The sequence below is a fragment of the Vanellus vanellus genome (genome assembly GCF_965231255.1).
Source record: "Vanellus vanellus genome assembly, chromosome: 10".
NCBI lineage: Eukaryota > Metazoa > Chordata > Aves > Charadriiformes > Charadriidae > Vanellus > Vanellus vanellus.
The window spans coordinates 15,199,947-15,344,125 of record NC_138915.1 but is presented as its reverse complement, the minus strand read 5'-3'; the positions used below and the strand labels follow the sequence as shown (position 1 = coordinate 15,344,125).

Sequence of the window (144,179 nt, the reverse complement as noted above, 5' to 3'; positions counted from 1 at the left end):
AGTCATGTTTCTCCCATTTTAATATGGAGGTTGTTATACAGAAACATACAATTGAGTGTTTGGTTTTGTTTATTTCTTCCTCTTCTAGTGCCAGGGCGAGAGTTATTCTTAATTCTATAACTATTGTTATAATCAGATTCCTGTTTCAAATAAGTACAGAAAATTGCTTAAGAACTTTTCAGACAAACCTCCTTGCTCAAATTCATAGCTTTTCTGAGCAATGGGGTATTGAGCGAGTTGCACAACGAAATAGATTGCCTGCCTTCTGCCAAATCCTCCTCATCTCTTGGTGCTGATGTCTAGACACTGAATCAAAGGCTAGCTCCACGTCAGCTCACCAGCTTTGCTTAGTTTATGTTTGTCCAAGAAGCAGGGGTTTCAAAGGGGGACAGCTTTTTCACTGAGCAGTCAGTTGGGTGTAGCTGCTTTCAGGTTTAGTTGGAATATGTGGAGAAACCACCTTCGCCAAGATCCTTGGCTGGCTGTTCGGCAGTGCCCGGGGTGCAAGCAGAACATGTTTGCCTATTCTGATGCTGATTGCGAAAGATTCATAGAATTGCTAGGCAGGCAAAATTGACTGTGGGAGTTTGATTATCACTATTAATACTAGTAATTACGGACCGTAGAAGATGTGATGTGGTGGACGGACTCATGAGTCTAAAGATAGTGATGGTTCTGAGATGGCGTAATGATGGTTTTATCTAAGGGAAGAGATTTGAAGTGAGGTTGGCAACAACTTGCGGTGGTGAGATGCCCATATAGCTCATCAGTTGTTGGGCAAGATAAGTGTACAGCTGCTGACTTGGATTTTGCAGTGAAACCTGGTGAAAGGAGGCGACATTGCTGGTCATAATGTTTTAGACATTCATTGTTGTTTGAGGTAGCTCGACGAACTTCACATGCTGTTTAACCGGCAGACTGTGAGTGCTACTGATGCTGTTACTGCTAAGCAGGAACCCTACAACTCGTTAAATCTTTCATGCAATGAAGACCTGTGGGTATGTCCCGCTGCGACAAGTAGTGTCGGGCATTTGAGCAACCAGCACCAGGCCTGGAAGGTGGTGTGGTGTCGGGATAGCAGAGTGCTTCGGGTGGGAATCAGTGTCTGGGGCCACGTTGTCCTGCCCAAATAGAAACGCTGATAGCATACAGTTATCAAGGGTTAATAGAGTGAGATGACAGTGAACAACGACCCAATTTTAGTGCAGCACTGGAGAGATCATGTTAATATTTCAGACCCGTCTTCCTGCTAAGAAGGTTCATCATAATGATTTTGTTTAGTTGCAATCATTGGGCAAAGCATTGTTTTGTCATTCTTGCCAGGCTTGATGCATCAATATAACTCATGATAGAACTTTTGGTGCAGGCTCCTAGTGCAGCATGTGGCTGAGGTAACTGCTGGATGCCTTTAAAGCATAAGAGAATGTATTGAGACTTCCCATTCCTCGCAATAATGCATGTTCTTACAGGATCTGCAACTGAACTTGGGCAAGCATTTGCTTATTGCTTTGTCGGAACAATGAAAGGCTTAGAAAAACACCACTCGCTGTCCTGGAAAGTGAGGTTAGAAATGAGAGGAAGCACCTGTAGACTTCTTCCTGGTGTCCATCATCAGCAACATGCTGGAGCAGCACAGGGGGAGGAACAGGAGAGAAAAAGCATGGCTGCCATCAGCAAGTAGAAAATGAAAATCACAATGAGGTCCTTGGGTTAAAAAGAAAAAAAGAGTAAATTATGTGTTTAAAATGGGGGAAAGAAAAAAAAAAAACAACTCCCCCAAAACACATACAAGGAAGGCTTTTGTAGGTATATCCTACATCCACCTTCGCTCCTTTGAATGAAGTGACTGCACGAAAAGCCAGAAAATCCAATGGGTCTGATTTTCAGATCAAGAGCAACTTCCCTGGTAGTTAATGGAGTTACATTGGTGTTAATCTGATGAAGCAGAAAGAAAATTGAATCCCCTGAATAGAAACGGATGGCTCTTCTTTCTAATTGTCCCAGTGGTGATGTTCCTTCCCCATGCAGCTGGCGTGGGAGCCCCTGCTCTGAAACCTGATGCCCTGGACAGGCTCCAGAGAGCCGAGAACACCCCTCGGGCCCCGCCGCTGCGTGGCTTTCGAGGAGCCTCTCTCATTTTGAGAGAACAATGTTAGCGTGGCTTCTGGCCAGAGATCGCCCTAGTGCCCGAAAGAGAGAGGGGAGCTGGTCACAAGCGAGCGCAGAGGTGGGTGACAGAAGTCATTGGTGTCTCATTTGTCCACTGTCCCCTGCTTTTGGAGGAGCGTGATTAGGATTTGGCTTGGGGCGACTCAAGGAGGGGATGGGGAGAGGACCACTGTGCTGCTCCCACACCCTTCATCCGCCCAATTTAGCCACCTCTGCCAACACTGCTGGAAGAGGACAGCGAGGGGCCGGCGGGAGAGGGTCTCGGAGGAATGAAGTGCTGCCTTCCTCCCGGCACCAGCGAGGGAATTGCTCAAAACATGTCAAATAGAAACATGTAAGTGATGTCCAGATGCATTAGCATGAACTTCAGATTGACGTAACACCTGAAAGCAGTGAAATGAAGTAGGTGCTTATGTGATCTAAAAGGAATAAAATCGCAAATTAGAAAGCTCTGTTTCTAAAAAAGTGGAAATCAAATTGACACCATAAAGCTCTCAAAGGCATGTTAATACAACTAGACACATCTTAAACATTTCCAGACATTCTTAAAAAAAAAAGGGGGAAAGCATAAATAAGGCAGGCAAAAATGCTGTATTGAAACCTAAAAATAGAGTGGTCAAGATTTAAACCAGGTTTGTCTCACTGGAAATAGGAAATTCATCTCTCCCTAGGAGAGCCCAGCTTCGATTTACTCCTCAGCCCCCCCCCGCCCCGGCGCAGCAATGGGGCTGAAGTCCCTCTTAGGGCAGCCGCGAGGGGCGCGCCGTGCAGAGGCTGCCCCAGAGAGGTGCCCGCGCTCCGGCAGAGCGCTCCTGGCATGAAATTTCTAAAGGGTTGTCCCAAATTGGAAATGCCTCCCAGTCCTAAGGCACTTCTCCCTCCCGGCGGCGGCGTCCCCAGCGCGCAGGCGGTGGGGTCGGTCCCCGTGTGCAGTCCCGGGGCTTTTTGCTTTGCCTCCCTCCCGGCCAAGCGAGGTGCGCTGCTTTCATTAGGCACGAAGGGTGGTGCAAGCCTGGAATTCGCAGTCAAAGCTGTTTGTAAGTTATCTGAGAGCCAAAGTCCCAGAAAAATTGCTGGGGTTTTGTTTTTTTAACATTAACAATTCGGGGAGGGGGTGGAAGTACATTTCTTGGAGCTGAAACCAGATGTGAGGCATCTTAGCCACAAAGCTTTCTGGTTCTCTTCTGTTTGTTTTTCTCCCCGGTAAGATAAAAGAAACTGCAGAGAAGGTTTAGATTGCGGCAACTCTCGGATTTCATCCTGGCTACGAGGGTGCTGGCAGATGCTGCTCTGCGAGACCACAAATGATCTTTTTTGTTTTACTGATACGTGGGCCGCCGTTCCCCGAGGGGCACGGCTCGCGGTTGGAGGGAGGCTGTGGCTGCGCCTAGGGCTGAGCCTCAGCTCCCCCGCCAGGCTGCAAGTTTGCTCGAGTCGACTTCTTCCTTCATACAGCCGTGGCGACCATCCCAGAGGTGCCGGCCGTAACTGCATCGCCAAGTCACGGTCCCGTTTTGCACGGAAAGCAGCGCCTCTGCTACGGTGGGAGAGGCTGGAGTGGCCTCCCCAAGCCTCGACCGCCCGGTCCAAGGGAAATCCCGCGGGATCTGCCTTCCCCTAAGGCCGCCTCCTATAAAGCTTTCCATGCTGCAAACAGAAATTTGCGAATGTAGGCCAAGCTTTCCCTGCTCCGGTTTCACCACCCGTGCTGTTATAGACCGGTGATATCAACGTCGCTTTTTGGGGTAAACACTGACTTTTCTGTTCTGTGTTTAGGCCTATGGAGCCCAGTGGGGTCCTCCTCGATACCTGGACCATTACCCTGGGAGTAATTAAAATAATTAACAAGTGTAATTAACTGTTGGAGGGTAAAGGAGAGTTTTAGCACATTATATCAGCAACAATTAAATAAATTACCCTTTTTGTCTTGCGAAGAATTGACAGACAGGGCGGGGGGAATGAGGAGGGAGACGTATAGACTCGTGCAGTGTCACGGAGAAAGTGAATAGGGGTCGATGGCTCTTGTGTTGGAAGACAAAGCAAACAAAGAGGCACCAAATGAAATTACCAAGTGGCAGATGCAAAACGAACACATTTCACACAATGTGTAATTAAGCCGCGCAACTCAGTGCCCAAATGGATCCCCAAAATCGTAATGGTTTAGTAAGCGGTTGGACACATTCTTGGAAGACCACTCAGTGGGGCTGTCGAACACAAAGACGCGACCCCAGGGCAGGACGAGCTGAGGTCGCCAGCCGCGGGAGGCTGGGAGAGGACCTGGAGCCGTCTCCTGGCTCTGCCCTTCCCCGTCACCTGCGGCCGGCGCTGGAGGCCGCGGGACACAGGCTTATGCGCACCTTTGGTCTGAGGCCCTCTGACCGCACTCCTGGCACCTCCAGCAGAGAAAAACTTGCCTGCTGTCACACTGCCCGTGTCTCTGGCTGCGGTGGGTGAGGTGAGGTGAGGGCCACTACTGAGTTGGAGGAAGGTGGTCCAGATACACAGCTCTCATTGTGGCTCTATGTGGGCTCATGAAGTATTTCCAACCCCCTTTTTTGGCCCACGTTGACTATAAATCTTTCTAGCTTCATTTAGTGCTCTAGCCTCTAGGTGGTGGTCATGTCTGAGTATTCTTGTATAACTGCACCGCAAACATAACTCGCTAATCAGGGAGGACCCTGAGAGTTTGAGGTTAATCAGCTGGTCGGGGGGAGGTGACAGCATTGTGGGCAGGAGCACGTGCCACAGCTCCTAAGGGGTGCCGAGCGCTCCTCCCTGCCTGCCCTGCAGCCTCTTCAGCGCGGAAACTTGGGGGCTGCATGTCCTCACCCTGCAGTCCCCACCATCAGGGACCAGAGGCCGAGTTTTGGGCAGCCACCCTGCTTTCCCTCGGGATGCAGCAGAACCTGCGGGCACTGGGTAGCGGGTGCCTGGCGGGATGCCCACACCTTCCTGCTGCCCCGGTGATGGGGACGGTGGCTTGTGCCAGTCCTGCAGTGGATAAGAAGCAAGCAAGTGCTCTTGTTTCATTTTGCACATCCTACTTACCAAATTATGTGAGTTTGGAGGAAAAGAAGCAGCAGTTTGTCAAAATCCAAGTGGATACAAAGATGAGGTCATTGCCTTGCTGCAGTCAACAGAAGTTCCTCCATCAGGATTAATAAGGTGAGGATTTCATTCTCTAAATCTTTGTATAAATTTCATGTGCTGGATAAATGGTGATAGTTGTTATTCGTAGTGAGAGCTACGGAAAAGCAGGCCAGTTGACCCGTGAGGCGGCAGGGTCATCCATGGGGGATACCACGGTTAAAACACAGCAAAGCCCTCCTGGTGCCCGCTCTCCTCCCAGAGGTTTTCCACCTACAGCAGGCGGAAAGCAGCACCTATAACTTGTGATAAGTTGAAATCTAGGTAACATCATCGGGGATCATCCTAGGTCTACCAGTTCTGCTTCAAGTGTGGCAGTTTGGCTCTGCTGACTTTTTAGATTGAAATCTAATACCTCTCACATGGTCCACGCCTCAGAAATAGATGTGTTTTCTTTTCATTTCTTCCTTGAACGTTTCAGTCAATGGGCAGCTGGAACCCAGAGCAGAAACTCGGTGCTGCCCCGCAGACCTTCCCCTGGCTGGTTAAACTTTGGCAGGACCATACCCTCTGCCGTCCCCGGGGCTCTGGCTGCAGAGCTGTGGACCGGCTCATTATAACACACCCATTAGGGCACTCACTGATTTATATTTATTTAGTATACCTTGCATTTATATTCTAGGATTTACATAAAAGAAACTGTTTTATTAAAAGAGAATGAACCATACAGGAGCTGAAAGAGAAAAACATAAGAAAAAAGGTTTTTGTAGAAAGGTCTCTTGCATGTCCAGCCCCATTGGGAAATTTGGCCGCCTGACATGAAAACAGGGTAGGAATCATTCAAAGAAGAGGACGTAGCTCATCTTTCATTAGAGATTTATTTTAAAGATCCCTAACTTGGCCTTAAATGAACTGCAGGTGCCAACTTGCCGAGCTGTCCTTTGATCCTGGGAGTCAACCTCGTCCCCTTTTCTGGAGAAGGAGCCTCTATTTTCACATCCGCAGTGAACAGTCGGGACACACACAAGTACGCGGGCACTCGGGTCCGTGATTTGAGATACGCAGTCTGGTATCCGGGCACTCAAAGCTGTAATTAATGGGTTTTCTTGCACCGAGAAGAGTCTGACGTTACGTAAACCGGGCTGGAAATGATCTGCGCTGAAATGCCACGAGAACAAGGTCCTGCAAGAGCAGCCTAATGAAACCCAGAGCAGTGAGCACTGGGAGTCCTCGTGCTGTTAGCTACAAACAACCGAAACAAAACAACCATCTTTCTTTCATAACTCTCTCTGGGCGTGCAGCTGCGAGCCCGGCGGTGAATTGGGGGCAGATGGCGTCCTGCCGGCGCTGGGCTGCCGTGAGCCGGGTCCGACCCACCGCTGCGCTCTGCACGAGCATGGTGTAGAAATATTATACAGAAAGAACAGGTTTAATGGTGTTGGGGGACACATGCTGATGACTGGAAGACGTCTTGCTTGGAGTTTGCAGAAGGCGCCCTGGTTTGTGCAGAGGTCGGTGGCGGTTCCTTGCATGCCATGGTCACCTGGGGATGTCGGCGATGGCCACAGTGCCAATCAATAAATTAAAATGGGTCTATGAAGGCATCTCAACAGAACATTTGCTAAAGCCAAATATGTTTTATGGAGTGTATAATAATTGCTCCATATATATTTACAGCCCATGGGGTAGGCTATGCAGACCTTAAACATGATCCAAATGCATGTTTGGACAGCCAACAGCGTGAACTGGCTTTGAGCCATCGCAGGACGTAGATGAGGAATACGTGCCGCAGAAGCTCCCCAATTAGTGCACGTGTGGGTTAGGGTGAGTGGTTGTAATCTACGGGGCCAATGCACCTCATTGCCAGCAGCTCCAGCTTTGCAGCAGGGTTTATGCTGGGGATGGAGCTGTGCCTCCAGCCTGGAGAGGCTCGCGCAGGTCACAAACCCCTTGGTGGTACGTGGACTGGCCAACGCTTCACCTTTTATCCATAGAAAGCTCCAGTCATAACTTAAAATTACTTTATAAACACAATCCAGCGCTATCACCCCAGGTTTTAATCCAGGAGAAGTGCCTGCACGCTATGTAAGTCGGGAGCCGCCTCGGCTGCGTGCGAGAGCCGGCCGGGAGGGACGTGCCCTTCCCGGGGGTCTGCAGGGGCCGCGCTGCGCCCGCACCTCGCCCCGGGGAGCGGCTGACTTCACCACTCACTGACCATTTTCCATTGAACTTGTTTAGGTGGATTTTTTGTTGGGGAAAAAAAAAATTACCTTTTCAATTTCCCCTCCCGTGTAGCAGAGCATCAGGTTTCCGTCTTCCCTGTGTGGCCTCGGCGCATTCCGTCAGGAGCATCAGCGCTGCGGGAACACCAAACCCCCCCAAGCCACGTGGGCTCCCGGCCCTGGTTGTCATTCCCAGCCCTGTCCCTGACATCCTGCGGTGACTTGCCGGGCGCTGCCCTCACTCCCCATGGCTGGCACCCGTCCCCTCCGCAGCCGGGACCCGAGCTGAGCCAGGACACCCAGCGCCGGCTGCGAAGTCTCCTGACCTCAGCATCCCGGGATGTCCCTGGGAGACAATGTGCCCATTGGTGCAGCAGCAATGCGTGTTATTTGCAGTGTTTTATTCATAGTTTATACATATACATGTAGAGTATATATTTTTTTATATTTAATATATTAAATATGCATGTATATATATAAAAAAGTGTGGTTGTAAGTCACAGTTTTTAAAACCAGAGTGACTCCATGGTGGGTGCGGAACGCCCCGTTCAGTGTCCCAGCACCCAGCTGCCCCAGGGGCTGTGCGCCCCCTCAGCGGGTGCCCCCGCAGCCACTGCTGCGTCGGCGCCTCCCCCACGCCAGCTCTCCTCTCCCGCGGCGAGGCCGGTTACTGGTTTTGGTTATTGCCTGGTTCAAGCCTTCAACTCTCCAGCTCGCTTCAGTTGAGATCTGCATGACAAAACCACTGGCTGGAGCTCATTTTGGTGATCGTTTGCACCAGGAACCTTACAAGTTTCATCAAAAGCTTGGATGATTTTAGGGTCTAGGTTTTTATTCATTACAGCATTGGCTGACAAAGCCCATGACATCATCCGTTTGGAAGAGAAATTCTCTGCAGCTGCTTGTGTGGCGCAGGGGTTTTGTTTAAAAAATAAGACAGATTTTTGTTTCTTTCTTTCAGTGCAATTTTCCTTCCAATTGCTGGAAAACTGTATGCTAAAAGGCTGAAAAAGTGGAAAGGAAAAGGGCAGCATGCAGCAGTTTGAACCATTCATTTATTTTTTTTTATTTCCTTTCCAAAGACCGGGGTGGGGGGAAGGGGGGGTATAGCCCCATTACCCCCCGCATCCAGCGCACCCAGCCAGGCGTGAACAGCACAGCCAGCGTCATGGCAATGGCAGATGGCACGAAGCGGGAGGGAAGGCTCCGTCCCCAACCTCTGGACGGACCGCGCTCCTAATTAGCTCTGGAGCAGAGAGTAATTAAACCCAGAGGTAAGGCAAGTGATTACTTTTCCTCGGTGGGCGCTTGCAGGGGACAGCGGGCAGGGATGGGGTGCGGGAGCGGGGCTGCCCTGGGAACAGCCGGAGCTGGAGCTGGACCCGGCCCCACATCGATGCTGGGAAATGGTCTTCATCCCGCTCAGCCCTCCTGCGCTGCCGGGGAGTGGGGCAACTGCACCAGCTACTCCTTCTTGTTCTCCAAGGGACCACAGGCTGCATAAAATGATATAAAATGTGGTGTTGCAGGGAAATACCGATGGAAAGGAGAGGGGCAGCGTCTGGACTCTGTGCGATGACATTAAAATGTGACATACTCAATTATTTGGCATTGCCACGGCACCTAACTATTCAATGCACCAACTTGAACTAGCCCAATGTCAGAGCCGTACCTTTTCTTTCCTCCTTCTCAGTTGTTTTGGAGTATTTTGTTATGCTGGATAACCTCATTTCTTTTAATCCACTTGCCTCGGTTTGCTATGAAAGAAGCAGTGGGAAGTAAATTATTTTTGTTGTTGTCAAAATGGGTGCAAAGCTCTCACAAAGCGAGATTTATCGAGTGAAATGCACACAGAGTACTATGAAAAAATATTTAAGTTCTTCATTCACCATAATCAAAAGAGTACTCAGGGAGAAATCCATAACTTGATAGCTGTGTGTCACTGGATATCACCACTGCTTTTGGACTTCACCTCGAAAAATGCAGTCAATGGCCGCAGGATCCCACTCCCGGTGAGAGCACCGGCCAGTGGCTCCAGCCTGGGGCCGGGGGTCCCGCACCTACAGTTTGCCCGCTCCAGCCTGTGTTTTGCACGGTGCTGAGCCCGGAGCCGGCGAGCGGCAGCACCATCATGCGTATCCCCCTCTGGCTCTCGGTCTGGGGGTGTCTTAGCTCGGCTCTGCTCGTCCCTCCTGGGCAGCCGCACCCCGGCAGCTCCCACCTCCCCTCCCCTCAGTGCCCGTCCCTCCTGTGAGCCCTCCCCAGGACCCGCAGCATCCCCACATCCCGGGCTGCGGGGCATCGCATGGACGGCTCCCCACATCCCTGGGGCCAGGCAGAGCAGCTGCCCCCCACCACAGTGACCCCAAAGCAGGGTGGACAAGCGATGCAGTCCCGCATCCTGCCCCTGCCAGGCCCAGCAAAGTCTTTACTCTGGTGCCATCCTCGGGAACAGCCTTCGTGTTGCAGCAGTACCAGCAGAGCCTGCAGCAGCACCAGCAGAGCCTGCAGCAGCCGTGCAGCCCCCGGGCTTTGCGAGCCCTGGATGGGGCAGGGGCTCCGGGTGTCCCTGAGTATGTGGGGCGGGTGAGGAGGGTGGCCGGGGTGGGTGGCAGCGGGGAAGCGATGCTCCTCCTCGGTCCAGCTGCAGCCAGCCAGGGACAGGGTGTTAATGCTGCAAAGGGGCTGGCTGCTCCCTCGCCCCCAGGTTCATAGAATCATGGAATAGTTCGGGTTGGAAGGAACCTTCATTTAGTCCATTCTTCCTGGAATGACCTCAGGTTGGAAGGGACCTTTAAAGGTCATCTATTCCAACCCCCCTGCAATGAGCAGGGACACCTTCAACTAGATCAGGTTGCTCAGAGCCCCATCCAACCTGACCTTGAATGTTTCCAGGGATGGGGCATCTACCACCTCTCTGGCAACCCTCATTGTAAAAAATGTCTTCCTTATATCTAGTCTAAATCGACCCTCTTTTAGTTTAAAACCATACCCTTTGTCCTATTGCCACAGGCCCTACTAAAAACTTTGTCCCCATCTTCCCTGTAGTCCCTTTAGGTACTGGAAGGGGCTATAAGGTCTCCCCGGAGCCTTCTCTTCTCCAGGCTGAACAACCCCAACTCTCTCAGCCTGTCCTCATAGGAGAGGAACTCCATCCATCCATGGTTCGGTACCACCTGCCAAAGATCAGGGAGGTTCTTGATTAGGGATTTTTGGTTCCATTTGAAAAAGACAATGTGTTTACAATCCTCTCACTTTCAGCAGAAACTCTGAGAATGGAGTATACCCAAAGCTCAGGAAGCAAGCAAAAAAAAGAATCTGACATTTATTTTTTTTTCCCAAACTACAGCTTAAAATCCATGACTGGAGAGAGCTCACGATTTGGCTCCGAACACCAGGGCTGTCCTGGCGGAGGTGCAACGCTCCAGTGGGGCAGGTCCTGTGCGGGGCTGGGGCTGCCACCGGCCATGGCCCTGGGACCCCGCACAGAGCCGCATGCGGCGACCGCATCCCGCCGGGGCTGCTGCAGCCTGCCTGCCCCCGTGCGTCCCCTGCTGCGGGGGGAAAGGGCTTTCCTACAGAAATTGTTGCTGTGCTTTAAAAGTGGGGTATGTGCTGGGGAGTAGAGTAATTTTTATTCCAGAATAAAAGTGCAAATTGTGGTAAAGGAGTCAAAAGGGAAGTTTTCCTGCAGCACCGGTGCCCCAAGCCCTAACTGCAGGCACGCCAGCCGGGAGAAATACCAATAAATCAAATAAGTTCATTTTGAAAGATTTGTTTCGAGAAGCACCTGGAGCTCGGTCGGGGGAGCTGGGTGTCGCGGGGCTGCTGCTGCTGGGGGCTCGCAGCCGGCGCGCACAGGGGCCCTCACCCCCCCTTGCCGTGGTGGCTGCCTTGGGAGCGCAGAAACACCGCAGCAGCCCCTCCGTCCCGGCTGCCCTCCCACCAGCCTTAGGGCTCAACCAAACAGATGGGAAAAAAAGCAAGGGCTTGTTTGAGAGACCTAAACACCAGCTGGGAAAGAACCTGACGCTCCCATCTCCCTCTCTGGGTTTGTCCCGGTTCCCCCACCATCGCGGTCCCACCTTGGGAGATGCTCCCACCCGTAGTTCACACCAACCACCCAAAGCCAGGAGCCGGGCTGCTCCAGCAAGTACGTGGGGCTGGAAACCCACAGGGTGACTGGGGGTCGCGTCTGGGGAGCTGCAAGGACAGATCCCACCGCAGTGGGACGGGAGGAGGGTGAAGGGGCTGCGATGAAGGAGGAGGATCGCACCGAGCTCTGCAAAAGGAACTGGATTTGCCTCGGGAGGGGACAGGGAAGCAGGGAAGAGTGATGGCTTTCGGGGGAGGGAGAGGTGATGGTAGGAATCTCCTTATTCTCCCCTGGGAGGAGCTGAGTGAAGCAGCAGAGCATCGAGGAAGCGCTTTATTATTTTAAAGGTATTTATTTTTGCAGCAGTTCATCACTGCAAAAACTAGAAGTCCAGACTGGCTTATGCAGCTGCATCTGCCAGCGATACCTGCTGGGGTGTGCTGGGGTTTCCTCGGGTTTTATGAATGGGCTGAACTTTGACAAACAAATGGGAAAACTCGTGGCTCTGTGGAGCCTTCAGCACTTATTTACTTATTTACAGTCAGATGCTCTGTCCCCAACACACAGAAAATGGTTGGGTTTTGCATAACGCCAGCTGCCTTTTTTTGCTTGGCTTAAAATAGCTCTGGCTCTGGATGTCCTCTGACCCGCTGGAGCCCCCGGTACATCTCTCCACCTGAATCCTTATCAAAGTCCCTGCGGACAAGGATGATTTTTGGAATAGCATCTACCTCTTGCAGCATATCATCCGAATGATCTCAAAATCAAACGTCACCAGATCTCTGCTTCCTAGCTGAAACACCGGACAATTTTCATTTCTTTTTTTGTACTGGATTAGTCTAGGCTTTTTGCAGGGCAGAAACAGGGGTGCTGGGCTTTCCCGTGGCCTTGTGTTTTACCCCATAAATGCTCTCTGCCTTTGACAAGCAGGAGAGGAGCCCGACAGGACAACTCCCGTTTGCTGCTGGGGTTTGCCGGCGCTGCTCCAGCTCGGCTCGGCGCGCAGCCTTGCCCGCACCACGGTGCATTTTCCGTCAAGGTTTCCCTGACATGGAGACCATCAAAGTTATTCGCTCCGGTTTGAGAAGCAGCCAGGATTATGAGAAAACTTGGGAACATTTCACCAGCAGCACTGTGGCTAAACTGCTGTGGTCCCAACCCGGCTGGGATGCTCACGGGGTGAAAAGAGCCTGGGAGAGTTTGGTATTCCCAGATAAACCACTGAATTTCCACCTGTTGCTCCTATTTAATGTGGAAACGATGGCAAAACAAACTTGGCTGGAGGGAACAAACATGGAAATGACATTTGGGACTGTACACAACAGATTAACACTATGTCCATGAAGAATATTTAGCAATAATTAGTCCCCATTCATTGCCTTGAGCTTCAGATATTAACACTCTGGATCTCACATCTGTCAGAATAACTTTTAGTTATCAGCAACTATAGGGTTTTCCCGCTCTGCAGCAAATTGCACATTAAGTTCTGTCTTTAATGGCATTTGTTTTTTTTAAGAAAAGAAAATAAAGACAGAGCTCGTGGGCAGCGGCACCGAGAGCCGGGGCTGAGCGTGGGGCGGCAGATGGGGGGAGCCAGCGGCAGCTCCTCACTACCCCCAGAGCAGCCTACATCTGCTCCTAATGATGGCGTTAATAGCCCGATTTATTTCAGTTGCTAGAGTAGGGAATCTTAGTAAATTATGTCAGCTGAGTAGGCTCTTTCTTTTCCTGAAAAATACCTCCCCTCCAAAAAAAGGAGGAGGGCAGGCAGGCTGACTGGCACCACCGCACTAAGCCTATTTACTATACAAAGGGGATTTAACTCCAAATTTCAAGTGCAATTTAAGGCTAATGCTAAACGTGAAAATGGTGCTAGCATCACGCTATTGAGAAATGGGTATAAAATGCATTGGAAGTCTCAGTTGCTGATTTCTTTTCCCTCCTTACATTGAAAAAAACTGCCCTGCAATTGTAATGTGCACGAGGTTATTTAAAAAAAAAACCAAACCAAAACAAAGACCCAGAACACTGAGGCAGAGCTCAGCTGCCAGCGTTGCCCTCAGAGTCACATCAGGTGATGGACCCGGGCACCATCCGCCCCAGAAATGTCCATCAGAGAGAAGAACCTTCAGCGCAGGCAGCCGGGGACGCGGCCGGCCAGGGAGCACCCACAGCTTGTTCCTGGCTCTCCTGTCTTCTTGCAGTAGCAGCAGCGAAGCCAGGAGAGCAATTAGCTTAATCATCCCCTTTTGGGGTTTGGAGATCAGACGCAGTTCCCCACTAAATTCCTCACAATTATATTAATTTTTTTGTTGAACATGGTGCTTCTACCACTCACCTTTCCTTTAGGAAAGGCATAAAAGCTTTCCTTACGGGACTGGCTTGCACCAAGGTCGGGCTCCACTTGAATCGAGCTGAGCGTGGTGGGGAGAGTCCCTCTGCCTCTCGCGGAGGTTGTGGAAGAAAGGCAGAGCCAGGGAAAGGCAAGCAGAAATGCTCGTGGAGAAAGCATGGGCTTGGAAAGGATGCTCAGGAGAGATGCTTACCGAGGGATGTCGGACTTTGGGTGTAGGACCTCAGGTGGCCCACGCTGCATTTGGCCCACTTTCTTCCCCTGATGTAAGAAACCCTCAGGACTTGATTGCTCCCATCCAAAAGGACCAAAGCTGGTGTCAGCAAGGGAATCCCGTCTGCAGGGGGGACCAGCTGAGCAAGCTGTCCGGCAGCCGCAAACGGGAGTGCGCCAGGCAAGCGCTGCGGATGCACAGATGACCTGAAGGACCGCAGAGATACAGGGAAACATGTGCTGGCTGCTTTCCAGGAGGAATGCAGAAGAGGCTTCCCAAGCCACGATGGGAGATGTCCCACGAGGGAGATTAAAATCTCAGCTGGTCTAGATGAGGAGAGGTGCATCAGGAGATGCAGGTGCAACACCTCTGACTGGGACGGGCGGGACAACAACTGCAGGTCAGGGAGAGCATCATGTCCGAACAACGACATCACTATGGGTGATCATCCACAATAACCCAAAGGTGACAGGGAGGGCCCAGGAGCTCAGATGGGTGGACACAGCACCCATATTCAAAAATGAGGAGTGGAAAATTACAGACCAGTTAGCCCAACGCCGACATCTGGGAAGGTAGTGAGAAAAAGTATTAAACAGTCAATTTACAGAGATCCTGGAGATTAACAAAATGATAAAAAAGCAGCCAGTATGGATTTGTCAAGAATAAATACTGTCAAAGCAAACTCATTTATTTTATGACAGGATAGTTGGCCTAGTAGGGAAGGGAGAAGCAGTGAACATATCGTGTCTTTTGGATGGTTTCTGACAGCATCTTATACAGCATTCTGATAAGCAAAGTAAAGAAAGAGCATATATTTATATATAAATATGTAGGTTATATCTTATAAATACATAGAGCACATATTTATAAAGAGTAGACAGGTCAAGAAGGAAAAATTCACTGAAATCAGTGCAATATGCTCCTCTGAGGGAGAGCAACTGAAGGGGCATGGACTGAGCTGCTGCGGTGATGCTGCGGTGATGCAGCGGCGATGCAGCGGTGATGCTGTGGCGGTGGAGCACAAGGTATCGGACTCAGAAGGGTAACGTTTGGCCAAATGTTTCCAACAGACGAAGACGTCGGTTCTGGGTATCCAACCAGCCCAGGCTGGGAATGACCGCAGAAGAGGAGCATGCTTCCCCGCTGTACTCTAGGGCTGGAAACCGCTTTTGCAATGAATTTGCAAACCCCCTTACATCTGCTCTTTTTTATTTCCTGGCTTATCAGGTACCTTTGGCACGTTGGTTTTGTACAACATGCTGGACACAAGATTAGTCTCTTCTGAGCCATCCGCACTATAAAGAAGCCAAATCACTACCATGTGTGGAACACCAAAATGCACGGGAACAAAGCTAGAGTTGAACTAGATGCAAAGATGGGATGTACAGATTTGTTTGTGCCTGGCTGTTGAGGCATCCACTGTTTCTGAATTAACTTACAATTCATTCCGCCGGTGAGAGGGAGGAAGGCTCCATGGCAGTTCTGCCTCCATCTCCCAGCTGGACACCCACCACCTCTCCCGATTGGCTGTATGGCACGGATGAGCTGATGAGCCTTGGTACCATACAAGTTTCCCAGACAGTTTTTGAGACGTTTTAATTCTACCTAGGAAAAAAAATGGAGATTGTTTCATGAACTTCCATATGCTACATTCAATCCACTGAAATTACACGTAGAAAGTTCAATTGCTTTTGGCTTTCTTCCTAATCGGAGAAGTTCATTGCAGAATGCAAATTTGCTTTGTCTATCTGCTGCTCTTCAAAGCCAAATGTCTTCTGCGCATTATCCATGGGAGACTACCGTGTGGTCCACACGCACTGGCACAAGGGCACATCCTGGGATGGGCTGGTCACTCTCCCACCCGTGGTGGGACCATGGGACTCAGGTCAGCTCAAGAGATGTGCAGAGGCCACTCTCTGTCCTGTGCAGGAGAGTCCCTCCCCTCCCATTTTGACACTGTCACCTCTCCAATACCTCCTTAAAATCTCAGGTGAGGGAAAGAGCAGAAAGAAGAAAAGGATCCATGACCAACATCACGGGATGGAAGTAGATATTATCCTTCCCCATATGCAAAAAAAAATTATTTTCTTCTTCATTGAAAGACAACAAAGTGCTCTGATACACTCTTGTGTCCATTTATTTAAAAAAAAAAAATAACAGAGATTTCCTTCGTTTCACCTTAATTGAAAATCACCCACATCAGCAAGCAAGGGGACCTTCTACCCCAGCCTGGGAGGAAAAAGAAGGTAAGAAGGCCTGCACAGATCATTAGTGGGTTTTCTCTTGTTCTGGCTTTATTTCAGCCCAGAACAACATGCTATTCCTGTTAATTGTGCAGTGGTGACCTCAGGCCATTAACCATCTCCCACAGAAACGTGCCCATGTACGCTTTATTAGCAGACCCCACCAAGGCAGTACTTTGTTCCTTCAGGGACACCCGGGTCTCGCACCCAGTCCCGCTCCGCCATGAAGCCGAGCCGAGGCAGGACCCCACTCACACCCTTAATGTAATACTAAAGGGCAATTCAGGCATCGGGGGTTATAAACCAACCCGGTTTATAAGACTGGTGGCACCGTTTGGACAGTTTCTTGTGGCACTGGAGGTTTGGTTGTGTTCAGTTTCATTTCATTGCTGACAGAAATCGAACATTTTTTTTTTATATCTGCATCAGCTTCTGCTAATAGGTCAAGAGTTCAGGAAGCTAAAAAAATTATAAAAAAATAAAGGATCTTTCTTTTTCTGTTCCCTGAACATGTAAGGTTGTTTTCCAATGCACGTTTTATTTTAAGGTGAGTTATTTTGTTGCCATAGTAATATTATTCAGGTTTTGAACTGCTACCAGTTTTCTTCCAGGCTAAACTTGTCACAAACAGTCAGCATCCCAAGCCCCTTCCCAGAGACTGGCTTCCCACGGTGCTGCAAAATACCTTAAAACTTCAGTTCCAATCTGCTCGCCGCAGCATCGCTGCTCTCTGCTAAGGCACGGGGGGGACACGGGACCCCGGACAGTCAGAGGGGAGAGACATGTGGGACGAGGACGGCCGGGGCAAAACTCCAGCAGAAGACATATTGCTCTGGTCGTTTCTTATCCTTTCTGCCCAGCCCTTGCAATAAGGCTTTGAGAAGGCCAAAGATAACCTGGTGGCTTTACTAATTAGCACTTATTAACAACACTCATCTGGCTGGGGTGCGTTGCGTTTGGCGGTCCTCCTTCAGGCTCTGACGTGGGCAAGAACAAACCTGTGTTTGCCCCAAAGAGCTTAAAATCTCTGTAAATCCTATTTGTTGCTACACAGGTGTCTCAGTGCTTTACTCCAAGCCTGCTGAATTTATTTATGACTGTACTAGAACTGTACTAAAACAAAGACTTTAAATACAAGGGTCTGTAGTGACGTTAAGAAAGATGCAAAGAAAAGGGATTCCCTGGTAAGGAAATATTTCTGCAGTCATTTGGGTGAAAATGTATTGGAAAGTAATACTTAATTTTATATACTTATATATTAATATTCAAACAAATCATATAATTGAGATATTAAAATATTTTAATTTAAATTGGAAATGCTTTTTTGGCTATAATTTGTCTAATCAAAGCTGGCACAGCACGCCGCATATTACCCTAAAACCTATTACATGGGTGCCAGACCATATATATGGCTGAGAGCCTGCGTGCTTGTTCCACTGCACAGTCAAAGCGGTTCCAGCAAAGCAGTTTTGAAAGCTTCTTTTTTTTCATTTTTTTTTTCGTTTTTTTTTTTAATTTTGAATAAACCATTTCCAGATTAACAAATCAGGGCTACGTGCACACAGAAGACCTGAGACCCACGTAAGCCTTCCAGAGATTGATGCATCTGGATAAATCCAGCGCAGATTAAAGCAAAGCTTTCATTGCACAAACTCTCCCCTAAACGAGCAGGATGCTCGTGACGCCGCTGTCCCCGGGAAAAGGGCAGAGCCGGGAACAGCCGGCGGTAAATAACGAGCACCAAAGTCAGGCAGCATGGTTTGGTGGCGGAGGCGTGGAGGCAACAGTCCTGCGCTGTGTGCTGTTCTGTTGCATTTCTCTTTTGCCGGGGGAATTACCGAAGCAGAGCCATTCCGGGAGCATTAGAGCCGCGGCAGTTTCTGTGGTTCATAAGATTACCCACGGCTCCGCCGCTCCCTGGTAGAAAGAAACCCCTCAGAAACACAACCCTGTGCCTAAACACAATAGCAGTCTAGAATAAAGCAACAGCCTTAACAATGAGTTTCTTTGCTTTTATAGGTTTTAGCAAAGCCCATTGTGTTGTTTTAACACCCTTTTTTGTATTTAGATTTCTAATGTCTTTGACTGGGGGAAGGGTGGAAGGGGCAACCAATTTAATTCGATAATCCCCCTAAGCCTCGCTTAATGCAGTCACTCTGGTTTGCGTCTGTGAATTTTATAGCGGTATTTTGGGTGGTTGCAGCATTGCACTGGAAAATGTCCCATCATTTATTTTGCAGCTATTCGAGGGAAATGGTTCCCAGTGCCGGGCAGTCTGTTCATTAAATCCACATTGTTAAACGAGACAAACTCTCCCACCCGAGAGGCAGCTGGACCTCAGGGCTGCCGTACTGATTCCTGGAAAAGGTAGCTCAGAGTCTGGGTGCAAATCGCCAAAATTAATATTACACCACGAGCGGGAGACTTTTTGCAGTTGATGAAAAATCTCTTCTTTGGCTGAGGAGGCGGGTGGGGCTGCAGGGAACAAAGCAAAGTCCCCAGCGCGGGGATGCCTGCGTCCCCCCGGGACGCGGCTGATGCAGGAGGATGCGTCCTCCTCGCTCCCCAGACACGACCGCGGCTCACACCGTTTGCCCTCAGGGTGGACAGCATGAAAACGCTGCAGAAGGAAAGTTCCAGCAAGAGTTTTTGTCCTGTTGCTTTCTTCTCCTGACAGGGAGGGAGTGCTGCAGCGTGGGTTGTTTTTCCATGCGCTCGTAAGAAAAAGATGAGACTCTCAAAAGTATGGAGGCATCTCATGAGCCTCTGGTCTCCTTAAATTCCTCTGCTGGCGCTCAGCTTCGAGCATTTCTCTGATGTTTGCTCGAACTTGATGCATTCAGCCGGCAGTGAATAAAAACCTGTGCCAAGAAATCAGCATTGCTCTCGATGGGATTTTTTGATGCCCCATTTAAGGGTGGCACTGTATCTCCCAAGGGAATGTTCCTCGGCTGTTCTACAGCCATCTTGGAAAAGTCACAGCAAAGACAAAAAGTGCAAACACCAGGGCACGGGGCGCTGGTATAGTCAATGGGCAGCAGCAACAAAGTCAGGATGGGAAGAAGGGTTTGGAAGAAAGGTGAAGGTCTGAAAGATGTTACCCGTAGCAAACTAAGGCACCCAAACAGGAGAAAGGAGCAAAGAAAGGGGGAAAAAAATAAAAGACTGAGATCTACTAGACTGCCACAGAAACAAAGGAGAGAAAGGTGTCCAGAAACCACACGGAGAGAAGAGGATCCTCGACAGGAAAATGGCAGGATCCTTTAGTCTTAATGGAGAATGTGAAGAATAAACAGGAGATGCTTTTTTCTTCACCTCTGCAGTCTGTGCAATTGCCTTCCACACTTACCTCGTAATCCAGGAATAAAAATGAAACACCTTGGGAAAATAAAGACCAATGACAGAATTCTCTGTCTTTAGGGCCCCCATTTGCCTCCACAGCTTCCCCTCACATCTACTGGCCTTGCCTGTTATTTCCCATCAGATAGGAGCCTAGCACTTCAACACACAGGACTCGGGGACTTCACAACCTCTAAAGTAAAGGTCTTCTACTGGTGTAAAAGAAACAAAAGGGACAGCCAAAAGGGCAAGTACTTGCAGGTGTAGAAAAACACTTCACCAGAGATGAAATTAAATTAGTCCTTCTATCAAGAAAAGCGTTAAGGGACCTTCCAAGAAGGCAAGTCATCTCCAAATGGAGATGACAGAGAAAACATATTCTAGCAGGCTGTATCTCATGCCCTAATAAGTTAAGGCCAAAAACTAAAAAAAGGGAGATTCTGAGAACTGAACTCCTGAGGATATCAGAGGAAAGACTTTTCCCAAAGGTGAGAAGCTGGAAGACTACAGGAGAATGTATACATCCACTAAGTGATGGAGGTATGAGAACTAAATGAAACATACGAGTCACTGTTTACTACAGAGGAATTTATGGAGGTTTCCACTTTAAAGCCTTTCTTTATGAGGGATAAGATGGAGAAGTCATCTCAAACTTAAGATCACTAGAAGAGGCTTTAAACTGAATAAATAAAAATAACGGGAACAAAATTCCTGTATGGGACAGCATTTTGAGAGTTCCAGAAAAGTGCTCAAATACGAAACCGTCACACTACTTAACCCTAGTTTGAAACCCCTTGTCTAAATCAGACCTGAGACTTAAGGACCGGAACGACAAATGAAACTGAACTTTGATGGATGCAAAATCATGCAAATGACTACGAACACACGGGAATGGGCTCTGACCTACTATTGCTCGCTGAGGAGCTCTTGGCATCGCTGCGCTGACATTTTCATAGGGCCACGCACAGCGCTTAGAGGCAGTCGGAAGGCAAACAGACCGTAAGGAATTATTAGGGAGGACCCAGAGAACAAACAAAACCAAGTGTTGTTATGGCACTGCACGAGCCCGTGGTGTGCCCACGTGCTCCAGCCCTCTCTTCGCAGGATGGATACCCAGAAAAGGTGGAGAAAGACATGGGGACGGAGTAGTGGTCTGCAGAAAAAACCCTTGTGGGGTCAAATAGAGTAGGGCTTTCTTATTTGGAAGAGAAGCCTGAAAGAGAATATGACAGGGGTACACAAAGAGCGCGGTGAAGGGGGATGGCTGCTCCTGGGTTTGCTTTTGGTTTTGTCTTCTTGGTGTTACGGTGTAACTCACAGAGCCCATTCTGTTTTCCTCATCATCAAACTGGAGCGTTAGTTTTATTAGTGACTTAGAAAGTTCATTATAAATTCACACTCCTGTTGACAAACTTATACTAGACAGTTTTCTAATCCATCACCTCCTCCAGTAATTTGTATTTAATTTTTATTCATTTACTGTTTTTATTTATTTGTTTTTATCTTTTTATTTATTTTTATAAGACTATTTAGAAAGTATTAATAAGCTTATTTATACTGTCTACGTGTTATGGATATCGATAAATATAAAAAATACCTCAAACTGTTTTTAAACGTCTTTTTATTTCAAAAAAGCAGCACTTTTTAAAACTCCTTCAAACCCTGTGCGCTCCTTCACAAAAAACAGCTAATATTTTTGTGAAACTGACAAACAGAATTAAGACATAAAAATGGTCAGAACTTAACAGAGAAAGGGTATGGGATAAACAAGGACACAATTCTATTTAAATGCTATACTTAGCTGAGGGAGTTCTGGTAAAATTTGCGTGTCCAGCTACGTGGGGAGAGAGGTGATGAATTCCCAGTCGCAGTCGGACACTGCGTGCCCAGGCTGCGCAGCTCCCAGGAGCTTCCAGGAGAAGCCAAAAAAGCAGGATGGGGCCCTAAGAAACCCAAAAACTACAAACCAAACATCAAAAAAACCCCAAAACAATTTAGCAAGATTTGAAGTTGCTGAATTCGCCCCATCAGGAAACATTCGGTGGTATTTCTGGGGTGAGAGCCCCTTGGTGGCCCGTGACCCCCCAGCCGGGCAGCAGCCGTGTCCACCTCACGAGGAGGGCTGTGAGAAAGTTTGGGGACAGGGGCTCCACCCCAGCCAGGGGGCTCCTGGGGACACAGGGTCAGAATCGGGCCCTTAGACGGTGATGTAGCCGACCGCGATTGTAATGCCAACAATAACAAAACCTACCTTATCACTTACAACTAATAGTAATTTTCCTGCTTGTAAAACCTGCAGGGTCACGAGAGCTTTCACGTGTAATGTTGAAATTCAGTGATGCCGAATATATCCTGGCATACCGACATTATTCACCGGGTCCTTCCGCTCACAGAGCTATGAGCACATAGGGACACAGATCACTCACTGCTGCCCATTTTCATATGCATTTCATCCATATTTGAAATTTTGCATTTCTGTGTAAAATAGAGACACAGAGAAACGTTTGCATAATATTCAGAGAGAATGAATTTTATCTGAAAACCAGGCAAATCGTAAGTTCCCGCAATTGCAGCAGTGATGTACATACCGTCTAGCCGATCGCAGCTAAGCCCAGTTAATGGCTGCCATAAGAAATATGAGATATGGATCGGTCCACGGAGTAACAGATGATACTGTTCCAGGCAGCAGGCATTTTAGGCTCTAATGAATGGATTCTACGATTCTCAAGAGGAAGAAACACCGTATTTACATCATGCAGAACAAGTAATCTACCAACTTAGATGAACTATTATAAGACAGAATTTAGAAACAAAGGAGAGTGGCATCCTGACTGTTTCTCAATAGCCTTTCGTATGGGATAGTATTACAACCAACTCTCGGGTATTGGGCACCATCTAGAGGGAAGATTGGTATGATGCAGCAGGGAAATTAAATATTAAATCTTCAAAAATAGCAAAAAACCTAGAGCAGGTCTTGTATAATACCTAACAGCTATTTAATTATTATTTAACAGCTCTTATCAAGGGAGAAAACCATACAAAGGAGTGGAAATTTGGAGATTTTTCTCAAAGGACAGGATGTTGATTTGCATGCAGGACCTCTGCACTGAAGCAAAACCCACGACTGTAATTATAGCTAATTATTTTGCACCTCTTTTTTTTTCTTTTTATAATAAATAAGCTATGATACCAAAATTTAATTTTGAGGTTGCTGCATTTAGAGATCCTCTTAAAGCAAACCTTGGCTTTTCAATATCCATGCTTGCTTACAACTGCATAGTGCAAGGCACCAACTCCTAAGTTCCTTCTAAATAGCATTTATTTTTGTATCAGTTAAAACCTTGGATTTAATTTCTGCAACAATTACTATTGTTGTTTACCACTTAGCTGCATATGAAAGGCCCAAGATGAGCATAGAATGTGCATAGAATGTACATAGAATGTGCACGGAAAATACTCAAAGGAAAAGCTGAAAATGCTTAACCTGCTCTAGTGTTTAAATCCAAATGGATTCAGACATACACATTCTCATCTGCGTTTACTGGAAAGGAAAGGTACATCCAGGTACAACCCAGCACACCTGCACCATTCCACTCTGAACTTTCTCCTTTTGATTTGCAACTGTACATTTCTGTCTAGTTGTGAAAAACTGCAATCGTATTTTCACACTACGTTAAAGCAGAAGTCAGAATTCGACATCAGGACAGTATAATGATAAATAAAAGAAGAGACAAGTTTACCTGGTGCTCCAGGCTGACTGTGGGGAAGTTAATTTAATTTTGTAGTCAGATTAAACAAGGGTAAACTCTGCTGGCTTGCACTTACTCTCAACTACAGGGATAGGATGTGATGGACCATTTCGCAGAGGAGGAGGTACAGCCTACCAGTGACCCAGGTATGAAACGTGCCCTGAGCGCAAGCACCAGTGCAGCCCCGCGTGCATCAGGAAGAGGCAAAAACCTGAAAAATGGCTCATTGTTTCTACAATACCAAAAGGAAGGAATGGGTATTTGAATATTAATGGCCAGAGTTGTTAGAATGGGGCTTTTCAGAGGGATGAAGTGGATCAGGTTAATCACATTTGCTTACTGTTAAAAGTGGTTTGGGTAAGTTGACGGAAGAATGAGGCAGTTTTTCTGAGGGCTTTTTTCCACACAGGTTTTTGCTTGGAGTAACGCACACGCAGAGGCGTTATGCTGGGAAGCAGGGACTTATCAGCAACAAGAGGTATCAATAAGAAGGTAGAAAAGCAGAATTAACTGAGCCTATGGAAGAATGAAAAATGCATATACCTGCATGAAATGAAAATCTCTCAGATCAGCCTCACCTGTGGCCCACCTCTGTAACCTCAGCAAGATCTCTTTCAGAGTGATATTCTCTGAGATATTCTCCCAGTACACATTCAGCACTTGTTATCCACCTTCTCAGGCTTTCTACAGATGGGACAGGTTTCCGATAATCTGCACCCTGCCTTGCCAGGAGGCGTGGGGGGGAGGCAGGTAACCCTGCAAGGTCTGACAAGTTCAGCCACAGCAGAATGGGATCGGTTCCACTCTGTGGGACGGTGTGTTAGCATGCATTTATCTAAAGGTTCCTACTCCTAAAATCCTTTAAAGGCTTTATTTTTTTTTTTTTAAAGCAGCATGGAAAGAAACCGTTATAATCCAGCTTCTTCCTTAAAGCAGCTCTGCTTCTGAACACCTCTGTTGTTCATTAGCAAAGATTACCACGCCAGTTAGTACGTTCTTCTTTGCTACTCGGTGCCACTGCTGCTGTTGGCATTTACATAATAGAGTTCTGCTTTGGAGAAAGATGAATAAGCACAACCATAAAATCTTGCTTTCACTAGGAGATTTACTATCATCCCCCAGCATGCCGCTTCTTGGATGCAGAGGATCCAGAAAGAGATGAGTCATGGAGCTGCAAGATCCGGTGTGGCTGCAGCGTGCTGTGGAAACGGAGCTCCCGGGGAAGGAAAGCTACGCTTGAGGATGGGCATTACTCACCAGACAGATGACTCCTTAAGGGGAAGACCCGGGAGAAGGGGGAAGAGGTATCGATCACAGTCCTTATAGCAGCCTTTGGGAATAATAAAGCAACTGGGAAAATGTTAATGATAGGAAGCTGAGGTGCCAGGGAACCAGCAATATGGGGAGAGGCTTAGGAGTCACTGCAGAGCAGTAAACCACAGCCGCGACAGCGCTGACGGAGCCTGGCCAAGGGCAGAGTTACACAACGGCTGTTTTGGGCATGACTAATGTGCTGTTTGTACTTGACCCAAACGCAGGGTGCTGTAGCCTGCGTACCTGTACTCTGCGACACATACATAACAAATAGTCGGGTGATTACTAACGCGCTCCTTTCTTGTTAATGCATGGGTCCATCCCAGCTGCGATGAGTGCGCAACACAGACTGCTCCTGAGCGTTGAGCTGCGAGGTCCTATATTTATAAGCACTCAGGCAAACAGCATGCGGTGAGCTTCCAGCCTGAATGGTGTGGGAAGAACACAAGTGAGGGACAGATGAGCGTACTTTGGGAGCATTTTCTATCCCGGGCTTTCGATTTGAGAGCCCATTTTACATTTTAGTTACTGTAGAAATTCTCATTGGGTCTAGACATACGGGCCCTAAAAGAATAATTCAGCCTGTTGTGGTGGTGCAGCTTCATGTGTTGCCGCAACCAAGCTCAAATAAAAGCAAACTAGAAGTAGAGAGGTTCAGTCAGACACTGATCAAAAAGTGCCAAGGAAACATGCCATATTCATATAGAAATATATTAGGTAACTGTTAGCACTAGAATGCACCAGGACGTGATGCTATACAGTATTTATGGTGCTCTGTTTTCTCTTGACGTAGAATTCTAGTTTCAGGGCATATGATAAAACACCATTCCTGTTTTTTTTCTTTGCATTACTGGCATGCATAAAAAGATGAGCTTGCAATTCTCAGTTCTGAAGACAGGTGGGAGAAAGATTACCTCTAAAGATAGTGAATATGAGCATGCTCTTTTCCTAGCTGGTAATTTATCTTGAGGACTGCAGTTTTATACTATATCTCTCACAGGAAGTGCCTGTGAAACTTCAGAGGCTCCGGTGTAATGCTGGAAAGGTGGGAGAGTTGTTACTATCAGAAAGCCACTAAGAACTGAGGTTTGCAGCTTGGTAAGGTGGCACCTTGCGTCTCTGACAGTGATGAGCTGATCAACAAATCTGCCTTAAAATTAAGATTCCAAGTGCTCCCATGGTGAGCAATTTTTTAAAAATTATATTTAAACTCTCATTAGCAGCTTGAGAACTTTAGAGGAGGAAGAAGAAATGAGGTCTACACATCATCCCATTAATCCAAACTCCTGGCACAAAATAAACAACTTCCACGGATGTATTAAGGCAACCATAGGTGAATTAGGCAGTACAGCTGAAATGTCAAGTACCCGACTCCTTCTCCCAGAGAGCTACCGGCACTTGGTCGGGTACCCCGAAGCATCCTGAGAACAGGCTGCCAGCAGGAAGGACTGCATCCTGACCATAACAGCAGGAAGAACTTGAAACAGCACTTCACAGAAAGCCTAGTCATGAGCAGATGCTATAAATACATGCTAAAAATGCATTTATTCTTAATGTTTCAACAGCATCGATTTACTATGATTCAGCTCTTGGTATTCAAAGCATGACGATGAGTTGTCTTTTATTTTCCAGTTACGACAGCAATTGCTACACTGCCAAGGCTTGGAGAGTTCTAAAACCAAATACCAGGTATTTATGATGGCAAAACACAACCTTACACTGAAGAATGCTGTCAATTCACTTACTATATTTTAGCAAGTTATTGCCGAAGTGACATAAATTTCTGAAGCTTTGACAGGATGCTTCCCATGGAAAAAAACAAATATTTGTTTCTCTAAAGAAACAGTGACTGATATTGAAGCCCTTTTCCTTTGAAGAGAACAGGTGCCGTATCAATCACATTTTCATTTCCTGGACACTGGGAGCAAGCAATTTTCATTTGGCTCCTAAGGCCACCCAACGCCCTCCATTCTGTGCCCTTGGCAGGACTGTGCCCTGTGGGGGGTACCGCTGACTGTATATGCCGAGATGAGGACACATTGGCAACAGCCCACTTCACGTCAATACGCACAACAGCTTCTCCAAACACCAAGACGCTTCTCACGTTGCCAAACACTAGGTATCTGCACCCCAACACTTTGCCTTGACCACCTTTGTCTACGTTTGTGGTAAACAATTTCATGAACAGAACCAGATAAATGTGCTTTTCTGTACCTCCAGTACACCACTGCTCAGCTGCTCCACACCTGACGGCGCCTCCTCAGACCTTCCCCTCGAGCTAGGCCCCTGCCCAGGGCAGCCCCGTTAGCTCGCCGCCTCCCCCTTCGCACACATGCCTGCCCCCCTCCATGAGACGCCCCTGGGCTCCGCGCTTACCGCTGCCCCACCCGCCTGACAAGCAGCTGAAGATTCCCGAATCCCCGCGCTTATTTATTTATTTATTTAAAACCACTTATTTTCCGGGTCTCTATTTCCCAGCGGTTACCCGGCAGGAGGCCGGGCGGGCTCTCCCCCTCCCGTCACGGCGGGGACGGCGCAAAGGCCCAGCCACGGCCCGCCCGTCCGCCGGCGTCTCCGCCTCACCGAGCCGCCGACCGGAAGTGTCGCCTACGGCGGGAGCACCGCCCACCAGTGCGTCACCGCCTCACCCTTCCGGCCAGGCGCTTCCGCCCCGTCCCCTCCCGGCGCCGCTTCCCCCTCGCGCCCGGCCGCGCACCGCCCCCGTGCGGCCGGCGGCGCGCGCTGCACCCCGCTCGGCGGCGGCGCTCGGGCCGGGATATCCATGGGGCGAACGGCGATGCCATGAGCCCGGGCGGGAGCCGGACCGGGGCCAGCGCCGCGCACGGGCAGCGGGGCTCCTCCATGGGGGCTCGGCCGCAGTAGGAGCGGCGTCTCCCCGGGGCGCCATCCGCCACCTCCCCTCCCCCTCGGGCCTCCTGAGGAGGATGGCGACGGCGGCCGCCCCGACCCAGCTGGAAGCCGGTGGGTATCGCTGGCGGCGGGGGCTGCCCTCCGCCCCGCCGGCCGCCCCCCGCATTGTAACCGTGTCCCCTTCTCCCCTCGCCCCTCCGCAGAGCTCTACTACCTGATCGCCCGGTTCCTGCAGTCCGGACCCTGCAAGAAATCCGCCCAGGTGAGCGGGGAGCCGGGGGCTGCGGCCGGGCCGGGGCGGGCGGGGACGGGGACGGGGACGGGACGGGACGGGACGGGACGGGACAGGGCAGGAGAGCGGCGGGCGGGGGAGCCGCTGCGCTGCGGGCGCCGGACTCACGTCCTTTGTGTGTCTGTCCGTCTCTCCCCAGGTGCTGGTGGAGGAGCTGGAGGAGCACCAGGTGAGGCGCCTGCCCCGGAGGGACGGGGGAAGCCCTGGGGACGGGAGGGAGGTATGGGGGGTCGGGGGTTGCCCTGCCCCGTCTAACCCAGCCCATCTCCTCCCGGGGCTCCGGGAGACCCTGCGGGAGGGCGCGGGAGCCCCGGGGCCAGGGGCAGCGACGGAGGGGCTCCTCCCCGGGGCGGGCTGGCACCGGCGGGGGCTCCCCTCGCCCGCCCGGGGCCGGCCGGGGTCTGACGGCCGCCTCCCTCCCCGTCCCTCCTCCCCGTCTCCTTCCCGCAGCTGATCCCCCGGCGCCTGGACTGGCAGGGCAAGGAGCACCGCCGGAGCTTCGAGGACCTGGTGAGCCAAGTTTCACTCCCGACTTCCCCGACGAGATCCCCCCTCCCGCTGCCGCCGCCGCTCCCCGTCACCCCCCGCCCGTCCGCCCTCGCTCCCTCCCTCCCGGGGCTGCGGGCTGCGCCCCGCTGAGGCCGCAGCTGCCGCCGGGCCGCGGGGGGGTGCGGAGGGGAAGCGCGGCCAGGCCGGGGGGGCACACACACACCGGGGCGGCGGCGGGGGCTGCTTGGTGCTGACTGACGGGGACGTGCTATTGTGGGGCCGGGAGGGTTATCTGAGGGCACGTACCGGGGCCCAGCCCGGCGAATGGCGCCGCGTCTTACAAGCCGGAGAGCGGCGGCCGGCGATGGAAGGCGGCAGCTGATTGGCTGCGGCAGAGGAACTGGCAGGGAGGGCGGGGGGCGCGGGGTGCCGGTTCTCCCCCCGCGGCAGTGCCCGGCCAGCGGGGCTGACAGGGCCGCGGGGCTGGCAGGGCCGGGGGGGAGCTCAGCGTGGCCAAAACACAGCGCTCCGCGTGCACCCGTGGGCTGGAGGAGGCCGCCGGGAGCGGGGTCCTGTCACCGGGCGGCCCCGGGGGGCGGCGGGCAGCGCGGCGGCCGGGGCAGGCCGAGCCGAGCGGAGCGGAGCGGAGCGGAGCGGGGGGATTACATGTCGACGTGCCGGCGGGCCCGTCGCCAGGCAGAGCTGCCGGTCTGGTTCAGGGATTCCTGGCCTGCAGCAGCAGCCTGTGCCCAAACCGTGCTCCCCACCGGAGCGGCTGGGCCTGCTGGAAAATTAAGGAAGAAAAAAAGAAAAAGGGAATTTTAGGAAATGTAATGTTGAAACTATTAAACGCCTATGAGAGATGTGGAGTGGGTGCTTTTGCTAGGTATAAACCATGTGAATATGTGTCATTGAGAAAGGTCAGCTTCCCTCTGGGCTGCCAAGGGGCCGGTGCCTGGGGATGGCCGTTGGCCGTTGTCCCTTTGCGGCCCTGCGACGCCCGTGGTCGCACCGGCCTCCACCTGAAAGCAGCGAAACTGAAAAGTCATCTCGGTCTGTTTCCAAAGGGTGCAAACGGCCTTGTTTTCATCTCTAGGAGCTCTGGGTAATAATGTATGGCGCTGATTTAGCACTTTGCAGTTGGAATGCTGTAAACTTACTAATAGCTTTTATAACACTGATGTACTGCATACGTGTGGTTGTCACTGTCTCCTCACCTGGAAGGAACTGAAAGTACGTCCGTGCCTTTCCCGTCTCGCACAGTGCAATGGTGATGTGGGATTTTGACATGAGTGTTGCTCAAACTGCTTTATAGCTTGCTCAAGAGTTAGTTTTCCACTTTAGCAATATTGTAGAAGCTCAGATGCAGATGGGAGAGCTCCTTGCATCAAAATGAGACGTTTGTACCTCCTGGCTTTCCCTTTCCAAAATGTATTAAGAATTTAAGATGAACATTATGCTTCATCATACCTCTTGTGGATAATTCTGGGATTGTATATTGAGCGAACAGACGTGGAGTAAGTACTGCATTCAATAAATTTTAAAGCTGTACAATCTTCCTAGAGAACCTGAAATCTTACTATAGGCTGTTACAGGTTTAGCTTGTGACTGCATCCGGTACCCGAGAGGAATGTTAACAGTGGCAGCATGAAGTCTGATTTCAGACATACTGGTTTTGCTTAATCAGTTATGTTAACGTATACATTTTTTCCTTTCATTCTACAGGGCATGAGTAAAAAAGCCTTAAAACCTTCTTTTTGTGTATTAGATGGCGTTGTTGAAGCCATGGCCTTTTTGTTAATGTTTCAGAAACAAGAAACAAACTGTTGCAAAGTGAGGCTTGGAATTAGTGGGAAATTGCTTCTCACTGTATAGAATTATCAAAATTAAGTGTAAGATTTTTTTCTTCTGTCTTAAACTAATCAACAGTAAGCAATCCTTTTAGATTGCCTTTTTATCTGATATTATTTAGGTGTTTAACACGATTTACAATAACGAACAAGACTGTAAGTGAATCATTAGAGTGAGACAGGTTAATGCTAGGTAGGATGAACTGAGCTTCTCTCTATTAATCCTCAGACTGAAGCTTTCACTGTTGAAGAAAGGCCTTTTTTCTCTCATTGCTTAGGGTCTGATATATTTGGAATTTGACCCTTGGATTGCATATGATTGTATATTAACCTGAACTACTCGGCTTCAGGGCTAGCTAGACGTCTGAATGTAATGTTTAGTCAGGGTTATGAAGAATGCAAATAACTCTGACCTTCATTTTAATTATCTCGGTCACATAACGAAACAAAAATAAATTATAGGTGCTAGCAATTGGGGATAAGGTTTTTTCTACCCGTTTCTCCTTTTTGAACACTTACAGACAGAAAACCAAATTCAGTTACAATCTCTGCCTAGTGTTGCAACTGCACTGGTCAGTCAGGCCTGAGATAATCCAACCCGATGAGAGTTTGCAAACCCAGAGGAGTCTGATCTTTTTGTTTGTTTGTTTGCCCAATATTCTGCTTTGGCAAAACTGACAAAGTGTTTCTTGTTCTAACTGCTGGTGTTTCAACTTTGTTTTCCATTCTCAGTTTGACTGTTCAGGTTAGTGTTGGTATTTTTCAGAAAATACACTGATACTCTTGCTGTTGAATATGTTGTTATTGCTCCTAGGGCTTTTGGAAACGATAAAGATGAAACAACCAAATTGCCTACTAGGTGACTTTTATCTAGGGAATGTTTACTCCCACTTCACTCGAGCTTTTAGTCAAGATCTGAAAACTCTCTGTTGAGATTTCTTTTTCTTTTTTATTTGAACGTAGTCTTTTACTTTAAATGTCAGGTACCACAAGGCAGAAGAGTAATTTAAGACACACTAATAAGAATTGTACCTAGTAAGCAAAACCACACAGAGAATACTAGCTTATGTGCATTTGTGTTCCTTTTGTCTTTTCTACTTATTTCCACTTTTGAGTACTTTTTACGTGCAACATGTGGCTGCCTGTCTAGGTAATCGTCCAGGTGTACTCCAAAGTGGTTATTACTTTGTTATTGAGTGCTGGTGGTCTTGAGCCATAAAACGTGTTTGTAAAGGGGAGCGTCTTCACTCTCCCTGTGAAGGCCTGAGGTATGTCAAGCTCGCACGCAATTAGTACTCCTAGTTTAAATTACTGTAGCAGTTCAATGTGGAGTCATTGTACAGACGAGTCACGCTGAACCGACACAGATTATCAGAACAGTCTCCAGCAGATTGCTGTTCGAAATTATCTTTGTTTATTCTTGATAAAGATGACTGGGTCTGGTCTAGTTTTCAAGAATTTTTCGATGGGCTCTCTCTTCCGGCTCAGTCCGTTTTGGTCTTTGTGCTGAAGATATGTATAATTTCATGAAAAAGAGAAAATCGGCTATTGGTGGCCTGTGTATTCAAGTGGAGAATTTGCATCCGTGAACGGCTGTGCTGGTATGGAACAGCTTATGGGATTTGGCTTTGAGTTTCTGCCTTGCCCATCTGCATTGATTTAAAACTAGCTGTGAGTCTGAGGTGCTGTTATTTATAGATATTGCCAATCCCAGCATTAGCAGAGAAGAGATGTTACGTTTTTTTCCCCTCGGGAAAATGTCGTCTGGTAGTATGGTAGTTCCAACCCATTTCCTCTGGGGAAACCGAGTGGATAGTGGCTTTTCAAATTCATGTGTGTTTGCACACTGTTGACGTCTTGTGCAAGTCCAGTGTCTCCGCTTCCTTGTGCTGAGATTCCATATTTGAGATCTTGAGTGATTTCCTGCTTGCTCAGCTGCCTTGATCCTCTTGGTCTTTTCTGTTGCTTTTTGATACAATTGTCAATTGATTCTTAATTGTTATTTTGGCAAATGAGAGAAGTGCCGTATGACTGCCTAGAGGTTAGAAATCTGCTGATGATGCACAACTGCCTGCCTGCCCACCCACAGGGGACTGGGTACGAAAGAGCCTTCGAAGGTCTGCGTTGCTGCCTGCGTTGCTTCCCTTACGCAGCTCTTGCGTCAAATTTAGTCAGTGCTTTGAAGCAATGTTTCACTGGGCTTCCCAAAAGAGGTGTTTCAGAGCTATCTGGCTCCTATCGCTGGGAAGACAGACATCTTATTAGAAGTAGTTGTCACAAAGAGTCTTTGTTTGCTTGTTTGTTTCCTGTTTATTGAAACCTTCCTTGGAGAAGAAATTGTCAGCAGTCATACCAGGGGATTTTGTGTGTTTGTTTCGGGGATCAACAAGCTTCTTGCCTGTCTTAGCTCTCCAGTGAGGACCCTTTGCTCAGTAGTCTTTCAGAATACGTGGTAATGCTTCCAACATCAGAAGCATAAACAGGTTTAGGGATATGACTTTCTCCTAGCCCTGACGTGATTTCACTAATAGTTTTTTACTTGCAGCTGCTTATCACTGTAGCAACTTATTTGCATACTGGTTCAAGTAGTCGTGACTGTGTTACATTCACCCATGGTTGTTTACGTGGATTTTTTTTAAAAGGATGGATTTACTTTACCCAATTCTTAAAGTTTTTAGATCCATAAGACGTGTGTGGTTACTGTGTCAGAGAACTCTTCTGTGGTACTGTGGCATTCTTGTGCACTCACATTTTAACCTTTAAAGGGTCTTTCACATCTTAAGGCTACAGAACATTTTTCTCTTTATATTTTATCCCAGGGTGCAGAACTTGCTCTCACTTAGCACATTTTCAGCTCTTCTGCATTATTTTAACATGCTCTTTTAAAAGCTCTTTATAAGCATGGTTTTGGCCTGTATTACTCGTCTCTAATTTTTTCCAATTTTCTAATTATTTTCTAATATTCTAAAAATACTTTCTAATATATTTGAGGAGGTGATAATATCCTTGCCATTATTTCATTTTGCTGTATGGGGTTTGGACTAGCATACTTTAAGAGATGTGGCTATAATTGATGCTAAGCTTTGCCTTTTCCCTTCCTTCTTTTAATGAAAATCTGATTTGGGAGACTTGTTTTTCTCAGCTGTATGTTTGCAGCTTCATGTTTTGAACATGCAATAAATTGCATGTTTTGGAAAGATACTTAAAATCCATTTACAGAGGTGAAAGGAAAGATTTTTTTTTTCAAGTTTTTTTGGGAACCTGAAAATAGAATAGCTTGTTTTGCTCTGGGCTGTGGTTTGAGCATTTTATCTGGAAGTTATTATGGAAAAAAATCTCCAGGAGAATTTGCTGCTGTTGCTGCCTGCCTATGTGGCTGTTTGGTAATAACAACAGTGATAATATTCAGGTTAAGGGCCACTTATTTTGGCTGTTCTGGCTTGTAGAAACATGAAAATGTGCAGGGAAAGAAGTGTCATACAGCCTTTCTTCTGTAGTATGTATGGCGTGGTTCTGATTGCAGGTGGCAAATCTGGTGAGGAGGGCATGTTAATAAAGTGAGCGGTCGCTTTGATATGTGCCTGGTCTGTGCAATATGCTCCACATTAAATGTTGCTTAGAAAAGTTTACAATCTAATAAAATTGTGCACTAAAATCTAGATGCCTCAGCAGCTCACTTGCACCGATTTAACTCTGGCTCCATGATGGATTTGCCAACTTTCCTGGTCTGGGCAGCGATCAAGCAGATGTCTGGTATCCTGAGCTGCTTAACGTCTGGATGTCCCAGGCAAATTACCGCCAGGCGTGTGCAGATAACTGCCACATGCTCCGTGAGTCTGGCGCATCCATCTTTCGTCTTTAAATGTTGGCCGGCCTGCACATGTGTTGATGTTCGCTCCCTTTGCTATTCTTTATAAAACTGTGGCTTAATCCGTGGATCTTTAAGCAAGAAAGTCCCTTTCCATTTCCGAGTAGATGCACTGAGTTAGTCAGGACTGCTTGTTGAATAACTTGTGCTCTGTCTCCACAGTAGGATATTTGCTGCCAGGCTTAATTCAGCACCTCTCTCTAGGCATAGAATAGCAACGGCACTTCAGAAACCGCGTGCTCCTGAGTGAAAAGGGGAAGCATTTTGCTGCATTACACTGGGAGAATGGTTTGGGCTTTCGTGTGAAATTTTCTATTTCCAGAGAGAGTGGTATGCATAGGGATTTTTTCCTACTCTACGAGTAAGATGTAAAATTCCACAGCTTCTGGATTGATTACTCTTTTTCTTTTTAGTCTTTTAAGATTAAGCTTGATAAATTGCTAGAATTGGCAATTGTTGACTGAGAACCATGTTGCTAATTATCAGAGATGTAAAAAAGAATTTCATACTCGGATTTGATTAAATTGCAGATTCTGCCTTTGTTTCAGATCCTTTCAGATCCCTTACATGCTGAAGGGAGGCTAGTGCAGGATAATAAAATATTTTGTAGCATTAACACTTAAAATATTTAAAGAATGAGTAAAACGATAGGTAAATACAAAAGTTCAGATAATCCCTTTATCTTATTTTGTCTTCTGTTATATCATGTAATTTACAATGAAGGACAATTCTTGCTTATACACTGAACTTCACTGGATGTACAATTGGGAAGGTACCAATACAATTTTGGAACTCATTTTTTTGGGGGAAAAAAGGAGTTAGAACGGCTGGAGAAACCACTCAGTGCAAGAGAGCATTCATGAGGTCATTCCTTGATGCTCACAGTGTGAAAAGTCATGGAATGGCACCACATTAATGCAGTCATCAGGTTTATCTTTCCTGCAGAGGTATGATTCTTCTGTTCCCATCCAAAAGACAGAGCCATATGTTTAACATCCAGCAACTGAAAGGATGTGTGGAGGAGCCTGTTTCTCTTCTGTAAGAGTTTCCATTCAGATTGGAAAAAGTTTTAGTTGGTTTAATTAAATGATAATTAGTATATATCATTAGAAAAGCCTTTCCTTTTTGGGGGAGTGTGTGTGTTAAAATCTTATTTGTGGGATGGTGTTGATCCTGCTTGTGATACAGGTGATTACATTATACAAGACATGACTCACTGCGTTGAGCTCCATAGCACCACTCCTGTTGCCCAATTGGAATGAATGATTTCCCAGTGACATGTAGTAATAATCTGTTTGATGACATAGTTCAGTGAACAATGTTTTGGCAGCAGTTCTGAGTAAAGTACTCACCTTTTCCTGCTTTCCAGTGTGTGCCGCTCCCTCCGGTGTGCCGGGGCAGGAGCTGGGCATATCCCTGGGGTCTGGGTAGGCAGGATAGCTGGGCCTATCCGCTGATGCTCTGCTGTTGAAAGAAGTGGTCCTGTTCCTTGCTTTCCACCAGCTCTGGCATTTCTCTGAATTAAAATCAGCTGTGCTAACCCCGGCAGAAAAACCTTTTCCTTCTTCTGTCGGGTGAGCGTTCCCAGCCAGGGGAGCTGAAACGGCTCCCTCCACAGTAGACGAGCACTGGAGCTGATGCAGAGGGGAGCTTGGTTGTGTTTTTATCCCAAGTCGGGAATCATTCTGGCTCACTGCAGCTGCACAAAAACTTGTCCTACCCTGCCAGGAGGGAACTGCATGGGTGGTGAGCGCTCACAGCCCTGTAACCAGTATCGGCCTGTGACTGGACACACTGAAGTGGTCAGGCAGGAGAGAGGGGTGTGCGCAGGCACATGCCTGCTATTATTTCTTTACAACGAGCACTGTTCTGGCTCTTTCAGATCAGCTTTAGTAGTATTCGGCATTAGTTTGTGGCTTTGTTAAACAAAAAACTTATTACAGTCTTTTCATAATATTGCAGTAGATACAAAAGTTTTAAATAGTTCTAATACAGCTATTTTTTCCATCGTCAATCACAGGTGCTTAAGAGCTGAGTGACCTGTTACTGTTGAGCTTTAGAGTAGCTGTATTTCCTGTGCTGAAGGAGTTAAATAAACTCTGATGTTGAGTTTTTGCTGCCAGCTAGTAAATATAGTAGAAGTCAGGCAAGTGCAGGACATTCTGGATAATGAGGCACAATTTATTTGCTATTTGAACAGACTGTCGGAAAAACTATTGTCTCTCCATAGAAAACAGTCTCTGTCTAAAGGGAGAAAAGAAGAATGTCTTCTCAACAAATTAGGGTCCTACACGTGTGGGTCTTAAAGATATCTACTCCCAGTAGCTAAAAACTGCAGATTGGGTATTACTTTTAGGATAATGTTCAGGTGTTTTAGGCTTTGGCAAGTGTGCTTCTTACAGTAATGTACGTGTCTGGCAAGGGTGTTTCAGCTGAGCAAGAAATGTGATAAGAATGAACTGAAAGGTAAAAAGGGCTTAAAAAAAGTCCCCCGGGCAATACTTTGTTTGATCAGAGTGCTGCACTGGGACCTCTGAGTTTCAGGGATTTTTGTTTGTTATTAAGGGATATCCTAAATTACAGCTGTAGCTACTACCACATGGAATTTCTGGTCTTTTTCAAGACTTCAAGTCGCTTTCAAAGACATCTATGGTATAATTGATTTTGAGGGGGATTTCAAGGGTTTTAGACTTGATTTCAGTAACTTTAACACTTCAATATGAACCAAACAAGGAAATACCAGTAGAAGTAAGAATAAAACAATTTTCACATGTCTGCATTGTTTATATGTTTAGGTGGCTGTCAATGCACACATCCCTCCGGATTATCTTCTTAGGATCTGTGAGAGACTTGGACCCCTTTTAGACAAGGAAATCCCACAGAGTGTCCTAGGTGTGCAAACTTTGCTAGGTGTCGGGCGCCAGTCTCTACTAAGGGCAGCGAAAGGTAAGATTCTCAATTTATATGTGATTGAATTTTATTGTAATGCTCAAAACCCTTTTTGTTTTGACTCATACTGTGGTATCTGTGTTTGTTTACATGAACCCTGGTTTGTCTCCTGTGCTTGTCAGCTTTTTTGTTCCAGTCTTGCTAAAATGGGCTTAATGCTGGCCCTGTTACATATATGTTTCTTTGGTTGAAAATGCCATCTTAAGCAGCTCTTGCCTACAGTTGCCTGATCTTGTTACTTTCTTCCTCTGCCTCCCCTCCCCAGCATGTTGGATTGCTGTTTGTGTAAATGATGCAATGAACTGGATTAGAGATTTAGTCCATCTGAAAAATAGCTATTTTCCAGACAGATTTGTTCCGTTATTTGATTCTGTGGCTGTGCAGACAGGTATGTGAGCTTGAAGAGCAGGATGGCATTTGGGGCAGCATTTAAGAGGGTGGGAGAAGGTGAGGATGATTCTTCAGTGATAATTCCTGCTTGTCCTTGCTTAAAGTTAATTTGAACAAAAGCCCCCATTCCTTTCAAGAATGGAGCACCAGTCCTACTCCTTTTGAAAAACTGCTCTGCTTGAGATAATGATCCTGAGAGCAGAGTTTTGTGGTATAACTAAACAGATCTGAGAGCCATCTGCTATTGAAAAGAGTGGTTCCTCCCTTCCCTTCTCGCTCCGTGCCCCTGCCACTTCTTCCCTGTAGGAACCAGAACTTATTTGATCCTGTGATGTGCTGATGCAGAGAGCTAAAATGTTGCAAAATTTGTTATTGCTGTTGTAGTGAATTAAATTAGCTCATGGAAGTATCAGAGTGCTGGAGGTGACATAGGCAGCAGGAGCATCATTCTGGGAGAGGAGGAGGGATGAAAGAGCAGGACCTTCCTGTTTCAGTGGCAATTGAGCACTTAATTTACTGCATCCTGTAAAGTCACGCTGATGCTAACAAGGGCTGTAGCATTTTGCTGATCCACTGGATGTCACCTGGAGGGACGTGCTGTTGCAAACATGTTTCCTTATGCGAAGTTTTGGGACCAAGTCTTGTTTTGCTTGTGCTTTTGTATAATTGGGTGGAGAATTTCAGGTTTGCAGGGAGGCCTTCAGAGAAACGTTCCTTCGTGTCACATTCAGTTTGCATCTTAGAAGGAAACAGCAACAAAATGTAAAGAGAAAATAAACATGTGCAGGGAAGCAGGAGTTTCTTAGGGGAATTAGGGGACAGAGGCTAGATGAATCACTGAAAGATGTAGTGCTTCCTAAGCTGTATGATAAATCTATTGCAAAGAGATTTTTACTAGATTTGTGGTGGTTTTTTTTCCCCATCAGAAAAAGGTGCTGTGATGTTGTGCTATTTGGTGTGTAAAGCACTCTCACTAATATGAAACATCGTACCCTTTTCAAAGCTGACATACGTGGATTTCCACTTCCCCTAGTTGTGTATCAGTATGAAGTTTCCATTTACCGTTAGTATTTATAGCTATTTTGATCTATTTTAAAAAGTATGAGTGCTGTTTTTAATATGTATCATTGTAATACTCTGTGGTACAGTTTGGGTTTTAATCAGAAGGTGCTCTTGGGAGTCTGAGTCACGTAAGCTTGTGCACTTCATATTCAGAGATCTAAAGGGTGATACACAGATCCACCAATCTGTGGCACTATCCTTCTGTTTCGGTCCTTATTCACAGTGGAAGCTCATTTCTCTCCTTCCAGATGGCCAGAAATGGAAGAAGTCCAGGTCTAATTTCTGAGGCACTCTGAACAGTCTCAGAAAAATCACTATTGTTCTAGAGAGAAGGCTCTCTGAAGCCAGTTGGCAGCAGATAGCAGGAGAGTCTTTAAAGAAAACAGTCTTCATTTTAAAAACAATGTTTTTTTGGGGGGTAGGGTGCAGGGGAGAATCTGAAAGGAGGGCATATTGCCACCAATTGCAGGAAAACAGATTTATTGGAAAAAAAATCCCACTTCTCCCACTTTCAGGGAGCAAATGTGTGTATGTATGTGTATTCTCAAATGTACAGTTCATAAGGAGAGGTCCTGTATGTGTTGGGATTGCAGAAGGACTAAAACCAGAAAAATTCAGTGCTGCCTCAATGTAAAGTGCACCCACGAAGCAAAAATAAGCTGAAACCACTTAAAATCATATTGCTTAGGAACTAGAAATCAGAGTAGCGATCTTTTTTCAGTGTTATATCTCCGACAAGCTAATTTAAAAGACAAATCTTACTTTATGATGCTGGGAGTAGTGCTTGGTGCACTTGGTTCTATTGGACCTGGTTTGGCTAATTGTTTCACTAACCCGCTGTTAATCTTGCTGGTACAGATTTCAGACATACACTATGGAAAGGATCTGCTTTTGCGGCTCTTCACAGAGGGCGGCCTCCCGAACTACCTGTAAATTATGGGAAACCACCAAATGTGGGTGAGTTTTGAAACGTACATAAGGTGTTTTTTTCCTCTCTGTATTTTTATTACTGTTTCAGCTGAAAGTTACTCTTACTGACTGAAACACTGCTATGGGTTTGGATTAATGGCTCTTTTTGACATGTCACCATGAATTGTCTAGAAAAGGTTTCTCACTGACAATAGAATAACCCTTTTTTGTTTTATTCAGGCTTGGATCTTACATAACGTGTGCACACATATTAAAACGTTGTGGACACTTTGAAAAGCTTTGCACGTCATCTTCCTGTTTGGAGGGCAATGTGCTTGAGTATTTTTTTTATGATACACCTACGTAATATGTACATATGCGTATAAGATTGAATAGGCATGATCACAGGAGCATGTAGACAATCTTTTCATTCAGGAATCTTAGCCAGCACAAAACGCCTGGCTCCCAGAGAACTTTTTTGACTCAAGAATTCATTTTAGTTCGATTATGACAGAAAACAGACTGCTTGCAACATCCCTCTCCAAAAAGGAACTAATCCCCAAACCAACATTTGTATTACTTCAATTGCAGTTGTCCACACAGTTAGATAAAGAACTTGTATACAACTCAGATACGTTTAGGCGTTCAGCTTACATATCATCAAAGAGCTTCTCTGTTTTGCTTAAACTGAAAAGTATTGTCCTTATACAGTCTGAACTTTCATTAGCCATTTTTATAGCAAACAAATTTTATTCTTGTGGCCATAAATATAAGTCCTGTCGGTCATGATTTGTCTTCTTATTAGGGTATTTTATCTGTATTTATGTGTGTTTGTGCAAACGTGTAGGCTTTTCTTGGTTTGTTAGGAGATGCATTCATGTATGTTTCTCCCTTCCCTTTGGAGATGCAGGGGTGATGAAGGCAGTCTCCCGTTTCTGCCATGTCTGTTCCTCTGTTTGTGCTTCTGCACTTTCTCTCTCATTACTAAAAATTAATCTTTGTCAGACACAAAAGTGACAACGCCTGGGCTGTTTGTGGTTGAAATCGATAGCTTTGCATAAGGTCTGTGGTGTTGTGGCAGTAGCGTGACAGAATAGCAAAGTTAATTATGAGTCTTCTGTATGAAAAAGAAATGGAAATTTGCCTGGAACTAGTGCATAGGGAACTATTGCATTAGTACTTTTCCTGCCTTTGTCAGATTATTTATGAGTGATACTGTGGACATTAAAAAAAGAAAACTATTTCCATATGTTAGTATGGTTACTTACATACATATCTATGTATTTATTCTTTTAGGCTGGTTACTTTTTTGTTAGCAGTTCATCAGCTCAACTGCTAATAGGCTAGATTATAGATTTATTGCACACACTCAACTTCTATAGTTGTATTTCTATAAGGACTTCTGGATCAATTCTTTCATAAGAGGCGAATCAGACTGTGTGTTTTTTGAATATGCAGTATTATTAATGAACCATACTAGCAGATCTGACTTCAGCATTTGTCATGCTTTCATGACAAAGGTCTGTGCTGCTTGCTTGGTGACTGTTTAGTGACTTAGAGAAGAGAATAATTTGTTGGGTTTGGTGTTTTCCTATGAATTGTTATTTAATAAATACAAAGGTGTTATATGGAAAAGGGTCTTTTTATAGCCCAGCGTTAATTTTTGTAAGTATTGGTTCCTGGAAGACTACGGTCTTCCTTGATGTAAGTACCTAAACTACTAGTAACAGAGGAAAATACATATAAAGATTAAAATAAGAAGTTGACTACACTTAAGATGTACTGGAGGGAGGAGTTTGATTTTGGGATTCCCCATTGTTAATCCTGAAATGGAAGTCACAAAATTCTTCTGTGTATATTTGTACGAAATGGGTGCTTTTTCTGGTGAGTAGTGACAGCCACAGATGCTGCAGTGCATGTGTGTCTTGTTTTAAAATAGAAGATGAAGTAGTATGCCCAACCTCTTTAATATTTCAGCATAATTGTGAATTCCCATACTGTGCTGGTTTAGTCGGATTGAGTTTTCTGGAATTACTTGCTGAAGTAGTTGGGCTGAAGTAGTAGACACCCACAATAATGTGTGTTCATGAGTGAGATGAAATGATTGTGTAATTGCCTGTGTAGACAGGTAAATAAGGTGTAGAACTAGCAGCTAGAAGTATTCTTGTATCATTTCCCTTCCAGTGATAAAGATTAAAGCTTGCCACCATAAGTGTGATTTTCTGCTACGATAATGGGATTGCTTGTGGTTGTCCTCCCAGCTGGAAGAGTCGGTGCTGCAGTGGTTTGCCTTTCCATCTGGATGGGGCTGGGATGGGACCTTGTGGTCTGTACTCCAAAATGAAAGGTCATGCACAGTGGAGCTGGAGCAAGAAATCAGCGTCACCTTTTCCCAGCATGTTTGTGCAGAGCTTCTGGCTGTGGGAGCCTCTGAGAAAGTGCTGACCTGTGGAAGTCCTTCTCGGGAATGTGTTGTTTGTGTGGTGCATCTTGGAGGTCTGCTGTGATCTGTTGGGGGAGGAGAGGAAGGGAAAATGCTGTCATAGCTTTCCACTGCTGACAGGGTAACACAGTGAATATGGTGAGGGTGGTCTTTTAGACAGTTTCTTTGCAGGCTTTGGAGTAGTGGTTTAGAACTCTCTTTGTGCTCTTCCAGTCAGAAAATTGAAAGATTGGTCATACAGTACCTCAGCAATGGGATATATTCGCGTATGAAAAACTGCTTTTGAATACTACTTCGATTTTGTCAGAGACTTCTTTTTTTTTTTTTTTTGCAGGCGACACAAAGCAGATTAGAAAGAAGATTGTTTTCCCTCTTTAGTTGATTACTAGAGCTATTCTGTCCTGAGTATGAAAAGCTTTATGTGGGTAACTGTTGTTAGTGAAAGTAACACAAAATTTGGAACCAGAAACTTCATAGCATGGTCTCAATGAACAAGCAGTTCCGCTGTATGGAAATTTACAGTCAAGGTGATCCAGCTACCTTTAGTCCTGCCAAATAGCAGTGCTCGAATGAGGTCAGAAAATCAATGATGTTTCTCTGCTGTAAAGGGGTTCCGTGAGATCAGCAGCTATGGATGCTGGAACACTTTGTTCTTTTGGTGCTTTTACTGGGTCTAACTGTCTTTGTGGCCACACATCCACTCTCTGAGAAGATATTTTGCATGTGTGAGCCAATTGTGTTTGTTTCCCAGTGTTCTTATGAAATCCAGACGTGTTTTTTCTGCACACTGCAAGTGATACCCAGTCCTTATGCGTGGTCAGGCCTTGCGATGAGGTCACAGCTTACTTTCCACATGTCCACATAGGTAAAATGTTATGTCCTCATTACAGACTTATAGTGCTGATTTCAAAAGGTGCGATGTGAAGTCGTCACCCTTAATACTACAGAAACTATTTTTAAAACAAATATTTGTACCAGAGTTTGGTTTTCTAGTTTTGCTTGCAAAAAAGGGAATGAGGCAAGGGTTTATAGGGAGAGGAAGAATTCAAGCAGTTTTAAAAGGGCTTCAGCTAGGTGACTTTCTCCATGCTGAAGTGTTTTAATTCCTTGTGAAGTTGTGACGTCGCTTTGAAATTTGTGATGATTGTTTTTTAAAATTTTGTTTTCTCTGATGGGTTATTGTTGCAGGGTTTTGGTTTTATCCTTCCTAAGTGAACTTTCTCATGAGGGTTTTTACTCTTGTGGTGTTATATCTACTAGAATGGATTGTGATTTAAGAATTACTGTTGTACAGCATATGTGAGTCCCCTCTGCCCCCTGCAACTCTGCCCGTACTTGCATTAAGGACAGTAATATTCCTGAAGGTGTGATCTTCAAGGACCAAAGTCTGTGAGAAAGAAAGAGAAAAATGCCTGCGTTTTATCGTATATCACCCTCACACAGGTCAGTGGTTTGAGGAGGCACTCGTGTGTGTCTTTAAGCCAGGGCTTTCCCCAGCGTGCTGGGAGCCAGCTGTGCTGGTGCTGAGGCTGGAGCAGGTTGCTCCCAGCACAAAGGAAGAGAAGGACGACCTCCCATGGCAGCATCGGTGGCATCCCTGCACCTAGGCAGCAGTCGTTTCAACAGCTAGAAGTGAGGAACTTCATCTGAGAAGAAAGCTGTTCCATTTGTGGACAAAACTAACTTACTTTTCTTAACAAGATGACTAGATACGCTCACTTTTTATGTGAAATAACAGCAATACAGTTTTTAAAGTTGTTTTTTTTCCTGGCAGGAAATAGTACAGGGGTAGACTTGGCAGCTGTTATGGCATGAAGTACAGCAGCTAATTAGGTAGGTTGCTAAAAGTTTTTAGGGCTACTGTGTTGCTAATTCTCTGTGTGGGAATCAGGGTTTTTAAAATTCTTTTAGGCTTTATGAGCACAGTGACTTCATTGTACTGAAGAAAACAAACTTTTTGTCATGTGTGGATAATTCCCTATTTAGATACTGTGTATTAATCTTCTACCAAAAAATATGAGAAGTGGAATTGGGGATGTTTGTTTTATTGGGGGGGGGGGGGGGGATTTTACTCTGCAGTTCCTTTGAAGGCGTTGATAGTTTATATAAAGTGTGGGAAGACAAAGATCTCAATCACAGCTTTGTGTGTGTGGCATACGTTTCTGGTATACCCTAAGCATTTTTGTAGTGAGGATCACATACATTGCATACTTGCTACTTGTTGTTCAAAGATGCTGTTGCTTTGATAAAGATGGTGCTCCTTATGGCACAACAGTAGTTCTGTATTACTCTGAAACTCGTGACTGAAGCATTTCATAAGCAGTGCTTTTTATGTTTTAATTATCCACGGGAGACTGAGGAGTCGTCCCCATTGTGCAAACAGGGAAATAGACACAGAAAAAAAAGTGAAATTACTTTCACATCCTCTGAAGCTGAACTGATTGCAAGTCTGGGAATTGACTGGAAAAGTTAGGTGCTGAGTGCCAAATGAAAGGTTGTATGAGTTAGGTGCCAGACTGTTTGTTGTACCTTTCAGTGTTTCCTTCATGTGATTTACAACAAACAGCAGTGGTAAATTTTCAGAAGGATTGCATGGGAACACTGTAGTACACAGAAGGTATTGTGATTATTTGGAATATTTTTGAAATACGAGTATACCTTTTTGATTCACGTAGTTCTTTGTGTGGTTAAAAAAATGTTCAAAGCCATTTGAAACTGTTTAAAGGCAGATACCCTGTTATTATGTATTTAAATGATTTAAGCACTGAAAGGCACAGTAGAATTACCATATCGCTAAATGACTGCGTCTCTGTGTTGGCATAACATTGTCCACAGTGTGGGGGAAAGGGAGGTGTAATATTTTTAAGAACTCCGCTTTTAAGATGTTATACTTAAATAGTAAATAAAATAATGTGTAGGCAAAGCTCACAGTATCTTTGTACAGCATTTATCACCTTGGGATCTCTGTGCCCTCCTGTAAGAGCTGGGAAAAAGGGTTAAAGATTTCATTTTTACTTTGCTAGGGGAGACAGTTTCCGTTTAACAGTTCTTATATAGTATCAGTTATCAATTTAATAGTAGGTAGATAGTAAATGAATATGATTTAGTGTGATTTGCTTTTTTAGCACTGCTAAATATGTGTTTTTACATGAAAAACAAATTTTGATGGAAGATAGGGTCATGGTGGGAGCCTGATGACTTCCTCAAGCATCTACACCTTTTATGCAACTTTTTTTTCCTGGTATGTAGTGTTTCAATTGCACTGAGCGATTAAAAATAGTCCAAATTTCAGAGGATAAAACTGAAAAACCAAAATACTTTCTGTAAATCTGGAAGCAATTTATTTTTCTTGCCTATTTATCTCTCTGCTTGTGTATAAATGCTTCAATCTTATAAATGTACAGGAGCATATGGGTTAGTAGCCCTTCGAAATGATGCTCCTTGCCTTTTTAGATTATTTTTTTTTTAACATATTCCATAGTGGGTTTTTGTGTAGATAGGCAATGATATGATGATACAATTAAGAAAATGGGTCAAGTTGTTCACTATACTTTTAAACTGAAGGATTGAAAGGCACTAAAGAGCTTCGTGCCACTTCTGTGAAGCCCTGCCTACTTCAATGTGCAGTAGGCAAGATAAGGGGTTTCTCAGGCAGCCTGCTATCGCAAGGACTCAACAAAACCCACCACTGTAGCAATGTTAGATCTTTAAGTGCTGTTGAAAAAAAGAACTCTCAAAACTTTAAAATCAAATGTTCAAATGGTGTAAATTCGGATAGGTAAAATTAAACAGCCAAAATGATCTCAAATTATGCAGCAAATCAAAGATTAAAATTAGAAACTTTCTGTATTCTACAGCCATACGGATCTTCCAATTGGTGGTGTGTCCCAGCAAAGGCACGTACGTGCCGGTTTTCTCCTTTCCTTGCCTGGTGGAAAGATTCGTAGTTATCCTCAGTGAAACCGCTAACAGTGCTTTTCTTACATGATATTTTCGTGCATTTAGATTTTGAGCTGTTCTGGTAAGGACTCCTAGGTTTAGCAATATAAAAGAATTTGTTGTTGCAGTTTTTTCTTGTGCCTGCCATTCTTTTACTGGGGCTTTTTCCATCAGTGCCACATATTTTTTATTCTTCAGTTACATTGTCATAGAAATGCAATGATGTTGTTGCTGCTGCTTATAATGAGAGAGGTTTTGTGGGGAACATGTGGAAAACCATTGACTGTGACATATGATCTGGAACCCATTCCAAAGAGAGATTTTTATCACAAGAAAAGCACTTAGACTATTATTATACTCCAAAAATATTTTTTTTTATTTGTTGTGAGAAAATTGTATGTTACTAAGTTTTCCAGATGCGTGTAGAATAAATGTATCTGTTGCCTGTTCATGAACTGAATACTTGGAAAAACTTCTGGTTGTGATGGGAAATCTTTATTTTGCTTTAATTTTTCTATAAGAAAGCAGGTGCAGTGTTTGGTGTGGTAGGTATTGAAAGGCTTCATCAGGAGTGGGCTTTCTTTTTATAAGAGTGTACAGAATGTTCTGATAAGGTGAAAGAATATCCGATTTATGGATTATAATAATAAAGCTGTTGCCAAACATGATATTTGATTTAACATTTATTTACCTGGAGTTCTGGACAGAATTCACATCTTAGTTTTCTTTTTGTTTTGTTTTTCTGTCGCAGTAAATATACTTTCTGCCAGACAATTAACTGGATGTGGACGTTTCAGCCACTTATTCCCAACATCCACCTACCAACACATGAAAATGCATAAGAGGATTTTGGGACATCTATCATCTGTTTATTGTATAGCCTTTGATCGAAGTGGGAGAAGAATTTTTACAGTAAGTTTAAAAATTGTACCGTTCTTGGAAGATTGGTTTGCTTGGTTTGTTTTCTTTCTTTCCTGAGTCCCGCAACAGTCTCTTAGTTGCTGATTGAGATGCAGGCACGGCTTCCAGCAAAAGAAGAGAAGAAAAATCTTGAAATGTGTGGAAAGCCCGTCTCTTTCTATGCTAATTTTCACTTTTCACTTGACTTGGTATTTTAAAATTGCTCGTGGCTCCAGTAGACTGAAGCTTAGTCAGCTATTTGCTTCCTCGTGTAGAACCTTACAGCAGAGTTGTTTCGGTCCAGAGCTTGCAACTCTCACTTGAAACACATGTTCATTTTTCTTTATTTGTCATCGTTCTTGCTGAATGGCACCTGCAGTATTCTGGGTTTGGAATTCGTTTGCATGCTGCTTGCTGGGTTAAATCTTAACAAGTACATTTTACCTTTCAGTAACCTTGGAAATGCTGGCAATCCTTTCCATACATTTCAGTAAAAACTTGATGATGAATAGAAGACCTCATTACTTCATCTGCATTTTACTTCTCTACTAAATTTCCTTTCTCAAATTTGTAGTATCTTAGTGAATATATGAATATTATTTTAAGTTTTTCTCCAGAATATATTAACATACATTTCTCTGATACTGCCCTAGCTTTTTGCTGTGCATATTTAACAATTAACAGATTTTTCAGATTAATAATGCATCTTTTAACTGTTAATCTCTGTCTTGTCTTTGCCCTTTTCTCTTATCAATAGGCTTTTAGAAAAAGATTACCTGGCAGGCTAATTGTTGTCTTTGTGTTCTTGGTAGCTTCTCCACTCATTATGAATTGGTCAAATAGAGATGTTGTTATGATAATTACTCTGGGTCTTAGTTAAGGCCTTTCTGGTTTTGTTTACACGATAAAGAAGTCTTTCTCATCTGCAGTTATATGAAGAATTGAAAGTGATTTGTGTTCAAATTTACCTGCAGTTAATAAAATGTAATTTAAAGTAAAATTATGTTGATATAGCAGTGTTATGTTTCTGAATTTATAGTGGCAATTGTAGCCAGTAGTGTTGGTATTCTTTGTAGTGTCTGAGTAGCGGAAGGGTCTGTGAACTTGTCTAAAAATTCTCGGTGATATTGGGATTGAGTATGAAATGATGTAGCTGCTACTATAACTAAAAGTATTTTACAGTGATCTGCGGTGGATATGCTTTTGAATTGTGTCCTGTCCTGAACCGAAATCTCACTGACATAGTATTTTGGTTGAACATGATGTTGCATGGTTTCTCTCTTTGAGTCGTCCACCTTTCTTCTTTTAACAGAAATTGAAGCTCGTGGTACAGCTGCCTTACGGCTCTGGGGGCATGGTAGAGGCTCTAAGATCCCTCAGATGCTTAAGTGCTCTTTTTCCTTTAAGCTTAAGTCTTACGATCACTTTGATTTTACTACTGGTTTGATCTGGCTCACACAGATAAATATGACTGTTGGTAATATGTGATGAAATATTATATCTTCTTAAATTTACCTTAATTTTATTACTGAACTATGCTGAGAGGAGTTACATTAGCAGGGGTAATCATATCTTAGTATGAAACATAAGACGGCGGCTTCTGTTTTATAAATATCTAAATCCTTGACCCCACAAAATGATCCCCAAACTCAGATAGTTGTGCTTCTGTGGAATCCCGCTGAAGTTGTTCTTCTGGCAGGTTCACGGCGCAATGGTGTTTTAGATACTTGTTCATCTGCAGTGTACGTGTGTATTATGTACACGTAACACATTTATATTATTTTACATAATCTTTGAAAATTTTTGTGTGACATTAGGGGTCAGATGATTGTTTGGTCAAAATCTGGGCTACAGATGATGGGCGCCTGCTCTCAACATTGCGAGGACACTCGGCTGAAATTTCTGACATGGCTGTTAACTACGAAAACACGCTGCTCGCTGCAGGCAGTTGTGATAAAGTAGTCCGAGTATGGTGTCTTCGAACCTGTGCCCCAGTCGCAGTGCTGCAGGGCCATTCAGCTTCCATTACTTCCATACAGGTAAAGAATAACGTTTTTTTCCTAAACCCTTGAATTAAAATGGTACTAAGAGATGTGGATTAGCAATCAGGGATAAAGCGTGTCTTTTCATCTCGGTTTGGCAGTGTAGATTTGCCCCAACTTGAGGGTGTTGTATCCTGGCAAACTCACTCCTGCGCAGTGATCAACTACTGCCTGAGGAGATGATCCTGCTTCTTCCAGCTGCCTTTAACTATGTCGTCCCATTGCTGCTTCCTTAGATCTAGCGAATGCGTGGTCGCTGAGAGCGTCGGATCAACTAGCGGAGCCAGGGAGACAGGCTGGCATCTTTGGTGGTGGTCCTTGAACACTGACTGAACCAACAGATGTTTGTTCATAGAGAACGTGTATTTTTCAGAGGAATACTGTCAGATAAAAACCCCTTATTCCACATTTCTTACGTGCTGGTTATCTTAGCCTGTACCGTAAGGAGCTGTTCTGGACATTGTAGACGCTGCAGCAGCTGCAGTACAGCACAGATCAGAGTTTGCGAGAGCCTGAGCTTGTGCCCATGCAGTTTCAGTTGTGTGGCAAGCGCCCAGTGAGCAATAGCGGAGCAGGAAAAAGATGACTAAACTGCCAGTGCTCAGTTCTCTAGTGGTAGCACAGTCAATAATGGCTAGTAATTTGCAATTTATTTGCTTTAAAAAAAACACCCAAACCAACAAAAAAACACCACAGCCAGACAGAAACCTTCAATAAAACAAATTTCAGGATAAAAAAAGACAATCCCTGCAATTTGGCAGGTTATGCACAGAGGGGAGAATGAGTGGGGATGTTTGGCTCAGAATGCCTCTGTTCTGGAGCCTTGCTGCCTTTGATTCGTCACAGTCTCCTCCAACGTGCCAGTAGTCTCTGGGAGTCTCATTTCTCCCCCTCTTGACTGCTCTCCCAATTTTGTCTCATTTTAACTATGCCACAAATTACTTACTTTAAGGTGGCTGTTTTGGAGACATAGTTTACAACCTGGCTTTGTGTTTTGTCTATTATTTGTTTATGTTTATATACATCCCTCACAAGCTTTGTGTAAAACTCTGGTAATTTAGAAAATAATCACAGTCAGTCGGGGCTTTTTGAGGAAACGGCGTTTGATGCTTTATCAAATACCAGGTAGCCAGAGGATTAAAGTTATTGCTGCAGTTATGAAATTAAAGGGTGAGACTTGAGAATGAAAAGCGTTCCTACCCCTTAGAGAGGCAGAGGAGGGGCTCAGGAGGAGGGAGGGAGTGGGGGTCCTACTGCGCTGCTGGTCTTTGTTCCATTTGGGTGCAGGAATCATTTTTGTCTTTGTTACCATGTTTAATCTGGTTCTGTCCTAAAAAGTATTCCCTCATCTGATTGCCCCATTAAGAGAGTCTAGGCTTGTTTCGTTTCTCCAATTTGCTAACTTTTGTGTGGTAGAAGCGAAGACTTGCTAGTCAGAATGTAGGTGTTTTCCATTCCTCAGCTTTATTTTTATGGAAGAGCAGATTCTGTGCTTATCCCCGATACTGTGTTCTGTACTCCTAGGGGGAAGCTAAAATGTTCGTGAAAAAGATTCTTGTTAACGTCCATTTACAAGTTTCCAGCATGTAAGGGGAGAAAGAAATTAGCTGGTTTAACTGTTACAACTTTATTTTTAGTTCTCTCCAGCAAGGAAAGGAACAACACGATACCTCACTTCTACTGGTGCTGACGGAACAATCTGTTTCTGGCAGTGGCATGCTAACACCATGAAATTTAAGTAAGCCTGTTCAGATAATTATAATTATCTTAAATAAAGGACAAATTTATTTTGAGTTTTCGCATGGAGAGGAATGCTGAGATAATTAAATAAGGGCGTGTTCCTTCTCAATAAACGAGTTTCTTGGGTTATGTTCTCCCATACAGACGCGCTGTGCGTGAGTGCCATACCAGTGCGTGGGGCAGGGAGCGCTTTCTTGTGTGTGCCGGGGAGTCTGTGGCGTTGCAGCCCAGAGGGGAGGCAGAGATCAGGGCTGTTATTTCTGGGTTTTGTGCTCTGCAAGCTGATGTTGTGGAAAAACTTTCAGCTTTTATGTTTAGGACTAAATCCTTATGCAAAATGTACAGGCAAAAGAATTTACTTGCTTTTAATCAGAAGAACACACATATGTAGATGGCATCAAATCCATACTTAATAGGGAGTAAATACTACTAGACTAATGGCTTGCCAGGTTCTGTTTTAAATAGGTTTGAACTGGTGAGTATCATGATAAGTAAGTTAAATAGTCTTTTCAATTTAGAAAATGATTGTTTTCTTACTAAACTGGGAAAGAAAATTACTAAAATGAAAAGTAAGTTCTAGCAAACTTAGGTGGAATTCTGAAATAAAGACCTTTTGGATAAGCATATTGACCTTACCTGCTGCGCTGCAGTGCACTATTTCTGCTGAATGGCTTTGGAATAAAGTAACGAAAAATAAAAACGTTGTGTTGTTGCATATAGGGATCGCCCTGTAAAATTTGCAGAGAGGTCCAGGCCTGGTGTTCAGATATCTTGTTCATCTTTCAGTTCCGGTATGTATGCATTATAGCATAGCTGAAAGTATTTTATGAACTATAATTCCTTTGGTGATGAGGCTGTTACTTATTTTTAAATAAAAAAAGTATTAAACCTTTTTTCAGCTAGTTACAGCACTGTCAAATTGTGATTGTTTGCAATTTACTATGCTAAACGTCTGCCTCAAGCTGCTTTTTTTCTTTTTGTCTTTTTTTTTTTTTTTCTATAATTTAAGCTAAAATGTCTTGACCACTTCCAAGGAAGACTATGCTTTCAGTCTGTTTTGCACATTAGAGCTTTTTCTTTGTAACATTCTTTTAAGGTTTTATCTTGTAAAGTTGTTGAGTGAAAATCTGAAATCTGGCAGACAGGCGGCCTCTGTTCAGAGGTTACACTTTTGCTAATCTTCCAAATTTGGCTAAGTTCTAGGGGGGTCAGTTCATGTGTTTGAAAATACTAGCTTGACTGACATCCTTTGTTGCAGCTTTGAATTCTCAAAAATAGTGATTTTTTTACAAGCAAAATGATGTAATTTCTCATTAATTTTTGTTATCTGACATTAAAAGATATTCTAGAGCCACGTGAGCCTTGTTCACGTTTATTTTTTAAACTAGAAATCCTGAAATTACCAAAACGGTTTCAATACGGTAAACTACACAATAGTGCCCTTTTTGTACAATAGAACAAACAAACATTACAAGAAAATAGCTTAAACACTGAGTCCCGATTCAGCAATAATTTCTCTGATGTGCTTCAAATAGATATTGACGATGTGCTTAAGTATTTTCTTTGATATTTACCAGTGAGAATATGAAACTATTCACCGTTTTATTTTCCGCATAGGCTGATGGAGAGTGCTGTGGCAAATTCTGAGGGAAAGCAGAATAGTTTGTTGGATGAATGTTGTAACTTGCAATATTCTCTTCCTTTGGTCAGAAAGTTTTGCAGCTGGAAAATATTGTAGAGCTCATAGTTATGCTAAAGCTGGTATGGTCTGAGAAAATACAGCTTGAAGTAGGAGTTGTCAGAGCTAACGTCTTTGTTCAGGATGTATGTTTTGATAACATAGAAATTTTCTGTTTAAAACTAGTTTGCTGCTTTGACAATAAAGCGGTAATTAAAACAAGTTGTTCCTTGGATGGCTTTTCTTCTCACAGAAAACACTGTCTTTCTTAGGTGGCATGTTCATTGCAACAGGTAGTACTGACCACGTGATAAGAATTTATTATTTGGGCTCAGAATCTCCGGAGAAAATGGCTGAGTTAGAATCTCATACGGTAAGAGACAAATCAGAAAGCAAATCTGTTTGTTCCCCTCTTTACCTTAATTCAGGAACTTAGGTTTTGTACATCCTGTTCGACTTATTTTCTGTCTTTAGAGTTTAGCTGGCTTTCAACACTGTGGTATTTAAATGCCTGGAAATTTGTGGTACGTTTATTTTTAAATTCCTATGAGGCAGGAGATGTCTGTAAAATATGCTTTATGTATTTCATTCCCCCAGGAAACTGAGGGACTAGGTGATTTTCGCATATTCTTGAAGAAAGTCTGTGTTGAAATGAGGAATTAAAGCATTTTTCATGAACAATTCATTTTTCTTATTAAATTTACTGTTGAGTATTTAACTTCAGTTGTGACCACAAATCCACATAACAAGAAAAAGCAAAGTAATTCTGGTTTTAGAGTGTGCAGTCAAACTTTTGGTCATGATGGTAATTTCATTTAGAAAATAAAGCTAGCTTAAAAGCATCCTTTCTCAGATAATGCAGAAGTGTTCTTGTAAGAATTCAAACTATTTTAAATATCTGCACAATGACTTTCAATTTGAGTTTTCAAGTTTGAGTCTTGATAACTTTTATTAAAACCATTGGATGTCTCAGTCTTAATGAAACCCCATAAAGAAGCATCACTAAACCAGCATCAAATCTTTCTTCATTTCTTGGTTGTTCCCGAGAGCAGGTGATGATTGCATTATTTATTGTGTGCATGGTAAACAATATATCAGAAAGGCAAGCTTATAGCAACACTGATAGGGCTGTCGCTTGCAAGGAGTTTGGAGCATTTATCTTTGGACCTTAATAGCTCAGCTGCCCGCCTTAACAATATTTTATGGATTAAAGCTGAGGTCTAAATTGATTCACTGAACTTCAGTGGGAGTCACGCGTCTCACATTTAAGTCTCAGAGCTCCAAGCCAACAAATCTAACAAGTATTTTGCTCACAAAAGAAGAAATATTTTCTATGTTCAGCAGTTCAGGTTTGGAATAAACTGTAATTCCTTTAATTTTTGAAAGTCTACTCTTAATACTGCAGACTGCTGTAAGCCTACCTCTGAAAAAAATCCCTAGTTGGACACTTAATTATCAGGAGCTAGGGACGTCAGTGGCAGTAAAGATAGCAAGTGCATGCAGCCAACACAAGTATTTAGCAGAATAAAAAAAAAAAAAGGAGGGGCAGGGGAAACTGCGTCTAAAACTTAGTATTTGTTTCTCGACAATTTAAAAGTGGAAATAAAGCCAAGGTTTGTAAATTTTTTTTATGAAATATTTTGATGCGCTTTAATGTTAGATCTAAAAATTGCAAACCTGCTGTGATCATTTATTTGGGTAAGTCATTCTTTCTCCATCTTGTGGAGTGCTGTACCTGATAGGCCTTGTGAGCTCCAGGGGTACCTTATTCCTGCTGACTCTGTGGAGTGTGAAAGGTGCGCAGTTTCCCAGGCAGAACTTACCCCGGGGTGTGTATGGTCCTGCGGCACTGTGCAGGAAGACGGTGCTCAGGCAAGAGTAGAGCTGCTGCAGCTTCTTCCTCCTGAACATCTTATGTGTCGGGGAGACCGAGTCGGAAATCGTTTCTGTCTCTGAGCTACGTCTGGAGCAACAGAAACCGTCACCTCTCTGAAGCTTTCTATTTCAATGTCTAACACAATATGTCTGGGGAGGTTTTAACCTCAAATATGACTTTTCTGTTCTTGAATTTGTAAGATGGTATGTTATAGGAAATGTATGGGAACATGCAATTTGTTGAATAGAAGCTCGTCATTAAGATCTTTTTGGATGAGTGTTTCAACTTACAAAGTGCTTACAGCTATTTTTTCCTCCCTCCTATTTAGGACAAAGTGGTTGCAGTCCAGTTCTGTAACAATGGTGACAGGTGAGTGACTGTCCTGGGATTTTGACATGAGAAGTATGGTATTTAATTTTCCAAATATATAACATTTCAGAGAAAATTTGGTACAACAGGAAGACTGCACATGGGCTCTGATTAATCTTAGACAGATTCTTTCAAGTATGTTGTGAGATGTGTGTCACGTCCATGAGCTTGGACTTGTCCTCTGCTGTAACAACAAAACCGTTCTGTAACTCTGCTTTTGCTTTGTATCTTTTTAAACACCAAATTGGAAACCAAATTTTGTGTCCTTTCTGTGTGAGAGTGTCTTACTTCACAGTTAGCCTTGTTAAGTACAGAAGGGGTTACTTCTGGAGTTAAGAGCATTATAATAAATGTAGTTCTAAGCAAAAGTTGGAACTGTTACGCTTACACAGATGGTCAGGCAAGTAAGTCTGCAAGGGGCTGTGGTCTGATCTTCATTAAAGGAGCCTCTCTTGCCAGGTAAAAGCACCTGGCAAGGTGGCAATAACATCTGAGTATAGTCATTGTTTATAGTGAGATCAGGGATTTGGTTTCTCAATTACTTTTCTTTCTTATTTTTTCTTAACTAGAATATCAGGTTAAATGCCGGGGGGAGGGGGTAAAGATTGTAGGCTTTATAATTTCAGTCCTGTTGGAGCAAGATGAAAAATAAGCACATATACGTATTTGTTTATCTGTGTGGCTGTGACTTTTGGGCATCCTTTTTTCTGGAGCTGCAGGAAAGAAAGGGGTAGCATGGGGACTTACCACACATTTGTTTACCAGCCATAGCCAGTGCTGATGGCCAAGTTTAGAGGCAAAGGGGAGGCCAAGCTACCAATGACAGTAACACTTTAGGTAGCTGTTGCATTCAAAGGAGATATATTTCCCTTGTTTCTGTACTGGGGCACAGATGAGGAGGCCACTTTACTTCTTTATCAACTGCTCTTGCTCTGTCCTGTCTGTAGAAAGTAGTATGGGAATGTGACACACTGACTTCCAAAGAAGTATGCTTTTAGATTAGCATCTGAGCAGTGCTGTCTGCACTGATGGAAGGGATGTACAAACTCAGTGCAGTGATTTATGAAAAGAAGGTAAACATGAAAGGGGAAATAAAACTTGGTGTATTGTTGGAAATGAGATGGAAGGAAATCAAGGAAATAATGGCATCTAAATGATGACTGTCATGTGTAAGGAAAACAAGGAACTGTAGAGCTACCTTGAATCTTGGAGGGTTTATTTTTTTCATTATTTCACTGTGCTCTTATTTATGATCCATATGAGAATAATGTTGAAGCTGAGTGTTGTTAATAGATTATGTATATGTTGGGTTTTTTTGTTAAAAATTACTTCTCTTGCATACACTTTCTGTGTCATTTATACCAGCAGGGGATCAGAAAGCAGCGAATGATTAGCATAATTTGAAAACATTTTCCAAGTAATATGACATTGCTGATATGTTGCTGAAACATAAGGCCATCCACCCTTTACTATCTGTCTGATTTTATTCCTTGGTGAATGGTTTCTTCTGCCAGGCCCTCCTGAATAAGCAAGTTGTCTCTCGTGGTGCTTGGAGTTCTGAAAAATATGGGAAGAATGTTTGTTTTCATACACACACTCACAATTCATAAGAGCTCAACTTCTGTGAGGTTCTAGAGTGATAAACGTGATATGCTGAATAACCAGGCCCTCATATCTCATCTTGTATTTTTGTAACTCTGAAATTACCAGAAAAAAACAACCCCCCCCAAAATGATTTATTTCCAAGAGGGAATAAGCAAAGAACAGCTCTGCAATGGGATGTAAAGGTGCAGTTGATCCCCATATCCCAAATTTAGATCCAGTCTACTTAGTAGATAAAATTCCCCTGCTTAATTTGTCTGTATTTGAGATTAAAACTTTCCTTTACACATGTTCTTCTCATTACAATTGTTTAGCTTTTCACAAGGATTTGGATGGTTTATATAATACTTCAGTAGTGTCCTATCATATTTTTGTGGTGTCTCCTTGCAACCCACTATCTTTCATCTCCACTGAGTCACCAGTACATCTGGATAGCTTAACGTCACCAAGTGTGATATTAAATGGGCTAATCTTAACACTTCCTGGAGCAAAGACTGTGTGAGTCTGTGTTCGTTTATGTGACTAATGATGAGCTACAGTACTTACTTTTACCAGTTTCTGGAACTGAGTATATGGGACAGTTACTCTACGCGCGCATCACGTACTCTGAACCCGCAGTCCTTGGTTGCTGCCACCTGTCCAGAACTGGTTACAGAGGCACAGTCATAAGGCCTTTGGGTCTTGATGATCATTTCATTGGTCATCATTATTATTCGTAATAATTTACTTCTCTCTGATGATATACCTGGCAAATATGTGAATTTCTAGGCAAATATATGAATTTCCAGTTAATTAGTTTAGATGATAGCAGTAATCCTGTGGTCTTAAAATTTATGAAGTGATCCATTCCAACCTGCAGAGCTTTCCATTTTTAAAACTGTGCTCAGTCAGGATGCTGTCTCTTATGTAGTAATTAAAGTCAGGATGCTCGTGATAAAATGTATAAAGGTGCCTATAGGCGTGTGCGTGTCGAACTTCTGCAGCACAGCTGTGTTGGAAGGTTGCACGACAAGCTTTGGTTAGTGATCAACATCTTAATGTAAATGGTTTTATGCCAGCTTTTGCTCATATTCCTTATTTTGCCTGGCAAAAGGTTTAAGGGATGTGTGCAAGCAGGAGCCTTCCAAGCAAAATCGTAGCTTTGCCAGTGGAACTGCACCTGTACTCAGAGATCTTTGTCATGTAGAATTATGTAGGAACGTACTGGTATAATTGTACTAACAGTTCCTTCCAAAGGGTGCAAGTACACAGGTCTCAGTGGGGGTATTAGGTCACATAGTCACTGAAAATTGTATGCTACAGCGATGCTTTTAATGGAAAAGTGATGGCTTCCTTTTTATTTTAATATAAAGAAGTAAAAATAAATTAAATGTCACAAGCATCATGATGAAAAAATTCAGATCAGGGAAAATGAAGAGGTGAAACAATCACTTATTAAAATAAAATTGCACGGGCTTGCCTTTTTACGTGTACTTCTGTTTATAAATGGAATATTTGTTTAAAAGTGTTGGCCGTCCTGTGAAAATGTGTTACTTGAGGAGCTTTTTAAAAAATTCTCAACAAAAATGATTTCTGTGATAATGATAGCCAAAGCATTAGGATGTAGATAAATGCATTTGTCAGATGCTTGTGTTTTTTAAAAAAGAAGTTTAAAAATGAAAATACTCGTGTTGAACTTCATAGGCAGGGCTACCTACTTGTGTTCAACTTGGGTATTCATTTCCCTTCTCCGTCTTCACCCTCTCCCTAGGTTAATGTATTATAATTTATGCTAGACTCCTGGCACGCAGTTTCTTTTTCTGTGCTGCCACTATGAACTGCACAAGAGATTTGCTGATGTCATTAAAAAGGGAATGTGCAGCCTGTATGAATTACGACATTGAAGTCATTCCAAGGCCATCTGCTCGCTGTAACCAAATGTAGTTAATGTTGTGGGATATAAACTCTTTTGTACCGTACAATATCTGATATGAAAGTTGTAACCTCACTGTCTTTTAATTACATTCTGTAGATGAGAGATGCACAAACAATATAAAGAATAAGTGTTGAAAAAAGATTAAATACCTTCTAGCTTCTGTGCTGGTGTGAATGGGTGTGCTCTTGGCTTGCCCGCCTTTTGTAGCTGCCTGTTTCCTGTGGCAGTAGTTCATGGATATTTTATGAGTTGTTAAACACGCTTATGTGGGGGCATATATAGAGTAAGACAACTATATATACATAAGTATACACTTCCAAGTATATATATACTTGCGTACATGTGCATGCGTGCATGTTTGTTGCAGAATAATGTAAAAGTAAGCGCTTACAGCAACCTTTCCTAAGGTGAATCAGGTCTTAAATGTTCTTGCCACAGAATTTAGCATGCCCACACTGTTGCTGAGGATGGAAAACTCCATAGCAAAGCTACTGAATAGCGAGAAAATAAGATCCTATGATGGGCATGCGTGTATTAGGCCAAAAGCAGCGGTGACTTATCCTGATTCAGAATTTCATGACTTTTTTTTTTTTTTTTTCCTTTTTTTCCATAGCTTAAGATTTGTCAGTGGAAGCAGAGATGGAACAGCAAGAATATGGCACTATCAGCAGCAAGATTGGAAGAGTGTAGTCCTGGATATGGCTACTAAAATGACAGGGTAAAACAAACCGAAACAGAATGCACTTCATAGCAACGTTTACATGCAAAACAAAATCTTCCATCATATTAAAAAGTAGTTATTGTTATTGAAAATGCCACGGGTCTATCTGTTAAGTTACACAGCCCCCAAAAGAAAATATTAATACATTGGTAGTTCCCTACCCTAATGGTTGGGGAATATTTAGTATTTTACATATGAAGTAAGAATGTCAAATAGAATTCATCTCACGAAAGGGATTTTAGTAGGACCTCATTGATCATATGCTGACCTACGTGTTTTTTAAAAAACATCCAAAACAACTGTTGGTTTCTGTCATCTCTCAGCAGAGTTATATTAGCAACTGCCATAATCAATCTCCTCAAGTCATTAGTGTTTGCTTTATGTTATATGCTCTGATATTTTGGATTTTGTGCTATTGAATACAGTTAAATTTATAATGAATAATAAAGTAGAGAAAAGTGAGCAAAATCTGTGATATGAATTCAAATGTGGACATGTTCATCAGGGTCTACATGAAAGTATGATTTGGATTTATTTAGCAAGTTTTTACTCATTATAGATTTTACTCATATTAATCGCTGATAAGAAAAAGGCCTTGTAGGAAGAAACTTAATAGAACTGAATAGCTTGAAAGAAAGAATTGCAGTAGGTGAGAATGTTCGCTTAAGAAGACCAGAAGAAAAATCTGTCCTATTTAGGGAGATAAAACTCTACAAATCTTAGTGGTACTGAGTATTTTCTGTATCTGTTTTTTACCACTGCAGAAGCCATCCTTCATTCTCCTTCATTAGCCAGTAGCCACAGTGGTGGCAGCCACGCTCTCCCTATTTTCACACTAAATCAGGGCTGTTAAATGGTTCCGTATGTAGTTACTGACTTATTTCTTCTTTAAATTGTTAATTTCTTTAGAAACAATGTAGCATCTGGGGAGGACAAAGTGACTAAACTGAAGGTTACTATGGTGGCTTGGGATAGATGTGATGCCACTGTCATCACTGCAGTCAACAATTTCCTTCTCAAAGTGTGGAACTCGTCCACAGGGCAGCTTCTTCATAGTTTATCTGTGAGTAAAATTCGAGTGGTTAATCCCAAATGGTTATAGTTCAACTCTGAAATTGATCTGGGGCTAAACCGCATCATCATTTTCCCTGATGAGGAGTGTTTTGCCCTGAAGTATGCCACCTGTCTCGTGCTTACTGGGCAGGGTAGGTACCGTGCGGAAAGGAGCTGATGACCAAAGTGCTGCTAGACCCTGGTGATTGCTGGCTGACATGGAAGCGCTTTGGAGGCCAATGTTTGTGTCCAGATTAGACGGCTGTAGCTGTCCTCGCTGCCAATTTCTCCTTCCTGCCTGTTCCTCTCCATCTCGGCTGTGCTGAGCTGCAGTCTGAGGCGCTTACGGAGAGGGCAGTGGTGATGCCAAGCCTCTGACAGAAATGTTGACAAAGTACAGACACAATTCTAGTTTAAGATCTGGTAAATTGAGCTGTCCTGGATGACTACCTGAACTGAGATGTCCTCATACTAAATGCTACCATGTTTGGAGATATTACATGGAGAAATACGATTTTCTTTTTCACCCTGCTTTCATTGCAGGGTCACGATGATGAAGTTTTTGTTCTAGAGGCCCATCCCTTTGACCAAAGGATTGTACTTTCAGCGGGTCATGATGGAAATATTTTTGTTTGGGATATAGACAAAGGAACTAAAATTCGCAATTACTTTAACATGGTAAGAATGATCAGGGAGGGGTTGGGTTTGTGTTTTTCATGTTTGTGTAAAACTGATCTTGAGGCAAAAGGAGATTTCATTATATACCTAGTGTGACCAATGCTACAACAGGATTAGGGAAAAACTTCTACATATTAAAAAGAATACTGTGTACTCTTTGAGTAAGCAATACCAAAGTATGTTTTTGCATATTGTAAGTGTAGCAGCAAGTCTTTCATGGAGTCTGTTACACCTGAATATTAATCATGTGTGTGGGCATGGTCATACCATGCAAAAGATTAAGGGACTCCCAAGGTAGAGCAATGAAAACCAGTAAGCCTGTGTGTTGTAGCACAATGCTGTGGTCTGGGAAACGGTATAGCTGAATCTGTGCTGCATTTATCTTAATGAGCCCAGCGCCAGGTTTGTTGGTTTGGTTCCAGTGCTGAGCAAATGCAGCTGTACTGCTTCAGGAACTGAGCTAGCCTCCTGGCACTCGGGGCTGCGAAACCTGCTCGTACAGAGCCAACGCATGTCTGAGATCTCTGCTGCAGGCTTGCCCTATGTCTTCCATTAACATAAAATGTAGACTTCTAGGTAGTTGTTTCAGAACATACATTAGAAGTGGTACTGAAGTTTCAGGACAAAGAGAAGATGCAAGGTTTTGACTTTATTGTTCAGTAAAGCTTTAATAATTAAGTGGAAAAAAATATAAGCGTAAATCAGTCTTGAGCATGATGAGAATTTACACAGAATTAGGATTAAATATTTGATGGAGCACAGGTAAAATTTTCGTAAAAACGCTTGTATAGAGAATGCCTGATTGTGAGAGGGATGCTCTGTGCTTGTATACAGATTGAGGGCCAAGGCCATGGAGCTGTTTTTGATTGCAAGTTCTCACCAGATGGACAGCATTTTGCCTGCACAGACTCTCATGGACATCTGCTACTATTTGGGTTTGGATGCAATAAATATTATGAAAAGGTGGGTTGAATGAATTTTAAATTCATCTGTGTCTTGACCTGATTTTGTCTTAGAAGTATTTGTGTTATAGTTTATTCCCTCGCCCTCCCCCAGACAAAATGGTAATTAGATCATGAAGCAGTTGCTGTTTACCTAAATCAAAAAGATTTAGACTAGAGAATCTCTAGACATGGGAACAAAGCATTAACTTTTATCTATTCACCTCTGTTGGCATATTTTACTATTGAACTTTTGCATCAGGCCTTGATAATAAAATGCATTTGTAGTAGGAATCTGTTCTCTGTCATAACGTTTCTTCTGCTGATCCTAAGTGTAGGAGTTGTGGTTTATGGGTATGGGAGCCATTCCAAAGCAGCAAGACAGCTGCAAACGGCCATTGATTTATTTACTAAATTGCTTTTCTTGCAGATTCCAGATCAGATGTTCTTCCATACAGATTATCGACCACTGATCCGTGATGCAAATAACTATGTGTTGGATGAACAGACTCAACAGGCTCCACATCTTATGCCTCCTCCGTTCTTGGTGGATGTGGATGGAAACCCTCATCCCACGAGATTCCAGCGGCTGGTACCAGGGAGGGAAAATTGCAAGGATGAACAACTTATTCCTCAACTGGGATATGTAGCTAATGGTATGCTGTCTGAAACTCATGCATAATACATGTATTGCACAGTACTGAGTACCAGCTCAGTAGGATGGTACTATAAGGGTTTGTTTGTTTCAGTTGTCTTCTAAAACTAGTCATTTAAATTCAGTGTAAAAGTAGAAGAGGAGATGGGGTGGCTTTATGGCATAAAGGAAGTATATGGAATCAACGTGACTGGAGGCAAGATGAGAAGACTGCAGTATTCCAAAATCTGTGGGCTTCTACCAGGTATAGGACAGTATGCTTAAAGAATTGTCCCGTAAACCTCAGTGTAAACTATGTAGATGGGTAAGGAAGCAGAAAGGTAAGAAAGACATTGAAAAAATAGCTTTTGGTTTTTAAAAGATTTTTTTTTCCTTGTAGTTATAAACTTTTGCAAAAAGAGATCTTCCATTATTACCTACTGAAGCATAATTTATTTCTGCTGTTTCTAAGGGTTTATGTTTATATTTTACATGTGGTCTGTAATTTTAGTTTTTTATTGTAAATTCTCTTTTAAACATTGCCTCCATTTATTACATGAGAGCAGAAGGCCAGCTGGTGATCAGATGTTTTGCAGAAAACACAAATAATTGTGCACAATTTTAAATTTGATTGTTTCTACGGTGTTTAGTAGAACAGAAATTATTCATTTTATAAGGTGTTGTGGCTTTGCTCTTGTCAAGGTGATGGCGAAGTAGTTGAACAAGTCATCGGGCAGCAAACTAATGACCAGGATGAGAGTATCCTTGATGGAATGATCAGAGAGCTACAGAGGGAACAAGATCTGAGACTAATTAACGAAGGAGAAAGTCTTCCAAACCCTCCACTCAACAGGTCCCATTCTGTTAATGGAGGTAAGGGTTCCTTCTTTATCTCCGTCGTGTCTTTTCCTAGAGCACAGTGAAGTACTAATCAAAACATGTTAATATAAGTTCTGAGACTATGTCTTTAAGGATGCTTTTCTCTCTTGTTCTTATACACATTGTTAACCTGCGTAGAGCAGTTGGATATTCTGCTGATGCTAGCAGAGGAATTAAAAGTTTTAAGGTGCAGCTGAGGGCGCACAATGGTCTAACTGGGTAGTATCTGATTACCTACAACTATTAGACTGTCATTATTCCTGCTATAAGCCTTTCCTAAAAAATAAAGTTCAGTCACTGATGTCAGTCACTGCAGAGATGATACTTTGTAACAGCATAATGTCAAGCTAACAGTATATAATTAGAGAATGCCAATGGAATACAACGTTGTGACAGACTAATGGCTTCCTGTTGTAGCATAAATGCTAGGGCTGAGCATCAGTGTTTATGAAATAAACATGGTTGCTCTGTCTTAGTTTTTCCTTAGAAAGCCAGAGATTATTCACCTGGTAAGTGTTCTGCTACTGTGATTCTATTTTTAATACACTAAGTGATTAAAAATTGAAAACAAACTCCATCAGATGTGCACAGCTGACTGTGAAGCAGCTGACTGAGTACAGTTGATGTAAGAGAGCAGATGCTGTGGACTTGTGCTGCAAGTCACCCAGGGCTTTTAAAAAATTTACATCCGCTAATAAATTAATTCTAGGTTAAATGACGTATTTGAATTAGATTTCCTGGCAAAGCTCATTAGGATTGCTAGATTTGGAGTCGCTTGTCTTTAAATTCAAGAAGGAACAGGAAAAATATTATCGAAAAATGCTGAAAATATGCTTTTGCTTTGATCTAAACTGCTATTCTTAAGAAGGTGGCCTAGAAGCCAGCTTCAACTCACAAGAAGTTTTTTCTGCTTCTTCTGATAGGTTGATGCGTCGTGCAATCCCAGTTCTCAATTTTATTTGTATGTCCCTGTAGTTGTGTGAAAGGGAATTTCCAGATATGAGTGGTGTAGAAATTAAAGTAGTTACCTTATAGAACTTGCATTGATCAGTGACTTTGCTATGTTTGTGTAAGTTAATTAGAGTATGTATAAAGTGCCTGCTATTTAAATAGCTGAATATTTTTATATAGGTTTGCACAACCATGAATGCAATATATTTGTGTGGTTAAGCCTATTTAAGCACGTGGAAATTGTGTTGATGTGTTCCCAAATGATGAGATAAATTAAGGCAATGATGACAGTGATTCTGAGATTATCGGCCTTTTTGTCTCACTTGAAGTGAGACCTGAAGCGTCAGTTCAGCTACCTGAAGGGTCAGTTTTCTCCTGAGTATGTAGCACTGCGTAGTGCCACCTGATGAAGAGCCCAGAGCAGGAGCAGTGTCTGTGACACAGTAGAAAATTGTTACAAATACAGAACAAATAGAGGTACAACAGAAACCTTAAACCATGCAGCAGTCTGTTGTCAACCTCATCTCTTCTTGTACCGTGGAATTTAAGATTCACGATTTCAGAGCCTTTAAACGGTTGACAAGACTTTGATTTGAAGGTCACTTAAGTGCCTTTAAAACTTTTCTCATAGATTCTATTCTTTGCTTGCCTCGGATATCTCTAAGATATAGCAAGCCACAGTGATGTTACGGTAGCATATGCATCTCCAGTAGTCCAAGGCCAACACACAAAAATATTGATCTGAAGCAAAAGACAAAGGCACTTAGCAATAGAATAAGTGGTGTTTATCACCAAAAAAGAATCCCTGTGCAGTCCTTAAGCTTTACGTTCTCCATTTTATTGATGGTTTATAGAAGTGAAGAAGAATCTTTTTCTTCCTTAGCTCTTCGAAGTCCAGGTTTGGATGTTACATCCCCACCAAATGTTGGTCTCCGGAGAAGTGGTCAGATTGAAGGGGTCCGGCAAATGCATCACAATGCTCCCCGAAGTCAAATGGCAACAGAAAGAGATCTCATGGCGTGGAGCAGGAGAGTAGTGGTGAATGAGCTTCCGCCAGGCATCAGCAAGTAAGATGCTAAGTGAGACAGGGGAAAAAAGATTAAATTATGTAATGTTTAATGATCCTTCCGTACACCTGTTACAAGTTTTAAAAAATTATTTTTCAGAAGTGCGTTGGCTTTTTTTGTTCGTGTTGTTTGTTTAGAAATTCAGATATCAGGATTAGAGTGGCAGCTCCTGCTGGAGAGTTGAGAATAGTAATTCCTTCTCTTCACAATTGAATCTTTCTTCAGTAGTTCAAATACCACATTTTCCTGAAGCTTTATTTAAAAAAAAAAAAAAAACAAACTTGAAAATAATTTTTATACATTTCAGTTTACTTGAAAATAATTATGCATGCTCAGCTAACGAGTTTGCTTCCTTAGCTTTTGATTCCAGGTATGAAGTATGTGTGGATGCTGCTAGGAGGACTTGTGCACAAATGTCTTATAGCAAGGGAACCAGAAGTATTTTAATGTGGATATTAATGAGACTGTCAAGTTATATGATGATTGATTGAATAAAATGGATGTTTCCTCTGTATAGGGTCCAGGAAGAATGTCGAGCTGCCAAAGGTGAAATTGAAATTAATTTATACACAGTTGAAAAGAAGAGAAAGCCATCCCACACCTTGCAACGGGTGAGTTAATTCACTAGCAGAGAGAACCTGGTGTGAAGCAGTGCTGAGCACTGAGCAGAGAGAAACAAAAAACCAAAACTCAATTTTATTAAATTATTTAGAAGATCAATAGTACTCATTGTTTCTCTGGATCTCTGACTTCCTTCTGTAACTGTAAATTGCATGTCTTTATACTCTGATATGTAAATAGCAGTGGTAAATCTCTATCCTTAAGGGTTCAGTAGTGGGAAGATGCTGGGAAAGGAAAAGAGCAGAGCCACAGTGGGTGTTCAGTTTGACTTGTGGAAACTGGGAGAAATATTAGAGGTACCACACTTTTTTAAGTGTCTAGCTTTTATTTTATCCAGAGACCGCAGGTATTTTTTTTTAGAAAAAAAAATGATATTTGTTTATAATTTCCTTTCTAAGGACTGCTACTTCAAAAAGTAGAATTTATATTGAACCAAAACCCACACATACACATGCACTGAAATGAACCACAGGCGTGTAAAAGATATCTTGTCAATTCTAATTCTAGGTTTCCTAGTTGCCATTTGTAAATGGGATACAATGTACAGTCACTTTAATGAAGCATCTTTTGACTGTGCAATTCATTATTAAATCTCTGATCTTTTTCTTTTTGTCCCTCCTGTCCTGTGATAAAAGAATGATTATCAACCAGGAAGTGGAAGGTCTTTGAGAAGAAACCAACGCAAGCGCCAGCATGCCTACCAAACGCGCTCCACCATAGAACACAATCAGCAAGGAGCAAGTCAAAATGCACGGGCACGGGAAGAGTCAGACAGCTCCTCGGAGGTCTGATACATCAAGTGATTATATCAATAGGTCCCCTGTTCACAAATAGCGCGGTTTGACAACACATGTGCTGAGAGCACTGTTGTCAGTGGCTCTGAGTTTCAAAAAGAATAGTAATTTTTATATTCAATATATATTTTTAATATTTAAAAAAATATATAAAAAATAAGTCTCTGAACTTCTCCACCTAGGAAGAAACACTCAAATCATTGAGTCTTTTGGATTTGTGTTGTTACTGTAGTTTGTTGATCTCGGGGAGAGAAGGATTGTTTATCTCAATGGCAGTGCAGTATTCAAAACTGGCTTAAAACAGGTTGTGTATTTTTGGAAATCTGAAATATTTTCAAGTAAATTTAACTGGGTTGTGTTAAACCACTTGCTATTTTGGGATTTCATACTGCATATATATTCTAGGTCACATTCAATACTTCATCTGTAGATGGCTGTTGAAAGAGATTGAGTATTGGTATTAATCATTGATATTGGCAAGGGAAGAACTTAAAATATACCAATTAAATATAACTTGTTCTCATTTTGGGACCGTGCTAAGTAAAAAAGAGACTGAACTTTGTCACTTTGTGAATGCATTGAACATACAGACTAGCTATAAAGCTGGTCACTTGACTCTAAAATTTATTAATCAGACACATAAGAACTCATCGTATGGTTCTAATGCCATTAAAATTCACATGTCTCTTTCTAGAAATTCTATAAGCATATAGTATAATATTAATTAAGATACAGAAAGAAATTGTGGACTTATTTTAAGCTAAACCAGTCCTTAAATGCAAAGCTTTCCTCAGGCGAGGCAACTCATATAACTTGCTTGCAAACAATAGATTGTAAACTTGGCCCAGAAGTGAAACCTTTTGTGTTTAATACAGGAGGATGAGACCGTTGGCACAAGCGATGCGTCTATGGATGATCCTGTGGCAGCATGGCAAAGTGAAAGTAGTTCCAGGTAGCATTATTGCTCTCTTAATTGTTAACACTAGTGGATTACGTAATTTAAGTAAGACAGTAGATATTGTGATACTTTGATCTCAAGGCAGTACGGATTTGTTACACCTTGTGACAGATTGAAGCAAAGTGTTTAGTACTCTTAGGTAGTTTAAAATGGTAACCAACAAAATTTGTGGGGTCTGTGAACAGACAAATACTTTAATGTATTTGAGTGACTAAGTAATTGTAGAAGTTGTTATAACAGTATTGAACAGAAAACCAGTGTGAAAAATCCTTAATTTTGAAGGCTGACTTTTTTCCCCCAATTCTTTGTGAAGCATTTTATATTGCATTTTTTGTGGGTTTTTTTTTTTTTTTTTGCAAAGTCAAGAACAATTTTGAAATGCCATTTGTAAGAAAATATTGTCTTTAATTAACAACGGCTTGAAAAAATTGATGCCAGTTAGTCATATGCAATAAGAAATATTGATAGAAGTGCATACATAACTTCTGTTCATCAGTGTGTCCTAATTTTGCTGTTGTCAATATGTATCTGTGTACAATTTCTACAGTCTCTTTTCTTATTTTTAATGTTATGCTTTTATGGCTGGAAGGGCTATGAGCTAATATAAATACTTTATGTGTGTTATTTGGATATTAAAGAAGTCAGAACTGTATTTTTAGAAGGGTGCTCTAGTTTTCTAAATTTTTCATGCATTTTGTGCAGTCGTTCTTATGAAGCCAGCTTATGAATCAGTGAGATAATTAGTATGAGAATATAGGTATCAGCCCTAACTAGTTTTACCGTGAGTTTGCAATTGTTAAAATAATTTGCTGAAATACACAAACTAGATAGCACTTAGGTTTTCTTTAAATTCACATTTTGTGCTAATCCTGACATGTGTTCCACATAACCAGAAGAACATGTTGAATGTTTGGACCTTTCACTCCATTGTGTGAAAACTGAAGTGCTGTTTTCTTTTTTACAACTTTTTATTATCTACAGTGATTCATCAAGTGAATATTCTGACTGGACAGCAGATGCTGGAATTAATCTCCAGCCTCCAAAGAGACAAACCAGGCAGGCAGCTCGGAAGATCTGTAGTAGTTCTGAAGATGAAAATATGAAGGGGACAAAAGGACTGGAGCCAAAACGAAGGAAACTTAAACAGCCTAGAAAAAAGGTTAGCGTTTTAATTTTTTTAGGGCCTTTTTGACTTTATGAATATACTTTTTTGGAGTGGTTGTTTTCAAAGTAAAATTTTTCACAAACAAATATACTGTAAGAGAGATCCTATAGATAGCACAATAATTGTAGTACCAGAGTAATTTTTTGGTGCTATGGTGCCATAGATGTACTTCTGTTTTCATACAGGTAGTTCTCCGTTACAGGTGGGATGTTTTCTCCTAGATTTATGCTCTTCACTGCAGTTAGATTTACTCCGAGGTGGTTTTGTTGTAAAATTATGATGCATCTGAATTGTATCTACATTGTCAGGTCTCTTTTTCCTAGTATTTTCTAAAGAAGACATTTAGAATATTTCTAAGGAAGGAAAATTAATATCTTTATTTATGAACATTCTAATCTTCTACTATATTTATAACAAATACGTCTTATTCCCTACTATTTACTTGAGGTTTTTGGGAAGTTGACATTCCAGCATTTGCTTTGCCCTTATGTCTAGTTATCTTCAGTAAGTGTTGTATGAGGAGTTTTTCACATGTTCGACCGTAGTAATTACGGCTTGCATTCTAAATTTAATGTAATATATTTCAGAAACCAAGTGGACTGCTTTCGATGGAAGGTGAACCCAGTGAAGAATGGCTTGCCCCACAGTGGATCTTGGATACTATACCCCGCCGCTCACCTTTTGTCCCACAAATGGGAGATGAGGTAATGAGTATAGCAATTCTGCAATTCCCACCGAGGCTGATGAGCTTGTTTGGGTCAGGGCTGTTAAATCTAGCAATACTTGCAGTGAATCATGCTCAAGATAGGATGAGTTTTGATAACTTTTTTTTTTTTCAGGAAACCAGTTGCTTACAGATAGCTGTCCTATGTCTCTTTTTGTGCTCACGTGACTTATGAATAGCAGGAAGAATTGATTGTGCATCTTCAGGCAAACCTGCATACTTTTTAATGATCCCAAGTTTGAAAGCACATAACAGGTGCCGCTTTGGGGGCTGATATAAATATTTTTATGGAGAAGACTGCTGTATAATGAAATAAAGAAGTGTGCAGTATGTTCTGAAAGGGATGATGCCTGAGATGTTTGTAGAAATTTTAGAATAAGCAGGAAGAGAACTATCAGTAAAATAAAAGAATATGTTTTTTTTTATTTTATTTTAAGGTCATATACTTTAGGCAAGGCCATGAAGCTTATGTGCGGGCAGTAAGGAAAGCAAAAATTTACAGTATTAACATGCAAAAACAACCATGGAACAAAATGGAACTCAGGGTAAGTTAAATAAATACTTCAAAGAACTGCACGTGTCTGTAATTTTAAATTGACATTAAAAGTCAGTATGAAAAATATGAAGAAAGCATTACTTTAAAATGTTAATATAAAAATTAAAATCGTAAATCTTAAAGTTAGTGGTTTCATTAACACAAAGCCTTTACATCTGTTCAGTTCCTGATAATAGGAAGCCAGAACGATATTAAAGAATGTGAAAGTTTATCTAGTGTGTTATTCTTACCTGATAGATTTAAAAAAATGTAGAACATTGAATAAAAAAAAGAAAAGTCAGAGTGAGAGTAGTTAAGCCCTGGAAGGAGTTGCCTGGAGAGAGCATGGAATCTTGAAGACTTCTCAAAGCTCAACAGGGCAAGCTCTGAGTGGCTTGATCTAACTTAGATGTTAGCCCTGCCATAAGCAGGATTTTGGACCTGATGATTCTCTGGGGTCGTTATTTTATGACTCTGTTCTTTTTCCTTAACACTAATTCATGCAGAATCCACCACTCAAAAGCTGTTAATAGTTCTATCGATACTTCACAATGACCTGAACATCTGGGTTCTATTTATTGTTTTAAATGCTATGGTAAGAAGTAAGACATCATGGTGTAAAAACCTAAATGTATGCGCAAGCTCTGTTAAACAGTGGATCTAGCTAAGCATATAATTGTGTATATTCTTAAATTCTTGGAAGGGCAAGACAATACCTTACAATGTATTTTTACAAAATAAAAGTGTTACGGATTGCTTGGGTAGATGCTAAGCATACATAGTTACGTAGATTTTTCTTATCCTTTTGCTTTGAACCACTGAGTCCCTTAATACTTAATCCACAGTGCTGCTGTATTATTTTTTTTCCGCTTTACTCAGATTTCGTATCAAGAGAAGAGCACATATATGTGCTAATATTCATATATGTGTATGCCAGTGGTTTTATTAATTAAAAGAATTGCTTTACTGGAAAAGTATTCAGTTACTGGTCCTGGGTATTCAGTGATTCCAGCTGTAATCTTCAAAGGCATTATCAGTTTGTAAGGCAAAGGAAATAGTATTTCATTTAGGATAGAGGTCTTACTACCAGCTGGTGTTTGACAGGATGTGAACATAAAGGCTATTATTGAATTTCCTCTTTAAGAGGAAGAATTTCCTTTTATTTCCACTGCATGTTGCTATGCAAGGGTGAGAGGCCCGGGGTTTAGTCAGGTATAACCTTCGGTACCGTCAGCGTGGTTAAAACTAGAGTGGTATGTTCCTTAGAATCTTATTACGAAAGTTAAGTGATTTGTGGGTATCTTGTTCAAAAATCTGCCAAGGGAATGAGCATCTCATATCTTTTTCGTTCTTAAGGTGACTGTGATTGACTTAAAGTATTTTGAAAAGAAAACTCTCATGGATGAAATTACCTGGGCTCTAGAATGGAAACCTATTTGTTTTTTATTAATATGTTTGGTCCTTTAACATGGATGTTTCTGTTGTTAGCAAGTTAAAATAATATTGTTCCATGCTTATTTATGAATAGGAACAAGAATTTGTGAAGACTGTAGGAATTAAATATGAAGTTGGGCCTCCTACGCTCTGCTGCTTGAAGCTTGCATTCCTAGATCCAATCACAGGCAAAATGACAGGAGAGTCATTTTCCATAAAGTAAGTAACTGAAATGCTGATGACAGTCTTCAAGAGATTTTCTTGCAATTTAGAAGATTCGCCCCTCCTTTCTTTTTTTGTCTTGCAATGCATGATGATGGCATTAATTACTTATTACGCCAAACTTGAAAACAAAATGCATGAAAAGTTGTGTTTGGAGACTGTATTGTGCATGTGGAGCTATGCCTATGGGTCATAGAAGCAATTTTTTTTTGTCTGTTTTATGAAGGTACCATGATATGCCAGATGTTATTGACTTCCTTGTGCTGCATCAGTTTTATAATGAAGCCAAAGAAAGGAACTGGCAAATAGGTGACTACTTTTTTTCCACTTCCATGTGTTGATGCAACATTTCTGCAGTTGTGTAATAGGATACAGCCTCTCTCTTACATGATACCATGCATGATATTAGAGTGGTCATGGGACACTTTATTTGATGTTTGCTGCGATTCCTGTAGCAGAAAAAAAAAAAAAAAAAGAAATGAGAGAAACTGTTATGAGGTCTGTGATAGCAGAAGAATCCATTGTTACATTGTGATTTGAGGCATGGAGGCAGCTGTGACTAATTACTAGAGATGTGAAAGCCCTCTCTTTAGGGGCAGGGCTTGATTCCTGTAGTGCAAAATGTAAGAATTGAAGTAGTGCATTAGAGAATCAACTTCATCTTTCATAAAAAAGAAGTATTTAACAATTGTTTATGTTGTTCGTTTCCTGAATGCAATGTTTTTCCTTATAGGGGATAGATTTCGCAGTATAATAGATGACGCTTGGTGGTTCGGAACTGTGGAGAGTCAGCAGCCTTTCCAGGCAGAATATCCCGATAGTTCCTTCCAGTGCTACTGTGTTCAGTAAGTATTTACATAGCTGTAATGTATCACACGTGTGATACGTGCTCTGGGTCTTCTTGATGTTTAAGAGCAATTTAAATGTGTGCCTCTACAACTAGGATCCTTTTTCCCATTTAAATACATAATCAGCCACTTTGTTTTTATTTATTTAGTTATGAACTTATTCATAAAACAACACTTTTAGTGTAAACAGCAGTGCAGTGAATATATAGGAGATACAAAAGGAAAATAAGGAGTTGGCATGTAGCTAGTGACATGTCATGTTTCTAATAGGCATGACCTTTTTGTTTAAGTCTGGTAGAGGAAAGGTGTATTGTTATATTCAGCTCTAACTTATGCATTGAATGTATTTTTTTTAATAGCTGGGACAATAATGAAAGAGAGAGGATGAGTCCGTGGGACATGGAACCAATTCCAGAAGGAAGTAAGTGTGTGTTGAATTCATGTCCATGTACAAAGTGAATAGTTTTTTGCCACTGCTAGTGCTTACTGTTGTTGAATTCTTTGTATTTAGCTGCTTATCCAGAGGAGGTTGGTGCTGGAGTTCCTGTGACTCCAGACGAGCTGACAGCTCTTCTCTATAAACCCCAGGAAGGAGAATGGGGGGCCCATTCCAGAGATGAAGAATGTGAACGAGTAATCCGGGGGATTGAGCAACTTCTTTCCCTTGGTATGTTTGGAGGAAAAAGGTGGAGGTATTAAGAATCTCAGCATGGGGGCACAGGACTGAAGAGTAGATAGGATGGAGCGTTGGGAGTTGGTGTGGAGTATTTGAAATGTGCTTAAGTAAATCATTGAAAAGAGCCTTTTAAATTCCATATGGTGTCCTTCTCAGTTATACTCCCTTTTTTCTGGGGCTCAACCTGCTTCCTTTCAACTTAATGGGGATTCTCAGTGGGTCATATCTAAATATAAACCCCTGAAAAAAACACCAATAAGTCCTCACCAAACATCCTGGGCAACAAATACCTTGTAACTAGTTTGTAGCAGTTTAATAGCATGCTATTATTTAAATTCTATCCTATATTTATACACAGGACATGTCTGTATTCTTAGTTTGCATTGCTTGTTGTAGTATTCCTGTTGTCAGTGCATATGCCATGTTGCTTCTCAGCCATACGGTTGGCTGCTGGCATGCAAATCTCGGATGCAATACTTAACTACTCTTGAAAAAGCATTTTTTAACAGATGGCGGAAGAGGGAGAATCCTACCCTTTGAGTAATGACATATCCAGCTGTAGGTCTCTATTGCTTTTGCTGAATTCTTAGAAAGAAAACCCAGAAACCATTATAGGGATTCTAGTTATCTGATAACTTCTCTTCTGATATCTTCTGAGGCATTTATATTATTTTGATCTTTTGTCTTTCAGATATTTCTAATCCCTTTGCTGTTCCGGTGGACCTTAGTGCCTATCCCATGTATTGCACTGTTGTTGCTTATCCAACTGACCTCACCACAATCAGGAGGAGACTTGAAAACAGATTTTATAGGTCAGTTAGATTTTTGTTTGTAATCTACACTTACTATAGCCCCATTGAGGACAATATGTTTAGCTGAATACTGTGTGATGCCACTTCAGCAATAGATTTCTTTGATAAACCAACAGCATAAGATCAGATTCTATTTGGCCTTGGTCAAAGTAAGTCTTCCTGAATAATAATTTCTTTTGGCCACATTGTTAAGGCAAAAGCTGGTATATCTGGATCTGGAGTGCCTTTTTTGTTTAACACATTGAGCGTTACTCTCCGGATGCGTTGCAGGCAGAACATATTTGCCTCGTCTGTAGCTCTACTGCATTTGCACCAGCTGCTTTGCTTGTATTGCAGTTGCCAGAAGTAGGATAAATAGTGCCGTAAACTAGAAATCTCAGTTTTTCCAGTTAACCTAGGGATAAAAAAAAAGTCCTACTCTTTTTTTTTTTTCCCCTCTGAGGACCACTGTATCTCTAAGGCTTTCTCTAAGTGGGAGCAGTCAACAGTCTCCTTGTGTAGGTTTGTTTCCTCTTTTTGTTCCATTCATTGCTGATTTGAAGAGAGCCACAAAGCTCTCACAGCCCGGCGCGTTGGAGCAGTCAGCAAGTCAGCAGTATGTGAAGAGAAACCACTTACCTTGGTCTGTGGCAACCTGTTTACCTTGGACCTGGATTACCTGATTCCTTTTTTCACTGAGGAATCCTACTGAACTCAGAAGGAAAATAGCATACACCTTCTTCTCCAACCCTTTCCATTATTTTTTTTTTTTTTTCCTAGGAGAATCTCTGCACTGATGTGGGAGGTACGATACATTGAACATAATGCCAGGACTTTCAACGAGCCAGACAGTCCTATAGTCAAAGCAGCCAAAATTGTAACAGATGTCTTACTTCGCTTCATTGGGTAGGCATGTTTTTTACTTTATAGATGTGACATCTTGAGTTTCTGAGATACTTGATTATGTGTTTTTGGCTTTTGTTACTGTCCTGCAGGGATCAGAGTTGTACTGATATATTAGAAATATATAACAAGGTGAAAGCAGAAGACCTAAGCAGTACTGATGAAGAAGAGGAGGTAAGACCGTTAAGTCTGATCGTCAGAACTTCTCGCCTTTTTAAATTCTGCACATGGAAGATTTTTGCTGAGTTTTTGTTTTATGGGTAGTTGCACTGAGTTTTTGAGACGAGCCTGTTTAGGTCATTTGAGTTGCTCACCTAGGGCAATAAGCTCCCATAAGTAAGTAAAAATGATTCAGGAACCTGCCTATCTTTAATCTTCTCTTAGTACATGATATTTTGTTGTGTGAGGAAGTATTAGTAAGTAAGGGGAATATGAACTGGGGCTATTATCCAGTCTGCCAAACCAGAAGGACAACAGCTCTCCTATTGTCAGGGAGGCAGCAGAGCTGGTTTTCTTATGTAATTCTGTCATTTCCCACCAGTTGTACCATGGAGTGAAATGGCAGGTAGAAACCAGGTTAGATATCGCTTCCTTTAACTTTTTCTCTCTCCTTCCACCTTCTCCCCTTAAATGCAGTTTGTGAACTGCATTTTGAAATGGGCTGTAGTTTCTGTTGTGAAGAAGTGACCTCTTATAACCTAAGTCACTTGGTTTTGTTTTACTTTTTCAGTGATGCTTTCTAATACATGAGCTAGTATAAGATTTAGTAAGGAGGTTTGTTCCCTCCACCCTTCCCCCAGACATACTTCATTGTGGCAGTTTTGAAGTATTTAAGTTAAACCTGATGCTGCTGGAAGACCTATATGCTTATGGCTGGTGCTATTGTCTTGGATTTGTAGTGAAACTGAAAATCTATACTACAATGGAATAATTTAATTACTTTTATAAAACTGAAGATATAATAACAGCATCTATTCTCACAGACTATTAGAAGAGTATTTTGAAGAAAATGAGGGATTTCCATTACTTAAAGAGCAACCTTCCCTTTCACAACTCAACCTTCTTGTGCCAGTTGTGAATCTCATCTATTTCATGTCAAGCATTGATCAGAAGTATCCAAAATTGCTACTATAACACCTTTCTTTCCCTCTAGCCTTTCAAAGAGCATGTCTTGGTTTACAATATGTTTTAAAATTAGAAAGAAATTACTTTCAGATTCTTTGTAGGGTATAGCAGTCACTTCTCCTCTCAAAATTAGTTATTTTTAATTAATGGTAGAAAGGTGTACAAAGGAGTTTTTGATCTAATTTCTAAATCCAGATTCTGAAAACAATAGTAAATACTATGTAAGTAAGGCGCTACATGAAACTTGAATAAACAGCTGGTCAGTACAGCTGCTCAGGGCATGAACGTTTAGGCAGGGCAATGCAGGTCTGCAAGAATGGGACTTAGCTGAGTCTTAAGGACTGAAAATAAGCTATTCGTATTTCTCACATGTTTATATATAATTTATATGGAAGTAAACTTGAAAAAGAGATGAAAGAGCTTGTCCACCTAATTATTTTTAAACTTATTTAAGTCCTAGTTTGAAGCTAGTTTCTGTTTTGCTTGAGCCATTCATTGCATTTGAGTAGTTTAAAACTGTGTTTGTTGTTGTTGGCTGTGTGGTTTAACCCCTTTTTTTCCGTTGCGGAGGGTGCGTACGAGCATGCATGTGTGTAATCGTTACCTTTGCCTTTAGGTGGCAGAAGTAGATGTAGATTCAGACGCTCCAGGAACTTCCTCTGGAAAAAGACGAGTGAGTAAACATTTCTGCTTGGTCTGGCATGTGAAAGGAGATAGACCAGATACTGAAATACTCATTTACGTCTGGAATGGTTTAAATTTGTCATCGCCTATAGTCTGTAGGACTGCGTGAATTCAGATGCAGGTGTTTGTAAGTGTTGGCGAACCAAGGAAGTTATCATGCAGGAAAAATTACTTAAATGCTAAAGAATCTTTTTAAAATTCGATTTAAAAGATTAAATTTCCAGTCAAAATGGGATGAAAGCTGACAAAAACAGCAAGCCTGGATCTGAAATATTGCATACCTTTCATGGGTTTCAGTACTTATGTATTACCAGAAAAGGCCTATTTCTGCAATTTGCATACTGCATATTGTTGTGCGATCAGCTATGCTTTAATCTTACTGCAATTCTCTTTTTATTTGTGGAAATCTGCTTTGAAATGTAACACTAGTAAATTTACAGGAACTTAAAGGTAAAAGTCTGAATATTCTGAGAAAAATGATGAAATACATCTGTTTCCCTACAGGTGAGACGACGAATAAAAAGACAGCCCACGAAAGCAAGTCCTGATGCTTGGAAAGAGCAATGCAAGCAGTTGTTAAACCTGATATATGAAAGAGAGGACTCAGAGCCTTTTAGACAGCCAGTTGATCTCTTCTCCTATCCTGTAAGTACAACTTCCATATTCAAAATTAAAAAACCTATTGCTCATCCTTTGGCAAAACATCCATGCTGGCTATGTTTCTGACCTCTCCCGTTCTAAGCTGGAACGTACCATGTTTTGTGCACTGATGTTTTCAGGGAATTATCTGCAGTAACTCTCAAGAAGAAATAATTACTTGAGAGCCACTGTTATGGATGAACACTTAGGTGTTATTATTGCTGTAGGATTTGACAGCCTTTATTATTTTCTTGTATATTCTTACAGGATTATCGAGATATTGTAGACACTCCTATGGACTTCAGCACTGTGAAAGAAACCTTGGAAGCAGGAAACTACACTAGTCCCTTGGAATTCTACAAAGATATTCGTTTAATATTCTGCAACTCTAAAGCTTACACTCCTAATAAAAAGTCTCGAGTAAGTAATAAATTTTAATCCCTCCTTTACAAAGACCCTGGCCCTACATGAATGCGGTGCATGAAACAAGGTCTGTATCTGGAGAGCAAAGCACTGCATTGTGAAATAAAAGCAAGTAGTATATGTCAATTCTGGGACCTATGATTATACACCTGCTTTGTTCTGCTTAGTAGATCACTTCTGAATTCCATGTTCATCTGAACTTTCTGAGCTTAAAGCTTCTGACAAATTGTATGGTTACTGTTGCAGCTATTTCTTTGGATATTTGTAGCAGAAAACTGGCACCTGTTGCTTTTATTTTTTCAATAATTTATTCCTGGACACAAGGCTATCAGCTTGCTTAACTGTATATATATATATATATATATGTATGTATATAGTAGGAACTTTTTTAATCTACTGTTAATGCAAGTATTATGCAATATTTCTATGGAAAGCATTATGATACTTAATTTTTTTTCTAGTGTACTTAGTATACTCGGCAAGACTTTTGCGCGGTGTTGCCTGTGTTTCTCAGGCGCTAATCCTGATTTTTTTCTGTATGCAGGAATAGGAATCTACTTAGGCAGAAAAAATGTATTGGATTGGAGCCCTAAACAGCATGTGGCAAGAGAGAAAGGGGAGAATGAAATGTTAGAATATAGATATTTTTACATGAGCTAGGTAAAATGACTACTAAGTGTATGACTGATCATGTAAATGTGCCTATGTCTGATATGTGCTCCTGTGCAGTATATTGCCTGTCAGCTTTTCCTAAGCTGCTAAATGATCAAATGATTTTAAAATTTTCAAATGTTTCTGTAATGTTGTTTATGCTCAAAAAAATCACAAGTTGGCAGGAGGACACAGATGCAGTTTTTACCACTGTTAATGCAAAATAGAATTTGAGTGGTTGATGTCTTCATAATATAAAAGTAGAAAGAATTTTGACTGTGTTTCCAAACGTTAATGTAATTGTAACGTTAATTGTAATGACCTTATCATTATTAGGAGAAGCTGCATATTAAATAAGATGCTTAAGTTGTGACCAAATTACATCTCTGAAACATGTTATTTAGCACAGATAAGAGTGCTGGTCACAAAGTTGCCAAATATTTATTGTGTAGAAACAGGAGCACTTACAAACTATTAAGTAATGCACGCCATTTGTGACTAGACTGAGATGCTATTACTTAAAGCACAATAATACATAGAATTTAATATTTCTGTAAAATTTAGATGTGGCACCTAACATGGTATGACACAAGATTGTATTACGCTGGGCGCTCTCAAGCAGAAAAAAGGGCAGAGTGTGCTGCAAGAGCTTTCAGTGCACCTGTAAACAGTGCTGGATGGGAGGAAGCGGGAGGTTGTGTGACGTTACTCGTCACTTGAGGAGTAATAGTCTCAGCTCATCAGTGGAATAACAACTGCTATGTTTTGTGTAGGCAGGACGATAAGAGTAAGCTTGAAGTAGGACGATGCTGTAGGAGAGGGGGACTCCAGCCGAGCGTTAGCAGGCATGACAAAGTGCAAAGTTGCCGTCGCTGAAGGTAGATTGAAATCTTGGTGTTGAATAAGAGCCGAAAGGTAGGCTGAAGATAAGGACCAGTAACTTTTGTTTGCTTTAATAGAAAGGAAGTCAATAGAGAATTGCAAGAAGACAGGTGATTTGAGGGTGTTTGTGTGTGCTTGACATCAGAGTAAACTTGGCGAGTTATTTACTGCTGCATGCTTCCTGGGAACTTCCCTGTGTATTAATAACTGAACAGCTTGTGAGTCAACTCCCAAATTACTTTAATAGAGTGGCCCATCAATATCCATTTGCTTAAATACTGTGAAGTGCCTTGGTGAGATGATCCTTGCTGGAGGGCTTGGGCACACAGCTGGGCCTTCTGCCACTGCAGGTTCGTCTGCTGCCAAATGTGTGCCAATATCCCGAGGTTTTCTAGCCCATTTCACCATCTTTGCAACAGCATTTTGAATGGAGGCAAGAAGTGCAGGGTACCACATATCAGAGATAAAGAAAGAGGCATTGCTAAAATATAAGGTCTGGGCAAAAGTCGAGTTACGTGAATGTAAAGAAAACTCTATATCAAAGAGCTTTTATATTCAGACAGACTGCAAGAAATGGGAAGAGGTCTGAGTATAAGATGATGATAACATCTCCTTGATGGTGTTTACACGGTTTTCAGAAGAATGGATACAGCAGAAGGGTATGGGTATGATGAAGGAATCTTGAACTTTGATCTATTTAAGCTGAGTTTGAACTATTAGTTTGTCATAACTCAGGCATACCCAAGGTAAAATCTTGAATAGAAGTACATACAGTCAGAAATATGGTGAAACAGCCATGAGTGAATTTGTGGATGAGGCTACACAGAGAAAAGGCCTAGAAAGAGTACAAGAAAATGGTTTAAGGATTTTGACATATGGCTTACAGAAATTAGGCCATTTTAGCTGGCCCTATGTACAGCTCTGTAAGGGTGGTGTAAGGACTTGTCACTTGGGAATTAAAGCAAAAGGCAAAGGTGAGGGGGCAGCGAAGTTCAATTGTTTTTCCCTTGGTACTTCAAGTCATCTTATGGTATGCTTCCATGCTTTATGGAGATTAAAAAAGGAGGCTATATTTCAATAACCTAGGTATCCATTTTCCTTTAACTCTGTAAATACTTTGTACTGCAAGTAATTAAATCCCTTTACAAAACCACTTTCTGTTGTGAGAATACACATGTATCATGGAGGGAAGTTATCTGTAAAGAACCTTGTAGTTGAATGTCACCATGAATTTTTCTTTTGTGCTACAAAGTCTGGGCATCTTCGTGATTTTTTTTTTCTCTAATCTTCTAGTTATTCAACTTCTAATAAGTATGACCATACTGTCTTACTCCAGATTTACAGCATGACACTTCGACTATCTGCCTTATTTGAAAATCATATGAAAAATATAATCTCTGAGTACAAGTCAGCAATGCAATGTCAGAAGAGGAAAAGGCCACGGTACCGAAAACGGCTAAGAAGCAGTAGCAGTTCACCATCAACTAGCAGAGCATCTAGGTAACGTAATGAGAGTGAGACTTGCTATCAGTGTCATTTGGGATGGCAGTGGTAGGCGTGCCTTCATGAATAAGCAGTCAGTAACAGTATTGCTCTTTTCCCGATGCAGTTGCTCTTACGGGTGATAAAATCATGAGCTCAAATTCCATGCTCAATTTGTAGCTTGTGCATAATTGTGGTAAGTGAAAGACTATATATTTAGAAGTATTTCCTCTGGAGAAAACGGAATAGCAAGTTTCTTTTTGCCTTTGTTTAGTAACTGTTGAAAAAAGTGTTGTATAACACTCTTCTGACTTCTGTATGATACATTATCTAAGTAAACTGAGTATTTGTTTAAAAAGGTTATATAAAATCTTGTTCTTGCAAAGTTATATTCCTTTATTAAACAGAATGATATCATCACCATATTTAGTATTACTACACCTGCGCAAGCACTGGGAAGAGATAATTTCTGTTTTGCAGTTGCTGCAAAAAACAAAGTTTGCACAGGCAATTGGTTTTGTGTGTAAGTCTTTTGGTACTAACAATTTTATCTCTTTGGGATATTTTGTGTCTTCAGCCCAAAAGGGAAACAGAAGCAAATGAAGATTCAACCTAAACCCAACCAGAATACCTCACTGCCTTTGACTAGGACTAGTTCTTCAGTTTCATCTCATGGTGAGGAGAAACTTTCTAATATGCATCCTTTCTCTTGCAGCAACTTGTATGCGCAGAATGATGAAAAAGCTGAAGGATATTTAATGTTCAGTTTAAATCTTATATTCATGAAACACATGCAAAACCCATCTGTTGAAAGAGCGAGTAGTAAGGTCATGTAAATATGTTGTCTGTAGATTGTATTAGCTGAATTTGGCCCTCCAGCTGTTGGTGAGTTATTGGTAAGGGTCAGAGAATAGGGAACCTGGGTCTGTCCTTGGTTAGCTTTAATGTAGTGACAAGAGCCTGGACTTTCTGTATAGGGGCTTTTCTCATACAGCCATCACACATACATTAAGCTTACTTTAGATTACACGCTGGAGGAATCTGTCTCTTCATGACTGCAGAGGCAGCTTGGTGAGATTAACCTCCTGACTTGGGCTGTTAACGCAGGTGATACAAAACTCCCCCAAAATGCCTTGCATTAGAACCATATAAATAAAAGATAAAAATTACTCTGTCACATTAGTGGTGTCCTGTCTAAAGTTTCAGATACTGCAGAAGAACCTCTGGGTTCAGCCACTGGTGAAGAGATGGAAGGTCAGCCATCTTCCTCAGGCTCAAATGCACAGAACCGAAGTGGAAATACCATTGATCCAGGGAAAAGTAGACCAATCAGGAGTAAATCTACACCAGTGAAACAAGGTGAGAAATAATAAATACTCTGTTCTTTGAATGACTGATTTCACTGGAAATGAAAGGTGTTGCTTCTGTCTGATGCTTATGATATGCTTGCATGAGCCTAGCATTGTACTATAACCCCAAACCATACTAAAGAATTGAATTTGCCTTACTTCTTACAGTTCTGTGCTCTCTCGTCTGAAGTGTGGCATGCGCTTGATGCCACATGCACTTCAGTGAAGTAAAATCTCTCCAGATGGAAAAACTTGATCGCTCTTAAATTTCTTGAGAATTGTGTGTATCCTGTGTTAAAGAAGACACTTAACCTTAGTTGTCAGATTCATAGCTCTGAAAACATGTATTTTGGGTCGCAAGTCAGCAAGATACTTTATGTATTTTTAAGTTAAGGTGTTCAGCAATCCTAGTGAGCTTTCTTGGGTTATTTACTGTCTTGAAATTGTGCTTGCCACAAGCGTTCCCTGGACTAAGCCTTTTGAGAATATGTATATGATGGGGAATAAATACTGCTTGCAGAGTGTTATTTTAATATATATAGATTTGAAATGGATTTTAGAGTTTTTTCTGCCTTGGGACCCTAGGTAGGATTCATCTGACTAAATGTTAGATGTTTGTGTCTAACTTGGTCACTCTGGGCTCCTTTTATTGACTGGATCTTCACTGAACTCTTAGTCAAGAGCATTTGCTGTCCTTGCTTCCAGTTAAGATGGACTTTGTTTATTTGTCTGATGAATTTTCCCTTTAGAGCACCTGTTTGTCTCCACAGCATATAAAAGTCATCTGTGGTGAGTAGCTCAGAGCTGGCTCATCCCCAGAGCATTCCTCAAAGGCAGATGAGGCGAATCCCACTTTTTGTACCCTATTTGGCTCAAGCATGATGATGATAACCAATAGGGTTATTTTGTGTTTGCTTAGATCACTCTCCTGATGGACCACTTACAAATGGTGATGGCAGAGAACCTCGGACGGGAGTCAAGAGGAAGTTAATAAGTGCATCAGAAGAAGATGAGCATCTGGAGGAGGTGGAGGAAGAGGAAAAGAAGAAGAGAGAATTAAAGGAAAAATCTGGTTTATCTTCATCAGAAAGTGGGGAATCAGGATCCAGTTCAAGTTCGGAAAGCAGAAGTGGCTCTGATTCAGACTCTGAATCAACATCTAGAACAGATCAGGATTACATTGATGGAGACCATGACTACAGCAAAGTTGTGCAATCCAAAAAACCCAAAAGAAAAATCAAAAGAAAAATCACCAGTGGGAAACGGAATTGGCAGGGCAGAGGGACAGGGAGGAGAGGTAGATGGGGGAGGTGGGGGAGATGGAGTAGAGGGGGAAGAGGTGGTAGAGGCGGAAGAGGCTGTGGCAGGGGAAGAGGTGGCGGCAGGGGAGGAAGAAGAGGCCGAGGAGGCAGAGGAGCCTCGCGAGGAGCCACCAGAGCAAAACGTGCCCGAATTACAGATGATGAATTTGAAAACCTGTTTGGAGGACAGTTCGGTGAAAATGTGTTTGGAGGGCGATTCAGTAGACCGCCTCGAATCAAAACGAGGAATGAAGGCAGGAGAACTGTCTTGTACAACGATGATTCTGATAATGACAATTTTGTGCACACCGAGGATCCTTTGAACCTTGGTACTTCCAGGTCAGGCAGGGTGCGGAAAATGACAGAAAAAGCCAGGGTCAGCCATCTCATGGGATGGAATTATTGACAGATGAAAAACTTTGGAACAATTTTAAAAGAACTTCAATGGCCTTCTACTGCAGGGATTTTACCAGAAAATCTACCAAGCAAGTTGTGCGGGGACTCCACTCACGTTTCACAGTGGTGCTTTTCCATTATGTCAGTTTGCATTTGTTTTAAAACTTCAGATCGCCACACTTCATTGGTCAAAACAAGCCTTATTCATTAGGCCTTAAATTACAGAAATTCTTCCCCACGCACTACAAGTTCATCACATTAAAGAGGCTTCCAGCTTCTCAGTAAGAACATGACATTTTGAGTCACGGTTATGACTTCTCTCCCTTGTTTTGTTTTTGTATTATAGAAATAGCACCTTCTTACAGAGTTTTTATGTGGTTTCTGCCATAAATCCTTATACACAGTAATAATAATAACTTTTGCACAATACACCAATCCTAAAGGCAGCTATAAAATGTTTACAGTTTCTATATTGTAAGAAGGATCTGGATTATTTTAATCTTCCCAGGCCAAACGTTCATGAATTGTGCTGAACTGAAGTATGTCTATACTACAGTTACGGGGTCCTGATGTGCTTTCTATCGGTTCTTTATTCGTGTAAAAAGTGACAAAGGGTTGGTGCCTTGTAAATATGTAGCAAACCTTTGATGTGGTGTGTCCTATGTGTGCATTAACTTTATTAAAAAGAGAATACTTGAGAAGTATGAATATCTAGACAAAAGGTGCCAAATGCAAAAGTTACTTGCATCTATTTTCTTTTTGTCCTCTCATATTTTTATAGTATTAATAGAGATTGTGCAGCTAAGGGGTAACTTCAACATTTGAAAGGTTCCTCCTCTTCAAAGCGTAACGTGATTTTTAATAGTAGCTCGGCTACCTCTATTTACAACTACTGGAAACTTAAAAGAAAATAGATGCTATTATTCAGTACAAGTTGAAGAAGAGGCAAGAAGGAGCGTAGAGGGATGGAATTGCTCACGAAGTTGTAGAGTAACTGTATCTTCATTATGTTGACATAATGAATTCAAATCTAAGTAATTATCAGAGTTTTCAGCAGCATAAAGTTTTCAGCAGATGATGATTTGTTTGTGCAGATAGGGCCACTGTCTCCCACACGTTTCTGCTGCCACTTGCTCGGTGCAAACCTGCGTTTGGTTTAATTTGCCCCTTGAAGTTGATGAGGGCGCTGAACGGAGCCCTGGTACCTCTGGTGGCTGGCACTACGGATAAGCTCCTGTTCACATCCTCCAGGCAGACTCTTGTATCTCAAGCTTCCAGAAGAGAGTTTGTGTTGCACTGTACTCTTGTTATCCTGAAAAATGCTAGCTTGAAAAACAGAAATAATTTTGGTAGTGATAATGCAGTATGTCACGATATTTGTAGTCTTGCTCCTCGGTGAACAGCAACAGGCGTTTGGCGTGGGCTGAGCTGGAGATGAGCAGCCTTTTACTCTGTAGGGTCTGGCTGGAATATATGTGGGACTTTAGTTTTTCTCCTGTTGTCTAAATGAATTTGACAGTTCTAGCTTGGTTAAGAGAGTGAGTTAGACTACACAGAGAGAACAAATGGGAAAAAAAAAAAAAGAGACTGGAAAGTTTCGGTGGAGTTTTTCAATTATTTTTTTTTAACTTTCATCCAATATCCTTAAGTTCTTCTGTGCACAGCTTGGTCAATAATTCTGGAAAACCTCAGGCAGCAAAGAGTGACCCATGTATATTCTCAGATGCAGAAGGAATTTAATTTCTGACTTTCTATATTAAGCGCTAGCTATTTTATCTGCTTTCCAAAAATTCTAGTTAGATGCAAAATGACTTGAAAAAGTGCAGAGGTTTAGTTTTGTGATGAAGGAGAGTATATCCTAAATTGCTCAGAGCATTAATATGACTTTATGGTACAGTACAAAAATCACACTTTTAATTTTCTAAGGGATGTTTTGAATCGGCTGTAATCCATTTCTGGATTTGGTTCAGTTGTGTTTTATTGGGGGGGGGGGAGGGGGGGAAGCGCAGAGGCTCTCCTAGTTCTGTGTTGGGCTTTAAAGTATAAACACCTGTCCTATCATCTCTCTCATATATATGTATATATATACACACACTTATATATTTATAAGAAATGTATTATTTCTTTGACTGATTGGTCCTTCTACATATGGTAACCGGGAATAGCATGTATGCATCCATTCATAGTCAGTCGTACCCCTTTTAGATCAGTCCTGTTGAGCTAATTAATGTAAACACTATGGTTTCTGTTCTAAAGCCTGAAAATCTTGAAATGCAGAAGAAATGCTTTTCATATATTTCTGACTGGCCGAAGATCCACTTACTTATTTATTTTGTGTAGGGGTTGGGGAGAGATAAAACACGTGGATTCCAGAGAAATCATTCTATAAGTTTGTGTATTTTAGCAGCAATTAGAATAATATTAAATATGTTCTTACATGTATCTTTTCTATGTAATGAAGTACTGTGAAGATAACAGTGAAGCATCACTTTGCTGTGGCGTAAGTATTAATCAAATGTGCTACATGATTAAAAGCTAGACAGCAGGGTGTGCTAGAACAACAGAACTATTGCTTATTGTGTAAAAAAAAAAAAAAAAAAGCTTTTTTTGTGCATGAGAACCTTTTTATAAGCATGAAAGAAATAACTTGGTTTTAGAGATGTTATTTTTACTTGGTTTTGTATCTGGATTCTTTCTCTTGAGTTAGGCAATTGATTTCTCATAGCCTCATTCTGTGGAATAATTATAATTTCATAGTAACTTGGACACTTTCTCTCAAAACCCAGATCCTATTAGGAGCCACTTATGGTTGCAGAAAACATAGTATCAACCCAACAGGTGCAGCAGAAGCAGTAAAATGATTTAAACCTTGTACCGTCTCGCTCCCTCGTCCAAAACCTTGGGTGCTCAGCCAGCATCTCATGAAGTTGCCGAGCTCCTAGCAGGCTGCAGTGCCCGGTGTGTTTTGCAGAGTCAGGAGCATAGGCTGTCTCCTTGCACTTTTAACAAAAAAACTCCAAAACTCTGCCTAAGAACAGGGTTTGAAGGTCTGATGATGTATCGGATTGCTGAAGGCTAACAAGGCGTGCGGGCAGGCCAGGGCTTCCTCTGCTGCTGTAGGATTAATTCTCGAGCATTGGTGCTTCAAGGTTTTCTGTAGATGTGCAATCTTGTATGATCTCTCTCCCAAGTTGCCGGGGAACTTGAAGGCATTCGGAGGCACCTTGGGAAGCGGCTCGCGCCCCGGGGGGCTTTACTCGCAGCAGAGTGTGAGCCCCATGCGCTCCATCCTCTGTGGAGATGGGGCTGAAAGTCTCCTGTGCATCTTTGTTCTCAGATTTCTCCTGGCTGCAGATCTGCTGTCTCTGTAGTGCTCCCGTTTCTTCCTGGATCAGGGCATGGGTGACGAAGCTTATTTTGCAGTAGTGATGTGCTGTTGTCTCAGTTCAGCCCAGACTTTGCCTGCTTTTTATTTTCTTGTCACCTTCTGTTTTTCTCTTTGCCATGCTCCACTTCTCTTCTTTAGCTTCCTTTTATTGCCCCGTAGGTTATTTAGGATACTCTTTTGGAAACTTATGATATCTTGATGAATTTTATTTTGGCTAGACTGTAAGATTTAATTATTTCTATGCCTCTTTTCCCCTGAGACTTTCCATACTTTTTTATATCTGCCTGCCTTTGCTAGCAGCATTCCCAACTTGTTGGAGGTGGGTTTAATGAAGATGGAAAGTTTGAGGGCTCGCTTCTCGGCTGCTCCGCACCTCTGCGGCCACCTGTACCCCGAGTGGAAATGCTGCCGCATCAGCCGGGGCAGCGCTGCTCCCGTCGTGCTGCCTTACACACAGCTCCGTAAAACAACACTTAGTTCCACCTGGTGTCCCTTAACACGTGTGCTCCGTGTCTGCTGAATTACTCCATTTTTCCCCTTGCTTTGTGAACTGCAGTTAACGTAACCCTTGTAGAAGTCGGGTGCTTCCAGCCTCGCAAGGTATTTAAATAACCCATGAAACTTTTATGTCGGTGCTTAAACTTAGATGGGTCTGGGCAGTTTTATCACTCCTGTCTATCTTTCTGTCACTCCTTTCTGCTTAAACTAAGCAGTGGCCGCCCCCTTATCCCCATCGCCCCCACCATGCAGGTAAACAAGCTAAATATAATCATGAAGAAATAATTTGTGGAGAAATTCTGGCCGCTTAAAATTTTGCGTCCTGTTGTGTATTTTAATTTTCCCTGAACGTTTTCTTAGACGTACGCCTCAGCTGCTTCTCCCGCACAAAAGCGGAAAGACTGTGTAGCACGTAGAGCACTGAAAAGAACTGACACTGGGTGCATAGTAAAGAGAGTTTTCAAGTAATTTAAAAAATGTGGAAAGACCAACTACAATGTGTTGCTTTTGACAATGTTTGGAGGCTCTCTTGGCCGCAAAAAGCAAGAGGAACCTTGGCAAGCATTTGAAAAGGCTGCTCCTGGGTGTCTCTGGAATGTTTCCGACAACCGTTCAAAATCACACAGTATTAACATGAGAAAAGAAGTTTAAATCACTAATTTTTCGATAAGAACTTGATTAATATTTCATCTTTAATCTGCGTGGTGAATGACAGGGAAAACTGAATAGCTGTAGGTTTAAGGATGTCTTGTCAACCCTGACTTGGAGTGTCCTGCTCTCGTTGGTCTGTGTCATGAATTCAATGTTTTAAAAGTGTATTTGTGTGTTTACATTTCTTGATTTTATTTTATTTTTTAAAACCATCATGCAGAGTTTTATAAAATGCTAATTATTTACATGATAGACTGAAGGAGCAGTTAACAATCCAAGGATAAATCTATATTTAGTATTGTAGGGAGCTGTCATTGTGTTCTTACAAGTATGTATTATAGAAAATTACTGCGCACGTGCGATAGATAATTTTCAAATATTAGTATATCAAGAGGTTTACACATTGAAAAAAAAGAAAAAAACCCTCCTTTATGTACAGTAAGTAACAGCCTGCAAAATTTAGACTAAAAGTTGTCTTTTTTAGCATTAGAAATGCAAAGACCTGTTGGAAGCTTGTACATTTTTAATATGTCATGATCAGCCCACAGCAAACTTAGACAACTGTGCTATGAATCCCTGAAAAATTAGATTTCCAGTGGAATTGCTGTCACAGCCTTAACTCTAGTATTATAAAAATGGTGCTTAAATACATTTATGTGCATGGATGTGGGTACCTGATAAGGGTTTGTGAGAATTTAAAGTAAAACCGAGCAGCTTAGTGCTGCACCTGTGAGTTAATACTCCTGCTAGATAACTGCAGCCACATTTGGGAATTGACAAATGTGTAAATATTTGGAAAATATTTAAACCGGTGGACAATTAAGAGCAGTTTCTCAGTTTTTTTGTTTTTTTTTTTTTAATTGGCAAGAACTGCTTATCTTCCCTATTTCTGGGTCTGTGAGAAGCAGACAGGGTGGCGAGAGGAGCTGCTCTGGAGGCCGGGGGAGCCCAGGTCCTGCCTGAATATTGGCAGGAGGGGTTGGTGTTCCCGCGTGCCTTGCGGCTCTGCTGCTCCTTGGAAGATAAAATCAAAATCCTCCATTTCTCTTCCTAAATATGCCTCCTCAGAGAGCGGTGGCTGCTTGGATATACTCAGAAATCAAAGTCTGATGGTTATTTTTCTGTAGAAATACTAATATAGGCTATTCATTCCTCCATGAATCATTAGAGCAGACTTCATTTCGAAATATCAGTTGATGTTGGAGCGATGAAATTCACGTGATTTAGGCTCTCCAATTCATGTTCTGGATGATTTACAATACTCCAAAAATGCACAAAACTATTAGAATTATGTCTACTTTCTATATTGATATTTTTTTTTTCAGGTGATATTTATGCCCATATCTTCACATCCGCTATCTCAGGTCCCTTTAAATGAATACTTCAGGGATTTTGATGCCACGTGTTGGCAGACCAAATGTAATATTTATATGCAATGAGCTGTTAGTTTTTGTATTGTACAAATGTAAATTTGTAAAGATTTTTTTCTAGAGTTTTTTTGAAGTCACTTATGTAATCTAGGATGTTTCATTTTCCAGCTGTGGGATTGTCTTAATAAAAAAAAGAAACTCTTACTTTGGTTTTGCATTACTTACTAAATAGTTTAGACATTAAAAAAACCCAAAAAACAATAATTTGAGTTTTCAATGTAAAAAGAAAATCATGTTTTGATTCAACTGGATAATGTTATACTTACAAAAAAAAGGAAACTGTTATAAACTGTGTAGATCTTGAGCAGGATGGGATGGAGACCATCATCTCGGCCAAAGGGTTCTCTGGGGGTCTGTCACCCAAACCATCATCCAACCTGCCTCCAAAATGCCCTTTTCCTGGGCAAAAGGAGAGAAACAGCTAATGCTTTCTTGGGGAAACTACGTGAAAAGTGCTGTGCGGGGCGATAGGTGTGTGCAGGGCCTCCCTGAGCAGCACCGGAGCGGGCGATGAGGGGAAGGTTCTGGGAGAGGTCCCTCCTGCTGCCGCGGGACACGGGTCGGTTCAGGCGGTGAGATTCAGCTCGAGGATGAGGTCGTACCTATTTTTAAGGGGTATTTAATGCAAACCAAAGAACTACTCCTTTTTCATCACTGTTCTTGCCCTTTTGTTGAATAGCAGCGATAATATTGTTTAAACAGGGCTTTTGCTACACAAGCGGCGCCGCAGCCGGGGGATGGATGGCTCTGGGTTTGGGTTAAAGCTGCCTCGGGCTCGGGGCCAGCGCAGGTTGGGCGCTGCCCCTGGGGCCGGGGCCTTCGGGCTCGGCCGGGGACAGATGCTGACCATCACCTGCATGCGGTTCAACTGCGAAGTTCGATAAGGCTGACCCTGCCCTGTCCCAAATACGAGCGGGGAGGGGTTGGGGACCGTCACGGGGCTGTGTTTCCTGCACATGCTGCACGAAGGCCTTAAAGCCGTTCCATCCCATCAGGCACAGACGATTTAATACTCAAAACCAGCTGTGACAAGGTCTTTGGTTAAGGACAGCCTCCCTGGGGTTAACCTGTCCCTTGCGTTCAGCTCGCTCTCAAGCCTATCCCACCACGTCTTGCTCTCGCCATACAGTATTTTGGCTTTTCCCCTCTTTACCCTCTTATTTGACATTTTGTTTTATTCTACTGATTTAAATGAGCCAAATGGAAATTCCTGGCAGATGTGAATGAATATCGTCTTTTTAATGCAATGCTCACACTCCAGGCCTTCAGAACAGAAGGGCTTTTTTTTTTTCTTGGCCTTGTTGGTTACAGAGAACAAAATTAAACTTGTATGGCCCAGATGCTGAAGCCCCCCTGCTAAGTACATCCATCAAATGGCATTAGCGAGAAGAAATTACGCTCTCTTCAGAGCTGCTTCACCTCTGTCAAACCGCCCTTCGCTGTTGCTCCCGTAGTTACTATATCATAGGTGTTATATCCTATACTTCGTATCAGCATATGTTTAGGTTGTATATGATAACACATGTTATAAAATATAGGACATAAAATATCGATATGATAGAGAACAATCCAATTATTCTTCCAGTGCACTTTGGAAATACATTTTGTAGAAGTTGTTTGGTTGGGTTTTTTTTAATGGAAATTTTTGCAGATGTTTTAGAATTAAATTGTGATTTTTATGCATTTCAACAGTGTGTGGACTTAACGCTACCTTGCCCTGATGCGCAGGACAGCTGTGTCATCCCAACGCTGGTTTCCAGCCTGGTAACCCCCCAAGCGCCCTCCTCTGCCCACCCATCAGCTGCTGGTGCGATGCTCTCCGTGCGCAGGACACTGTCTGCCGTGGCGGCAGCCGCAGGGCACCCTCCGGCTCTCGTGGCTTTGCCGACCTTTGCGGGAGGGGAAAGCCGAGCTTCATCTCCATCCCACCTTTTCAGTTCAAAACAGGCACCACAATAGGCTGACTTGCCCTTCAGTTGGTATATCCTCATCGACGCTGCTTTTCAAGGCTAATTAAGAGGTCTGAAACGGAGCACAGTGTAGGATTGCAAACATCCCCTTTCTTTCTTTGAAAGCCATTTCGGGGTGCAGGATGGAGGTGCTGCCACGGGGCCCTGTGGCCGGAGCAGGCGGTCCCCTCCTCTGCCCCCGGGATCCCGGACTTTTGGCTTTCTTTATCCCTCAGTGAATAAAAGCCCTTTGTCTTAAAACGCAGAGGATCGGATGTTGAGCCAGGAGAGCCTCTCCCATGACGCTGGCGGTGCTGGCAGCCATCCCGCCCCAGGCTGCCTTCCTCCCGCTCTGCCTCTCCTCTCGGTGAAACCCCTTTTCCCTCCCCACCGGCGGCTGACGCAGGCCGGCCTGCCCGCCTCCATCAATATTTGCTTGGGCTCCGGGAGGGAAGGTTTAACAGCTCTGGCTGACGCAGGGAGCTCCGGCCTCGCGCCTCCCCTGCCCGGGGCTGATGTGCCGCCCGTCCCTCCGATGGTGCCGGCAGCCGGTGTGGAGCATGAGGGACCGGCTGGCGGAACTGCGGCAGCGAGCTGCTGCCGAGGGGGACCTGCACGAGGATGCCCTGTGTTTCGACAACCCGGCGTTCGGCGGGGACGACGCCAGCCCGGTCTGCCGGGCGCTGCGGGAGGCAGCCGAGCTCTGGCGGGCGCTGGACCGGCTGGAGCAGCTCTCTGAGAGCGTCGACAGGACGCAGCAGATGGTGCTGAGCTGCACCTCCGAGGAGAGCGTCGCCCGGGAGAAGCAGGGGCTCGGCGCAGCCAGAGCCGCCTTCGCCCGCGATGCCGTGGCCCTGCAGCCCCGGCTGGGTGCCCTGCCGGCGGCGCCGGAGGGGGGCACCGGGCAAGCGGGCCCCCGCGTCCGCCAGACCCAGCTGTGGCTGCTGCTGCGGCGGTACCGCGCCATCCTCGCCCGCCACTACGCCCGGGAGAGCCGCTACCGGCAGAGGCTGAAGGAGCAGATCGAGAGGCAGGCGGAGCTGGCGGGCATCGACCTGGGGGCTGAGGACCTGGACCGGCTGGCCGAGAGTCCCGAGGCGCCTCGCATCGTGGGACGGGACCTGGAGGAGCTGAAGGCCAAGCAGCACCTGGCCTTGGCCCAGGCGCGCCAGCAGCAGCTCCTCGACCTGGAAGCACAGATGGCGGAGCTGCACGGGCTCTTCCTGCAGCTGGAGGGGCTGCAGGCCGAGCAGCACGGGGCTGCCGACAGCGTGGAGCACTACGTCCTGCACACCCTCGACTACGTCGCCCAGACTGGTGGCGAGGTGAAGAAAGCCTTCACGTACCGGCGGCCGTCGCGGCTCTCGGCCCTGCTGACGGCTGCGCTCAGCCTCTGCGCCTGCTGCTTCTGCCTGCCCTGCCTCAGCCGGAGCCTCCCGTGAGCCCGAGCCGCACCGGCCGCGTTTCACAGCAGCTCTCATGGGTTCCTCTGCTGTGTCTGTGCAAGAAATGGCGTCGTGAGAGGCTGCTGCCGCCTTGCACTTCTGGCACAACAGTGCAGGGACCGTGCATACCTTGCACAATGGCGCAGGGACTGCGCACACCTTGCACGACGGCAGGGGGACTATATGCACCTTGCACTGGGACGACGCACACCGTGCACAATGGCACTGGGACCACAGCACACGGTGCACGATGGCATGGGCACCATGCATGCCTCGTTTAGCAGCATGGAGACCACACTTGCACAGCAGGACAGGCACTCACAGCGCTGCAGCACCCAACAAGGAAAAGTGCTTTTAATACTATGAAACTTAACTTAAAAACTTTCATGTTCCTTTTTTTTTTATTTATTTAAAGGGGGGGGGGGGCGAGTCTGTTGATTTTTTTTGGAACATTTGTTGCGACATGGCTCGGTGCTGCCATGGAACAGCACGAAGGTTCCTCCACCACATCTGAATCTTTATTCTCCCTATTTTCTCCAGTTTCTACTTCCTGGGTGTTTTTTACAAGCATTAATGTCGCATTTTCACCGTTGTCGATTTGCAAACAGGTGGTCAGGTTTGGGCCGGTTGGCTGGGCATTCCACTTGGTCCACCCCATGCTGTGACACCCGGAGACTTTACGCAATCAATGCAGTTTTGGGGAGACTGCAGGAGACTGACTCTTACTTCAACCCGCACATTGCCAAACCAGACAATATCACACCTGTGCTGGAAACTCAGTGTGACCGCTTCCTCTGTTCCCCGCAGTACTGCCTGGATCTCCCAAAGCCTCTCAAATTAGGGATGTGGCAGCAGAACCGGGGCCTGGTTACGTTTCTCAGAACCCTTCGTGGAAGGTCCCTTTGTGTCCCGATAGTTTCTGGGGTCAGGTCCCAGCTCTCTTGGTCACATTTTAGTTTATTTTTGTCTTCTGACTGAGCCTTAATAAAAGAATTTCTCAATAACCTCTCGCGTGTGGATAGGTGAGTTATTTCTCTGCAGCAGGTAGCCCAAAGCTAATGAAGAGCAGAATTGGAATGACTTCTTAGTGTGTCTGTTGCGTTAAATTCTTATGAATCTAGAAAACTTTATTTTCAGGCTGGCGAGCGCACCTCTTTTCCCTATATGGATATTTTCTGTTGACCTGGAAGACTCCCAGCATCAGGAATGCCCATCCTTGCGAAAGCAGTGGTGCCCTGGAGGGGGCAGGCTGAGCTGTCTCTGCTCCTGCCCGCTTTTTCTTTCTTTTCTTAGTTTGTGAGGTCTAAATGAATATTACTTTTTCATTTGAAACTTGATGAATGGAAGTTACCTCTTCATTGAATTTTTATTTTTAAAAAACCCACAACTTTTTATCTGAGAGAAGAAATGGTGTTTTTTTTTTCTATAGAAAATTAACCGGAGGGTTTTTAACTGTAATTAACTGTAGGGTTTTGTGGCTGGACCATAATTTTGGCGTTCCTTCCCGGTGCTGAGGCTGGGGGTGTGCTTGGCTCGGGGCTGAGCTGCTGTCACCGCACTGCCTGGAGCACACTCTGGGCACTGTGCAGTGGGGAAGAGGGGGGACCCCGGGAAGTGGAGCAAACACAACTTTGCAGAGCTGCTCATGAGGTGAGGATGGGCCGCATGGGCACTGAAAGAGGCCAGAGATTGCATTCATTGCCAAAAACTAGATGCAATCACGTAATTAAAGATGATATAAAATTGCAAACATACCAGGGGAGAAAATGCAGCCTTAATTATGGCGCTTCCTAAGCACTGGGTTTGGGCCCAGCATCCCGAACGGTGTGCGATGGGATGAAGATGAGAATAACGATTCTATCAACAAAACTTCATGGAGAAGCGGCCTTCTCTTGGTTCATTTCTCTCCTGATTGCCCGACAACCCCAGAGGACATTTCCCAAAGCGGAAATCGAATAATGGCAGCAGGCAGAAGGATGCGCTTTGGTCACACTCGCCGTGTTATGGTGCGATGCCGCGGTGGCCTCTCCAGCACAGGGCAGGGACCACCTGCCCTGTCCCATCTCATGTGGCCAGACCATGGGAAATACCATCTCCAGCTTATATTAAAAAACGTATTTTATGTGCAGATGCAGCAGTAGCCTCCTGGGGAGCACTGGAGACTATTTACAGGCTCCCAGGACATACAGGGAAGGGGAGAACCTCAGCGAGGTAAGGGAGGTGGCAAATCCAAATGCAGCGTAACTTATATTTAACCACACTTTGTGCAACACCAGCATGGCTCCGTGCAAACAACCTCTCTGGAGAGCGAGCACCAGCCGCGGGACAGCCCTGGCTGAGCCCTGGCTTGGGTCACTGGGCAGCATCCAGTGCCAGCAGCCCGGCAGAACTGGTTGAGCTGCTCAGTAAATGATTATCCATAAAGCTCAGGAAAAAAAACATGTTATCGTCAGTCCTTTCAGCCAGGGCATATTCACAGGGGTTTTCATGGAGCACAACCTCCTTGGGAGCCCGGATGGAGGTGATGGTCCCCGAACGCTGGCTCCTGTGCTGGCAGCAGCAGCTGGTGGCACGCTCTTTCCTGCCTACAGGGGAGCATCTGAATTAACAAGAAAATAGTCCTGATTTGTGTTACAAGGACCAGTGAGAAGATAAAGAAGTGGGAGAAGATGATGAGAAACTTTGCAGCTCGGAGCAGATCTTTCCACCGATGGCTTCACCGGTTTATGGGACTTTATGAGTTTATTCAGTGGTGTTTTTTCTGATGCTTGGTTGCCTTTCATTAAATATTGGCCTCAGATGGAGACCGATTACTGTATAGCAAAGTAATTAATAATATTGTAATGTGGGCATGATCATTTGACAGGATGGGGAAGTTTGCTTTCTCTTCTGAGTAGAGGTTGGGACTTCATTTGGAACACGTTTGCGTTATGAATATTCCCAGGGCTGACGAAGCCAAGGTGGAGGACCTGCTTTAATGATTCAAAGAATATACATGAGGAGGCTGTTTTAATTATTTCCCAAATGAGCATCATAAATTTAGGAAGTTCACATTCAAGGGGAAAATTAAGAGAAAGCCAAACACACTAAGTTAAATCAGGCTACTCAAACCCCTCAGCTCTCTTCTGTAATGACATGCTCAGAATGAGAGTCATTAAAAGAGGAGCTTTTTAGTAAAATATGTTAAAAGGAGCTGGCTTAAAAGTACAAAACCATTATAACTGTGCTGACAGCACGCACTGCTTTTCACTTGCGAAGTCTTACAGTTGAAGAAATGTTACCGAAAATATTTCTTTTTAATAATAAAAAATCTTTTCCTGTCATTTAGACAAGCAAATAATTCCAGAATGATTTAATCACCCTATAGAACTATTTTTCAAGGTGAGGTAGATTATTACAGCCTAACAGTCTGCCCTTCCTTCTTAGAGACCCTGGCAGGACTCGTGCACTCCAGTTCAAACACTGAATTTTTATCCCTTCAACACTGTTGATTTTTCAAGTCACAACAAATACCCCCTGAACAGAACAATTTCCTGCAAATGCAACTTTAAAAGCCTCCTAAACATGGAATAGGAACTAAGTTCCCTGAGTTCTGTTCAATTTGCAGCATCTGTTTGGCCAAACCTCTCGACATACATAATTATTGGCAAAAGGGGAGGGGAAAGCTGCATCAATGTTTAGGACTGTAATTCCATTTTACTGTACTCCAGTTACCCTTCAATAACACACGCTGGCACGAGAGCAAGGATAAATCCTGTTTCAAAATATTGATATATTTTAATTCAAGATGAGAGATCTAGTAAATTATATCTTCGTTTTCCTCAAAATATTTCCATTGAAAACCATCACTCAATATTTTAATTTCCAGAAATTTTGCAAAAAGTGGAGGTTTTTTTGTTCATTGAGGCTTTGTATACCATATCACACTTGGTATTTTTATTCTGAGTATACTTAATGTCAAATCAGAAATTCATTCTTCTTTGTGGGCTACCAAGTCATTGCGATGCTGCAAAACACTTTTTACATTTCATTCACCAATACAAAAATGTGTCAGCAGTTTAAATTGACTTGATTTGTTTTTCCCAAGTTTTTCCTGTATTTTCCAGTGAATCAACAGCTCTATTCATAGAGCTCATCAAATATCTTCTGCTGCTGCCTGTCTTTGAAAAATGCAGAGATCTGTCTTCTGCAAGAGTAGCAATCACTGCCAAGAAATTCAGGGGAGCCACTTGTCTTTCCAGCAACAGGTTGGAAACTCCAGCCTTGGTTTTTACTGGCAAATTGGGCTCATTTCAGAGTTGTTTTGGTGCTTGCTCCAACAGGACGTCTTTGGCATCCCAGCAGCCTGATCCACCCGGGCAACATGGAGCGGGTCGCTTCCCAATTTTAGATCTTTGTAAAGGGCGCTTCTCTAACAGGCATGAAATAAATTGTGTTTTCCAATATTAAAATATCACTATTGGATTTCCCTGACAGGGATGAAGTTTGAACTCCGTGCCTCTTCCTGCACTCAGCTCATGCAAAATCTACCAGAAATAATTTAAGACGAAGCAGCTCATGTTTTTTACAGGGGTCCCTATCTTAGAAAATCCACTCCTTTGGTTGTTGACCTGCAGCTTTCAGGAGAAGTTTCTGTGAAGTTTTCTCCAACACTGCCTTCTAGTGGGTCTTAATGGATGTGTTGCTACAACTTACTGGTGTAGAGGGAAGCACCGCGTGTATCAGCATTTCATTATTTGGGGGAATAAGCCAAGCCTTGCACAAACTTGCTTTGACTGACCAGCACCAGGCAGTCTTCTTCCAGAGAAGAGCAAATCTGAGAAGACTTAAGGAAAAGGAGATCCCAGACTCCTGCCGAGACGGTGTCTGGCCAAGGGCTGCGTCCCTGGTGGGAAATAGGGAAAGAACACAGCAATCAACAACGCTCGCTGAGACACTCCAGGCATGGGGTTTGGGGCAAAAAGTCGAGTTTAAATGAGGTTGTGGGGTGAGTGGAGGGGGAATTTGGCAAAGCTTGAACCCAGGGATGCCACTTGTTTATTTTCTCTCCAGTTTGGGGGTGAAAGCCCTTTCTGAGTCCTGAAAGGTGGCAGCACCACATCCCTGGGACCCTGAGCACCCCTGTGGGCACACAGCCTTAACGGTGATAGCAGTGATGTGGGTGATTGACAGCAGCCCTCTGCCTCTTCCCAGTGAGATCAAAACAATCGTATTTTCCTGTGATTTTCTTTGTATTCAGCACCTTTTCAGCTTTCTTTTTATTAACAATGAACATCTTCCCATTCATTCAGTAAAATCGCACCGGCAGAGCCTGTGCAGCTGTGCATGAGAGAGCTGCACAATGAGCTGTTGTGAGAGGAGTCATGGAATAATCATCTTGTGAGCGCTGAATTCAGGTACCAGCTCAGGAAAAAATGGACACATGCAGAGCGGAGTCCTCATGGGTCCTCTTGTGCAATTAAGCCCTGAAACCGGGGGAGCTTTGCTCGGTTCTGTAAGCCCAGGCTGCGGGAGATGGTCCCTGTGCGGGGCTGGAGATGGGGAGACTCGAGGGCTGAACCCGCCTCCACCCAGGTCCAGGAAATCTCCTAAGGTCCCTGCCCGCCCTGCACTCCCAAATGTGCCCATCTCTGTGGCTCGGATACGGTTGTTCCCAAGGGGAGACTCGTGGTCCTTGCTGAGCTCCCCAGTAAATCCATTTATTTATTTATTTACCTATTACAAAATCAGAATAGGGGTATTTTTCTTTACTCTTGCTTTCTTCCGTGTTGAATGTTTCCTTTCATTTTGTGTGTGGATCTTGGCATGCAAAGCTCATTTTTTTACTATTTTCTTGAGCGAGGCTGTGGCAGGAACATATATTTTTATAATTCTTAGGGAAAAAAAAATCTCCAGAACTCCACTGAAATAAAAGACGAACTGAGATCTTTCAAACTGATCACTAATAAACACAAAATTTTTGCTTAATTTCCTAGACTGTCTTGAAATGGCTGTGTCGCCGATTAGTTTTAAGTGGGAAAGGCAAGTCTTGAATTTGCAGCAAGCTTTATTTTTAGTTTAAGGTAAGGTGACGCTCTAAAATCTTGTGTTAACAGTGAGTAGGCTGACTAATTTTTTTTTGTACTGACGGCAATGACTTGTGCTCAAGTTACTCGATCCATACTTCTCATAGGAATGTGTACATTTAAAATTCTGTATTTTGCAATTCTTCATTTGAAAGGGTGTTGCCTATGTTAACAAGGAGGTTGCTCCCACAGGCAATAACGCAAGGCATAAATATGCGTGTTAACAGCCTGTCCCAACCCTTCTGCTTCTTTGTAAAATCAGGGAATAAATCAAAACTGGGATTTCAATGGGGCAATACGGTGGTGGGGACGTGCTGAAACCAAGGAGGACCAGATGCTTGCACAAGCATTGCCCTGTTTGGCTCAGGCTGGATCAAACCATCATGCAAACGGCACGATGGGCAGCTCAGACTGGAAATTCCTGTTTACCAGGGCTTGTTTGCAGAAATCTTTTTGTTTTCCCAAGCAGAGACACAAGAAGCTCTTCAGTGGGGCTGATTTACAGCCCCTGCTTGGCCAGGAGGGCAAAGTGCTCATGATGGGGAGACAGAAAATGGATTTGTGACAATTTATTATACTCACAACTCTCCCATCATGCCACTTCTGAATGGAAACGACGGACGCGCGTCGCGGTCTGCCAGGATCGCACATTAGCATCTGATGATGAGACGAGGAGATAATAGCTTCTCCAGGGATGATTTGGTTCTTAACTGCTATTTCTAAAGCTTCAAGGCAGATCCGGAGGACAGTTTGATAGTGTCGCCAGCAATCTGCATTACCGAACCCTGTGGAGGTTCGGGAGTGAGTCACACATGGGGATGGGACAGCGGCTGTGGTGTGACATACACAGGATGGCATTGCTGTGGCTTTTCTTTGAAACGGGGAACAGAGCTGCCTTTGCTGCCCAGGGAGCGCACAATATTAACCAAAGCTTTAAACGGCCCCTAAATTAGAGTTTCGGTGTAACATTATCTTCACATAGTTTTTCACTCAGCTTTTCATGACAAAGCAACCCCTCTGAGCTTTGTAGCTTAGATCAATGTCTCATTCTCTAAAAATGGGGTTTGCTTTAGTAGTTTTGTCAATCCATATGCAGTCCGGGTAGCCAGCCACTATAAAATTTCCATTAATAATAGAAGTCTTAAATAAAGTCTTTCACCCACTCTGAATAAGTAATTTTTGGGGTTGGATTAACAGTGAGAGAAAAAAGAAAAAGACTATGAATTTCGTTTAGAAAACTGTGTTCCCGTTCCCTGACATTTAATGGCACGAGCTTTTGGGCACGTGACCTGGAGCCCCTGTGTTCTGTCCCGGGTGCGGATGGTTCTTGCTGGAGCAAAGTAAGGGCAATCGTCATCTCTTTAGTGCAGCTGATGACCGGAGGGGCTGCTTCCCTGGTGTCCCTTGAGGGGACAGGGTTCTGCTTCCTCCTGCGGGACCAGGCACCCGCTGCCTTTCAGCCTGCTGGAAATTGTCCTTTCTACGCTATCTCCTCACTTCTGCCTGGGTTCCTTGCCCGCTCTGAACAGAATTCAAATTCAGTGCTTCGCTCCCGGCTTATTTCTCCTTGAAACCTTCCTTGGCTTTGCTCATCGCTGTTAGTACACAATCCGCTTTTTGTCTTTGACCGGTATAAATGTAGTGCAGACAAAGCAGAGTAAATGCCACAGTTCTCGGCTGAACCCCCGGTGATTTGCCATTGTAACTCATTGCAAAACATTATTGAAAAGAGTTCCTATTTATTCACGATATGCCGCGTGCTGGAGTGGTGCGAGGAGGAGAAGAAACATCTAACATGCGATGTTTGCTGGGGGAGCTGCATTGCAACAGCTGCTTTTTGGGATTAATTAAAGGATCAGAGCTGCTTTCCGTCTGAGCTTTTTTTTGAAGTATGCGGGAGCTGCATGACTGGCTTGCAGCTCATCCTTAAAGATTTCCATCCATATAATATGTATTTTTCTGTACTGTCCTATAATGCAGAATACGATATTTCTATAGCTTATGGGAAAACAGGTTCGTGGGAGCACAGGCACGGAAAGTAAGGTTGGCAGAAGCTGCAAGAGAACATCAAATGCCATGGTGGCTTTCACCGTAAAAGATCACCAGCAGCTTTAAAGGCAGATTTTATGTAAGGGGAGGAGGCTAACAAGGTACAGCAGACACAGAACAGGCAAAAACCTGAATAAAGAGGTCCCATCGAGTGTGTATGTTGAAATCCAACTCACTCTTGACGTCGGCGTTTTATTAGTGAGAGTAAACAGGAAAGCGGCTGGAGCCGACGGGTACAAATGATCTACATCACAGAAAACCATTCCCCACCATCAGGCAGAGGCTGGATATTCTGGTGCCTTAAAATAGAGCCAAGCGAAGGCATGAGTCACTTCAGCCACTGGGCAGGAGAACATTTACCAGCCAGCGGGATGGGAGAAAAGTACCTGGTACTGGGCTACTCGGAAACTCGACATCTTATCAGTTACTTTATTTAGCTACGCTGTTTGAAATGCATGCATTTCCTAAGAAAAATAGTTGACATAGGAACGAATAAAGTTTTCCAGTAATATTTTCAGATGCTAACATAATGTGAAATAGCATAGCTCCGTCGACTTCTTCGCTATGTATGCCACTTCAAAACTGTAACAAATGATATTTAGAAAAAAAAAATATCCTGGCTAAAAATGTCAACTATAAAACGCCTCTGAGCCATGGTACACATACACGGTGTCTGCTGTACCTATGTGTGAAACATGAGTATTCCAGGCCATGGTGAGGCAGCAGGGGACGGTGGTACCATCGCCGCAGGCGTTTGAGGCACCTGAGTCCCCGTCCTAAGGCGCAGGGGAGAGCCAGGCTCCCTAATTCCACTTTACACCCCATTTCAATGGTCTATTCTTGCGCCAGCGTCTGTTTACAGCTGTGTAATGTATATTAAAAAGAAAATATGCCCGGAGCAATTGCAGGCTTTTTTTGTACCCGGGTGTACGTGTGGTTTTGGTTGCACAGCCTTTCTGGCGGGGGGCCGACCCCCAGACAGGCTCCGGGCGGGAGCTGCCGGGTTTGCCGGGCACGGCGTGCTGGGCGGGTATCGCCAGCCGTCTGACAGCCCAATACGATACGGTTTACAACCCGAGCCGCGGGCAGTCTCGGTGCCCAGAATAATTGCCAGCTGCTTAACCTTGATGTTAAAAAACACATAGACGTGGCAAAGGCCACTTACATGTAATATTTTTCCAAAACAGAGAATGGTTAAAACCCGCTACAACAAAGTGAATTTGATTGATGTTTGTGTGGACTTTTGTTTATCCCTGGCACAGTCAAATGTGAGCAGGCCATTGCAGGGCTTTTTATTAGGGGAGTCTTTTATTTTTGCTTTTACAGATGGGCACATTAGCATTCATTGTCAAAACACATCTTTAAGAGAGCCCACTGGATCTTGAGAGCTCAGGCTTTTTCCTTCTCTTTCTATATCTTTATCGTAGCTTTAATTATTATTTCAGAAGGCAAAAATCCAGAAATTCTCTTGCAGTTTGAAGGTAGCCACTGGCTCGGGGTGGGTTGGTGCCCTGCGAAAGAAGGAAGGGCTAGCTCATGGGTGCTAATATGAATTTCTGGGATTCTGTCCCCCCTTTTAGGGATCAAACATGCAGCAAGGGCCGTGCATGGCTTTTGCTTATGCTTGCGGTGTTGCCCAAGTATTCTTGCTGTGGCAGAAAGCTGTGATGTGGGAGCACCGGTCCTCAGCCCGCCTGTCCTTCGGCCAGCTGCCAGAGTGGTCGTAATCAGAGCAAGTTGTCCCCTGCTGCAAGCAGGAGTTGATTCATCCTGACTCATACCTGCGTGTCTGGTTTGCAGGGAGAAACACAATAGCAACGTGGTCACGGTTGGTGATGGAGGAAGCGCGTCCTCCCTTGAGTGGGTACAGTCCCCGCTTCCTTCACTGAGCACAATAGACCGTACTCGTCCCGCCTGTCACCGCCCTGGCTCCAGCGTGCAGGTAGGGCACAGCTCAATATATACATTTTCAAACGGTCCACAGATGTGCCCGCCAGCTGTGCACGTATCCCGGTGAAACACAGGATTTTGCCCTGAAGGCAGAGCTGTGGTGGCAGCTGATGGAGCTGCTGGAGTTGCCTTTTGGCACTTTTCCCAAAACACAGAAGAAATTTACCGTTTGTTATTGACCCTCACTGGAGTTTGGTGAGGAGCAGTGAGCATCCTTGCATCACCCCCCGTCCAACCCAGCCTTTCCCCACACAAGGAAAGGCACCGATGCAACGTGGGGTCCCCCCAGCGGTGGCTGCCTCTGCTCGGTGCCCGTCTTCCCCACGGTGAGGTCTGGGTCCGTGACCTGTCACCGTGGTCCGTGCCCTGGCCACAGGACTGGAAGCCGTTAATCCAGGTTTTCTTATTTTAGCAGTTTCTCTCCTTGCAGCATATGGAAATGTATCCTGATGCAAGTTCTTTAGGATTGAGTGGTCTCCAAAGCAGGCACATCTGGGACAGTTTGCCATTGTGACTCCTTGGTTTGCTCCAATGGCTGCTTCACCTGGTGTGTTTATGAATTTGGGCTGGAAAACGTTGAAGACATTTCCTTGGTCTTCTCTATTGAAAAGTCCAGGGCCATTTCCACGTCCTCATTTTGACTTAAAATGCGCATAATTTTTTCCCTTCAAAAAAAGGTAACGGGTCAAACTGAACTTCATTGTAACAAATACACTTTAGAGTGAATTTTACCTCCCGTTTGTAATGACACGAAGCCATTTGTAGTGAGAAGCAAGGCAGGTTTACAGCTCAAGTGCACTGTCTGGATTGGAGCAGTCTGTCTCTTAGAGGTACCCTGCGGCGCTTGGATTTTATGGGAAAAGGACGTGGCCTCTCTGTCCTCCAGGAAAGTCCCAGTGTTTTTTTTCTTTCTTCCCAAAACTAGGGCAAGTGAGTGCAATCATTTCCCTTATATTCCTCAATAAAGAAGCCTATTCCGAAAATGTTAGGGCAGCAATAAATCTGAGACCTGTAGAAAGCTTTAGAGGCAGTGGCTGTTGGAGCCTATATTTCTGCATTTAAGTCTGATGTTGTACGAACGGGAGGAGAAATAACCATGTCAGTGCCTCTCTGAGGGCTGAAGATGACTTGTCAGCAAAGGCAGCAAGTTGGAAGGCTTTCCACGGCTTTCCACGGCTTTCCACACTGGGATGGTGTAACTGTGCAGTAAAAGGACTATTTTGCTTGCTATTTTACACTCAGCTCAACTCTGAAAGGGCTACTTTTTAAATCATTTACCCAATTATTTATATGGAGCCTGAAGTGGAGAATGTTAAGAACAGAGAAACAGGGAAGATAAACAATCTTGATAGCACCGTACATATGCTGCTTGTTCTGTGCTGGAACGGGAACATTCAGGCACTTTTTCCAAAAGAAGCAATTAGCACTTTTTAAATAACTATATTATGCAGTCAAAAAAAAAAAAAAAAGCCGTGTTTACTGCAGTTGGGAATGTATTAAGTTTATTCACTTTAACAAAAAGGATTTTGTTTAAGACAGGGAACAGATAAATGACTCAAACCCCAAACTGCTATTGAAAGTTAGTGAATATATAAATCTGAGTGAAAAAGGAAACTAAATTGGTTAAGATGGACAGCAGATATCAGCGAGTTTCTACAGAAGTTTCCGTAGTTTTTTTAAGTTTCCGTAGTTATTGCCCCAGCAACCTCAAGAGTTGAAATGTTTCCAGAAGTACTATTTCAATGCGTTGTACCCATCTTCATTTCACAGGCAGTGGACACAGTGTACATATAGATTCAGCTCCTACTATAGCTATATACAGTCTACAACTATGCGTAGTCAATGGGTGTGACACAGCATTTATGACTCCCAAACAGCATCTGAGAATGTTCCCCCATGAGACTAAGGCCAAGGGGAGGATATGAACGGTTAAGGAAAAATGTAGATATTAAATGTGGCCTGAAATATGGTTGAAGTTAATCAGAACAGAAGTGAAAATTTAGCACAGTGCTTCACCTCTCCATCACTGAAGGTCCTGCCTGGAGGAGGACCAAAGCAGCAGAGCTTTATCCTTACTCTTCTAGTCAAAAAAGCCTGATGAATAGACACGTGGCAAGTTGATCTCCCAGCAGCTTCTTCCTCAAAGCACATAGAGTCAGACAGAGCAGAGAGGGCCCCTGAGCATCTCTGCTACTCTTGCATTAGGCCCTGGGCAGCTGCATGGTCATCTGGACTCAGCCTTCACTCACACCAGGGATTGGGTTTCCTCAAAAACATTGGGCTCCACTCTGTTCGTCTGCTGGTTTCCCACCTACACCATAACCCCAACACCACAAACACCCCCCTGTAGTAGATGCCCCTTACCTGCCCTCTCTTCTCCTTGTTGTCTTCCTGACTTGTACCCTGCTCTGTCTTTGCTCACAATTAGTTTATTTTCCAGTAATTTCCCTGCCTTACAATTTTTTTCTAAAGTAGGGTGGTTTCCCATTGAAAACTGTAGCAGAGACAAATGAAGATGCAGAAGGACCAAGTACCTCACAACAAGCCTCTCTCTGATCTGCTTGGTGTATCCACATACTTTTTAGCTTCTTCCACTCTTCCTCTGTCTGCTTTTGAAGGGAAGGAGTAGTTTCGGGGTTGGTTCTTTCCTTCCTGTAAACATCCTTAGGCAGAAACTTATTCTGCGTGTCTGGAAAGCGCCCATCTCATCAGGCTCCCACTTTTGAATGGACCATTGGAACGCCCTTACAACATGGATAATAATAGGCAACACTGTCGTCTGGTCATCCTAAGCAAATTAACCTTGGCTTTCTAAAGCCTAAAGCTCCAACCTGCAATTAGAGTTAAGTGGCTGGGCCACTTCAGCACAGCCCATCTGCAATGCAAATGGGATTTGGTAGATTATAGCCATCAGCAGCGGACAAAGACCACGGTATTTATAACCTGCACACTTAGCAATGGTTTTGATTCAACTTTATTAATAATAGCAGCAGCAGGAAATCCAAATCATAGCAATGCTGATTGGACGGGACCTGTGGGGCTCATCCAGTCCAGCACCCTACTGAGCAGCCGGCTGTGGCCAGTGCCAGCCCGGGTCAGCTGGGGCTTTGCTCAGCCAAGTCTTGCCAACCTTCAGGGATGGAGACTTCACAGGCTCTGGGGAAGCCCCCCCTCGGGGGTCTGTTAAGCAAGTTTCTATTAAAAGTTTGGTGGATACTGGGAAAAATCAAGTGTAGGTTGGCTGTAGCCTGGGGCTTGAGGCATTTCCTCTATTTTTGTTCCATTTTCTTGTATTTTAACCATGCTTAGTTAAAGTTTTAAAAATGTAAATAGCGAACAGAGCAGATGTGCATCGGTATCATGTGCAGGAGAGAAATACAGTATTTTTTTCTTTTGTCTCAGAGTTGTTGAGAAAGCATTGGAAGAAGATTTTGAAATAGGCACACCATATATATACCGCTGTACAAGAAATCATGCCCGCTCTCTTGTGCTGTCACATAATAGAGTTAAAAAGAAATAAGTCTTATTTCCATACTGAGTCATTGCTTGCACTTTGTTTAGCGACTGTTGAATCGAATTTCGTTTCAGCTGGTTGTGAAGCAGAGACAGGTGCAGAATATCGTCTTTTTGTTTTTGCGGCAGATGCGAGCAGGGGAGAGCGCAATGTGTTGCTCATCCATAAAGAAGCAACAGAATAATGTTAAATTAAGACTAAAACATTTCTGATGAATAAAAGCAGAAGCACAAAGTTCCAGGAAGAAAATATGTTCCACAAGAAACTGAAGTTTTCAAACTTGCAAAATATGAATTTGTTATAAAACCAGACATTTATAATTTATTTTAATGTTTTTGCAACTTATGTGGCAACTGACAACAGAGTCAGTAGGGAAAGGACAGATTTTCTTCCAGTGCCATTTCAATGTGCCCCTTCATCAATCGACTTGGGCAGCTGAATGCAACCATGAGAGCAGGGGAGGCCTTGAAGGAACTCAAGCTACATGTGCTATTTCCTCAGAGGTCATATGGACACAGACACAGACTCTCATTCTGAGCTCTCCTCTGCTCCGCAGATCCGGTCCTGCAGCTGAGCAGAGGGCAGACGGGGCAAGCGTGGCCAGCTGGGATGTGCAAATTCCCGTTTCTGGGATGCTAGGCTGGTTTTAGTAGCCATACCTCCCCTCCTGGGCTGCAGGAGCAAAAGCTGGATGCTGCTACTGCTCCATTCCCAGTAGAGCCGTCCGTGGTGGTTTCCATGAAGTCACTCGGCCCAGCACAGCTTTGTGCCAAGATGTGCAGCCTGGACACCAAAAGCTTTTTATAATTAATGGGTATGAAATGAGCAATCCATGTCCTCCCCTCCCCAGTCTCCATCCAGGCAGGAACCAGAAGAGCTGGTGTGACCAGCAAAGTATCCACCAGCAAAGCTGTGGATTCCCGAGCACGTGGGAAGTATTATACAAACCTATGGACCTCGGTGCTAGCACTGTGCCCAGCACACAGCAGAGTGGTACCCTTGGACCCGACATGATGGGCCATCATAGACATGTCTCACTATATGCCCCATTTCTAGACACCATCATCTCAAGAGAGTGGAACAGGTGCTAGTTTTCTCCTTTCACAAACTTTTTTAAGGTCTTGGAATGTCCCTGACCCATATCAGAAAGTTAAAAAAAAATCCGTTTCTTTCAAGTGTTTTTATCATAATCTAGTTTTTCTCATGTACGTTATTGCAAAATGTGGGTTTTGTTGGTTTGAGGGTGGCTTTTTTTTCTTTAAATGGCTACCTCTCATTTAGAAAACGTTAAAACAAAAGTTTACAGCAATTTCAAAATACCGCCTTGAGAAAACTAATGTAATGAATAAAATTACCATGAAAGATTAAATTAATTGATAAATTTAAAAAAAAAAAAATCCTGAACAAATCTAACACTGGCAAAGCTGGAAGATACTTTTCACTCTTGTTTGCTAAACCATCCTTCTGGCTTTGGGGGCAGCCGGTTTGGGGGCAGGTGGGTGTACAAGCATGGGCTTTGAAGTGAAGGAAAACCCAAACAGTGGTTTCTGGCGGGGTCCATCTCAGAGTGCAGATCCTGCCTCAATTTATCCGGCCAGGGATAAACTGTGAGCTGTAATTTCACTCCAGCTCGATTGCTTCATCGCTTTTTCAGCCGGCGACACGCAGTGTCCCAAAATTACTCTCCCATGTAGTGACAACACATGCAGCCACTTAGCCGCTTGGCAACGCCGAGGATGCTGAAGAGACTCCTCCAAGCCCATCTGCCACGTGGGTCCAAGGACTAACATCTCCACTGATGACACAAGGTATTATTTATGTGTGGATTCACACGTGCTCCTCCTGGAACAGCCACAGCAGATGGACCGCTCCGGAAAGCTACAAATCCCTCACTTAAACACCTCCTGAGCTGAAGGATGGGAAGTGACTGTTTGGGCAAGGGATGCTGGAGGAGATGAAGGCTGGAGCCATGCCTCCTCCTGGCTCAGCATGGCCACAGGGATGTCCACAGCCCTTGTGCTGGTGGACAGCCCCATGTCCTGCCCTGCAGAGGGTAAGGAAAACCTGGCCAAAAATGGAAGCAGGTCTGAAGATGCATTTTGGAGGAGATAAAGGGCCAGGGAAGAGGAACTGAGGACAATGTGGATGGTTTGCAGGGGACCTGCATGCTCTGGCACACAGGGTGCAAGAGAATCATGGGGTTGAAGTTCTGGCTCATGAATTCATCCTGCACCAGCACCATGCAGAGCTGCCACCCCAGCCAGATGGTGTCGGGGCCAGCCTCGGTCAGCTTCTAGGGCAGCTGGTGGTTAATTGGAGAACGACTCATGGACTGCCATTGCCCAGTATGTTTTAAAACAATGGCTGCAAGTGCAACTACTTTTGCTTTTTTTTCTTTTTGTAAGCACCTTCGCTAATTGCCCGAGCGGTTTAGACTAGAGTAAGGCAGGAAATAGTTGGAAATTGTTGTGGTATCTTGAAAATATAGGTGCGATGTCAGTCTCGACATTTTGCGCACTAAACCTCTTAATTCATTTCCTCCAAACTCCAGTTTCTCTGCACCGTCCAAGAAAGCCCCCGGTCGCGCAGGGAAGGGCTTTCTGCTGTCACCTTGCACTCTCGGATGCTCGCACGAGCGCAGCTGGAGCCAGCCGCTGATGACACCCGTCCTCACCCAACAGCAGCGGCAACCTCTTGTGGACACAACAAAGAAGAAATCAGGAGCGCCCTCCTTCTGCCAATTAAAACCCAAACTGAAGCGATTTCAGTGTATAATTAACCCGTGAGTGAAGGCACCAAAGGCAAAACCCTGTCCCTGTCTTTGCTGATGGCCACGTTTCAGCGCACAGATGAGAGCTGAGCCTCCCACTCAACGTCACCCCAAACTGGCTTCTTTCCACCAGCCTTCAGTGTAATTAAAGTATTTTATGCATAGTAATGGTTGCACTAATTAAATGTTGCTGTTTATTATTAAATAATGAAACTCATTAGCATATGCTGTGCAGCTGAGCTGCTCGTGGCTGAGTGCCGGTGCCCGGCTGTGCCGGACTCTGCCCAGGTAACCTGCAAATTCGCTGCTCCGAAAATGGATGATCCCCGTTTTTTCCAGTTTCTGCTGAGGGTATTAAAGCATTTTTACTTGTTTTGCCGAAAGTATTTTAAATTGGGAACATTTTAATAGACTGTGCAGCAACACATCCATATGCATGCTGGTTTGGGTCACTTTTGATCCCTTTATAGTGTTCCATAGGCACTGGAAAAATCTGATATCTAGCACATTCCCAAGGGGAACATTTTTGCATTTGTACAAAGCTAAATTGATTGCAAGCATGCAGCCAGTACTGTGACAAATTTAAGCTTGTTATTTTGCTGGTGCCTCATATAACAATGTTTTTATGAAAGCTGTATAGTCGCTACATGATAATTTTCAGATTTCCTGAGCTAAGCTGAGCAGTGGTGTATTAAAGTTTCATATATGTTGAAATATTCACAGTATAAAATCTTAACGCACTCCCAACACTAATTTAAAACGTTCTCGCCATTGGGCCAAAATAGAAGCTGGGGAAAAAACCCACGAGGCGGTGCTGAAAATCCAACTTGTTTTTACCACTCTCTTGCACATAGCCGTGGTGAATCAGAAAGTCCTATTTACTCCTCATTTTGTAATTTATTATCAGAGGGGCCAGCCGGGACCACTGCAGCTAACGGATTGTCAGCATTTCCATTACCAGCGCTTTATAGCTCGGCCATAAACATTTACTCAGAATTGTGATGGTTCGTGTCTTTGCTCAGGAAGAAGTTTTTTCCCCCCAAACTTTATTTTGAAGTGCTTTAGGAACTATTAAATTTTAGAAAGGAAAAAGGAAAATTAAAAGTTTGATTTTGCTGATGGCAGATGCTTTTTTAAGCCCGTCAGAAGCAGGGTCGCTGGCAATAGCGGGCACTACGGGCTGCTCCTTCCTAATTGCTTGTTTGCGACCCCCATTCGCCCTGGGAACCTCGTGGTCTGTTTGGCAGCCGATGATGCTGCACCGACGTGCACGAGCGAACGCAAACCTCAGTGTCGAGGATGTCCTCGTGGCATGTGCTCTATCGGGGGCATTTAAGAGCCGAAACTGGGGGGCAGCGAAATGCAGCTCCCGGAGTGGGCGGCACGACCTCAGCATGGGATGGAAGGAGCAAAAGTGCTCAAGCTCCCCCCAGGTAAACACACGTTCTTTGGAAAATAGCTTTCTCTCAGGAGCAAAATGGGGCAAACCCATGGTTTTTGCGGTAGGTTTGTTTCTGGGCAGCCTAAGCACCAGGGCTTGGGCTTCTGCTTCTGCAGAAGGGCAGGGGTAGAGCTGGGATTTACACCGTGCACAATATTTTCCTTTATGTCAACGCTGGAAACAAGCCATGATACAGTGCCTTGAAACTGCACTGAAAGAGAGAAAACTGAGAATTATGAGAACTGGAGCAAATGCCCTTTTTCTGAAAGCCAACCCTGCATACAATAGAATAATTTTATTTGTAAAATGGCAAATAATTTCTATGTTGGAAAGCATTTTTCTCAGACAGTTTGCTAGCAAGGAAACAATGCCTACAATTCATACAATAGCCAAAGAAGACACGCGTTTGAAAGAAAAGAGAGTTTCAGAGACTCAGCGTGAGCATGCTGAATGCTTCTTTAATTCAACATACAGCCCCAGAGCGCTGAAATGGATCATTGCAACACATTATGCTGTGCCCTGAATCAATAGGTTAAAGCTTTCTCATTCGCTTCATACGATTAGGTTAAATGAAGCTTATTTTTTCCTTCAAAACCACCTTTCATCTTTCTTCTGTGGTATCAGTGAGGAAGGAGCTCCCCGCAACCTTTTCTATTTGAAATTATTTCCTATTTGGTAGAGTACTAATAGGTGCGGAAACATATTCAGTGCTGATCTCCTCCCGTTGTGAGCACCAGGAGGAGGAGCAGACGTTCGACCCCGCTCTCCTATTTACTTCTCGCTAGAGGAGCCCATTGCAGCCCATTAAATGAGACTAGAGGCCGACTCAAAAGTGCACAAATGATTCTTCTTGCTACTAATAGCCTTGATACTAGCAGAAAATAATTTTGTTCATCCCTTACCAAGAAATGCAGGTCCTAGGGTCGCCTGTGTCAGACAAACATTTGGGAAGTCCCTCACACTACGCAGACATTAGCAGATGGACAAACGCCAAGATGCCCAGGCAAAGCCCATCTTCTTGCTCCAGCTGAGACCTCGCCAAGAAAATAAAGATGAAAATGAGTATTATGCCTGGCAGGGCAGAAGAAAAGGTGTTAACTGAGCCAGACAGCAGCGGGGGCTGCTAGGAGGGATGCAGGGCTGTGGCGCATCCAGGGATGCATGTTGTGGGCTGCAGAGCATCCAGGAGAGCTCAAATGGCACACGGGACTTATGGCAACCAACAGCACAGCTTCCACACCATCAAAAGGGCTCAAATCCTCCCTTGAGGAGGCGCAGACACGGCGGATGCTTCCAATCACTTCACCAGGGACAAGGTGAAGGATTACCTGCTAGGTGGGTCACCTATCTGCGTATCTCCAGTTATGGATTATAATACATTATGGATTAGGTATATAATATATTGTCATATAAGCGTCTTCTGCCCAGCATTGCCCATAGCTGCAGTGTCCTGCCTCAAATTTATAATTCTGAGCAGATTTGGGGGAAGACTGGGGAAGGGAGTTGTGCTGCAAAATTAAATTGGTTTTGTATTTAAAATAGACTTCCCCGTGGCTTTGGTTCTGTGCTAACTACGTGTGAGTGTGCTGTACCACTGAATAGTGTGGGTTTTATTCTTTCTTTAAATAAAAAACTAATGAAAATAAGAATCTATAAAGTTAGAGGGTTGTAATGACTCCCTTGTCTCTGGAGAGAGGCAGTTAGCTCTGTCTGAAGCATTTTTATTACCTATAGCTGCAAAACACTTCGATGCTCACAAAAATGGCTACGTTTTAGTTTGGTAGCATATGGTGGACTATTGCAATTATTTGAAAGATAGGTTGATATTCTTTATTTTCATGTGCAATTCAGAATGCAGAAGAAATACATTTCAAAACTGGAAAAGACTCTTTTTGCTTACATAGCATAGAAGCAGCCTCCATTGTCACCGACATTGTAACAGTCATGCAGGAGCTGATCTCTTATCTTAACATGTTTTTCTCAAGACTTGGCAAAAAATGAATTTTTAAAAGGTTTTCCGTTACCCAAACTTCATAGAACCTAAGCTATGTGCTCCGAGCCACTAGCCTGTGGGAGTTGATGATGCATCAAGATATAACAAACATCTGAATGTAAAGAAGAAATAGCAGTTAGACAAAATACAAGAGTTGGGGTTACTTTCGCGAGTATTGTCAGGGGTGTCCGGAGGGCTCAGGGAATTAGGGAATTTTCACAGAAAACTTTGGGAAAGCTTTGCTGCAGTTATTGCGCTGGCAACCTCCTGTGCTTCGGTACTGCTTTACTATATTACAGCTCATAACAAACAGACATGAATGCATTATTTCCACCATTATGTCCCCCAGGAGCCGACATGAAACGTGAGTTTGTTTGTTTGGGTTTTTTTTACTTTGGCTCACAAGAAATACGTTGCTTTCAGCAGCCCAGGCTGTACCTGCTGATGCAAAAAGCCAGCTCTGCATTCAGACTCTGGGCTCTCACTCTGGTCTGGTTCTCCACCGCGTGCCTGGTCGGTCTTAATCCTTTTTCATTACTGAATAACAGAATTAAAAAGTATTGTTTTGTAGCAGCACCTCAAAAATTGGCAATGGGAATATTAAATCGTGCAGTGTGACTTTATTGGCTTGTTTTAATGTACTTTCAGTCCCCGGGTTTCAAACGCATGTGCAGATCCACGCATCCATCCTGGTCCTGGAGACAGGCGCTGTGCATCCGACCTGCCGGCATCCCGCTGCCCTCTGCTCTGCTTATCACCATCAGCAGGGACGCTTCTCTGCCTGTCGAGTTGCTTGATGCCTAATTGGATCAAAAGCGGGTATGAAAGGGAATATTTCGGGATGGTGAAACCATGGCCCTGGGTGGCTTGGGAGAGGCAATGAGGGCACTGTTAATTGGGGAATTCCCGATTAGAGGATCTCAGGGTCAGCAAAGCTGCGTGGCAAAGAGGAAAGAGAGGGAGCAGGCTGAAATTGCAGAGAAGACACTCGGCAATAACGCTCTGAAGTCATTCTTACCCTGACAGCACTCAGCGGTGCCGCGCTGAAAAAATAGCAGTAGATAGCACCATTTTTTCCATAAGGATTACGGGTAGGGACGGGACAGTCTAGTGACATAACAGCATTAATTGGATCGTCTTTCAGAGGCAGAGAAAATTGTGTAGATGGAAAAAAAGATGCAGCTTATAAAGGTGGTTTATAAATAATGACCATTTACATGCTTTAAATAGCCTTGTCGCAGAAGAACGAGGCACGAGGCTGCGGCCTCAGCCCTCCGCCGCTGCTCGCTGCGATGCTGCGAGAGCATCCATACGGCAAAGGGCTCCACGGCTGAAACGGAGAGAGAGGTGCCACTATCGATAGTTTAACAAAAAATTACCATCGATACCCATGTTTGGAAATACTTGGGAAAGTCCCGGGGCAGGCTGGCTGCTCCCTCCCACAGAGCTCCGTTTGTGCCCGGCCGGGCTGGAATTTCTCCTGCTCCATCCAATCCGTCATGATTTTATCACTGTAAACTTAAAAGGAGTTAGATTACTTCTGAATCGATCCCCAATTAATTACCTCTGCTGAACATTGTACAAAGGACCAATTCTTTATCTCGCTCTCTGCCCATGTGACTGATTCGCTGGTAATGGAAATCTTTGCCTACAGGCAGTGTATGTCAGTAACGAAGGCAGCCGAGCCCTCTGCTGCCCATAAAACTCAGGGAAACTCAGAGATACTGCTTGCGTTTTCCCGTATTCTTTTTTTTTACAGATATCTGCATCCAATCAATCATAGCAAATGTCTTCTCTAAGTTGCTTGTATATTTTTTAAAGGTCCGAATGGTGAAACTCCTTAAGGAAGCAATGGGAACATGACTGTAAACTGGCAATTAGTGGGAAGCAACACTCACTTCTGATTTTTTAATAATTTCTATGAACCATTAAGAGTCATATTGCTGAAACCTGCTTATTTGTCTTGCACTGAGAGCTCATCAGAAGCACTTATATTGCTAAATTGACCAGCAAGCCACATTTATTGGAGTAATTTAAAATGAAAAATATCAAGTGACTTATAAAATGCAGATGCTCGGGCAGAGGCTTTTACATTTGTTAGATTTTCATCGTCCTGCCACTGAAAGCACCGTTAAACCCAACATCTTTAATGGCAGCAAATCGTATCCCTGCGGCTTATAATCTTATAGCAGACAGAGCCGATCGGTAATAAGCCTGAAATACTTGTGGTATTATGAGGGACAAAAATAGGACTTGGGCACCACTGAGCCCCTGGAGAAAGAAGGGTCTATACTGTTGTCTATACTGGGATGTCCTTTTGAGGAGTGGAGATAACAGCCTTTGAGCCATAATAAAATATATGCCGGGGTTAATGGCTTCTAAACGTCAACGGGGGGTTGTGTTTGTGGATGCTGCACAGAAGCTAGCTTGAAACGTAAAGTCTGGCCTAAATTGGCATGTATTCAATTAAACTTTCCTTAATGCAATCAGCAAGAGGTGAAAAATGACATAGACCTGGTGAAAAACATTCACCATGGCTACAGGACTAGCTCTGAAATACCCCCCTGTGCTAATGAGTCATTAGCATGCGAGTTAGTCTTTCACAGAAGGTCTACATACTTATTTTTGCAATGTGGCTCCAAAGAGGGCCCGTGAAGCTCTGTCCCCAGCTGGCACCACCACCAAATACTGGAGAAAGGTGAAATATTTCACCTTTACCAGAGAGGCAAAGACTTTCCTCTGCGAGCCGGAGAACGGGTGTCCTCCAGTGTGCTACAACAAACCTCCTAAGGACTTTTGAAAGTTAGAGTCTGTGAAATATTTTTTCCTTGAATATAAGCCCTATCATTACCTTTACAGGAGTCCTTTCCTTTTAGTGTTAAGGACAAATATATCTCATTGCAAAGTGTCTTCTTCCAAAAGCATCTTTCCATCCCTGTTCAAGGATTATCAAACAGGGAGCCCAAGTGACACACGTGACTTTACCAGCAATAAAGCCAAAGATGGCTAATATAAATAAAATAAAAATAAAACCAAACCCAAGCCAAAACAAACAAACAAACAAAAACAACAACAACAACAACAAAAAACACCTTTGGTTCAGGAAAGAAGAAAAAAAAAAACCAAAGCAAAACCAAACCAAACCTGGCTCTGTTTAGCCTGGGAAGAGAGGACTGAGAGAGGACCTCATCAATGCTTATAAATATCTAAAGGCCGGGTGTCAGGAGGATGGGCAAGACTCTTTTCAGTGTGCCCAGCAACAGGACAAGGGGCAATGGGCACAAACCAGAACACGGGAAATTCCATCCTAACATGCGTAAAAATTCTTTACTTAGAGGGTGGCAGAGCACAGGCACAGGCTGCCCAGAGAGGTGGTGGAGTCTCCCACTCTGGAGACATTCCAAACCTGCCCAGACACCCTCCTGTGCAACTGCTGTAGGTGAACCTGCTCTGGCGGGGGGGTTGGACTAGATGAGCTCCAGAGGTCCCTTCCAACTCTGACCATTCTGTGAAAACAAAAAGCCAAACCACCAAACCATTCTGTGTTGGCATTTGCAGAAGTCTGTGCAGAGACATTTAATAATATTTGATCCTGGCTTTGTGTCAGGATGAAGTGGGTTTGACGGAAGATGAGGAGGGATGTGACCACTTGAAAGCAGCATCTGGAACTGGTGCTTGGCTGAAACGGGCTGCGGTGCTGGGCTGAAATGAAGTGTGAACCTGCCTTGCAAAGGGCCGTGCAGACAAGGCAGAGAACCCATAGCAGCAGAGAGGAGTTTGAACACGAGTTTTGGTTGCCGTTTCCACTCTGAAATCTGCATTTGGAAGCATGAAGAGAGTTATGAACAAATGGAAATGACGTTTGATAACAAGGAATCTAGATTAATAGTGTTCTGTTGCAGTGCTTTCTTTCATTTAAATATTGCTGGCTGATCGAAAGAAATGTACCTGTAGAAAAAAATCCGCGTAGCAGAAGGCTGTCAGACGTGGCATGTCATGATTTTTGTCAGTTGGTGGGTCAAAGGTGTTTTCTCTGAAGCACAAGCTATTCTCACCACGCTGGGGACGTGCCCAGGGGATTGGCTGCGTTTCAACGGCAGGCGCGCGTGTTCGGGTTTGCCCTTTCCTCCCGCCTCGGCAGCGCTGGGCAGCCACAGCCGCAGCCCTTCCCGGCACTCCGTTCTCCTCCTTCCTCGTAAATAACTGAGTCGTACAGCACAGTCAGAATTTACGCGCATATTCTTATAGATGCAGGTATTCTCCACCGGAAAAACCACTTCGATTGCACTTCCATTTTATTATTTGATCTCTTTATTGTTTATAGTGTGAATAAGGAAGATTGGGATTTTGGAACAGGGTCCTGAAAACCTCCATTAAAAAGCCATTACTTTAAAAACAATGTTTGTGAATTAAGATCTCCAGAAATACGGTTATTTTACTTGGCTGCTATAAATACTTCATGAAAATGTCCACTCTGTCAAAGAGAATATGAATTTGCTGAGTGTTGAACAGAGCTGCAGAAATGCGTATTAAAGATTCACAAAGCAGACCGTTGGCTTCATTCAGGAGAGCCTTTCTCATTACTTTTTCAGTTAATGGTATGCTTCATGGACATGAAAATATTTGTATCTTCCTTTGACTAAGAAGCTGGTTTAAAGTATAGCTTGATGGCATTATTCAAACAGATACGACTTTCAAAGCCGGCAATTAAAAACTCGGGATTTTGGCAGAGGCATCACAGCCCCACCACTGAAATATTCAATGCTTTGTGCTCGCGCTGGGGTTTGTCTTGCTCGCTAAGGAGTAAACAGTGGGTGTAAGCTCCGCAGCTCACCCCGCGTGCCCTGTGGCGGGGCCATGCACAGCCTGTGGGTCAGCAGCACCGGGCGCCCAGCCGCAGACGGGGACAAGGTTTTCCCGCGTCGCCCTCACTGAATGCAAAATTAAGTAGTCTAGAAATGGAAACCGAAAAAGACCAGTGCTTCGGGATGGGTGGCCTGGAGGTTATTGCATTATTTTCACACCCTGTTGCTTGTGAGGGTACACGGCGTCGCCTGGCCCCGCACCGCTGTGGGGTGGGCACCTTCTCCACCGGCGCGGCTGAAGCCAGGGCTCATGCCGGCGATGCTCAGCCCCGTGTGGCAGCGCTGCTCATGTGCTACGCTGCTATTTTAAATGGTGCATGGGCTTTGGAGTTGTATTCTAGCTATCTTGGGTATTTCGAAGGCGCTTATTTCGGCAGTAGTTCAGCACAGCTAGTCCTAAACATGTGCATGTTGTGCGCAACACAACGCATGTGTATTCTAACTAAATCCTGAATGCTATTTGTTTATTGAAGACTAAGTGATAGCTGTATCTGATTTTAACTTGCCTGTTTTTTTCCCCTTACAAAGCATGATTTATTTGAATGGATCCTGCAATCAGCTACTCAGGGCAGTGTGTCTCCCTCCAGTCATTTGGATTGTTCTGTGTCTTACTGCACTTACTTTTTTTTTAAGGAAAACGAAATCTTCCACATGTATTAGCATAATTTCTTGTGAAAGTGACTGTGCTAAAGTCGTTGACTAATGCAGTTTGCAAACCAGAATAGTTTTCAGGGAGATTACTTCCTTCTGGGGAGATACACGGATACAGTCTTCTTTTTATTCAAATATCTTAGGAATTATCAGTGGGAAATTAGTTTGTGATTGTTCCTGAATCATTATACAAGCCACTTGTACACTGACTGCGTATTAAGAGTAGTTATTTATAACAATAAGTCAACTCAACAAAGGTCAGATAATATAAATAGTACTATTTATAACAGGAGCTGAGCTGAAGCGATGGCTCTTCCAAGGAAACTCCTGCACTAACACAGAGATCCGAGAGCTGGAGAGGCTTTTGGATGAGAGGAAAAGGTGCTTCTTGAAGAACGGCAGTATACAGCGGATTGAATAGTGGTATCTGATGACAAGATGACACAGTTAAAACGAGATAAAACGTGACAATAGGAAAGTATTCTCAATGCATTCCACACTACGCGGCTAAATAAAGTAAAATGTGGCAATTTAAAGGTATTTGCAATGATTGCCACACTACACGTTTTGCCGTGTGGACAATGTCAGCCCTGTAGCACATGTTAACCAGGGAGATTTTGAAAGCATGGTCCATCTCCTCTCATTTCATACGTGCGAGCGGTGCCCACAGAGGATTTCCCTGGGCAGCAGCACTCCTGCTTTCCCATTTCACCGTGCAAGTTTCCATCTGAGTAGCAAGAAAAAGCAGGTTTGTTGTTGACTTGACAACATCCCATTAAAATGGAGCTGGAGATGTACCCTGCTTAGGTAAAATGCTTTGGTGGCAATTCAGCCCCTTGGGCGTATCTCTGGTAGGACGGACACCCTCAGGTACAACTGAAGAACAAGATCTTAATTACTACGGACAGGGTAAAAGAAGAAGAGATAAAGAGGGAGAGGGAGGTAGTCATTATAGGCTGCGCAGAGGAGAAAGAAATATTATTAGTGGCTCAAATGGCCTGTCTGCCCAGGGCGTTGGAAGTCCACCAAAATAAACAATTGGCCAAGGGGATGTGAGCAAATAGATAGCATAAAATTTGTGTTCCTTCAGTTTCTTCTTATTTAACGAATGTAGTGACTGGACTTCACAAACAGGTTGTTTTGGACACTGTGTTCAACAAAAGACGTCAGCTGAGCTGCTTTGAAAAAAACAGGTTGCAAAGCGTGACCTGCTTCAAGACTGCGAAAGCACTTCTTCCTTGTGGACCAGCAGAAGACGTGGCTTTCATAAGGAATCTTACAGGACAAAATAAATTTCTTCCTTTAAATGCATCATTACAGTGGTAAAACAGAGGAGCTGTGAAAAGCCACGCTCTGCTTAAAACCATCAAGAAACTGTGCCCCATATTATTGACATAAGTTTATAGCGTTTGAAAAAATTGGGGAAAAGAGTTTCGGTTTCATAGTGAGGCTGTTGGAGTAATCAGGAAGGTCAACGGGACAATCGCTATCCTTAGTTGGGCACATGCTAACGTCCTGCTGAATCACGGGCTTGCTGTGAGAAGCCCCAAAGTGGAGGTTTCTCATCTTGCTGTGCATTATTGGGCTGCAGCCAGCGGGGAGCAGAGCTGATGTGGCCCTGGTGCAGGGGGCTGAAGGTGGCATGGGGACTGGAGCATCACCATCCCGGCTCTGCCGGGTACAGACCTGAGTAAAACACCTTGAGTTGGCTGGGAAAGGCTGCGCCGGAGGGAGACGGGTGGGCTGGGGAGGCACACGGGGATGGAGGTGGAGGAGACACGTTTCTCAGTGACAAATGCCAATTCCTTTCCCAGTGTTTCATACGTGGTTGAGAAATTATCTCCATGCACGTCTCTAATTAACCTACAGGCGTGTGAAAGCTGTATTGATTTGACAGTGGAGAAGGTGTAAAATGTTATTACTGTAGCCGTAAAACCAGACGTTAGACTATCGTATCCCAGTCAGCACAAAGCCTCATCCTCTCAATGGCAGCCAAAAAAAGGAACATCAAGCCCTGGACAGCGGAGCTGGCGGCAGCACTGCCCACGGGCTCCCCGCCAGGCGCTGCTGACTCAGCGCCGTGTCCTACACACCGCACCGATGCTCCCGAGAGCTCCTGCTCAAGCGCCGAGGAAGCTACCATTGCAGAGTTGGCTTTGTTTCCCTGGATGGTTTCCAACCTGCATCTACTATCCAGTGACACAGTCCCGGAGTACCGGGGCTTGCAGGAGGTGCCGAAATGCTGCGTCCTTGCAAAGGCAGCACACGCGCCCTTTGAAGCATCTCTAGTCCCCTTTTCTCGTTTCTTTCATCCTGCAGAGTCTCTGGCAGACCAGCAAATAGTCCTTCCTGTGCATACTCCCATCGGCAACGCTGGTTAGACATCTTGAAATGGTTTTGGAGGTGCTCAGGATACAGAACAGCTACTGCCGACCGGGGGATGGCTCCGGCAGGAGGCAGGGTGCGTATCTGACGTGAGTGTTTCAGTAACGAAGCCCTGCTAAATTGCAACAGGTTTGTCAGCACTGTGCTTGGAGAAGGAAGGAAGTTTGTAGATAATTCACCACGAAATACAGAAATGTATTAGTAATCAAATAATTGGCTAGGAGTAGTCTAACCAGTAATTCATGGACCACACTATGGAGCCTTACTCCTGCTGAGCCAACATTTAGTCACAGGAGTAAATGATGGCCCATGTAGGGAGGTCAGCCTCTGCAAGGGAACCGCACGAAGGAGCCACAGCTCGGGTTTGCCCAGTGCAGCACCACTCAAACCGGTTTTGCTCCAGAACCACTCAAACCAGGGGAAGTTTTCAGTCCAGTCCCACGGTCAGGGGACTTCTTAGCTTTTACGTTTTATTCTACAAAATAATGTGGAGAATTCTGAATCTCTGATCATCATGGTTACGCAAAAAAAAATCCAAGTCTGTTTTAGAAAAACTTCCCTTTTTTTTTTAACATTTCTCTCTTCTCAGGTGTGGCAAAACCCCACCGGAAACCATCACCTTCATGACGAGGCCAGCCTGTCCTCCAGGAAGGGGAGCCAGGCTGGTGTCCAGCATCCCGCTCTGGTCACCATGACAACATGATTGCACAGGACAGCGAAAGAAAAATCTTTCGGAAACCTCTAGAGCTCAAGAGGAATCTAAATAATTATCACCCCGGACTTCTTCTGTCTCCAGGGGCAACTGCGAAGGACCACGGTGACGCATGCTCTGATGTCAGCTCAGAGCCCCAGCGAACCCACCATAGGAATTTGCCGTCAGCGGCGCGGATGCGGCTTCTGGCCGCGTCCCCGGTGCTATTAGTGTCACGCAGTGAATGACAATGAGCAGAGGAAAGGTTCGCTCCGCATTAGGACCTGAAGTGCTAATGAATGTTAACAGCTCATAAAAGAGCCTGCACTCCTGCATATTAATAACACACACAAAGCAGCGAGGAGTGATTGTGCAATAGAAATAATAATTGCAATATTTAAGGGAAAATAAATAGCTAAGCGAATGTGAAAGTTCTCCTCATTTGCATGGCATAATTTTGCTTTTTATCTTTGTCTGCAATATGACTAAACGCGGGATGACAGGGAAAATGCGGAGGTGCAGGTGACCTGTCATTTGCAAGTATTAGCATTCTGGATATTTGGCTGTTAGTATTTGAAATGGCTTTTCTTTAAGAGATAGTACAAAGCAAACATCGGACGGGGCACACTATTGCCCCTGATGGCTCCAGATGTTCTTTACGCTCGGTCCTTCTCTTGTCATTTGCAGAGTGCATCTGCCCAACTGCATGAGGAATGATTCATTGGCGCTGCGAGGTGGCACGCAGGAGTCTTCTCTGCTGCGCTGGGGGGTTGTGGTCTAATTCCGACATCAGCTTTTAAGAGCGGAAGGCTTTTCAATTGGAACAATGGTCACAAGTGCATGGTCTTTCTGCAGTGGTTTTGAGCATCAATAACGATTCATTTATAAAATTTATCACACGGGTTATTTGTGTAACAAGTTCAGGCAGTGTTTTGGAGTCACTGCAGCTATTTGAGCAGCTACATTTCAGGGGTGTGATGATATCTCCAGCGAGATAGACTCCTCCTGCTTACTGAGCCAGGACCATGCCCTCAGCCCTAACACTCTCCTGTTTGGAGGGGCTGGTGCGCCTCTTCCCTACAGACATTGCAGCGCTGGGCTTAGGACGTGAGCTCGGGGTACATTACAGCTTAGCTTCCTGCAAGGAGAAAGAAGCAAAGACCAGAGAAATCAAAGGAGCAGGCAGGCACATTTAGGAGAACCCCAGACCCGAGCAGAGGGCATTTTGGCCACGGGAGCTGACTTCTTGCCCAGCCTACGCTGAAGGATTTCAGCAGCTACTCCAGCAGCAGCTGCATCTTTTTTGCTCTCTGCCCACTTCATAAGGCTCAGCTGGGAAATCCCAAGCATGTGGAGCAGAAATAATTGGATATAAAATGACAAAGTAACATTATTATATATTATAGACTTTTTGCTGAATCAATACATGTCAGAAAGTATTTTGTAGCCCAGAGGTGTCAACGAAGAGAGTTCTCCATGGTGTTCATCTAAGTTTAGCATTTTTCTTTTCTTCTGCATAGAACACAGGCGTTTAAGGAGCCCACAACTCCTGGAGCAGCAGCCACAGGATCTCCAGAGGCTCCAGAAAAGAGCAGCATGGTAGAGAGCCACCCTGGAGGAAGGCGACACAACCCTTCCCTACTAAAATTTACTCTTCCTAACCAGCGTATAAAGTACTTAGCCAGCTCTTTTCCCCCGTAGAAACTCAAGAGAAAAGCTTTAAATCTTTTGGGTGAACCTGGCGGGTGAGCAGGTATGTTCATCGGCAGTATTTTTAAACCCACATTATCTGGATATTTTCTGAGCAGATGCCTGGGAAAGCACTGCTGTATGTGCCCGGGTCCCCTCTCCTCAGTAAATTTCCACCCTGATTAACAAATGGCTTTACTTAAAATAGCATCCTTCCTCTGAGATCCTCGCTGCACTGCCGTTTCACATCTAAGCCCTCAATTAAGCCGGGCAGTGGAGCTGGGAGGTAAACAGAGCCCCGCAGAACCCCTTGTGTGCCCCAGACACACTCAGCGCCCTGGTCTCCTCCTGCCACAGGCCAGGGGACCCTCCAAGAAATAGCTAAAGGGGAATTTCCCCCACTGTCCCCCTTGTCAGAACACCGCGCCAGAGCCGGAGAAGTTGCTTTAATTATTGTTCGATGGACCAAGGCACGGCTCAAACGGCACGGGCGCGCCTGGGACAAGCCGACAAACCGGCAGAGCAGGCGCCGGTGTCCAAACATTTCCTCTCCTGCTTGTGTGTTCATGCCACCGAGACTCACCTGCCTGCTCCCGGACAGCCCTCACGTTACAACCCGGAGCAGAGCCGCCCTATTTCACCACTCACAGCCTCCACAGAGGCTCCCCATGGTTAGCAGACCCCGGGAGAGGGGTCTCCCCTCAGCCCTTCTCATTACCGGCAATCAAATGCAACAGCACTATCAACACTACAGAATTATTATAAGAAATAAACTTTCTTTAGCGCCAGTTGTTACATCAAACGTAACCTCAGCTCCTGCGAGCAAAGGTCCCTCGAGCAGCACAGGCAGGAGGGGGGGCAGGAGGGGGGGCAGGAGGGGGGGGCAGGATGCCCAGCGCCATAGCTGAGCACCCAGGGTGTTGTTCAACCAGTGCAGGTGACAAATGACCTGACTGCTAATTAAAAGCTGATTATGTTCTGCAAGAAATTGCTAGCAGGTGTTCTGGGTAAACAAAAGGAGAGGTTGGGCTGGGGCCTGCCTCCAGGGGGCTGAGGGGAGAGCGGAGAGGGCAGGAGGGGCAGCTGAGCGTAGCTCTCAGCTAATGGGCTCTATAGACAGGCCTCTGTCTTTGATTTTAAGAAAATCATATTTCTTTCCATAGAGCTTTTTTGCTTGCGTTTTGGGTGCAGTGTTCTCTGCTGGTTGGCAGATATCCTTTTTCTAAACATCTTCTGGTGTTTCTCTCTTTCTGAAAATAATCCCAAGAAATCAAGAAAAAGCTTTGATACCTTAAAAGAGTTGTCTATGCTTAATTCTTGTCTCTGGTTACCTGCAGATGTAACACAGCCAGTGGCTGGGGCTGTTTTGCACCCTGGAGCAGCAGCAGCGTGGGAGAAAACCCTCCCCTCCAGTGCTGCCCTCACATTTGGGGTGGTAAAAATGCCTCTGTGCTCTAGGTGAGGTTAAAAAAATGCATTTCTGATCTAAATGATAAGAAATAACCCTTCCCCATAGGATGGAAAACCTAATCCTGCTCTAAATCCTCTGAGTAGTCAGAGCCCCCAAAACCTGCGCAAGGAAACTTTTTTTCAGGGCAGTGGTGAGGCGGTAAACCACGGGGGTGCTGGGGGAGACGGCAGACCTCTCCCCAAGTGACAAAACGGCCTCCAAACTATTCCTGGCTGGCAGAGGTGATACCAGGGGTCATCGCATCCCCCTTGGCAGCTCCTGTTTTCAGCGCCGCAACCCCCAGGGCTGCCACCTGCGGAGACACAGCTGCTCTGAGCAGGTCCCGTATCATGGAAAACTATCTATTTCTCACAAAAATAACCAGAATTTTGGAAACACTCTGGCTTTTACAGGCATTTGGTTGTCGTTCATTAATGGATGGACTTTTGTTTCCTTTTTTTTTTTTTTTTTTTTTTTTTCTGCTGTGGCAGAGGTGTGACAGATCTGAGCTTTTCTGGTGTGAATGATACCCCATGAGTGGAGTTTCTCCCGAGCACCTGAAGTGCGTCTGAGTAACACCTACCAAAACACGAGCAACGTGAGTACCAAGTGGTGTGTATGTGCTTGGTGTTTGTGCATATGCGGCACCATGTCTTTGCACACTTAATTTTATACATAATACAAAAGAAAAATGAGGTTATTGGGGAAGAAAAGGCAACTAGCTGGACTTGTAAAAATATCCCAGGGGAAAACTTCCTTCAATATAAGCGATTGCCGTGCCCTCGGCTGTGTGCAAGCCATGAGCCGCACATAGGGGTGGGAGGCTTTGGGGCAGCGTTCCTGGGGGTGTCGGGGCAGGGGTGGTGCCAGCTCCTGCAGCCCCTCCTGGGGGTCCTCACCTGCCTCCCCCAGCGCCGCTGGTGGGAGCTTTCCCTCTGCCTCCAGCCAGGGCAGGCGGCTGCGACTTGGCAAGAAAGCACGCAGCTCTGCTGGTTTCCACTGAGTTTCATAAATCGCGTTATTTATTGCGACAGCTCTGGTTCGCTGTTACTCCCCTGTAATGAAAGTCCACTGCATTCATTTTATTTCCCCCTCAGCACAAATAACTATACGGTGAGTGTAGTACTTCCTCTTTTTAAATGTTGTCTGTTACCTCAACTACAAAAAAATTTGCATACTTTTATGTTCCTTCAAACATGCAGCAATGGGGAAAAAGGGAACATAAGGGCAAAAAGGGGGACTGGGAAAAATCACCCTGATATTCATAGCACTGGTGGCACACTCAGGTGTAGCTGTGAGGAGAACCAAGGGTGAACTAAATTTGGGGACAGATGAGGGGTAGGTGTGGTGGATGCCTCCTGGTGCCATTCAGCATCACTACATGGGTATCACGTCTGAATGCCAGATACAGACCAAGACAAAGTATCAAGAATAACACATGAAGTCAATGAGGACACATTTATCTGTCACAGCCAACAGTAACCGCCTGTCAACCTGACCTGGCATGACAGGATGTCCCAAGGTATTAAGAAGTTATCTCGGGCAGCATTTTACATCAAATAGTTATTTGTCATTCAAACGCTTAATATCCACTCGCATGATTTGCACAGCAATATTACATTATTGTGTTCGTTTATCTGTGACATCTCAAGGAAACCAGCGGAGCTTTTAAACACATCTCTGAGAAGCGTTCATGCTGCTGATATTCTGGTTTTCTCCCATTTAGAGTGAATTTGTATATATACTTCATAGAGCTGGGAAGAATGTTGCATATTTAGCTCATTTTCGGAGAAATCTCATCTTTTCTATCACCCAGTTACTGTAGGTGCGTATTTCTTTTATTCAAGTCCCGTATTAACCACTGGCTGTACCGGCCTGAGCCGAAGCTGCCCGGGGAAGGGAACAACCAGACCACACCGCACATCAGACGGTGCCGTAGCGGTGGATGCCCGCAGGATTACTCTTCCAGGCTTGGCACAATTTTATTTGCCCTTTTTGAAGGGCTACAGGAAAGCTACCATCCTCAGCAGCAGCCGTTGCACGTGTTCAAATCGTTACTGTGATATGAGCCCCTCTTCTTTCCACCCCTAAAAGTAATTCTTGTTGAGACTTAAAATGGATAATTGACTGGAACTTTAGAAGCTCCTCTGATAAAAAACAAGCTGCAAGATCTAAATCATTAATATATAATTCCCCATCTTTATCTCAACGAGATGTTCCTCTAAGGAGAGGGGATGTAGCCACACGATGGCTATAAATGCTGTTTCATTGCCAAATCTTGGGTACCTTACACGGTGGGGTACATTTTGATCCCAATAAGGCTGATGGGGTAACATTACTTCCTTGATAACATGATTTTACCCGCTTGATATATACGTATTGCCTCAGTCTAGCAAGAGGTTGTATTAAAAGAGCTTTGTATTACATTTCCAGATATTTTTTCTGTTGCAGCGCTCCTCATGCCTGGCTGTCCTTACCCGGCTCTATTTTGGGGAAGGGAGGTTTTATGAAATACCTCTTATTTTTCATTGCATATAAAATTTAAAACTGCTTTATAGGGAAACCACTTGGGCACTTCCAGCTCGTGGCGTGTTGTCTCCGGCTCAGCCCCTGCTCCCCTCCGCGCCTGCCGCCGGCCTGAATCACGGACACCTTGCTCGGAAATTTCCAGTGGGGGAACTCATCCCACACCGCTTCTCCAGGGATCCTCAGGCCCGTTCACTCCAGCACTGATGTAGTTAAACAATTATTTCATGTCCCTTCCCCACGCGCGAGCCAAAGCCTGGGGGGGCACAGCGAGTTCCGCAGTGTTCCGCAGAGGAGCGCTGCTGTTCCTGTCGGCGCTGCTGGGCACGGGCGCTCGCGGGTGACAAATATGCGTACCGTGAGTCAGTGGGGAGGTATGGTGATTTTCAGTCAGTTAGGGAGATGCGCAGCTCTTAAAGTTTGGGTAGGGAGTGGAAGGAATGTCTTGCACCGCCCTTGGAAAGTGAGAGGCGATGCTTGTGCTGGCACACATCTTCTTTGCCCCTTCCAAGAGAGAAAAAGACCCGGTTTGTTCACGTATCACCTATGCACTACATCTCGCGCCCTAAATGTAATTCTCGGGGCGCCTTAAAGCGGGACGTCCATTAAAACTGGCAGAGTTCCTCCTGTGCAGGCTCGAGTTTGTCTTTCCATGCATTAACGTCATGTGCCATTAACATGTACACACCAGTCCTCACCTGACCCCATAACGAACCAAGAAATGGTCGGTAAGATTTCAGTTTACATAAATTATTTGTAATTTCAGATGCCTTTAAGCAACAAATTAACTAAATTCTTCATTATTCTGACTTAAACAGAAACCAGCAATCGTTTATTTCCTTTGAGTCTGGGAGCATGAATTTATTTGCTTTTAAAATTCAGTGCATGCTTGTGGCTTTCTTTTCCCAAAGTGTCTGTACTTGGTGACTGAGCACCCCAAATATTTACCGACTTGCAGCTGACAAGGGGGGAAAGGCCAGCTTCATTTATTTAGCCTAAACCCCTAGGCAATACACATGACGGGCTGCTCTGTTGCCATTTAAATATTTATATAGAGCTATCAGCTGCTTGACCCATTTCCTTCTATATTAAATATCTCCTCCTTGCTAAATCAATGTGGCTTCTTCCATTTCTATTGCAATTTAGAGCCAAATCCAACAGTTTGCTGTGATTCGGGGGATGGCATTGTATTTTGCCGTAAGTAATCCTCTGGTTATGAACTTTTCTCACCGGCTGATGTATTGGTATTCCACCAAGCGTCGCCTTTTCAGAGCGAGAGCCCCCACTCCCCGCCTCTCCGCGCTGCCTTGCTTTAATAGCCCTTTTGGGAAGCTGAAAATTGTAATATTCTGAGTTTCTTAGCCTTCATTATATCTTAATGGATTTTTTTTGTAGCTTTCCTGATTGGTTTTGAGTGTTTGTTGGTTTGGTTGTTTTTTTAATACACTTTCCCTCTGTCATTTTTTACCTCTGCCCGAAGGAGCCAGGCACACCCTGCAGCCTCTACCCCTGCTCTGCCCTCACTCGTTTTTCATTCCGCTCCTCAAACTGATTGATGGATCTTTTCAATTCGGTATTATTAATGACTTGGCAGGATCTGAGTTTAGTGTCTCCACAACAAACTCATAATAAGCCTTCTCTAAGCAGAGCTTACCATACATGTGTTTTGTTTTTTTTTCTTTTATATCCTCTATTATATATATCGTACCCTCACACCTTGACAAGATGTGGGTATTTTTTTTTTTGTGGTGATGATGCACGGCTGCTCTGGAGGCAGGTTTGTTCCCACACCCTGTTGCCTCCAGCTCTTGCCCTGTGCTGCCTCCTGCACCTGCAAACCCCATTGGTGTGGATGTTCACACGAGACCACGGGTCTCTCCTCTTTACCACCACGAAGCCATCAGCTGCCACCTGGATGGGTGTGCAGGGGGTGGCATTTTCACCCGTTTGCACAACCTGCTTCAGCCTCAGCTCACCTTCCCCGCCTGCTCGAGTGGTTCCTACTGTGTTGGGACCCAAAGCTGGGTGACCCATTAGGTCAAGTTTTCATTAATTTGCTAAGAAAAATGTCCTCAGCTCTGCACGTGTGGGTTTATAAAGCCTTCTGGATTTCTGTAGCTGTTTGGGGGGGCTTTTTGTTGCAGTTTGTTTTATTTTTCAAATAATTTTTTTGTTGTTTTAGGTTTCAAAACCAACAACAAAAAACAATCATTTGCAAACTGTTTTAAAGGCCTTTTAAAAAGGCAAAAAGGAGATAAAAATGGTCACAGGTTTATTTCAAGAGACTCACCTTCACGTGCTGTTCCAGCTCGCAGGTGAGGTGCTTCCCCATCCACCCCTCTGCGGCTCCAGCCAAGTGGGCAGCTCTGCAGCTCTCCTTAACCTCACCGGGAACCACACAGCACCTCCGGTTGGACCTCCAAGATGGACTCCAGAGGCTGTCAGGTAATGTCTCTTTGGATGCAGACTCAATACTTCTTTTCACGACCATTGAAAGCCCTTCCATGCAGGGCGCAAAGGTTTGAGGAAGACTCGTCAGCAATCACAGAGGTGCTCCCCATAGGTGGGGAGAAATAGTTTGGTTTTAGAGCAAGAAGGCTTCTAGATCCTAATAAAAAGATACGACAAGGGTGGGTTTGGACGGCAAATTTTGCTGAATAGTGCAACTCAGGACATGGAGGAAAAAAATTGTATTTTGCCAAGCAGGAGCTTGCAACCAAGAGGGCTTGAGTTAATGACGGCTCTGAGAACAGGCTTCTGTTTGTACTGAATTTTCCATGGATGGTGAGGGGGGGTGAGAATTAACAGCAGCAAAATATTGACAGTCCATTAATGGCTCTATGGCACAACCCAGACAGTGTAAAAGGCACATCGCTTTCCCCCCCAGCATTACTAACTTCAGCTCTGTTGAGTTCTGGTCTCTCCTTGCTCAGCTGGGGCTCCGCAGAGCTGCCTGCTGCGTGCCCCGCACCGCCCCGTGCAGGGGTCGGCCGCCTCCTCTGCCCCTGCCCCAGGGGACACCAGCAGCATCTGCTGCGCTTTTGGGGTTGGCCCTGGGCACTTGACCCAGGGGACCACTGGGGCACCCCAAAGGTGTTGGCTCGGTAATGCTCACGGGAGCGTTTTAGCACCCCAGCACCAAGAGTGAGTTGGATTTCAGGTGTTATTTTCCTAGCTCTAGCCTGAAAATCATAAGAAAATTGGTAAGTGCACACACCTATGTTCATTACACAGCCATTAACTAAAAATAGCCTCTTTGTAACCTTCATAACTGGACTTTGGGAAGAACCAGTAATACATACCTGTATTACAAGTGCATTGCACTGGGCTGCAACTCAGCTACGTCATGATCAGAGGAAACGGTTACATTTTATTAATTTTGCAAAAATGTATGGTCGCCTCTGCCTAATATGAATACTAATAGAACCTTTAAAGCTCATTTACTCAATGCATACAATTAAAGGACAATGAGAGGCATTACTTACAGAGCACATTCGAGCATTACTGAAATATCCCATTTGTTTATAGCAATAATTGAAAAATAAAATACATTGATTGCTCCATATTTATAAATTCAAGAGCTATTTGGGTCTGCGTGCACTCTTCCTGATGTGTAATGAAGGTTATAAAAGGAACAAGCATCTTAATGTAAAATACAAGGAAAACTCTAAAACTGCATGAAATTTGAGAAATAAGACATTGTGAGTCAGTTATTTACTCGTGTTCTCTTCCACCAAAGTACACAGGCGATGATGCAAACGGGATGTGGGAGCATTTGGGGATATTTATGAGCAGGTGCTCTTCAGCTGGAGTTGATTTTGAAGTAATTGACACCTGGGAACAGTCTGCCTGGGCTTGGGGAGGGCAGCAGAGATGCTTCTGCAAAGTGTCTTTGGATTTACACCATCCTTAGGGCCAAATTTATCTTCTAGCTTTTTTATTTTTTAAATGGCCCCAAGAAAGGTGCTGGCCAGCTTGCATCTGTGCCAGTGTCACTCTGGGTCGCTCTGGGCATGGCACCGAGCGGTACAACAACGAACCGGTTCTGCTGGTGTGTTGGAGACCTTCAGCCCTACCTTCCCCCGAGGTTTTCCTTATGGGAAGCTGGGGGAAGAGCCCAACACCGTGCTGCTGAATGGGGTGACGGTGCCCAACCTCGCCTCCTGCTGGCTTTCTCAGGGCTGGGGCGGAAAGGGATGGGATGGGTGTGGGAACAAGTGCCCTCAAGCCCAAACCTTGCAATAAAACGTTTCCAGTCAAGAGCCACCTGCTTCCTTTTATTAGCAGGCTCGAGTAATTTTGACAGTTTCATCTACAAAGGCAAAAAGATATATCACCAGTTGCCAATATTTTTTTTGCTTTAGACCAAGAAACAGCTGCACACAGAGCATTCGGAGGAGTCTCGAGGACTTCAGTGGTTGTAAAGGGGTGTCAGAGGCGCATGCATGGCTGGGTCTGGGCATGTCCTCTGTGGGGCCAGGGGCAGGGGGGCTAAATATAAGCATCACAAAAAGAGTAAAAAAATCCCATTGAATTTAAATCGTGGAGCTGAACCCCTAGTCCCCAGAAGAACAATGCCTTACTGCCCACTGCAAAATTATACTATTTGTCTTCAGCTAAAAAACATCTTCTGGGCACTTGGATTTTTTCTTGGGGCTTTGGGCACATCTCCATAACATCTATCTCCCTTCTAGTTTACATACTCCTCCTCTAAACCCATGCTATCCCACCGTGGCAGCCCCCAGCCGTGCTGGATGCATCAGTTATCATCTGCCAGCAAAGCGATTCATCTTTCCCAGGGGAGGGAAAGCGGACACACATGGTTTTTAGGAGCAGTTTAGTATTTTTTTTAATACTTTTTAACTGATTTCTCTGATTCCACAAACACGCAGTTTTCAGGTTTCTGCTTTAAAACCCCAACTCACCCATCCATCCCTCATCTTCTTATTTCCCCTAGTTCAGAAACCTCCACCTGCCACTCTGCAGGGGAATCAGCCTCTCAAAATGCATGGATTGCCCCAAAACCACTGCCAGCCACAGCTGGGCCATGGTGAGAGCACCTCTGTGAAATATCTGGATCTTGATGAACAGCCTGAGACCCACCAGCGCATCCGTAATGGCTGCTCCTGGGGCAAAATGGCTTGATAATTCTGCAGAGCCGATGTGTGCAGCCTTCAGGACAAGGATTTAATAACTTAGTATTTTTTTTTCTTCCAAGGATCATTTATTAGCTCATTACAGAGCTGTTTGCTTCTCACTCAGAAAGCAAAGCCAACTTTCTTCATCAGTGTGTGTGGTTATAACATCATTAAATTTCGTGAAACCCCATCAGCAATGATTTGGCTGCAGGTATGTACGACTGAGGAGGAAAAAAATAAGCGGCATTTTCTTGCTTGCCCATAGACCTCAACTGCCCTGTGGGCTGCTGCTGGCTGGACATGGCTCTTAGACGTGGTCACGTCCCCTGTGGGGCCAAAGGCTCATGCTGGGTGGTGAACAGTTTGGATGCCCACCAAAATCTCCCCTGAGCCATTCTGAAATCTGGAAACACTGACTGGTGTTGCTGGAACAGATTGGGAAGTCCTGGGTAAAGGAGGAGGAAAGCTTTTGCTTTGCTCTTGGTTGGATTTGTTTTGGTTTTATTTTCATTTAATTAATTCTTTTGCTTCAGTAGATTTTGAGATGGGACCGCTGTTGGGATATGAGAGGCTGAAGTACCATGAATAGAGATGGCAGCGTGAAATGTTTGGGGGCAGAGTGCTTACAAAATTTGACTGAATTAATGAGCGGTTTCTTGTCCCCCAAATAGTATTTTTTCAGTGAATGCAAAACAGATTATCCCGCAAACCTGCCCTGGGACGAGCAGCAGAAAGCTGTGACACCTCGTCATGGTCCTGCTGTACCTTGTGCATGTCCCCACCGAGGCACGGAGTGGAGCCAGGTCATTCCCATGGCAACATTGCCAGTGCTGGACCAGGGAAGGTATATGCCAGTTGTTAAGTGGTACTGACACTAATGATATAATTAGCTGTGTTAAAAGTCATGTCTGGTAGCATCTACTTTGTTTCCAGGGTGACTAAAACACCATAAATAATGATGTCCAGCAGTGTTTCCATAGAGCTGCTGTCCCTGGCAGGAGCGGGCAGAGGGTCCTTCATGGTCAATGGGCAGGAGATGGACATGGCAAAAGTTTCCGTTGTGCTTCCCAAACCGGCTAAGCTGAGATTGCCGAATCTCACCCCGACAAACAGAGCAGCTCCATGCTGGCATCTTTCTTCCTTGGCTTTCCACAGTTAGGTGGTGTGTAAATACGTCAAGAGTTTTGCCACCAGGAACTCATGAGCAGGAGCCCAAACCTCAGTTCTCGCCTCCAGCCCTCCCCAAAGTAGACAGGAAGGAGAGGGAGATTCTCCAGTGAAAACCATTGATTTGTCAAAATGGGGAAGAACATGGTTTTAACCTGCTTCAGTGGAAGGTTTCTGGTGGAGACCCACTTCTTTGGCAGCTCACCGTATGGGCAGGGGAGCTCAGACACCCAGATCGATGGGTATCATCGCCCCACCACCTGTCACACATGTTCCCTGGTCCCTGGGGATCACCAACATGGGTAAATCCTTGTGGCTGCCCAACTCCTCACGCCTTTCCCATGCACTCTCCCCTGGCTGTCATGCATCTTCCCAGCTGTAGTTATCATTTTAAATTGCAGGTTTGTTTTAGAAATGTGGAATTTATCATGGATCTGATGTCCTGATGATCCTTGACTGGGAGATGCCCGTGCTTTAAACAAGCCAGGGTTTGGGAAGGAACCTGTCCACAGGAAAAAAAATCACTCACGTGTTCATTTTGCCACGGTTCCAAGAGGTTGCGGTTTGTAACTTCAATTATTTTGGCCTTTTGCTGAAGCAGAGGTCTCGATTCGGTTCAGCTGCTCCACTACCTCCACTAATGCTGCATACTTCATTTTCAGGTTGACTAAATGCACATATTCCCCTTCTCATTTTAACAGCCAAGCAAACCAATTCGCATGATGGGGTAGAAGCAGGTGACTGCCAGGCAGGAGTTGAGCCGTGCCCCCAGCGTCGGCACAAGGCTGAGCTGCTGGAGGGGTCATCCATCGGCGTGGGTGCTAACAACCAGCCCGGAGGAGGCTTTAAATGGGAAACAGGGAGAGGAGAAGAGGCGGAGAACATCTATTTTTAAGTGAAAAGCAATCTCAAAATCTTCCATTCATGTTAGCCCAGAAGCAGAAAGCCATGTGCGCAAGGCTGAGCCTCATCCAACTGCCATCAATAGTGAAAGGAGGATTTCTAATGACTTCCAGTAGCTCTAAAATTGGCTTTTACAGTGTCTAAGATGCAACCACGACTGAAAAACACCCCAAAGCCTCTATCTTTACTGTTCTCTTATTTACTGTCAAACCAGGACGTTTACTCCAGTCTTCTTACCTACCTTTTATTGAGCTCTACAACTTAATACTGTAAAACCATAGTCAATCCCTGTTAGTGAGAGCTGCACGAAGCGTACGCATACATGGTTTCCAGCTCTGCCGCCTTTGCTTATTCTTTCAAAGCATACGTGTAGGCAGAGGAGGGGGTTACTGCTCCGGTTTGGGGGGGGGACTATCAGGGCAGAGCCAGGAAAGACTTCCACTGATTTTTAAGACACCTGAGAGCCCTTTGGACTGACAGCCCTCTGCAAGGATTTGAAGACCTAACGCTGTTAAAGTAAGCAGAGCTAAACTGCTAATAAAATCTGTAATAATTTTCAAGCAGGTGTTAAGGAAAATGCTGTGTCCTTCAAACCAATTTCTCTTCGCCATTTTAACCCAGAAGTTGTCGGCTGGGAGAACCGCTGCTTTGGGGAACGCTACTGCTGAGAGACTCTGATAGGTACCAGGAGGTGGCATTTCAGTGGATGTATTTTTATTTTCACGCTGTCGTTGCACAAAGTCTCTGCACATCAGAGAAGGAAGGTGGAGACACGCTCAATTATTTAATAAGGGATGAAGAGCAGAATAATAATAATTGAAAATAGCCCCACGACTTGGGTATTCACAGTTATACAATAATGAGGAAATAGTTAAATTCATCACACCTCAGCGGCAGCAGTGACCACTTCTCTATTCAGTGCACGCATCCATTTGCCCAGACCGCAGCACAAGCCCCGAAGCAGCATGCCCCCCCCCCCCCTTCGCCATCACGGGACTCGGCTGCCACAGCAACATTTCGTTAGTCACCCTCACTTTATAAAATAAATTATTTTCCTTTTGTTGTTTAACACAAACATGTATTGACTAATACACTGTTACCAAATCCAAATCACTGTGAAAAGCAAAACACCCTTAGGTTGTTTGCATTCCACTATTTAACATCACTAATGGGAGAGGTTGGTTTATATTTCCCAAACGCTGAATTGTCTTTCATGTGATGGGGTCCCCTATAGCGCTGTCCCTGCAAAACCCTCAGGATGAGGCGTCAGCCCAGATGTACGCATTGGATGTGCAGGAGGGAGTTTTTTGACCCTCTGCTCGGTTTTTTAAGCCGTAAGGACATCCCAGCACAAAGAGGGAGGTAAAAGAGGGGGCAGAGGCTGTGAAAAAAAAAAAAGTGCCAAAAACAAAGTAAAGGAGAAGTGAGGAAAAATGTTTTTAATCTGAAGATGTTAAAAGCAAGTTTAAATAAAGACAAATTGCTCCGTTTTTAAACCTGAAGAACGTAACCACTTCCCTTTGTAAAATATTTTTCCTTTTATTGGGTTTTATTGTAGTTCTGCTTCATAGTCTAACTTAATAACCTTGTGGACTCCAAGGGGAGCCAAACTTTTACCTAAAACGTGCTTCTCCCACAAGTTTTTTGGCAGTTTTTGCACTATAACCTGTATTCTTGTTATGTCCGTACCTAGAATCCATGGGAAAATCTTCACATTTCAGTTCAGAGGAGCACATAAACGTGCACCTGGATGTGCCTCTGCGGGGAGCCTCCGAGGAAGCCGGATGAAGCATGTGCCCGGCTGCCACATGGGACGAAAAGACTTGTGGTGTTCTTGTTTCCGATAATAACAGTTGAGAAATTCATCGACTGAATAAATTATTTAATGAAAGGACTAATCGACGCAATAAATTATTTAGAGTTTCGTATTAGACCAGCTGTGCTTGTCCCACGCTATTAAATTCGACAGCTACGATGCTGTTTCTTATGGTCATCTTTCTGCCTCTTGACTGAAAACATGACTGAGTGTTTGGGCTGGAACTTACAGTTTAATCAACTTCTAAAGAAGCGTAACGAGTTGTTTGTACTTAATTACAAGAAGTTCACAGCTCTTTCTTCTGACCCGATGGTGCACTTAAGTTGTTCAAGGCAGGTATTTAATCCAGACCCTTGACTGGAAAAGTCATTACCTGGGAATTTCCAGGGATAAGCAGGCAATCCTATAAAAAGAGATCTATTTCCACGTCCATTTGTATCCTTCAGGCAATTTCAGCCTATTGCCTGGAAAATGTCAGGAGCCAATAAAACACCGGAGGAAGAGATTGTTGGCATCAATGGTCAGAGCGCTGCAGGGCCGCATCAACATCCTGAGCTGAGACTTGTCGTGCTCCCAACACCACCGCTCCTCTGCAGGGCAGACGGGAGGGCAAAGCCGGCACCGGGCAGCTGCTGAGCATGCCGAAACACCGCCGTCTGCGTGCGCAGCAATACAGGAACATATGGGCAGCATCGTGTTCCCGTCTATTCCAGAAAGCAAAACGGAACGGGCGTGAAATAAATTTTGTATCAACAACAGGATGAGAATATTTACAGGAAAATGACATACAGGGTGGGGGACAAGGGGCTCCTGCTGGAGAGCTTGCGAGGGAGCGGGGCTGCACCTCGGTGGAGTTCGCTATGCGGTCTGTATTCACGTGCACGCAGCATGCAAGGAAAACATAATAAAAAATGACACTAACTTGTGTCCGTACAAGCACACCGCTCGCCCATAAACATACATGCACGTGAGCTGGATCCAGTTCTCTGGAGGACTTTTTTTAATTTTTATTTTGTAATACATAGCTGAGTGAGCAGCCTTTGAGTGTATTTATTATGGTATTGAATTGCTTTCCATAGTAACTAATTGTGATTTCAGAAACACAGGTTCTGCAATGGTACAAGATTAAATGGAGCTGAATATGGAAGCAGCTGGTAAGAAGAAAATCACTTGCTTATGAAATAGTATTTAATGATTGAGACTGGTGGAGCAGAAAAAACGGGGGGGGGTGGCAGGGACTAGAAAACAAAACAGCCCTCTGGTGCCTTCATGTATTTCCTTAGATTTTGAATTCCTCAGGAAAGTGTCTAGGGAATATTTAAGGAAAGGAAACCCCCCTATGCGGGCTGCCTTCCAGCCTCCCCACTTACGGTTTTATTAAGAGGCAGACTGGCTGTAGAAAAGAAAAGAAGTGGTCAGGAAATGAAATTATGATTAAATGGTTATTACTGGTTGAAAAAGTGGGGAGGCTTTTACAAAAATGTATCCATTCTACTATGAAAAACAGGTGAAAAAGCATATTTTGAGCAATGTTAAAAAAAAAAAGGGGAAAAAAAAGGTTTCCCCAGCCTGTGGGGATCCCTGCCCTCCCACACCCAGCGCTCAGGGCTGCACCGGGCGCCCCAGCGAGAGCCAAGCGGAGCCGGCTACGCACGCATGAAGCAAAGTGGTAGTAAAACATTGAAGATAATTTTGAGTCGATTTATGAGTGTCACTAAAGCATAGGGGAGATCCGCAGATTCCCACGCACAACAAATTGCCGTTCCCCTTCCCATCCCTTTAATCCCACGAGGCATTTGATAGCAAAGGGGCTTTGGGGCGTAGCTCGAAGGGGCTACCCAGGGCGAGGGAGCCTCTCCCACATCCTCAGGCTGGCGAGGGATACCAATCCCGGCTGCCGTTCCTCCCCTTTTCCACCAAATGGCAGCACCTTTGCCATATGCGAACTGCAGCGAGTCTCTTTACTGCACAGCCTACACCGCAAGAGGCTAAAAGGCAATAAACACCCAAGTCTGGAATTTCCAAGTTCTCACATGGGGCTAAAACCTCCGGCATGTCCCTTCTCCTCCTCAGTAAGGCACCAGAGGGTCCAGAGTATCTAACGGTGTATTGACACCCCCAGGAAGAAAGAACAATATTGCCTTGTCCTTTTAAAAAAAAAAATGACTGAATTAATAAGCAGTAGTTTAAAACCCAGCCCATGAAACAAACAAAAAAAACAACAAACAAACAATAAAAAAAACAAAACACACCCCCCCCACAAAAAAAAAAAAAAAAAAAAAAGAGAATCCAAGTGAGCAACTGGAAATCTAACTGTGATGAATGTGGTCATGTCGCCCAACTAAAAACTCAGAGTTTGTAGGAGGTTCTCTGACCTTGGTCCCACATCACTGCCATTGGCCATGTGCATACTCAACAGAAATTCTACAGCCTGGAAAAACATGTGTTTATATTTATGGGAATGTGCATTCAGTGTAGGCAAAATGTATTTTTAGGCATATGTGAAGTCAAATCATTTGTCGAGTTAAGCATTAATTTTATTTATCCAGCAGACAGTCAGGTTTTTATTATATAAATATATATCTAGGCACTTAAATGTGAATATTTGACACAAGCTTGTTTGACAACTAGTGTAGAGCCATTCAAATGTATCAAAGATATTAATGAAACCCGGTCGTTCTGTAACCTTCAGTGTAGCTCTGACAGCGGATCAGTGGTGAATTTGAGTTGGTGGGTTTTTGACCCAACAAACCGTAACCGGATCTTTAGCCCTCTTGCAGTTATAACACACCAGTTTGGCTGCTAGAAGTCTGCGTGCTCAAATTGATGTCCAACCAGAATAATGAAGGTATTACAAGCAAACCATACGTTAAACAAGAAAGTTATTTTAATGACCGCTCCCCAAATACCCAAAGGCACTAGTCAACACTGTGGACTAATGACCTACAGATTTGTGTGATTAGTACACATTTTTAGCATTACAATATTTTTTTCAACAGCTTCAGATGGCACATTAAGTGAAATACTTCTTTCATCTGCAACAGCTTTGTCCTGAATACCCTTCCATTTGTCTAGTTTAATAGAAAAACGTATCAAACAAAAACTGAGCTTTAAGGATCGTGCTGACCTGCCAAACTCTCTCTGCTGTGCTTTCTCCAGGTATTTCTACAAATCATATTGGATACACACATGTGTAACTCTGAATTTATGTTGATGTAACTTCTCTAACATCAGTCAAATTACACAGCTAGAAAATTGAAGTGACGCGGTGGTAAATCAGATCCATTGTTTCACAGATCTGCAGGCTCAGTGCAACACAACAGACGATATAACATCTCGACTGAGGACAATTTTACACTTTTATCCATTGCAAAAAACCTTTGTAATGTGTCAAGTATAAAGCTCACAAATTACATCTTAAAGAAACTACCATAAAGTATATGCTTCAAATAGACCTTTTACAATGCAACACAAAATTCAAATAACATTTTTGAGGAAAGCATTTGAAACTTTAACACTTAGGTCCTGACAACATTAGGTTACTTTAAACTGTAAACCTTAAGAAGTTTTATGTGATTAAATAAAATCAGCATTACAGTTTCCAGGTATTATAATTATTGAACAGATTGTAACGACAAGATATAACTATAATGTAAACATGAAGCTCAGGAGACTGGTACTGAGAAAAACCCTCAATTCTTCGTAGATTTATATCTGCACATAGTAAAATCAGTAACAACTGGAGAAGAGGTTACGATATTTGTCTTACATATTGATATCAATGTTTTGCAAGCAGCAGTCTATACTCCACCATCCCCTTTTCAATATTAGTTTATGGAATCACTACTACTTTAAAAAAACTCTCCAGGTCAAATACTGCTGCCAGGTATTAATATAACATTTGGAAGGAAATATTTAAAACCATCAGATTTTGTTAATTGCCCATGTATGTGTAGATATGTGAGATTTTATATATACTTATGTGTAAATCTCACAACCTTCACAATTGAACTACCTCTAGGTAAGAAACACAATACGCTTTTCAATAAATTTGAAAGGTTTATTTATACCTGAGACATTTTTGCATATTGATGTCTGTGTACCTTCACCTCTAGGTACTCGACTAAGTCCTTTACTCTTTTCTGGGGTCTCACACAAAGCCCATTACAGTTACATGGATTCTTCCCACTAACTCCATGGACTTTGGCTGTGTCCTTCCTTATCTAACCTGGATGTACAAACAGAGACGTAACAGAACTAAATATATATTTTTAAATAAAGAGTTGCTGTACAAGCGGACAGACTGGTTTATACAAATCCAGAGCTAGTTCACCATTCCTGATAATATTCATAATGTCCGATTCAAAAAAGAATTATAGTCCTTTATACAGGGTGATACATGTTTCTACTTGTTTGTAAAAAAACAACTTTTTGAAACATTTCTCCAGGTAAAGGGATCATTGGCATGTTGAAATCATGGATCACGACATGTTGAAAATGCTCCTTTTTGGCGGACCTGTTTCCCAGTTCTTGAGATCAACCCATTTCTCCACCCAGCAAGCAAGGAAACAGGGAGCAGAGGAGTAATAAGTTGATGTGGCTACATTGCACTAAGGTCACAGGCCAATGTGGATGGACCGAGATTTTCAAACAACTTTAGGGAGTTTAGGAGCCCAGTTCCTCCTGAAACTCAAGGCATTTGCATGCCTAACTCCCACAGATTCATCGGCAAAGTCCCGGCTGTGCCCAGTCCAGCTTTCAGCCCTTCAGCCCTGCAGATCACACATGCTGAGCACTGAAGGACAAGAATTAGCGGGGACACAACCTACGTAAGGCTCTTAGAGAATTTCACAGTGCTATTTAATTTGGCAAATACCAAACTGAATTTAAAGGTTCCCTTTGTACTCTAAACAGTTCAATTAAAAAAAGAAATCCATCATGTTTCACTGCATTTTGCTTCTGATGGGGAATTCCCTAGAAGTGCTTACATGCAAATATAGTGTTATCGTATTTGATAACATAGCAATTAGAATTGCTGATTTCATTAAATACAGTTTAGCCAATGGAAAGATACTAGTGGAAGTGAAATAAAGTGTGCTTTCAGACACGAAATTGGACATACTTGAAAAATCAACAAAAATAGTAGTATTCTATTCATGAAAGACACCACAAAATGAATCAAGTTCCAAGTAGATTAGTATACCCTTCTTATGTTACAGAAACATTAGGTTTTGCACTATATTTTACAGAAAAGATTTGACTTAAGTGATGATGGTCAGCACAGTTGTCTTTAAACAGCTCTTTGTTCTACTGTACAGGAGTATAATGGGAAAAAGGAAAGCTACATTTCACTGGCAATAGGACTTCATAGACCTTGGAAATTCTAGAAATGTTTGATGGACAATAATGGTATGTAGCATCTTTCTGTGTAAAATAAATCAAACACTTTCCCAGTAGCAGAAATTTCTAAGACCTGACACCTGTTGTAAATAGATAAAATGCAGTCAGTGTTTTTAAAGATGACAAAGAAGACACACAGTGATGTACCAGTAATGAACTCGTAGTATGACACAGTGATGTGTTAAGCATCAGATGTAAGAAACTGTACTGCTTGCATGTCCAGTTGGCTGTTCCAATTTTACAACCACACCCATTCTAAATCTCCTTTTCATTACTATTCCTTCTCATACCATATTCAGCGTCTAAACCGGAGGAGTTTTGGTGAGAACACCTTAGATCCACCTGTCCCAAACCTGCTTATATAGAAGCAAGTGGTGCAAACCTCTCTGACCTTCAGTGCTTTGTGACCCGTCGGTGGAGTACCAAGGGCGTATGTTTCCCTTTTCGTAATTCAGGAGCTCTCTAGCATGATTTCCAACAGTATTACAACTTTCATGGAGCAACTGGCACGAAGAGGCACTTATGTGACATGTTTAAAACTTATCTTTGGTAAACACCCACAAAAAAAACTTGTAACTAAGGTTTTACTTCCTGATCATAAGAGAAATCGTCATTTGCTACGAGTGTATGTATGCAGGTATCTAAACATACACAGGACATTGCTAGTATAAAATATTTTTTCAAATGCCACTGCCAAGGATTTGTTTTAATTCACCTAAAAACAACACAGTCCTGGCCTTTTTTTTTTTCCTGATTCCGTTTATTATGCATTAAAGCATCTCTGATCAATAACAAATTAGCAATAGAAAGCAAGCCCTATATGTGCTCAATTTTCACCTTCTTTCTCACTCTATTACCTTGTTTTTCAAGACCAATTTAATCAGAATAGTTGTATCTCTTACAACCTTCATTATTTGTGAGGCAGATGCTGGGGTACAATGCTGCATTACTTAAGCGGCCAAATCTCTCATGCAGATCAGTGGAAATTTTGGATAGACAAAAATGCTGAGTCTGCTCTTGGTAGGGATGTTTCGTGCTAACCATTACTGGACAGTACTCTGGTGAGGAGAGGGACCTCACATCTCTAATGGGAGCTGACGAGTGATCAGACCAGAGCCTGTAAAGCAGAGCTCAAACCACCAAGCGACAGCCCATCAACATGTATTTTCAAAAGGTGCTGCAAATAAATGTGGCTGGAACTGCATGGGTATAACTGATAAATAATCTACTCTAATGTACCCAGAACACTAACACTTCCAAATCAGGCATTTCTACTGAGAGGTATTTTCTTGGCTTAACTTTTCATTTACACTATTTAAATTTTGCCTAATAATTTTTTTTAGAACCCGGAACTTAGTGCATTTCATTTTATAAAATTAGAATAATTTATATCCTTCTCTTTACATTGAAAAAAAAAGTATAGCCCAAACACACGTAAGGCTATAAATACTTCATGAATGACAGCCATTTCAGTTATTTTACGATCTGCTTAACAGTGATTTAGACATTGACCAACCAAATAACTTTGGCAACTTGCACAAAAATATGTCCTTAAATCAAAAGTGATGATAAAACTTGCTTTAATGAGGCCTTTATTACGGAGAGAACTGGAAAGAGAGAAGAGTGTAAGTGCTGAGGAGGTTATCGTGTTCCTAAACCATGCCGCTTTGCAATTGTATGTGAAATGGGTACGGCTGGTAGATGATGGGTGGTTGTCCGTGAGCAATGTAGTAATTGCTGAAGTTTCTGTCACTGATATATGGAGCGGGCTGATAATAGCATGTTACATTGGCTGCATTTGGAATGATATTTTGTTCTCCGAGCACTTTTAAAGCCAAAATTGTGATCATATTCAGAGTTTGTCTTCGTTCATGTCCCATGAGACAGACTGTGCTCTCGTTTACAACTCCACGCAGAGTCATCAAGTAGTCATACTTGCTTTTCTCTTCCCCAATGAAGTGGTTGCGCAGATATGACTCAATTTTCCTTTGCTGCTCAGCAACATCTGGAAAATCAATGAAGAACCTGGAGCACATGTAACGTTCCAGAGACTTAATTTCAGCCTCATCTGCTGGCTTAAAGTCACGAACAAGGAGATTGCTGTACTTCAGGAGGCCACCTCCTCTGATTTCCTCCGGGTTCCTTGTGGAAATCAGTTTGTACTTCAAGTGGTCCATTGCTTCGTTGAAGTCTCCATACATACTCTCCGCGATGACAGTGGGGTGAGAGTCTTCTGTGAGCTTGCAGTCTGTTGCTCTGTAAACATTTAGTATGGAGTCCAGTATGATTTGGAAGGAGTCCACGCTAAACTCAAATTGCCGCCTGAGCGAGTTGACGAACTTTAATTCCACATTCTTGCCACGGTTGTTTGACAGCGAGATGAGACTCCAGCGGTCATGGTCAGTAGAGACTTTGACCATCTTCTGCACATAGGCATCTTTCATGGTCTGAGCAGTGATTTTTTCCTTATTAACACATTTTGGCAAGAAGTCCAATAGGCAATTAAGAACTGCTTCCTTCACAACCTGGAACTCGAGCTCACTTGGAAGTTCCACCCCAAAAATGATGTCTAGGTCTTTGTAACTGGTTCCATTCTGCTTTACTAGGATGTGACTGGCTGTCGAACCATTCAGGCGGATATCTCTAACGTTGATTTGCTTTTCAATGAGCTGTTCCTTTACCACATGAATGATATCCTTCGGCTTTACATCCAGTGTTGGAAAATTTCCTCTCCCATGAATAGGTATGACCTCCACTAAAACTTGATCCAGGATTTTAATCTGATCCCAGGTGAGACTGCTGAATCTGTGGTCTGAGTCCTCAGTCATTGTGATGTCAGTTGGCTAACTAGGGAGAAA

General features: G+C 43.7%; 3 protein-coding genes across 3 annotated transcripts; 2 read left to right on the top strand and 1 right to left on the bottom strand.

The window, feature by feature from the left end:
- Positions 1-27,134: 27,134 nt before the first annotated feature.
- On the top strand, positions 27,135-84,216 carry BRWD3 (bromodomain and WD repeat domain containing 3; the record flags this gene model as incomplete). The annotated part of the gene is made up of 40 exons (XM_082488463.1): positions 27,135-27,768; positions 27,861-27,919; positions 28,089-28,169; positions 28,400-28,459; positions 36,952-37,102; positions 39,416-39,514; positions 46,600-46,760; positions 48,566-48,787; positions 50,428-50,528; positions 51,251-51,321; positions 52,481-52,581; positions 54,413-54,453; positions 58,584-58,688; positions 59,601-59,754; positions 60,288-60,422; positions 61,257-61,385; positions 61,794-62,019; positions 62,700-62,870; positions 64,711-64,894; positions 65,412-65,505; positions 66,151-66,300; positions 67,185-67,261; positions 68,249-68,426; positions 69,020-69,136; positions 69,594-69,701; positions 71,220-71,344; positions 71,574-71,656; positions 72,081-72,192; positions 72,555-72,616; positions 72,707-72,862; positions 73,563-73,683; positions 74,443-74,568; positions 74,658-74,739; positions 76,307-76,363; positions 76,879-77,019; positions 77,281-77,433; positions 80,306-80,469; positions 81,029-81,126; positions 81,652-81,810; positions 82,720-84,216. The coding sequence occupies 40 exons, from the start codon at positions 27,135-27,137 to the stop codon at positions 83,505-83,507; spliced, it is 6,036 nt and encodes a 2,011-aa protein (XP_082344589.1). The 3' UTR covers positions 83,508-84,216.
- A 7,757-nt stretch (positions 84,217-91,973) lies between these two features.
- On the top strand, positions 91,974-92,855 carry LOC309676019 (syntaxin-1A homolog; the record flags this gene model as incomplete). The annotated part of the gene is made up of 1 exon (XM_082488462.1): positions 91,974-92,855. One exon carries the CDS (start codon positions 91,974-91,976, stop codon positions 92,853-92,855), a length of 882 nt encoding a protein of 293 aa, XP_082344588.1.
- A 50,118-nt stretch (positions 92,856-142,973) lies between these two features.
- On the bottom strand, positions 142,974-144,158 carry TENT5D (terminal nucleotidyltransferase 5D; the record flags this gene model as incomplete). Its single annotated transcript, XM_082488382.1, has 1 exon — positions 142,974-144,158. Exon 1 carries the CDS (start codon positions 144,147-144,149, stop codon positions 142,974-142,976), a length of 1,176 nt encoding a protein of 391 aa, XP_082344508.1. The 5' UTR covers positions 144,150-144,158.
- Between the last annotated feature and the right edge of the window lie 21 nt (positions 144,159-144,179).